Below are 129,048 nucleotides of genomic sequence, written 5' to 3' on the forward strand. Positions count from 1 at the left end.
CTAACCTTCTTTATTTCCAACTCCTGAACTCTTCACCTTGAATTGTATATGGCCGGCCAACACATAGAGAATTTACAAAATCATACAAAAATATGAATTGAGTCTACTTGGTGTCTTTCAAAAGAACTAATTCCAGGAAATTTCGTAAGTAAGAAGCCAAGAATTAAGACACCCTTTTTACAAAGAGCTGTGTACTATGGAGGTCCTGTTTTCTGACCAATTCTTATACCAGGAATAGGAAGTTATTTACGATAGTGCATCTTCACTAACCTTTTTATATCAAAAGTGGGATTTTACTTTCCATTGTCTTGTTAACACTCAACCTCTCATAAGAAGTGTTTAGCTATTATCTGTTCAATTTTTAAAACTTGGTTCCAAAGTCAATATTTTGGTACACATTTGAAGTGATAAGTCTTCAGTTCAATTCTGACCTACTTAAGTATAAGAGGTCATTTTGTTTGTTATCACAGTACTTGCTCTGCAGTAACAAAGAATGAGGTAGATAAAGAGAAAGAAAAGGAAAATAAAAACTTTTATCTTTCTCTACTTTCTCATGTATCAAGGCCAGAGAAGCATAAATGAAATGCAAAAGAGATAACCCATATATGTGTATACATTTCTACAGCAGCAGTTATTTTGCATTTTGATCATTTATTTTCATGCTTTGCTCCACTATTAATTTGTGGTGCTTAAGATAGAAACTGGGTCTTACTAACATCTCTGTTAGCACTACCTCAGTTCAGTTCAGTTTAGTTGCTCAGTCGTGTCTGACTCTTTGCGACCCCATGAATCATAGCACACCAGGCCTCCCTGTCCATCACCAACTCCCGGAGTTCACTCAAACTCCTAGAAAACTACTATAATGAGAGAATACTACTATAAAGTGCTTAGTAAATATTTTAATGAATAAATGAATGGATACATATCAGAAAATCTAAGGCAAGACTCCTATATTTAAGAAGCTTATATATGGGATCCAATAAGGCAAATAAAACAACTATAAGCCAAAGAAAGAAACAATTAATTGTAAAAGTCCAGATTTATCTCACAAATTACTTGTACTCTCTAGGGCACAGCAACCCACTCCAGTATTCTTGCCTGAAGAATCCCATAGACAGAGGAGCCAGGAGTGCTACAGTCCCTGGGGTCACAAAGAGCTGGACATGACTGCAACAAGCTAGCACAGCACAGCCTAACATTAGAAGAGAGACATTTTGATCTAAAGCAAATCTCTGTCATCCTGTGTTAAGTGCTAATATAAGAACATGCATGAGGTATGCAATAAAAATGTGGAAAAGTAGTGATACCCAAGCAAAATAAGTGACTGGCAGTGCAAAACAGATTGAAAAATATGAGTGAAATCAGCTACTGTTGAGGGTTTACATTGGCACAGGCATTCTGGAAGTGCTTAGTACAGTCAAGTAGAGGAAGGCCCGTGGAGGCAGGGATCATAATTCTGAATGAGGATCTCAGAGAAAATCTCCCATAGCCTGTATGAGAGCAATTAGTTGCAGTTTTACCAGTAAGGGCAGGAAGCACAGGTAACTGGTAGTGTGGGTGAATAAAACGAGGTGGACACACACTTGTGAAATTTTATTCACCAATTAGAAACAATGAGATGAAGATAATAAACTATGTATCACTTAAAAGCAGCCTTGAGTTTAAAAACAGATAAGAAGCAGAGTAAGATTTATAGCCCAATACCATATTTAAAATTTAAAAACACACAATTACAAATATTTCTAAATATTTTACATGATTACATGAATGTTTAAAAACATATCAAACACAATAGAATGGGCTTCAATTCCATGATAGAAAATAAAGATTAGAAGTCAAGGGAAATAGAACAAAAATGAGGTTTGCATACACTATTGAGCAACATCATTAATACAACTTTCTGTGTATAATATAAAATACTTTTATAAGTGATGGGCAGAAGCATGGGGAAATCTTAACAGATAATTTATAAACAAGTGCAATTTGAGCAGTCAAATGGTGTCTTAAATTATTGCAACTTTGAAAAAACAAACTTAAAATACCTACCTGATTTATGTCAAGTTTATAACTGTTCCTATAATCAAACTAGAAAGATTCACTAATCCCTGCTTTAAAGAAGAGCTTTGTATTTCTTCGGTTTTGAATATTTTATGGCTTTATGCAAAGCCAGCTATTGTTAGTTAGGCACCATTGACGTTGTAATAGTGAACTAGTTGCACAAATAATATTTCAAAAATTATCCAAAGATGAAAAGGAATGCAAAATTCTGAAACAGCATTTTTTAGAAGTTATATATTGACATTTCTAAGGCAATTCTATGTTAAGAAGAAAAACAGACTATCTCTCGGGGAGAATAGGATTGTGATAAAAATTTACAATAATTTACAATATAGACTAAAGTACTGCAGCATAGCCCATATTGAGATGCCAACAACACAAAATTTCCAATTACTCTGGCTTTTAATATTTCACAACTTTGAAAATTATAGTCAGGATAATATAAATTATAGAAGGAGATATTTAACTGAAAAATATGTGTAACCAATCCCTGAGCACATATTTATAATTAATACTATGGTTCTGTATGATTTGAATGATAATGTCAAAAGCCAATAGAGTAAAAGAAAAGATTATTAATTCAAATAGGCTGTCTCAGCTTATCTACGCAGCTTAGTGACTGTGATTCTAGATATTTTATGTGATTTTTGTGGATAACAGATTTCTTATTATGATTAAATAAGTTAATAGATATAAAGAGTAGAATAACTGGTACAAACTAACACTGTAGTCATGATTCTGTGAGCTTCTGTTTCCTTCTTTTTATAATGGGGATAACATCTTGTGAACATTTTCCCTCAACTTTAATATAAAAATAACTATCAACTCACAGGATCTCTGAGAGAATAAGAATGCTAATTTTGGGTGACTTGGGATGATCTAACTTAGAAGGTGATACTGCAGCAGATATCCAAAGGCAGAGAAGGAGACAGACCTATAGAGATCTGGGGGAATGATACTCTAGATACAGTGAATAGTGAGTCAGAGATCTGAAGAAGGCACTTTCCTGGCATGTTATAGTGACAGCAAGAAGATGAGCATTGCTAGAGCAGAAAGTGACTAACAGGAGAAACGACTGAAATCAGAGAAATGTTGCTGCTGCTTCTGCTACGTCACTTCAGTTGTGTCCGACTCTGTGTGACCCCATAGACGGAAGCCCACCAGGCTCCCCCATCCCTGGGATTCTCCAGGCAAGAACACTGGAGTGGGTTGCCATTTCCTTCTCCAATGTGTGAAAGTGAAGTCGCTCAGTCGTGTCCGACCCTTAGCGACCCCACGGACTGCAGCCTACCAGGCTCCTCTATCCAGGGGACTCTCTAGGCAGTAGTACTGGAGTGGCTTGCCATTGCCTTCTCCGAGAGAAATGTTAGGGACCAGAAAATTTAGAACTTTATAGATCATTTTAAGGACTTTACTCTGAGAAAGGTACCCACTGGAGGATTTTGAAGACTGACATGATTTACTTGTGTTAAAAAAAAAAAAAGTCTACCTTTTATTTTGAGAATGAGCAAAAGGAGGCCAAGAACTGAATTAGGGAGAGATGTTGTTGTTCAGTTGCTCAGTCATGTCCAACTGTTTGCAACTCCATGGTTTACAGCAAACCAGGCTTCCCTGTTTTTCACTATCTCACGGAGTTTGTTCAAACTAGTGTCCATTGAGTCAATGATGCCATCCAACCTTCTCACCCTCTGTTATCCCCTTCTCCTCCTGCCCTCAATCTTTCCCAGCATCAGGGTCTTTTCCAGTGAATCAGCTCTTCGCTAAGAATCAAGTATTGGACCTTCAGCTTTAGCATCAGTCCTTCAAATGAATATTCAGGGTTGATTTCCTTTATAATTGACTAGTTTGATCTCCTTGCAGTCCAAGAGATTTTTTTCAAGAGGCTTCTCCAACACCAGAGTTCAAAAGCATCAGTTCTTTGGCACTCAGCCTTCTTTATGGTCCAGCTCTCACATCTGTCAACTACTGAAAAAACCACAGCTTTGACTACATGGACTTTTGTTGGCAAAGAGATGTCTCTATTTTTTAATATGCTGTCTAGGTTTGTTATAGCTTTTCTTCCAAGGAGCATGAGTCTTTTAATGTTGAGGCTGCACCACACAGAGCACAGGTTCTAAGCCTGCATCAAAGGGAAGAAGGGAAGGTGGAGGAGCCTTTGCCAACTCTCTGCATCCTTTGACACACTTCCCTGGCCAGAACTAATCATATGGTCTTACCTAACTGAATGGAGGTAGGAAAAGTATCGGAGAAGGCATTGGAAACCCACTCCAGTACTCTTGCCTGGAAAATTCCAGGGATGGGGAAACCTGGTGGGCTGCCATCTATGGGGTCACACAGAGTCGGACACGACTGAAGCGACTTAGCAGGAGCAGCAGGAAAAGTATGAGAGCAAATAGACATTGGGTGAGCAAGAATATCTGAGACACTGATGTCTTTCGGATGACTGCTATAAAGACAGATGGTAGATGGTTTATTTCCCACGTGTGCATGCATGCATGTGTGCTAGGTAGCTTCAGCCGTGTCCAACTCTTTACTACCCTATGGACTATAGCCCTCCATGGAATTCTCCAGGCAAGAATACTGGAGTGGGTGGCTATGCTCTCCTCCAGGGGATCTTCCCGACCCATGGACTGAACCTGTGTCTCTTATGTCTCCTGCGCTGGCAGGTGGGTTCTTTACCACTATGCCATCTGGGGAGCCTGTACTTCTGCCAAGTTCATACTTTTAAAATGAAGAGCTCACTATATCCTTGGTCTACTAAGGAACTTGCACTAAGTATATTTCACAATCCATAAATTTTACCTCAATTTGAGGGTGCTGGGGATCTCCCAATAGCTCCTTCATAAATTTTCAGATAAATTTCAAGCCCCTTACCTTGGCAAGAAGGATCTTTTGCTATCTAGCCCTTGCCTACTTCCCCAGTTTCTGCTATTTCTCTGCTTTGCTATATTGGACCTGGACTGGCTTTGCCTATTTACGTTGAACTATTTCTTAATGCCTTAAAATTCATAAGTTTCTGGAGAAATTTCCCTTCCTTTCCTTTGCTCCCACAGGTGCCTCTGTTTGCAGTTCTACAGAACTTCAGTCCTTTCCAGCCTGTCTTGTATTATTATTGATTCACATCTCTCACTGCCTCCCACAGAACACCCGCAATGGCAGGACCATGTATAATTTGACTTTGTATATTCAGTGATTAAAAGTTACTGGTACACAAAGGAGGCAATTAATAAACATTTGCTGAATAAATGAATGAATATTTATTTGTCTTTGTTATGGTTTTATGTATTCATTTGGCTTTTCAAAATGCAGATTTTTCTTAAGCCAACTGTTTTCTTTTTTAAAGGATCAGCATGGGTTGTTATATCAAATGTTATCTTTTATTCCTCAGCATGTCCAAATCTCTGAGAAACCATTTTTCTTTTTGTAAAGCTTAATCTATCTTTGAATAATTAGCATTTAAACCATTAAAATCCTTCTCTTGGCAAATTACCATCATAATAATAAAACTACAAAAATGTCTTTTTTCCTGTGCCTTAATAAAATACAATTAAAATTTAATAAAAGCTCTGTATTTCCATTTATCCAATTCTGCACATCCTGAGGGAGGTAACAGCAGTGTTACAACCAGACCAATTAAATAGCCAGTTATATTTAAGTTCTTTAATTCACATAAAGGTGAGTGTAATTCTGTACTTACCATTCTAGAGTTGTTCTTGGCTTAAAAAAAAAAATGTTCACTTTTATTCAGTTCTATTCATTTTTCAGTATGTTGCAGAGCAAAAAGTTCTTATCTATTATTTCTGCTAATATTATAATGATATTTCTAGCATGTGTGTTTCGATGTCCATTTTCTTCTAACAAATTTAGGTGTATTTAATAAGCACAAATATCATCATTTTAAAATGCACTGTCCCTCACCCCTAAGCACTACTGTTGTCATAAAGAAAAAAATGAAGAAGGAAAAATCAGAAGTAAAATGTGTATTTTTCACAGACTAAATTTTATTTAAAAAAAAAAAAAGAAAAAATACGAAGTGATATTTTCCAAACATCTAAAATATCTAAGAGGATTTTTGCAGAAGCATAGAAACATTTGCCCTTTTATAAGATTTGAAAAATGTATTCTCAAACATGAGTGAAAACTGAGTTAACATATGCTACAATCATCTTGGCATTTTTTCAAAATAATTCAGGCCCACTCTCTTCATTTTACTGAGGACAATAATAGGTGAGTTTGTCTGATATTTTATGATAAGGGGCCTGTGCACTAGAAGTTGCTTTTGTAAACATATATATTTGGAAATCCCCTGGTAGCTCAGTTGGTAAAGAATCTGCCTGCATTGCAGGAGTCCTAGGTTTGATCCCTGGGTCAGGAAGATCCCCTGGAGAAGGAAATGGTAACCCACTTCAGTATTCTTGCTTATAAAATCCCATGGACAGAGGAACCTAGCAGTCTACAGTCCATGGGGTCACAAGAGTCAGACATATATATTTACCTTCATTCAAATGTTTGCTAGGTGGGTAAATCTAGAGAGACAGAGTTTGTGAAACACTGCTAGAAAGTGAAATAAGAGTTTGAGAATGTAAGAATATTTTCTTCCTCTGTCTCCAGTAGCTGTTGATTCCTGAGAGAGGGCTAAGTACTGCACATACTTGTTTTGTGATTTGTTTTGATTAAATACTGAATCAACTTTCGGTTCGGTTTGGTTCAGTCGCTCAGTCGTGTCCGACTCTCTGCGACCCCATGAATCACAGGACGCCAGGCTTCCCTGTCCATCACCAACTCCTGGAGTTCACTCAAACTCATGTCCACAGAGTCGGTGATGCCATTCAGCCATCTCATTCGCTATCGTCCCCTTCTCCTCCCGCCCCCAACCTTTCCCAGCATCAGAGTCTTTTCCAGTGAGTCAACTCGTCACATGAGGTAGCCAAAGTATTGCAGCTTCAGCTTTAGCATCAGACTTTCCAATGAACACCCAGGATTGATCTCCTTTAGAATGGACTGGTTGGATCTCCTTGCAGTACAAGGGACTCTCAAGAGTCCTCTCCAGCTTAATAAGATACTTAAAATTCCTACATAAAAGATATGCCTCATATTTCAAGCCCAATAAATCACAGTTTCAGTTTTCAATTGAGACATTTATCTGGCAAACTTAACAACACCAGCAGAAACCTAACGGTAGTCTTTTTTTTTTAACTTTTTGTGGCCAGGAAAAACAAAACTGGTGTTTTCTAAAGGTAATCTTCATAGTATTACAGTGAAAATCTTAGTAGAATATTTTTAATTGAGGGCAATAAATTCTTCTGAAGGGAAAGTTCTATAGTCAAACATTATTTTCTTCTCTAGCACAATCACCAATGCTCCTCTTTACTGAAAAATACTAGAGCTCAATGTTTAATAATAATAACAGGATAAGTAACACATATTTTTATCTTTATTTGATAATTCTATAAATTGTATTGCTTATAAGTACAGAAATGGCTTAAGAAATATTGTTGATAGATGAATACATGGGAGGAAAATTATGGTTATTTAGACACTAAACACTGTCTTTATTTTAATAGTTAATAACATAATTAAAACTCTTACACTTGCTTTCATTTTAAATATACTATTTAAACTCTTAATGCTAAGAGAAAAGAAAATACTGTGACATGCATTTTACTGCCATTTAATCTGACTAGAATTAAGTTAGAGCTAGTTTAACTATATCAGTTATATTATACCAACCTGAGTTTCTCTTGGGCATTTGTGTCCAGTTATGAATGCTTAATTTTTAAATATATACTAAAATTTCACTTTGATTGTGCTTGCATGTATCCATAGTCTAATATCTACATTATTTGCATGTGCAAGTTAATGTTCACTCAAAATGGTTTAATATTCTTTTAGACCAAGGACTCCTGTTTTGGAGAGCATAGGGAAGGTGATAGAATTTCTGTATTTTCAGGATCGCCTTGAATGAACACTTTGTTGCTCTCTGAAATCTATATTTTTCTCAACATTGCCATTTAAAATGCCATTATATATCTTTTTGGTATTTTTAAATGCAATAATTTCAAGATGAGGCAGATCTCTTTGCTTGCATTTTGAAGCAGTTAGACAATTTAAAACTTTCCAACTGGCTAATTTTTACTGCAATCTGGTTATTCTCAATCTTGGCTGCGAAGCATTGAAAGCAAATTAAAACTGAGGCCTCACCCCATACCAAATGAATCAGAGTATCTGGGGGTGGGGCCAAAGGAGAGGTACTAAACAAAGGAGGGGCTGAGGATTAATGCACATGAGCTAGAGAACCACAGCAATATAACCTTAGTGATATTTTATTGGAAGTACTAGTTCTATCCACAGGAGGTTTCTATGAATAGTTCTTGATAAATATTTTAGTTTCCAGGAAGAGAACTAAGCCATCTCTAGCGCAGCCAATGGGAACTAAACAATTGTGAAAAATACAATCCACAACAAACCAGGTTATTTTGCTAAAAGCTTCCAAAGCAGGCATGTAATGCCCAATTTTCCATCTGCAAACTCACTGCTCTAAATCTGCAGTCTGAGAAGTATCTGTAATTCTACTAAAAGTCTTATCTAAGGAACTTTCCCATGTAGCTGGAGAGGAAAAACCATGGGCCCTTCTTGTGTCCTGCCTGATCTCCTCCAGTGCTTCTTACTGGTTCTGCACTACTTAGCTGAGGATACCCTGCACTTGGGGAACCTTCTTTCTGAGGATGGTCCATGAACTTCCTGATTGTGCCTAAAATTTGACAGCAGTACCATTCCCCTCCTCCATAGCCCATTGCCAATGTCTGACTGATAGCGTATACGAAAGTCCAGCTCTATAACCAGGTGAAACCATTGCCATGGCATCAATCTAGGCTGAGACTTGACTTCACCTGATCATACCTTGGCTTACCTTCTGTTTCCTGCCTTGCCTACCTCAAGCCTTAATCATTTGCAGATGTAACTATCTCCAACTTGTCCTCCAGGAAACCCAACCTAAAATATATGACTATTTCACATACTGAAGTATGGAACAAGAACACAAAAACAATATTGATAATGACAGCTAACTCAAAGTGAGTACCTACTCTGTATCACGCACAATGCAAAAGGACTCTAATTAATCATCAGTCACTGTATTTAATCCTTGTAGTACCTATTACTATCATCATCACTGCTCCCTCTCTGCAATTTATAGATACAGAATCAGAAGTTTTGAAAAGATACGCAATTTTCCCAAGGCTCTCAGCTAGCCAAGGAACCCAAGCCCAGTTTTAACCTCTCCTTCATAAATTCAGTGTTTAAATGATATAGATCTATACAGCACAGAGAGCTATGGAAACTAACTATAAAAGACAGTGGTTGGGATTTGATAGACCTACACACTTACCATGGAACAGACACTTATTAATTGTACAGATTAGCAAAGCTACTTAGGTCCATAACTATAAGGATTACAGGAAGCTCATATCTAAAGCTCTTATCAATGGAGTTAATGAAAACAAAACAGTTAATTTCAAAATCTAATCCATTTCTTGGAGTCACAGAGTAACTTCAAATCTCAGTTACATGAACAAAATAGTTACATGTACATTTCTCATAGAACTGAAGTTACTAAGGCTGAGATTTGATTTATTGATCAACAATGTAAAAATATTTATCTATCCCAAATTGTTTATGGCTAGGATTACAAAAAGAATTAATGGGTACTACATAAAGTCTGGCAGGCTACAGTCCATGGGATTGGAAAGTATCAAACACAACTGAGCAACTAACACTTTCACTTTCACACTTAACACAGATCCTGTGGCAAGCAAACACTAGATGATGTTATTTCCTTTCCTAAAAATGGCTTCATCCAAACTGATGTAAAAAATGAAGGCAAAAATGCATAAAAGTGGAAGAATAGATAAATCTCTTATATAGAAGAATTCCAAGTTAAGTGGTATAGATATTTCTCCTTTAAGGAGGGGAGCATCATCTCTACCTGCTAAATGTTGGTACTGCATAAAGACTTATTTCCAAAGACGACAGTATGAAAGTAGAGGGTAAGTGGCTTTTCAGTGGAAGAAACTGGCAACCACTTCCTCCCAGCAGGCGATTAGAATGAACATTAATGATAATATTTGCTGATAGTGTGCACCCTTGATATTATGTGATGAAAATAGCACTCGTGTGTTTTTTCTCCTAAAATCCATAGCATCAGTCTAATCATGAGTGAAGCATCATATGTATCCAAAATAACTGAACTCCTAAAAACTGCCAAAGTCTTTAAAAAAAGAAGAAAACTATGAGAAGTTACAATCTAGAAGAGCCTATGGGAACACAACTAAAGGTAACGTGATAGCCTAGATAGCATCCTGAACAGAAAAAGAAAATTTAAGGTAAACACTAAGAGAATCTAAGTAGAAACAGTGAGAGACTTTATTGGGGGGGGCCTCAAAAAATCACTGCAGCTGGTGACTGCAGCCATGACATTAAAAGATGCTTGCTCCTTAGAAGGAAAGCTATGACCAAACTAGACAGCATATTAAAAAGCATAGACATTACTTTGCCAACAAAGGTCCATCTAGTCAAAGCCATGGCTTTTCCAATGGTCATGTATGGATGTGAGAGTTGGACCATAAAGAAGGCTGAATGCCAGGGAATTAATGCTTTTGAACTGTGGTGTTGGAGAAGACTCTTGAGAGTGCCTTGAACCTCAAGGAGATCAAGCCAGTCCGTCTTAAAGGAGATAAGTCCTAAATATTCATTGGAAGGACTGATGTTGAAGCTGAAGCTCCAATACTTTGGCCACCTCATGCGAAGAGTTGACTCACTGGAAAAGACTCTGATGCTGGGAGGGATTAGGGGTGGGAGGAGACGGGGACAACAGAGAATGAGATGGCTGGATGGCATCACCGACTCGATGGACATGAGTTTGAGTGAATTCCAGGAGTTGGTGATGGACAGGGACGCCTGGCGTGCTGTGATTCATGGGGTTGCAAAGAGTCGGACACAACTGAGTGACTGAACTGAACTGAGTGCCCACAATGGTATCTGAAATGTATAAGGTATTTCAGGATGGAAATATCAGGAAGTGATAATAAAGATTTAATTAAACAAAAGAGAAAAGGTATGATTTCATAAAGAAACAGAATTTAATGTTACTATCACAACTATTTCATTTGGTTATCATAACTTTTAATCAATGTAATGGATATTGGTGGATTCACACTTTGGGAAGTGCAGAATTTTAGTAGATGTATGCATTTCCCTTTTAAAGTTAAATTGGCAAAGATTAAGAGTTCTTTAAAAAGTTGACCTTGATAATTTTTAAAAGAGAAAATGTACTTACACTTATTTAGCTTCAGTTCAGTTCAGTTCAGTCGCTCAGTCGTGTCCAACTCTCTGCAACCCCATGAATCATAGCACGTCAGGCCTCCCTGTCCATCACCAACTCCCGGAGTTCACTCAATAGTGTTACCTTAAACCATGACAATTCAAATAAGTGGTTTTTACCATGACAAAGAAATCTGAAATTCTTACAGTCTTTTGTTACTGTTTTATGTGGAAACGTGAACAATAATTTTTTTTTTAAATTCAACAAGTCGTATTCCAGGGACTTTTATTTTATTTTTTTTAACTATATCTGGCCTTTTGACTTAAGTGCGTGCCTGGGTGCTAAGTCGCTTCAGTTGTGTCCAACTGTTTGCAACGTTATGGGCTGTAGCCTGCCAGGCTCCCTAGTCCATTGGATTCTCCAAGCAAGAATACTGGAGTGGTTACCATGCCTTTCTCCAGGGGATCTTCCCAATGCATTGATCAAACCCAAGGCTCCGGTGTTAGGGGTAGATTCTTTACTGTCTGAGCACATCTGTACTGTCACTTAACTAAAATTTACAATGGACCACTACATGGAGTTCTCAACATATTTTCCGGAGGGCCTTCCCTTACAAAACCAGAATCACTAGGATATAATTATCCATAGCTTTTCTCTTTTTTTGTGTGTGAAGTAGCAAAATCTACTTTTATAGACCGTATTTCCAAATGTCAGATATTTAAAATATCTTCAGAATTCTTAGCATAACTACACCTTGGCTTATATCTTGAGGGCAGCATTTTACTAATCAGTACTGAGAATGAATAAATGATATTGACAGTAGTTGGACTTCATCAGCTCCTCAAATGTTTCATGCTTGATTTTTAAATATATTTAAAAATATATAACGTACTAGTTTTAACTGATAAAGTGGCTTGATAAAGTATCGTGTGTCAGGCATTATGCTAAATCCATTAAAGCATTATCTGATTTAATCTGAAAACCACTGTATGAATGAAATTTGCTATTCCAATTAAAAAGATGAGGAAACTGAGGGTTAAGTAATTAAGTTAAATACCTGGATCATGATTCGTGCAGCCAGTAAGTCAAGGAGCTGGACCCCCTCCCAAATATCGTCTCTAGCAACTGCACAACTTACCTATTTTCAAGGAAGATGCTAGGCATGACATAGGAGTTTCTCAGATTCTTTTTTACTTAGCCTTACAGTTAACAGTTAGCTATTATTTGACAACTTTGGTGGCTCAGAGGTTAAAGCATCTGCCTGCAATGCAGGAGACCTGGGTTCGATCCTTGGGTCCAGAAGACCCCCTGGAGAAAGAAATGGCAACCTACTACAGTACTCTTGTCTGGAGAGTCCCATGGACTGAGGAGCCTGGTGGGCTATAGTCCACGGGGTCACAAAGAGTCGGACACAAATGAGCGACTTCACTTCACTCACTATGCTACAGACATTTTCACCATTGCACCTGTAGTTTATTTCTGAGATGAAATTAGAGGCGGCGGAGATTTTTGTTGTGCTCAAAGATCAGAAAAACTTAATATTAAGATCTAGGAACTTCCTTGCTGGTCCACTGGCTGACTCTGTGCTCCCAATGCAGGGGACCTGGGTTCAAAGTTTGTCTTGGGAACTAGATCCCACATTCCACAACTAAGTTTGTAGGTCGCAACCAAAAAGATTACACAACCAAAAAGGTCCTGTAAACTGCAACCGAGACACAGTGCCGCCAAATAAATACACAGAAATATTTTTTAAAAGACCTAGTGACACCTGTTTTGATAGTTTTTTAACCATGCCCTACCCTTTGATATTTTACTTTTTCCCCAGTGACAAAGCTATCCATAAAAATAACACATAGGATAAATAAGGAAGTTGGAAGATTTGCCAAACTGCTCTTTGGTGGAAAGGTTTGCACCTGCTTAGGGTTGCCTTGGTGGCTTAGTAGTAAACAGTCTGCCCACTAGTGCAGGAGACGCAGGTTCAATCCCTGGGCCAGGAAGACCCCTGGAGGATGGCATGGCAACACACTCCAATATTCTTGCCTGGAAAATCCTTTGAACAGAGGAGCCTGGTAGGCTACAATCCACAGGATAACAAAGAGTCAAACTCAACTGAGCACAGCATAGGCTTTCTTTGAAGGTGTTGAGAAGCTACATGCTCGTTCTCTTTTACAATTTTCTTTTTTCTTTTTCATTTTTGAAAATTTTGTTGATGAGTGATTCTCTTACCTCTTTTCATATTTCTGTTTTTTCTATACTCTTATTCCCCTATCTACTTTTTTCCCTTTCTTTCCCAGGACCTTTCTCTAGTCTATTAGTTCTGTTGACCCTTCCTCTGTCCTAGAGGGAGAAGCAGCTCCACAGAGCTTAGAGTTGGAGCAGGATGAATCAGATGGAAACATTTTAAAACACACCTTGCTGTTCTGTTCCTCTTTCTACCTACCATTACTTGACCCTTCTGTGTAACCTATTTCTTCTAAGTATTCTTTAGGAGCCAATGTTTGCACAAGCATAAAATTGAATGTTAGATTCTTTTCATCTCATGTTCTTTTACATTCTCCCACCAAAAATATTAGATATATAGGCATAACAAATATATTTGCCATTGGATCAGAATTTGTATTATTTTCTCAGTTTTTAATATACCTCTGTTTCTTTTTACTAGTCAATGACTGCTAGCTATTAAGTGATGCTAAGTGAAAGTCACTCAGTCATATCTGACTCTTTGCAACACCAAGGACTTTACAGTCCATGGAATTCTCCAGGCAAGAACACTAGAATGGGTAGCCTTTCCCTTCTCCAAGTGATCTTCCCAACCCAGGGGTGGAACCCAAGTCTCTCACATTGAAAGATTCTCTACCAGCTGAGCCATAAGGGAAGAACCTTATGGGGGCTAGCCATTAGAAAAAGCCATCTTTAACTCAATTATATACATGTGCAGTGAAGTTATTTGTACATAACTCTACTTTGGGTTCAATTTGCTTTTCTCACTTAAAATATTTTTCTAAAGGCTTTTTTTTCATTCTGATATTTTCCATTTCACAAATGATGGTTGGTACACTTGAAACTGTATAGAAAGATAAAATAGCAAATTGAGTTACCTACTGACATAGAAAATTAAAGAGGTTATATTAAGAGTATATTAAGGAAATAATTACATTTTAGAAAAGTTTTGGAAACCTTCTTAATGGCACTGCTGCTGCTGCTGCTAAGTCGCTTCAGTCGTGTCCAACTCTGTGCAACCCCATAGATGGCAGCCCACCAGGCTCCTCCATCCCTGGGATTCTCCAGGCAAGAATACTGGAGTGGGTTATCATTTTCTTCTCCAATGCATGAAAGTGAAAAGTGAAAGTGAAGTCTCTCAGTTGTGTCTGACTCTTAGCGACCCCATGGACCGCAGCCTGCCAGGCTCCTCCACCCATGGGTTTTTCCAGGCAAGAGTACTGGAGTGGGTTGCCACTGCCTTCTCCACTTAATGGCACTAGGACACTCTTATTCACATCTACTCAACAAATAAACATATATTTATATATTCATAGTATATGAAACATGCACAAACTTACCCAGTGAGGTAGCATCCAGATAGTCCTTCAATGTAGGGCTTGATACCCTGGTTACTGAAGCTATTTCAACAGATAGTCTTCACAACACTCTTCAGGGACCACCTCAGATGCACAGCACTACTGCTCAAGGTCATCTTCCCCTAAGGTCACATTCCTACTCCTGAGTGTCCCACAGGACGCTCTGACTGGGGATGTAGGAGAATAAAGCTCTGGCCATCCTGACCAAGCTCAGGGAAGTTCTGAGAGACTTTCAAGCTTCAAACTAACCTGAAGGGTCAGCTGAGATATGTTAAGTCTGAACTGCAGCTTGGCTTTCTCATCAGCCCAATCCTGAAAAAGACACTCCCTTTCTCCACAGGTGTAGATATGGTGGGTCTGCCCTGCAGCTTGGCTTCCTCCTCTACCAATTCTGCTTATAGCCCCTTCTTTCCACAGGTGTTGATTTGGGGTTGCTCCATCATAAACAGCCTGCACACTCCACACCAACTCTGAGTCTGTCTTCTGGGAAACCATTAAGCAATTTCCTAATAATTTTATCCTTTTATATTGAAAATAAGTTAATAAACTATATTTAAATGTTACACATGCTTTTAGAAATTAAATCCCCCTTGCTACTGCTGCTAAGTCGCTTCAGTCGTGTCCGACTCTGTGCAACCCCATAGACGGCAGTCCACCAGGCTCCCCCGTCCCTGGGATTCTCCAGGCAAGAACACTGGAGTGGGTTGCCATTTCCTTTTCCAATGCATGAAAGTGAAAAGTGAAAGTGAAGTCGCTCAGTCGTGTCCGACTCTTTGCGACCCCATGGACTGCAGCCTACCAGACTCCTCTGTCCATGGGATTTTCCAGGCAAGAGTACTGGAGTGGGGTGCCTTTGCCTTCTCCAAAATCCCCCTTAGGTACAATCAATTCTTTGGCCTTCATATTATCCGAGTCTAATTAAAGTGAAGATACATAAGATACCCTATAAAAATCAGTTGTCAAATATGCTTAAATGCACACACACATAAAAACAAATTTTACCTATGAGGGTAATAATTCCATTAAAATAAACTCTGCAAATAAATAAAATGGGGGGAGGGAAGCCTACAACTAAAAGTTAAATGCTGCAATCAAGATGAAGGCTCTTTTTGCCAATGGAAATTGGAACTACAGGTATCTCTACTCTATCAAGGTGGAAAATGGAGAAGGAGCAAAGATAAAATGTGAACTGAACCAAAGAAAAACAAGTGAATCCCTGATGGCAGGAACTCAATGACCTATAGTTCGTGACCTTCAGATCCAAATGGGTAGAATACCTTGACACTCAGCACGCCTGAAGCAGGCAGCAGCTGTTCCTAAGTAACTGCAATTTGCTACAACACAGGGGATAATACAAAGTTCTCTTCAGAAGACATTTTTCCTGAAAAATGTAATTAAAATTGCTTATGTCAGTTGGTGTGTTTAGAAATGAAGACAAATTAACAAAAAGAAAAGCAAGACAAGAGTAGGGATAAGGTGGAGAGAAGATCTCTCCTCAAAACAAAAAACTTAAACAGTATTTTTTCTTCCATTCTAAAGCTCTTTCCAATTACCATTATATGACTAAACAAAGACGTTCATCTAGTAAAATCCATTGGCCCCTTTGCATTGTATCATCCATCTTGACCCTTAAGTTCATTTGGGGCACATAGGTGTTTCTACAGCCACCTGGAATTAAAAATAACAACTACAACCAAAGCAGCTCTTAAAGGAAGGATTAAGATATAATATAATACTTGAAATATGTTTGCATTTGAAGTCCATGTTTGCCACCAATCCATTCATTTCTAATGCTATGATGGGAGTCATATCAAAATATGTTTTTAGTACCTGGGATGCCAATTTGAAAAGCAATACCCAAAAGTGGTCTCATTACCTCTGAGGGATTCTGATTCAAATAATTTTAGGTGTGGCCTAATCCTTGACTATGGACTACATATCCTTGACTATGGACTACACTCCATTTAAAGTCATTTTCATGGTCTGTTTCTATAGCAAGTTTTCTCTGTTACTCACTCTCTCTGTGCCTCTCCTTGGCTGCTTTTTACACTAAGTATCTGTTTAAATGCATTCCCTGGTGGCTCAGTGGTAAAGAATCCACCTACCAATGCAGGAGATAAGGGTTTGATCCCTCAGTTGGGAAGATCCCCTGGTGAAGGAATGGCAGCCCATTTCAGTATTCTTGCCTGGAAATCCCATGGACAGAGAAATCTGCAATCTACAGTCCATGGGGTGGCGAAAGAATTGGACATGATTAAACTTTGCCAACCAAGGTCCGTCTAGTCAAGGCTATGGTTTTTCCTGTGGTCATGTATGGATGTGAGAGTTGGACTGTGAAGAAAGCTGATTGCCGAAGAATCGATGCTTTTGAACTGTGGTGTTAGAGAAGACTCTTGAGAGTACCTTATACTGCAAGGAGATCCAACCAGTCCATTCTAAAGGAGATCAATCCTGGGTGTTCATTGGAAGGACTGATGCTAAAGCTGAAACTCCAATACTTTGGTCACCTCATGCGACGAGTTGACTCACTGGAAAAGACTCTGATGCTGGGAAAGGCTGGGGGCGGGAGGAGAAGGGGACGACGGAGAATGAGATGGCTGGATGGCATCACCGACTCTGTGGACATGAGTTTGAGTGTACTCCGGGAGTTGGTGATGGACAGGGAGGCCTGGCGTGCTGTGATTCATGGGGTCGCGGAGAGTCGGACACGACTGAGCGACTGAACTGAACTGAACTGAACTGAAACAACAGCTATGTAAATAGCTCAGGTGAAAAACATTGGGAAGTGGGTACTTATGAAGTACTGATTGTGTTGGAGATAGGATGGAATTACAAGGGTTAGTATTTGAATTTTTTTGAATAAGAGATAAATATATAGAGAAAAAAGTCCTCTGTTGTCTTTCTAACTGGATTTCAATTAACCATTGTCTTTTTGTTCCATGTTACACTGTTAATTTAGAAAAGAAGATTGATTATAATGCTTTATATTCCATGAGTATTTGAGTAGGAAGAAATGAGGAAGGGATAAACAGAGAGAGAATCAGGAAAGCCTGATATCGGTAACAATATGGTTACTGATATGGTAACAAATATGGTAACTGAAATGGTTACAAATCTTAGTGGATTGAACAGGAAAGGTTTATTAATTTATTTGTGGGGTGTGGTTAATATCTGTCACAAACTGTGAAAGGACTCTTTCCATATCATTTTCATTCAGAGACCCAGCTTGCACAGTGAGGAAGAAGACAAGGTAAACTGCACCCCAGCTCTGAAATGTTTCCACTCGTATTGCAAAGGCTGAAGCAATTCATGTAGTCATGCTTAATTTAAGGGTGCAAGCTTCCTATGTGTGCAGAAGAAGGAGAACCTAAGATCTCTCGTTAAAAACTGAAACTGGAGCCTATTATACAGAGTGAAGTAAGACAGAAAGAAACGCACCAATACAGTATACTAACACATATATATGGAATTTAGAAAGATGGAAATATAACCCTGTATACGAGACAGCAAAAGAGACACAGTTGTATCGAACAGTCTTTGGGACTTTGTGGGAGAGGGTGAGGGTGGGATGATTTGAGAGAATGACATTGAAACATGTTGTTGTCATATGTGAAACGAATCAGCAGTTCAGGGTCAATGCATGTTACAGGATACTCCGGGCTGGTGTGGGGGGATGACCAAGAGGGAGGATAAAGGGAGGAGGGAGGTGAGAGGGGGGTTCAGGAGGGGGAACTCATGTACACCTGGGGTGAATTCATGTCAATGTATGGCAAAACCAACCAATATAATATTGTAAAATAAAAAAATAAATAAAGATCAAAAAATAAAATAAATTAAAAAAAAAAACAAAACTTAATCTCCACTGCAGTTTGTTTTCAAATAGGAATTCTTATTCCTATTTTCAAATAGGAAAATATTGTTTGTGTGTACACATACACACACAAGTAAATAGATTGATTTCGGTGAGAGATGGTCTAAAGAGCTAAATCCAGTGTCCTGCATACAGAAATAACACTTATGTTAGGATTATTTTCTAAAAGGAAATTTTAAAATTATGTGTTTTATTTTTCTGTGAAGATAGAAAACAAAGCCAGAAACAAAACATGACTGTAAAAGAAATGAGGGAAGAGTGACATGAGTTAATCATGTTAATATAGTTCAATGGTGACTTTTATAAAAAAACCTTTGCAGCCATTTTTTTCACCTTAAATCAAGAGTGAGTGTGAATATATATATTTGAAGACATTTACTCTAAAAGTTGTATTCCTACAACTCTTTCCTTTCATATAATTAGCAACTTACTGCTCTAGCAGTGTAAATATTATCAACGTTCTCTGAAAATTTAATAAAGAATTTCTGCAAAATTTAAAAATTTATTATTTGGACATATATGTGTGTGTGTGTGTGTTTATATATAATTTGGGCTTCCCAAGGTTGTGCAGTGGTAAAGAATCTGCCTGCCAATGCTGGAGACACAACTGACACATCTGCTTGATCCCTGGTCTAAAAGGTGCCCTGGAGTTGACACTGTTGTTGTTAAGTCATTTAATCCTGTCTGACTCAGATGCTGCATGGTTGCAACACACCAAGCTCCCTTGTCCTGCACTATCTCCTGGAGTTTACTCAGATTCATGTCCATTGGGTTAGTCATGCTATCTAACCATCTCATCCTCTGCTGCCCTAGGAAATGGCAACCCACTCCAGTATTCTTACCTGGGAAATCCCATGGACAGAGGAGCCTGGAGGGTTACAGTCCATGGGTGGCAAAGAATTGGACACATCTGAGCAACTGAGCACTCACGCAGGCATATATATGTGTGTGTGTGTATATATATATATGGTGTGTATGTATATATTTACCATATGGTGTGTGTATATATATATATATATATATATATATATATGTGGTGAATATATATATACATGGTATATATATATATATATGGTGTGTATATATATATGGTATATATATATATTTATTTAAACTTTTACTGTGATGAAGTTCATCTACCATATATTGTTTAGTTAGAGCTTACAACATTAATAGACTGGATAAAGTGATATTTGAAGAAATATACTCTTTAACAGGGAAACAGAGAATCATGTAAAATTTTAGATAATTGACAGAATCAAATGGCTGGTTCAAATAGTCCTGCATGCCAAACCCTTATTCCTGGAATCTAATCTCAGGAGTAATTATTTCAAGAATAAGACTTCATAATTTAAAAATCAATGTGTTTACCCCTCAGCCCTAGGGTCTGGTAGTGTGGATAAAAAGTTTTATAGTTTAGCAAAAATAGATGTAGACTGTGTAAAATTAATAAAATTTTCCAAAGAGTATGAGTAAAGTAAAAATATCGTGAGATCTTTTAGGGTCAAATTTATTTTAATTAATCTGGATATGAACAACTAAATCATAGATATGAGACAATAAAATATCTACAAACAAATCTTACGTGTAGCAATATTTAGATCTTAAAAGACATAACGTAAAGAAAAAATCTTCACAGCAATTTTCCTTTACATTATCCATGTGTTAAAAAAATAGGAATTATACATTTGGAGTACATAGATCCTAAACTTTGAGTGGTGATCATTTCTTGGTAATCTCATCTATGTTTATTTCAGTGAAGCGCTCATAAAAGAAAATTTGGAGTTTTTGTGGCAAACATCTCAAAATCCATCCACATTTTCCTGAAGTCAAGAAAACAATGTGATGAGGAGAAAACCCACTCTGACCAAATAAGTTTTCTGAATTTTTATTTGATGGTAGCTATGTCTTGCGTGTTAGATAATGTATATGCTAACACCACACATTCCCAAGCTTTCAACTATTTCAGAATAGTGAAACAATCTAATTTTTTTATTCTGCAATCCACTCTCCCCCTAATGCTTACTGTAAGATTTTGAAATCCTGTCCTTTATTCTAAGCATCTGGCATAAATCTCCGCAAGACACCAAGAAGGAGGGGCAAATTCTGTGGTCTGCATGAGAACAGCTGAGAGCTGCCAGTTTAATCCCTTGACGATGCAAAAATTTCTTTAAAGAGGGAATCCCACTTAACATGCAAACAGTCAAGGCTGATACACTTAGTTTCTTTCCATTTTAGTGATATTAATTAGAATGAAACATAACGATATTCTTTGTTAATCTTTCTTTTTTTGAAAAGCAGCTAAAATTCCAGAAAAGAAATTTTGTTATGTCAGCATCTAGATGACTCAGATTTACACAGGAAGTTTGAAATTACATTGCATGTTTACAGAATGTAACTATCTAACACACGAAGTTTGAAAATATTATACTGCAATAGTTTGGTAAAACCTTTGATGACTTGAATGAGGATGGGGATAAAATAAATGAGAGGTGCCATTGGGTGGACGTAGATAATTTTTATGCTTTAATATTTGTGTTTTTATTTACTTTTTCTTGAAGCACTCCATAGCTTTCACCAGATAATCCTCACACTGGGGCACTGGTCTGGTCCATCCATGGGATTCTGGGCAGAACCACATTTACTAGAAAACTTCTAAGGTTTTACTCCCCGAAGTTGTAGCTGTTTGTCCTTCATGACACATTCCATGACTCCAGTCTTGTTTAGAGAATTCCTCCTCCCAACTCACAAGTCTTGAAGTCAAAGTGATGTGGAAGTGAAAGTCACTCAGTCATATCTGACTCTTTGGGACCCCATGGACTCCAGGCTCCAGGCCCTACCAGGCTCCTCTGTCCATGGAATTCTCCAGACAAAAACACCAGAATGGGTCGCCACTCCCTTCTCCAGAGGATCTTCCTGACTCAGGGATTAAACCCGGGTCTTCTACATTGAAGGCAGATTCTTTACTGTCTGAGCCACCAGGGAAGCCCTGTAGTCAAAGATACAGTACTAAACAGAGACTTCCAGAGAGAAAGTCAAATACCGTTCCCTATTTATTTTTCTAGCATCTACTCCAAAACCATGGAGGAACAAGTGTCCTCCCCTCTGTGGTCAGCATCCCTGAGTACATTGACCATCAACCAAATTAGAGCCGAGCCTGGTCTGAAATTGCTATCCAAGTCTTGGTTGTGGGGGAAAAAAATGTTGAAAGCATTGACCATTTCTAGCTCCCTCTGGATTTTTAATCTTTAAAGGGAGTTGTAATTATGTCTCAGTTTAACCCAAGACACCAGAGACAGCACTTCCCTGGTGGCTCAGTGGTAAAGAATCCACCTTCCAATTTAGGAGACACAAGTTTGATCCCTGATCCTGGAATATCCCACATGCTGTGGAGCAACTGAGCCCGTGAGCCACAGCTATTGAGCCTGTGCCCTAGAGCCTGGGAACCACAGCTACTGGGCCCATGCACTGGGCGCTACTGAAGACCTGCGCTGGAACGAGAGGAAAGCCTGTGTACTAACGAAGACATACAGCGCCAAATAAAGACATCGGAGGCAATCTTGGGACAATGAGAATCTCATTAAAACCACTATCAAGCCCAACCCTTTACTTACAAGCCTCATTCTTACTTTACATTCTCTGTAGCTGGTCTCAGGGTAGTAATAGTTAACACATATTTACCGCCGTTGGGTACTCTTTTAAGTGCTTCACAAATACTCATTCATTGTGTCAGACACCCTGGACGTCTTCTCAGGTTTCCCTGATGGCCTCCCTCTCGTCAAGTCTTCCTTGTGCTCGGTCTCCTCCACAGTCAGACTCAGATGATCCTTGCTGCAGGATTTCTTGAGGAAACACCAAGGACTGGATGACAACCTCAAACTGCATTGCATGAGAACCAGCTCTGCACTGAGATAAACTTTGACTGATGGGATTACAGATGAGGATCCATGAATATAATTTCTCCCTACTTTCTCTTTTCTGTGGCTGCTCCTTGTTATAACTCTTCCACGTAATTCCCAACAAACATGCCTCTCAAGAGAGCTGCTAGATTTCCATGTTGCTGGCTGTGATGTACAACCCAGATTGGTAAACATGATATGGTATTTTACCTACTTTGTTAACAGCCGTTGCCTTTTTCTCTCACTTTTATCACCCTAGGCTGGAAACAGAAAAAGATAGCCTCTTAAACCTTCCCTCATGCTACAAGGCCAAGACTAAGATATTAATTTATTTTCTAAAAATCCTGTGAGGTTGTTACTACAATTTTGCCTATTGCACAACTAAGAAAACCGAAGCATAATAGGATTATGAGTAACTGATACAAGTTAATACATCAAAGTGGGCCATGATATAAATACTGTACAGGCAGTTTGGGTCCGTAGTGTGCTCTTAAATCAGTGCTGTTTGATGCTGTCTGGATTGAGAAGGCAGCTTGGAGCTAAATCTCTATTATTAGGAAAAAAATAATTTTTTAAAAGAAGAAACCCATTGGAGATAGTTGTCTATCTGGAGATAGTTGGATCCTGGAAAATGCCACAGAAGACATGAGAATTGACAATCCCAGTGTCAATTAGATCTGCTATCTAATTCAAATATTATTGCCAAGGGGTGTCTACCAGCTCACTACTTCTATTAATATTAAAAATCCAGGGTAGAGGGTTTTTTAATACTATCAGTTCCCAGTACATTCTAGAATTACTAGAAAGCTACACAAATAAGTATACTCTGTATTACCACAGTACTCTTTTGAATAAACTTCCAGAAGAAATCCTACATATATCTATTCCTCACGTAATAACTTGTAAAAAATATATTTAATTTTAATTGATGAATCCATCCATAGTTTAGGACTAAGCATTTATTAATGTACCACAGGCGGCACCGGTGGTAAAGAATCTGCTTGCCAATGCATGAAACGCAGGTTCGATCACCGGGTTGGGAAGATCCTCTGGAGAAGGAAATGGAAACCCACTCCAGTATTTTTGTCTGGAAAATTCCATGGACAGAGGAGCCTGGCAGGCCACAGTCCATGGGGTCATAAAGAGTCAGATATGACTGCGCATGCAAGCACTTATACATTTATTGATAACTGTCCCCATTAATTTTTAACTGTATATCTTTTTATGCTTCCCTTTTAGAAATCAAACCTAATAAATCCTCAAATTAATGTAGCAGTGCAGACTTCCACCAGCCAAACCTAAAAAAGCAGTTGTAATAAAATTATACAAAAGGGCACTAGTTACCTGGCTGGGAAAATATAAAAGTAATATTTGCTGACTGTGGTTTAGAACTTGAAATGTCATCATAAAAAAAGACAGAAAATCTAAACATTTATTCCTAGTAATATTTTTTCACTTATACACAATAATAAATCTGACAGCCTACTTATTATTGCAAAATGGACTATGGTTTGCCTCAAGTACATGCAAACCATTCCATTCATTCCAAAATATCAATTATAGTTCTTCCAGGAAACTGGAAGACTTTCAAAATCCAGCTGAATTTTGGGGGAGTGCAAACCCAAACTCTTCATTCTTCAGGCCCATAAACTAAGTATTTTTTTTGATCCCTAAACGTCCCACATTCAAATCATCAGATTTCACCATTTCGTCTTTTACAGCATTTTCTCAGCTTTAACCTTTCTTTTCCACTCTCAGGGCTTGGTCACACTCTATTTTCAGGTTGTGATTCAACCAGTATAGCCTGGACTCTATAGACACTTTACTGCCTCCCACAGCTTTAGGGAGGAGCATTTTCCTAAGTTACTCTGTGAACTGCATCTCCTGTCCCAAGTTGTAATACAGTTTATATTCTCTCACAATCACAGTTCTCCACTTGATCAAGAATCTCTCTTCATATACAGCTGGCTGCAAATTTTTTAAATTTGAAAAAAAAATTCTTGTCCTAATAATACAAATCAAGTTGGAGTCGTTTTAAATTGTTTTCATGTGTTCTCCTTCTCATTTAGAACATTTACCATTATTCTTCTGTTGATCTTCACAACCTATCACTCAAATCTTTCACTCAAGTGTGAAATCCATAGACAAACCAATGTTACATTTATTTGTATATTTCTCTTTTGTGTATTATGTTGGGTTTCCTTAGGAAACCAGGAAGAAGATTGTCACCAAAACCTGATCATGCTGACATCCTGGCCTTGGACTCCTGGCCCCCAGAACTATGAGGAAAGCATGTTTGTTATTTAAGCTACCCAGGGTATATTATTATTATAACAGCACAAAATAACTAAGACTGGTTACTAAAAAAATTAAATGTAAAGTCCTTATAAAGATAGTAGGCTATTAGTGTTACACATATTTGTTAAATAGATTTTTTAAAAAAAAGAAAGAGAATAATTGTACAGCATTAAGCAGAGGTCTTTTCCCCTGCTGTGAACTGTCTTTGGAGAAGAACAAAATTAACATGACTATTTTAGCCAATTAAATTCTTCACATTCACTTAAACACTTATGGAAGTCAAAACAATGAGCTTCAAAGTGTTGGCAGGAGACATTTTCTAGGTGGTTGGATTTGTTTGTTTGAGCAGGCTAATGCCAGCTCACTCTAGTGGAGAAGTAAGCTGTCAGTATCTTTAAGACGCTCTAATCACAAGCAGATGAGCAGACAGTTTAATCTCTCTGGTAAGGGAAGACTCAGCAAGTTTGGTGAAGTAGGCTGGTGAGATACTTGGCATTAGAGACAAAACAACTTATTAACCAGTTTTCCTGTTTCAGTTTTCACACACTGCACGTCCTGATAACATAAATCCATCTGCATGGAAAATATCCCTGAGAGAGATGTGACAGAAGAGTTTGGTAATGATTTCTTTTGTTGTTTTTGATATAGCATTGAATTATATTATCCAGTCTCTATTAAAGAACATACATGCCATTTTTATGATCTAGGGTAGATAATAAATCGGGCCATGGCCAAATATTAATACTAATAATTATATCAGGCTGCCCTCAGGACTATGAGACGTTTCAAAAATTAATTTTTTTTCCAGATTTCTCATGTCAAATGTACTCTGTAAAGCAGCTCCTACAGAAAAATCATATCTATTGTGCTGGGTCAAAAAACCAGAGAGCACATATCAACCTCCTCAGACTTAGGTGGGCAAGCACAACTTGACTAACATTGCGGCTTCCGTAATGCAGTTGCATTCAACCTCTGCTTGATCCGCAATAGATGTTGATGTCCGTTTCTAATTGCTGACTGCCTCTCCAGCTCTTGTACTATTAAAGACGGGGTCACAATGACCCAGAAGAGTAAAAACCTGACAGTGAGGTAGTTCAGCATTTCCACACAAATATATTCTCTCATGTTTGTGGTAGACGTGGGTTTGAGTCCGTAGCAAGTAGATCTTTTAAGGGTGTCTCAACACACAGTGTTCTTGCCTGGAGAATCCCAGGGATGGGGGAGCCTGGTGGGCTTCCGTCTATGGGGTCACACAGAGTCAGACACGACTGAAGTGACTTAGCAGCAGCAGCAGCAGCAACACACAGAAATAGGAAAAAAAATCATAAGAATATGGCATTAAATTGGAAGGACTTCATTATTTCTTAACTGTAGTGGGGAAAATATGTAAAGAAGCGAAGCTCCCGTGCCCACTTGAGTCTAATATAAGAAGATGCTCTAACCCCTACACTCTCCTAGCCATACATCACATGTCCATGGGAATGTCAGGATAGTTCAAGAAACAGAGAATGGAAATGATCCTACTCTTTCCTTAATATTGAGAGAATTTTCAACACATTTTTCAAATTGATTTATAATAGTTTAACGTATATTTGATATTATTCTTTACTATCTGTTACAAATATAAGCTTACAAACTTTCTACTTGTGTTGGGGTCATGTAGATGTTAAATATATTCTTATTTCATGTTTAATTTGTGGTTAAGAGTCCTTCTCCACACCAAGATTATAGATTATATACCCAGGATTTTGTAGATACTTACATGATTTCAGAACGTGCATTTAAATCTGTTACTTATTTTGTGTAAATAGTGAAGAAATGCCCATATTTATTTTTATTAACATTTATGTATGATCCAATTATTTTTACTACTTTTAAATGACATTTATAAGATACTAAATTACCATTATACTTGAGTTAATCTAGTCCATTTAGGTCAGTGGATTATTGATCTATGTCCATATTAATTTTTAATTTATGAAACTTTATAGCACAATTACTATTATTAAAATATGCTTTTATTTTTTCTATTATTTTCCTGTTTCCTTAGGTTTATTCCTACAAGATGTTCTTTAGAGTCATTTTTTCATTAAGAAAAAAAATACTTTAAGAATTTGACCAGGATTAATTGCGTAGCACTAGTAGATTAATTTAGGGAGAATTGACCCATTTTAGTTTTTTCTTATTCAAAAACCTAATATATATTTTCTCTCTAGTAGTCTTCTGCTCTGCAGTAGATTTCAGAATTTTAATTGTATATTTTAATATTATTCTATCATGCTTTGTGTTGAAATATGTACACACATTCCTAGGTTTCCCTTTAACTTTTTCATAAAATTCTGATTGTGTTTATAGGAGGAAAGCATCTTCATAGATATGTTTTTAAAAAAAAACAACTAAGTACTAGAGATATTTTATTTCCTCTGTGAACAATGCCTGAGCAGCATGTGCGAAAAGGGTTCTCAGACTCTTTGCAATATTTCCAAATTCTCCCAGGACTTGGAGTATACAGGTTTGTGCACAACTGGATCATATGACTATTTAACTTCTTTCTTCCTAGGTAAGTCTGTCTTACTGACATGAGTCTTTTTTACAAAGATTGTTAAACCACAATTCATGTCATGGTATTTGAAAGTTAGTTACTTACAGGCATTATGAAGTCCAAGCCATTAAAAGTTTCCCATATATCAAATACATTGAAGGCTTGAAACATATTCAAATCTTTTCTTTATATTTTTCTTTAATGAAATATAATCATCACTATTTCATTGTTTCAATTACTGGACTTCAGTTGATAGTGTTAAAACATGCTCAGGTGAGCAGATAGCCAAAGACCTATTACAGTGGTAGCCCCTATTTTATAGAAACTATAAAACTGATACCAGAAAAAAACAAAATGAAACTGTTGGTGCCCATAAGGCAACTAATGTCTTCAACAGTAAATCAAAGTCTCTAGTTCCTTTCAGGTTGAACAGAATCCAGGGGAACTGTTTATATATATTAAATAAAAGATTACTTAGAGAGGCCTGGATAACAGCCTGATCATCCATGATCCAGCAAGCATCCTCCACCAAACTTGCTAGTAGCAAAAATTATAAATCCTTCTTGTTTAGGTAACATAGGGATCATTATTTTTACATCCGTGAAACCATGAACAAGTCAGCCCCTACTGGTTCATAGTTAAACAGGTCAGATACTAAAGATGAGATCTAATCCTTCAGCAACTGATCAGGAATTAGAAGGAAAGCTTCATTTTGGGGGTACAGATTCCTTAATAGGAATTATTCAAGTACATTAAAAAATAGGTATATATAACATCAGCTGAAGAAGTCTAAATTTTCTCCCAGAAGATCTTTTCAACTGAAAAATGTTTTCTCTTGTCAGCTATTTGAATGGTAAAAGTTTACTAAGACAGTTTTCCCTTAACCTTATTATTGTTTATTGTTTCAGAATAGCTTTCACTTTTCACTTTCATGCATTGGAGAAGGAAATGGCAACCCACTCCAGTGTTCTTGCCTGGAGAATCCCAGGGACAGAGGAGCCTGGTGGGCTGCCGTCTATGGGGTCACACAGAGTCGGACACGACTGAAGTGACTTAGCAGCAGCAGAGAATTGTTTAATGTACCATAAGAATTACTATGGTTTAAAGTTAACTGTGTTCTTAATGTTATTAATGAAGTATGGTGAAGCTATTGTTAACACCATCCACCCAGTCACTCAAGCTCCCAGTTCCCCTTAAAAAAATGGATTTCTAATCACTTCAATGATTTTCTGATGGCTAAAAAATAAAGCAAAAATCTGCATGTAATAGGTTCTCCATTATCAGGCAACAACCTCATTCTTGCCCAACTCCTGCCTGAGGCATGGCAGTTGTGTTAACTGAGTGGCAGCAAAAAATCATGGATATTTTAAGGGACAGGATGAAATCAAGGTCAGGGACTCAGAAGAAGTATAAGGAGGTTATAAATTAATTCCTTATAAATGTCATATCTGAGGCTTATTTTACATATGCAGATGGGTGGAAGAAAGCAAGTATTAAGACAATGATTAAGTATCTTTTTCTCTATGTCCAGTCCTGGCAGGAGCGACTGCAGCAGCCACCATAGTGGTGGCGGCACCAGGGACAGCAGAGCACTGACTGAGGCCCCACCACTCTTTCACACTGCCCTGCTGCCAGGGATGGGAAGAAGCACACATGCATTACTTGGTACAGAAGACCAGTATATCCTATTGGATTCAGAGGGAAAAATACCCTCCTTATTGTAAACTTCAGTCTTATTGAAAAAGTAGGGAAAACCACTAGACTATTTAGGTTTGACCTAAATCAAATCCCTTACAATCATACTGTGGAAGTGACAAACAGATTCAGGGGATTAGATCTGATAGAGTGCCTGAAGAACAATGGATGGAGGTTCATGACATTGTACAGGAGGTGGTGATCAAAACCATCCCCAAGAAAAATAAATGAAAAGGCAAAATGGTTGTCTGAGGAGGCCTTACAAATAGCTGAGAAAAGAAGAGAAACTAAAGGCAAAAGAGAAAAGAAAAGATATCCCCATTTGAATGCTGTTTCAAAAAATAGCAAGGAGAGATAAGCAAGCCTTCCTAAGTGATCAATGCAAAGAAAAGAGGAAAACAATAGAATGGGAAAGACTAGAGATCTCTTCAAGAAAATTAGAAATACCAAGAGAACATTTCATGCAAAGATGGGCACAATAAAGGACAGCAATGGTATGGACCTAACAGAAGCAGAAGATATTAAGAAGAGGTGCAAGAATACACAGAAGAACCATACAAAAAAAGATCTTAATGACCCAAATAACCATGATGGTGTGGTCACTCACTTAGAGCCAGACATCCTGGAGTCCAAAGTCAAGTGGGCCTTAGGAAGCGTCAGTACAAACAAAGCTAGTGGAGGTGATGGAATTCCAGCTCAGCTATTTCAAGTCCTAAAAGATGATGCTAAATGATTGGATGGCATCACTGACTCGATGGACATGAGTTTGAGCAAGCTCCAGGAGTTGGTGATGGACAGGGAAACCTGGTGTGCTGCAGTCCATGAGGTTGCAAAGAGTCGGACATGGCTGAGTGACTGAACTGAACTGATGTCCAATCCTATTTCTAATTGTTCCTTCATACATACTTCACTCTATTTAATACCTTTACATCTTTGTTGATGAAGCTCCCCCTAGATAGGTATCTGACCAGCGTGGTGAACTACTGATCTTTGAACTGAGCTCTGATTAAGCCTTCATTACTTTGCCAACCAAGGTCCGTCTAGTCAAGGCTTTGGTTTTTCCCGTGGTCATGTATGGATGTGAGAGCTGGACTGTGAAGAAAGCTGATCGCCGAAGAATCGATGCTTTTGAACTGTGGTGTTGGAGAAGACTCTTGAGAGTACCTTATACTGCAAGGAGATCCAACCAGTCCACTCTAAAGGAGATCAATCCTGGGTGTTCATTGGAGGGACTGATGCTAAGGCTGAAACGGCAATACTTTGGCCACCTCATGCGACGAGTTGACTCACTGGAAAAGACTCTGATGCTGGGAAAGGTTGGGGGCGGGAGGAGAAGGGGACGACGGAGGATGAGATGGCTGGATGGCATCACCGACTCTGTGGACATGAGTTTGAGTGAACTCCGGGAGTTGGTGATGGACAGGGAGGCCTGGCGTGCTGTGATTCATGGGGTCGCGGAGAGTCGGACACGACTGAGCGACTGAACTGAACCCTTCTACTCGGAGAAGGCAATGGCAACCCACTCCAGTACTTTTGCCTGGAAGATCACATGGACAGAGGTGCCTGGTAGGCTGAAGTCCATGGGGTTGCTAAGAGTCGGGCATGACTGATCCTAGGGACAGAGGAGCCTAGTGGGCTGCCGTCTATGGGGTCGCACAGAGTCGGACACGACTGAAGCAACTTAGCGTCAGCAGCAGTAGCAGCAGCAACCCTTCTACTACGCCTCTCCCCACAAAACCCAACACAGGGCATAGAGGAGACTGAGGAATGACTCTAAGTTCCTGAATATCATGAAAATAAGATTTCCCTAAAAGATTTAAACTTCACCATTAAATTGTAATGAGTTGCTACAGAAATATATACAGTCAGAACAAGGAGTCAGAATAGCCTTTAGGTTATGGAAATTCCACATTAATAGAATTATTGATATTAGTTCAGAATAGTCAGGAATTTAAGTGAAAAAGAATGTGATTCACTCCCTGCCAAATTTTTCAGTGAGTAAGTAGGCTTGACCCAGGAATCAGGAAGAGAGAAGACAATGGAAAGGCAAAAGATAACTGACCATAATGCTGAGAATGTTAGCAGAAGAGAATATTTTACTTTAGAAAATACTTATCCTGGTGGAAAATTTTCCTGGTGGAAATTTCCTGGTGATCCAGTGATTAGACCTCCATTTTCTCACTGCCAATCCCTGGTTGGGAAACTTGGGGAACTAAGATCCCACAAGCCATGTGGTACAGCCACGAAACAGAATCCTACTTCCTACAGGAAGAAAGTGATTTCAAAAGTGAAAGATGCAGATAGAGGTATCTTCAAGGAAAAGTTATGCTTCAGCTAGAAATAATGTAGGTGGCATTTAATTTGTGACTTGGTTAAATTTATTCCTAATGGTTACTTGGACATGATTGAATATTTAGCCAATTAACATCCTCCTTGGGATGGTGTTTGCCAAGCAATAGAGATCCTATGCAAGACCTCCTTCTAAAACTACAGCAGCGTCTTGTCCACCATGCTTTGTGGAAAGAAACTATATATATAAAAACACACAAGTGAGGGTCAAACAGCAGTAGTCCCTTGCCCTGACACTCAGTTCACAAAGCAATATCCTAATGATTTGGCTTTTAATACAGATGGCTTGAAGAGAATATGCTTGGAAAATGAACATGAATGTCTATGCATAATACATAATGTGAAATGCTGAGCTGAATGAATCACAAGCTGAATCAAGATTGCTGAAAGAAATATAAACAGCCTCAGATATGCAGATGATGGCTCTCTAATGACAAAAAGTGAAAAGGAACTACAGGGCCTCTTGATGAGGGTGAAAGTGGAGAATGAAAAAGTTGGTTTAAAACTCAGCATTAAAAAACCAAGATCATGGCATCCAATTCTATCACGTCATGGCAAACAGAAGGAAAAAGTGGAAGCAAATTTATTTTCTTGGGCTCCAAAATCACTGAGGATGGTGACTGCAGCCATGAAATTAGTAGATGCTTGCTTCTTGGGAGGATGACATGCACAATTTAGAACCATATTGCAGGTCTATATAGCAGGACTCATTTCATCAGTCCTATGTGGGAATAGGGATTCAGATTTGTGACCAGAGGGCAAATAGCTTGACCTCTTTCCCCTATAAATGCATGGTACAAGTGGGCACCGTGGAACATATCCCTGGTTCTCTCAGTAAATGTCTTAAAACTTTTCATTTTAATCAAATGACAGATTTAATACAGATGTTGTTTATACTGAGTGTAAATAATATACGTCTAAAGTAGAATAATTAACATATAAATGATTTTGATAACTTAGGCTGCAAACACTAAACATTTTCTCTGAAATTTCAGTGATTTTTCACCTTTATTACAGCAACAGAACTAATTTTCAGGACAAGATCTGCTTCTGTCCCTCCAACCCCAGATTATAAGCAGGCTGTGGAGAGCAAATTCTGTTTGTCTGCTTGTTTGTTTGTTTGTTTTTTAATTTACAGGCTATTGAATTTTTCATAATGCTTATCCCCATGATTATCTTAACAAATACTTTGTTAATAAGCTGGAAGTAAATGGAAAAACATCTGTAAGACAGGAAATTGGGCAGAAGGCTAAGAAAGAAAGGCAGGCACAGACACCAAGAACTGAGGATCCACTCCACAAAGCCAGTCAACAGAATACTCAGAAGACCTGAGTTGATAAATCTAACATTGAAAACATGAAGATTCAAATCTGAGAGGAAAAAACAGAGTACGTACTGGCGGGGGCAGGGTGGCAAGGAAGAAATTGTTAGAAATACAAAAGTCAGAGACTACTGGCCAAACTACAGTCAAAACTCAATCAGATAAGAATAATGAGCCACACACGCTTTAATTCTCAACCCTGGGCTAGTTTAAAATGATAAATTTTAGAGGAAAAACTATCATTCCTACCTTCAGAAAACATATTTTCTAGTTTGGTCTACAGACTAAGTGATCAAAATTGGGCCATATAAAAATGTTAAGGGTCAACCCTAAACAATCACTAGTCAGTGAAATAACAGAAGCAATGATATGATGAGATCAGAGAAGGGATAAAATTGTGTATAGATTGGAGATCAATGTCTGAAGTCAAGAGGGTACAGACTCCTATGTATAACTTCACTGAATTAGCACAGGAGGAAGCCCACCAAAGCAAAACACAAAAACAGAAAACTGCTCTTTACATCTTTTTGCCATACATCAGCTTTTTGCCCCCAAGTTCTCAGAGAAATAATGACAGTGGAACTAGTGATCTCAACATGGGCAGATTCTAATTTTGATAAAACTGTTTTTAGGTTTTTTAATGTCATCAAATCACCATCAAAAGGTATTCCTGCCCCTCTGCTGGTGGGACTATCCTGTAGACAGGATCCTAAAAAAAGATGAATTACTTTTATTAGATAAATGGCAATTTGCCAGTGATTTATTAAATAAGAATTGTGATCTCTTGCCTTAAACCATAAATTTAGGCCATTGTTATCTTTTTACTTCGTTGTAAATTTCTTTATATTTTCCTCTCTAATATTCCTGAGTTTGATTTATCCAATACCCTCAAAAACTCATGAAAGACAAATGAGTTGATGCTAGGCATATCTCATAAAACATATTTGGAGAATAATTTTTGATAGCTAGGAAACCTTTTTGGTCAACTATGTGGTCAGTTTTCAAAGATCATTTTCTTCCACCAAAATTCAATTAGTCTTATAAAGTGTGAGTTAGTCATGTCCATCCAAATGGCAACATATCCTGATCCAGTAGTGTGTGGAACTGGTGATAGTTATATCAAAAATAGCAAATATACCATTACTTTCTTCCTGCTCATTCCACTTCATGAAATCCAATTAATCAAGGAAGAATTTGGTCTTCTAGAGAAAGTTTCAGTGACTACTGAAGTAAAAGATGATTGCTTCTGAAAAGTTTGTTTTGGATAATAGTTGATGTCTGTCTGTACATTAAGATAGATTTTGCAACTGTCTTTTTCATTAGATTTTTTTTTGTCATAAATGGATGAAAACTTATTGTATTTTTTTTAATCCCCAAGTTTAGAGGGCTTCCCAGGTGGTAAAGAACCTGCTAGTGGTAAAGAACCTGCCTGCCAGTGCAGGAGACTTAAGAGACAGAGGTTCAACCCCCTGGGTCAGGAAGATGCCCCTCGAGGTGGGCATAGCAATCCATTCCAGTATTCTTGCCTGGAGAATTCCATGGACAGAGGAGCCTGGTTGGCTACAGTCCATAGGGTTGCACAGAGTCAGACATGACTGAAGCGACTTAGCAGGCACACACACCAAACTTAGAATATATGACAATTTTTTAGTTAATTTAAAAATGCCTTTTAAACAGACTGTGGCCGCCAAACGGTAAGGTATAGATTGGGATTTGGGGATTAGCAGATACAAACTATTATTTATAGAATGGATAAACAAGGTCCTACTGTATAGCACAGGGAATTATGTTCAATATCCTGTGATATACTGTAATGGAAAATAATGTGACAAAAGGATCTATATATATATATATATATGTATAACTGAATTACATTGCTGTACAAATACTTTGCTAATGCTTCAATAAAAAAATAAAATAAAATGCCTTGCAATTATTTTTCTTATATAATAGCTTTCACATTTTATACACAGACAGATATTCTCAGGAATATTGTAAAATCTAAGTATCATTTATTATTGCCTAACATTTTGAGATCAAAAACATTCAAAAGAGGAAAAGATAAATAGGTTAGTAAAAATGCTACCTAAACAAGGTTCTTTTTGGTAAAGCTTGACTGATATTGGTATTTTATAATAAAAACAGTGTTTCATGCTGCTCACTGAATAGTATTCCCCTCTAATAAAGATCTAAGAAACTATAACTATAAAAAAATCGTTTCTTATGATAGGGTAAGTGCAGAGAACTTTCTTTTCCAATCAGTCAAGCTAGTTAAAAAAGTGAAAACAAAAAGAGTTTCTTGTTCATGTTTCCACTAACAGTTTTACGTAGGCTGGAAAGTGACTCTTATCCTGTGACTGGGCATCTGCTTTTGTTTCTCCTGGCCTCCTTGCTCCCGTTCTACTGAAAACAAACATAGCTTGAGAAAATGCCCAGACACAGTGATCTTATTGTGCCGGTCTTAGGGCAGTTAGATGATGGAGAAGCAACAACATGCTCCACAGATGTGGAAACTGTGTAATTCTGAGCTTCCTCCAGGAAAGAATGAGCTTTGATAGGCTGGAACTAAAGCTTTTCTAAAGGTGTAAAATAGCCATGAATTTCCTTTTACTATGGACAACTATTTCAGATATTCACAACCAATTTAGGCATGGTGGCTAACAGCTGTTCATAATTTTCCTGCCTTTGAGTACATATGCCTTCTAATAAGAGCAAGGGGGTACATTCCTAACTCTCTTCTTTTAAGTTATAGCTATATTATTTTTGCTTAGCATCTGGTTCACTATCTACGTGATTTGGTAAAATTTTCAGATTTACAAAGGACATATAGAAACCAACTTATTATTTTAGAAGTTTGAATTTTGAGTCAAAAACTTTTTTTTTTTTTTTTAATTTCTACATGCGAGTGAAGTGAGTGAAAGTTGCTCAGTCGTGTCTGACTCTTGGCAATCCCGTGGACTATAAAGTCCATGGAATTCTCCAGGCCAGAATACTGGAGTGGGTAGTTGTTCCCTTCTCCAGGGGATCTTCCCAGCCCAGGGATCAAACTCAGGTCTCCGGCATCTTAGTTAAAAAAAAAATTGTGTACAATAGAACTATAAAACATTTTCATACACCATTAGAAAGTCTATTTTTTTCTCTGAATACAAAACAGTTTGAATATCTACCTGGAAACTTTTTGTGTCTTTTGACCACAAGGCAACTTTTATAATAAGCATACAAATTCTAGTATTAATTCAGATTTGTGAAATTGGCTTTAATCTAAGAAACGTTAATGCCATAGACAACAAAGGTCTAGCAAATAATATTCTGTACATACTGCTCAATAAGTGTAAATAGGAGAAGATGATGATGAGAGCATGTGTGGTAAACTTTTGATACCAGCTATAAATTTAGCATGAATTTTTGGAAATAGGAATCATTTAGTACTAGTAAGTTGTCCCCCTCAAACATATTAATCTATCAAAGTGGAAATTAATTGCCTTGGTTTCGGGGGACAATTTGTAACCATGGCAGCTTTATATGGGAAAAGTACTTATGGAATTTAAATAGTTACTGAATCTACTTGTGTACCCTGAAAATCATTTATAATCAGCATTTCAATTAATCACTCTTTACATTCAATTGAAGGAAAATTAAGAGAATTGAGGTCCTGTATGTTCTTTAGGTAATTTTTTACTTGGAAGGCTTTTTACTAGTTTGCTTTGAGAACTCAAATGATAAATTTAAAATGTTATTGCATTTGCTTGGATGATCATATTTCATCATTACAATGAAGAAGTATTATTATTTTATAATACACACTTAATTAAAAACTACATGATGCAACAAAATGTAAAGTGCAAAGCTAAATTAACTATACATGTTTCCAACACATTTTCAAAAATTGACCTATTTCTTCTTTGTTTCTGAAGAATGCTCTAAAGGAAAGAAAGACTGTCTTTAAAATATTTTAACAGTCATGGTTGATAGAAAGAATAGAATATTAGGAAATGCTTTGATACTTTAATTTCAATAATCGATGTTATTACTAATATTGAAATGTATATTTTACCAAAAAAAGTTAATTCATGTCACTGTTATTAAAATTCTTTTGTACTTTCCAAAAATAACTTCTCTTATAGAAAATTTGGCTTTGAAGAATCTAATTTTAAACAACCCCAAATTCAGTGTTGAACCTAACAAATGGAATTCAACCATAATTTTTAGAGTCACATTTTAGTATTTTAATTGTATTAAGGATTAACATATTTTCTCATTCTGATATGTAAAATTTCTCATGATTCAAATTGAATATAAAAATATAAAACTATTTAAAATTAAGAAAATGATGTGTTTATTTCTTCAAATAATATTTGGATTCAGTTATATTTAAAAAAATAAAATTCATAAACAATAAACTATACTATGTTCAGTTCAGTTCAGTTCAGTTGCTCAGTGGTGTCTGACTCTCTGCCACCCCATGAATCACAGCACGCCAGGCCTCCCTGTCCATCACCAACTCCCGGAGTTCACTCAAACTCATGTCCACATACCCTTCAATTAAAAATTATTTTTGAATCTTAATATAGAAGAGGTTTATGTTTATTTTTCTCTGATAAATAAAAGATTCCTTTACAAAGCAATGGATCCACACAGGGATCACAATGGACAACATTACCTTCTCACATCAATCAAAATAATAGTAACTAATATCAATAATAATAAATTAATTTCAACAATGACTAAAGAAGTCATAGATGATAAAATTTAAATGAAAATACTATTTACTAAAATATTTATCCTAAGTAGTCAGAGGGACTCTTTCTCAATGTTTTAGGTAATTTTTATGTCATGGTTGCAAAATGTAAAGTCATATATTATCAAAATCACAAATTGCCATAGGTTTTAGAAACTTGAAGCAACTTGCTGGTAAAGTGATATAACAGAAATTTCTTTGTTAAAAAGGGTCTCTGCAGAGGGAATATTAGCAAAAAAAATTTTAAAAATACACTGAGGAAGTAAAAAAACTTTTGCGCTTCCTTTTTCAAAAATGCTTTTATTATGAAAAATCATGTTTTTTGCTGAGCTCAGTGCATCATATCACAGGGGAAGAAGAAGGCTTAATAGCATGAAAAGAAAATTTCAAAATCTGTACTTTTATAAGAGCATTCATTTAGATCTGGCCAGATTGGCATTCAAAACCCCTTCCAACCAAATGAATCAATTGAGATGACAACATTTATTTATTGAAATGAATGTGGTTTTGAAAATCAGTGGAACTTTTATAATCCAGTAAGGAAAAAAAAAAAAAAAAACTTGTCTAGGGACTCCCCTGGGCTTCCCTTGTGGCTCAGCTGGTAAAGAATCTGCCTGCCATGCGGGAGACCTGGGTTTGATCCCTGGGTTGGGAAGAGCCCGTGGAGAAGAGAATGGCTACCCACTCCAGTATTGTGACCTGGAGAATTCCAAGGACTGTATAGTCCATGGGGTCGCAAAGAGTTGGACATGACTGAGCGAACTTCACTTTCAGGGACTTCCCTGACAGTCTAGTGATTAAGTCTTTATGCTGGCAATGCAGGGGGCACAGGTTCAATTCCTGGTCAGGGAAATAAGCTCCCACATGCACCACCCCCCAAAAAATTGGTTTAATTTACTAGTCCTGTTTTTATCCCCAAAACAGTTACTTTATTCTAAAAACCAAACTATTAATTGAATTTATTAGTCTATTTTAGGGATATGGACAAACAGAAGACAGCCATAATTAAGATAGGGCAAAGGAACCCCAAACTCTGCCTTCTTAGCCTTGTTTTCAATAAACCTGCATGAGTTATTCTCATTTTCCAGGAATTTCTGAACAACTTAGTCTCATTTTTCCATCATCCAAATTGGCCACATAGGCCCAATCCTGGCTCCAGTGGGTCTAGTAAAGAAATGGCAAAAGTTGTAAGATAGCTTAATTGATTCTCATGTTCATAATCATTGATAAATTAAAAATTATAAAGGCAATCACTCCCAAAAAACAAAAATGAAATTCTACAAGGTTACATCTATTTACAAACTGATAAAACAGCTTGGACAATGAAGATGATTTATAAGCAAACAAAATTAAAGACACTATAAAAAAAAAAAAAGACTCTTTGAAAGGTTTATCTGGCTAGTGAGTTGACCAGTGCCAGACATTAAGTCATATTCCTCTTTTCTGTGTTACGAAATATCTTTTTAAACATGTTGATATTTGTAAATTTTTGGGCTACACCTACACAGACCTGTAAGTCTTATAACTGCCCAGTCTTGAGAAAGGACACAGCAAGAGAGACATGAATGGTTTACTGGATAGGGAATCCCATCTGTCTGAAGCGAAAGTCCTAGAGCAACATCCCATCATGTATGGCAGATGGCTGGTAGGCAGAACACCACTTAACAGCAATCTCCCCACTCCTCTACTCAAAGGAGAAGGAGGCCACCATTGTAGGGGGAAATGATGTTAGGTTGGTGCAGACGTGAGAGACGCCGGCTTCGGCGCAACCAACCATGCACAGAAGCGTGGCCGAGAGGAGCTACCCCACCTCCAAGGTAAGGTACAGCGGCTGCACTTTGATTGAGCAGCTGTGAAGAGATATTCCAGGACCAAGGTAAGAGAAACCCAAATAAGACAGTAGGTGTTGCGAGGGGGCATCAGAGGGAAGACACACTGAAATCATAATCACAGAAAACTAGTTGATCTGATCACATGGACCACAGCCCTGTCTAACTCAATGAAACTAAGCCATGCCGTGTGGGCGCACCCAAGACAGGCGGGTCATGGTGGAGAGGTCGGACAGAATGTGGTCCACTGAAGAAGGGATACAAACCACTTCAGGATACAGGTTTGAGAACCCCATGAACAGTATCAAAAGGCAAAATGATAGGATACTGAATGAGGAATTCCCCAGGTCGGTAGGTGCCCAGTATGCTACTGGAGATCAGTGGAGAAATAACTCCAGAGAGAATGAAGGGATGGAGCCAAAGCAAAACAAATACCCAGTGGTGGATGTGACTGATGATAGAAGCAAAGTCTGATGCTGTGAAGAGCAATATTGCATAGGAACCTGGAATGTTAGGTCCATGAATCAAGGCAAATTGGAAGTGGTCAAACAGGAGAAAACAAGAGTGAACGTCAACATTCTAGGAATCAGTGAACTAAAATGGACTGGAATGGGTGAATTTAATTCAGATGACCATTATATCTACTACTGTGGGCAGGAATCCCTTAGAAGAAATGGAGTAGCCATCGTGGTCAACAAAAGAGTCCGGAATGCATTACTTGGATGCAATCTTAAAAACGACAGAATGATCTCTGTTCATTTCCAAGGCAAACCATTCAATATTACAGTAATCCAAGCCTATGCTCCAACCAGTAACGCTGAAGAAGCCGAAGGTGAATGGTTCTTTGAAGACCTGCAAGACCTTTTAGAACTAACACCCAAAAGAGATGTCCTTTTCATTATAGGGGACTGGAATGCAAAAGTAGGAAGTCAAGAAACACCTGGAGTAACATGCAAATTTGGCCTTGGAGCACGGAATGAAGCAGGGCAAAGGCTAATAGAGTTTTGCCAAGAGAACGCACTGGTCATAGCAAACACCCTCTTCCAACAACATAAGAGAAGACTCTACATATGGACATCACCAGATGGTCAACACTGAAATCAGATTGATTATATTCTTTGTAGCCAAAGATGGAGATGCTCTATACAGTTAGCAAAAACAAGACCAGGAGCTGACTGTGGTGCAGATCATGAACCCCTTATTGCCAAATTCAGACTTAAATTGAAGAAAGTAGGGAAAACCACTAGAACATTCCAATATGACCTAAATCAAATCCCTTATGATTATACAGTGGAAGTAAGAAATAGATTTATGGGACTAGATCTGATAGATAGAGTGCCTGGTGAACTATGGACGGAGGTTCGTGACATTGTACAGGAGACAGGGACCAAGACCATCCCCATGGAAAAGAAATGCAAAAAAGCAAAATGGCTGTCTGAGGAGGCCTTACAAATAGCTGTGAAAAGAAGAGAAGCAAAAAGCAAAGGAGAAAAGGAAAGATATAAGCATCTGAATGCAGAGTTCCAAAGAATATCAAGGAGAAATAAGAGCCTTCCTCAGTGATCAATGCAAAGAAATAGAGGAAAACAACAGAATATGAAAGACAAGAGATCTCTTCAAGAAAATTAGAGATATCAAGGGAACAATTCAAAGATGGGCTCGATAAAGGACAGAAATGGTATGGACATAACAGAAGCAGAAGATATTAAGAAGAGGTGGCAAGAATACACACAAGAACTGTAAAAAAATATCTTCACGACCAAGATAATCACGATGGTGTGATCACTCACCTGGAGCCAGACATCTTGGAATGTGAAGTCAAGTGGGCCTTAGAGAGCATCATGACGAACAAAGCTAGTGGAGGTGATGGAATTCCAATTAAGTTATTTCAAATCCTGAAAGATGATGCTGTGAAAGTGCTGCACTCAATATGCCAGCAAATTTGGAAAACTCAGCAGTGGCCACAGGACTGGAAATGACCAGTCTTCATTCCATCCCAAAGAAAAGCAATGCCAAAGAGTGTTTAAACTACCACACAATTGCTCTCATGTCACACGCTAGTAAAGTCATGCTCAAAATTCTCCAAGCCAGGCTTCAGCAATATGTGAACCATGAACTCCCAGATGTTCAAGCAGACTTTAGAAAGGGCAGAGGAACCAGAGATCAAATTGCCAACATCCACTGGATCATGGAGAAAGCAAGAGAGTTCCAGGAAAACATCTATTTCTGCTTCATTGACTATGCCAAAGCCTTTGACTGTGTGGATCACAATAAACTGTGGAAAATTCTTCAAGAGATGGGAATCCCAGACCACCTGACCTGCCTCTTGAGAAACCTGTATGCAGGTCAGGAAGCAACAGTTAGAACTGGACATGGAACAACAGACTGGTTGCAAATAGGAAAAGGAGTATATCAAGGCTGTATATTGTCACCCTGCTTATCGCTTACTCCTTGGAAGGAAAGTTATGACCAACCTAGATAGCATGTTAAAAAGCAGAGACATTACTTTGCCAACCAAGGTCCGTCTAGTCAAGGCTATGGTTTTTCCCATGGTCATGTATGGATGTGAGAGTTGGACTGTGAATAAAGCTGATCGCCGAAGAATTGATCCTTTTGAACTGCAGTGTTGGAGAAGACTCTTGAGAGTCCCTTGGACTGCAAGCAGATCCAACCAGTCCATTCTAGAGGAAATCAATCCTGGGTGTTCATTGGAGGGACTGATGCTAAAGCTGAAACTCCAATGCTTTGGCCATCTCTTGTGACAAATGACTCACTGGAAAAGACTCTGATGCTGGGAGGGATTGGGGGTGGGAGGAGACGGGGACGACAGAGAATGAGATGGCTGGATCGCATCACCAATTCGATGGACATGAGTTTGAGTGAACTCTGGTAGTTGGTAATGGACAGGGAGACCTGGCGTGCTGTGATTCATGGTGTCGCAAAGAGTCGGACATGACTGAGCTACTGAACTGAACTGAACTGGCTCATCACTTACCAGGGAAATCAACAGCTATGGCAGGGGGCAACACATAGGCAATTAGTGATTAAGTCCAATGATTAAGTGGATTAGATAGTCATGTGAGTAGGGTGTTGGTGAAGTACAGACTGCTTGAGCAGAAAATGTACAGAGAGCAAGAGAACGACCATCTTGAATGACCTCACCATCCGTAAACAAATACATGAACAATAGTTTCAAATATGCCCCTATTGCTGGAATTTTAAAAATGTTTTCACATATTATATGTAGTATTTCAATAATTGTATAAATGTTGAGAACCAGTTGAAAGACAAAAGGTATCTAAAAGCAAAAAGTAAATTGCAAAGGGATACTTCCTCCTTGGAAGAAAAACTATGACAAACCTAGACAGAATATTAAAAAGCAGAAACATTTCTTCGCTGACAAAGGTCCATCTAGTCAAAGCTATGATTTTTCCAGTAGTCACGTATGAATGTAAGAGTTGGAACATAAAGAAAGCTGAATGCCAAAGAATTGATGCTTTTGAACTGTGGTGTTGGAGAAGATTCTTGAGAGTCCCTTTGACTACAAGGAGATGAAACCAGTCAATCCTAAATGAAATCAACCCTTAATATTCATTGGAAGGACTGATGCTGAAGCTGAAACTCTAATACTTTGACCACCTGATGCAAAGAGCTAACTCCTTGGAAAAGACCCTGATGCTGGGAATGATTGAAGGCAGCAGGAGTAAGTGATGACAGAGGATGAGATGGTTGGATGGCATCACCGACTCAATGGACCTGAGTTTGAGCAAGCTCCAGGGGATGGTGAAGGACAGGGAACCCTGGTGTGGTGCAGTCCATGGGGTCGCAAAGAGTTGGATGCAACTGAGCAACTGAACAACAACCAAAGGAATCAATTTTTTAGTGAAGACCTATTGCTGTAAAGTAATTGATTTTTCAAAATCAGTGGCTTCAATTCAGCAGCTATTTTTTTTACTCACACTTCTACCGTTTAGGTTGTGCTTGCTGGGAATAGTTTTCTCTGTTTCAATATGCATCATATGAAGAAACTTAACTGGAAAAATCACTTCCAAAGTGGCAACATCTGCTTGGCTGTTGTTGCTAGCTGTTGGCTAGGAGCAGAGCTGAGGATATTTGAAAGATTATATCCTGTTGCTGCTAAGTCGCTTCAGTCATGTCCAACTCTGTGCGATCCCATAGATCCCACCAGGCTCCCCCGTCCCTGGGATTCTCCAGGCAAGAGTACTGGAGTGGGTTGCCATTGCCTTCTCTGGATTATACCCTAGAAATCAATTAATTTTATAATTAATATAAATTCAGATTAGATTGGAAGAGTTTTTATATATCCCATGTGTGTAAAAAAAAGTCTTTTAAAAACTTCTTAATTCTACTTTTTTTGGATAACTATTTTTTCCTCAGTTGTGTTGAATCTCTCTCCTATCTCTTTTTGGTATATTTTGCTGTTCCTTGTATATCTTACTGGGGCTTCCCCAGTGGCTCAGTGGTAAAGAATCCACCTATAATGTAGGAGACATGGATTCAATCCCTGGGTCAGGAAGACCCTGAAGGAGATCATGACAACCCACTCCAGTACTCTTGGCTGGAGAATGCCATGGACTGAGGAGCCTGGTGGGCTATGGTTCATAGAGTTGCAAAGAGTCAGACATGACTGAAATGACTGAGCACACACACATGCACGTATAGCCTATTAATGTGAATGCTGTTTAATTTTTTATTCTCTATTTTTAAATATAGAAAATATTCAACATTATGCTTGAGTTTTCCTTTTTCTTTTTGCAGTATATTTGCTTTACAATGTTGTGAGTTTCTGCTGTACAGCAAAGTGAATTAGCCAAAATATATATATATATATCTCCTCTTCCTTGGATTTCTTTCCCATTTCAGTCATTACAAAGTATTGAGTAGATTTTCCTGTACTATACAGTCAGATCTCTTTTGTTCTCTGTTTTACATATAGTCTTGCCTATATGCCAATCCCAATCTGCCAATCCATCCCACACCCTCCTTCCCACCCACCACCTTGGTATCCATACCTTTGTTCTCTACATCTGTATCTCAATTCTTGCTTTGCAAATAAATTCATCTATACCACTTTACTAAATTCTATATATAAATAATGTTATGTGATATTTGGCTTCCCAGGTGGCACTACTGGTAAAGAACTTGCCTGCCAATGCAGGAGACATAAGAGATGTGGGTTTGATCCCTGGGTCGGGAATATCCCCTGGAGGAGGAAATGGCAACTCACTCCAGTATTCTTGCCTGGAGAATCCCATAGACAGAAGAGCCAGGCAGGCAACAGTCCACAGGGTCGCAAAGAGTCAGACACAACCGAAACAACTTAACACACGCACATACGATATTTGCTTTTCTTTCTCTGACTTACTTCACTCTGTATGACAGTCTCTAGGTCCATCCATGTCTCAGCAAATGGCACAATTTTTTTCCTTTTCATGATTGAGTAAGTTTCCATTGTTGACATCTTAATCCATTCCTCTGTTGATGGACTTTTAGGTTGCTTCCATGTCATGGCTATTGTAAATAGGGCTTCAATGATCATTGAGGTGCATGTATCTAGAGTTTGGGACATATACGTTTTACAAGGATGTTAGCTGCTAAATAATCAGTCATCATAATTTGCTTCCTATTTTATACTGTACTCTAGCAGAGATGTCCTGCCTTGTTCCTTTTCTGTATTTATTTTCAATTAATTGAGGTGTTCTTTTAACATCTAATTTTGATGATTTAAACAATAGGAACTATACAGTTTCTTCTTTGAGAAATGAATTGAGGTTTCATTTATGATGTAATCAAAATGCACTTTTTTGAAGGATTTTTCATGAGCTATTTATATAAAGTTATATTCTCAGTGTTTAGTTGCTAGGCTCAATGAAGTGAAGTGAAGTGAAAGTCATTCAGTAGTGTCTGACTCTGTGATCCCATGGACTATACAGCCCATGGAATTCTCCAGGTCAGAATACTGGAGTGGGTAGGCTTTCCCTTCTCCAAGGGATCTTCCTAATCCAGGGATTGAATCCAGGTCTCTCCCATTGCAGGCGGATTCTTTACCAGCTGAGCCACAAGGGAAGCCCAAGAATATTGGAGTGGGTAGCCTATCTCTTCTCCAAAGGATACTCCTGATCCAGTAATTGACCATAGTCTTCTGAACTGTAGGTGGATTCTTTACCTATGGAGCTATCATCAATATTTCCCCTTTAATTTAACATTGTGACTATTAGTTACTCAAATATGTTCTTTCATTCTAAGTGTATTATATCAATTACTTGATTGCCTCAAGTTTTTACTATAGAACATAATTGTTACAGAAGACTCATGGTTGAGAACTGATATAAAGCAACATCTCTTTTGCAAAATGCAATATTTTAATTCAAATTAATGCTCAGTTAGTATCTGACAAAATATAATCTGAAAAACCATTCACTGTAAATCCATACAAACAAAAGATCATTTTATGATTTCTTTATTACTGTAGAATAGACAAGATATCATCAGTCTCTTACATTTGGAATCATTGTGTGCCTCAATCCTAGATTATATATTGCTTCTGGTTGAGAAAACATTTTATATCTGAATTTGATTTGTCTCCCACTAATATTTAAAAATACTGAAGGAATATTCTTTGAATGTACTAAGACTCTGAATGTACTAAGATTAAGTGACAGTTTTCATTTTATTCATAGAAAGCCTCTTCCTATACGTGCAGCAGCTAATGTTTAATGGTGTAATATCCTTTTGATAAAACACATCTTAAATATTTATGTTTTTATTACCTCTCAATTGTACAAATCTTTTTATCCACCTGGATATAAAGCATAAAAATAACTATATTAATCATATCATTAATAGCATTGCAGTTTTAGCATGTTTATTGAAATCCCATATCCTGTCTTTCTGACTCTCATTTTGCAGAATAGACCTTAGGATTTATTTTTACAATGTTATTATAATTTTCATTAGAAGAGTATTACTTAGTTCAGTTAGTATTCTAGCACTGATGCTGCTGCTGCTAAGTCACTTTAGTCCTGTCCAACTCTGTGAGACCCCATAGACAGCAGCCCACCAGGATCCCCCGTCCGTGGGATTCTCCAGACAAGAACACTGGAGTGGGTTGCTATTTCCTTCTCCAATGCATAAAAGTGAAAAGTGAAATCACTCAGTCGTGTCTGACTCTTAGCGACCCCATGGACTGCAGCCTACCAGCCTCCTCTGCCCATGGGATTTTCCAGGCAAGAGTACTGGAGTGGGTTGCCAGTGCCTTCTCCGGTATTCTAGCACAGCAACTACTAATTAAATAATAATGTTTCCTAATTTTCTTATTGATATTTTTAAAAAATTAATGACATATCTATATGAATTATTACCAAAGTCACAACTATTGGACTTTCATCATTTGTAAACTAAGAAAATGACTCATGATATTTCTATGGAACAGAAGAACACTTTCTCCGTGAACTTCATTAACATAGATATTTTCCTGTCTTCTTGGTTTGGAATTACGCTTTGTCACAATGCAATCTCAGTGTGAATTAAATGCTTCCTAGGTAATATAAATATATTCTTGCAGGCAGGGTTCACTGATAGCTAATTATTCTTATACACAAGACTCTATAGTAGAATTTGTGAGATTTGTAAATATACTTTAATGTCATTTAAATAAATGTTACCGCTGTAAGCCAAAATAAGTCTAAATGGTGGGGATGGTTTACTGGGCTTCCAGAACTATTGGAAAAGTGGAACAGACTCTGTTTTTTTTTTTCTTCCTTCTACAAAGCGTGTTTATATTTTAAACTTACTGCTGCATTATTATTTGTAGGTTCATTTTTTTCTTTTATTCTAGTTATAAATATTATTTTTATCTTCAGTCTTCAGCAGGGTACTTTTCCCTCTCAAAGAAAACTATGTACTTTATCAGAGAATGAATCAATTTTATTGTCATCTGTGGGAAATAAAGCACTACATTTAATTTCCCCAGGTAAAGACACATAGCAAAGACACATTTTATTATATCCTCTACTTTAGAATTTAGAATATTAGCACTTTGTTAATGGTATTGCCATAGTTTTCATCTGTTTTTAAAGATCTTATATACATATGGGAAATTTTAATGCTAACCTTATATTCCTTCCAAATAAATCTACTCATCTTGATAATTAGACCAACACATCCACACACTTTTAATGTCTCTGCAATGAAAAGTTAATCTAAATATATGTCAGAATGTTATGAGCTAGATTTGTGATAGCAGATCTCTTGACTAGACTCCTGTGTTCTCCATTTACTACCTATTCATTCTTTGCAAGCTCCTAAATCTTTCCAAGTTTTGAAATTCTTATCTGTTCAATAGGATTTTTACCCAGGGCCATTGTGAAGATTTAGGGAGATAACACACAAAAAAGGTAATGTACTAGTACTATGTAAGCACTTTTTTCATATTAATTATCACTGTATTGTGGTATTTGTTAAAATCAATATACTTTTAAATGGAAGGTGAAGATATACATATAAATACTTGTCTTTGGGGAAAGAATACCACAATTTAAGACAGTATAAATGATGAATGTCATAAGCAAATCTAAACACGCCCTAGGTATTTCAAGAAGAGATCATTTTTAATTGATGTTTCCTAAAAAGATTCTATCAATGAATAACATCTTTCCCAGTCACTGAAACAGATTTATGAGCTTATTTTTTTATATTAAAATAAAATACATGAATAATTGGTTGACAAAGGAGTACTTGCAATAACACTAGGATTAGTACATATTTCTAAATAAAGAATGAATTTAATTCAATGTATATAAGCTTCTTGGGCTTCCCAGGTGACTCAGTAGTAAACAATCCACCTGCCAATGCAGAAGACATAAAAGACTCAGATTCGATCCCTGGGTTGGGAAGATCCCCTGGAGGAGGGCATGGCAACCCACTCTATATTCTTACCTAGAGAATCCATGGACAGAGGATCTTGGCAGGTTAGTGTCCATAGTGTGCCAGAGTCGGAGACAATTAAAGGGACTTGGCATGCATGCACATAAAAGCTTTATAATTTAATTCTCTATTATGTTTGAGTCCATTAGGACTCAAATATAAAGTACAAAGTGGAGTTATTCAGAAACCACTAACTGAAACCACCCACCTTGGCCAGGCACCATAGTAACCACTTGCCTGAATTATCTTAAACAGAACGTCCTGGTACTGAATGCAGAGCTAGTAAACTACCACCAACTGGAAGAATTTGAGAAAGATCAAAAGGAGAGAGGAGACTCCAGTCCATATATCCTACCAGCCTCCCAGAATCCTTCTTGCTGGAATCCATCTTGGCTGAGCAATGCAAGCACCTACAGGAAGGACCTTGAGTCAGAATGATTGGCCAGAGACAACTCTGAAAACTGTGAACCATGTGGCAGAGCAGTTCTCCTGGGTTCCTTTGCCCTGCTGCTTTCTGCCCTTAGAATGCCCTCCCAACAAAGTCTCTTGCCTTGTCAGCATGTGTGTCTCTTAGAACCATTCATTTCTGAGTGTTAGACAAGAATCCACTCTGGGGCTCTGGAAGGAGCCATCATTTCCCGTAACACAATTTTTTTTTTTAAGTCACTGGTTAAAAAGTATATGAAATACTTCAGGAAACATTTCAATTGGCTGCTACACAGATAATAACCTTCAGCATGTGGTCACGAATTAAATGCAAAATAACATCAGGAGCCCTGCTTCAAGAAATAATTAGGCCTTCTGCAGAGTCATTCAGTAAAATTACATTTTTGTGTTCAACTGAGACGAGCTGTGTAGAATTGTATTTGTAAAATATAATTGTAGGGGCAGCTGGCCTGAAAAAGGAAGAATCTTAATAATATATGTTGCTGAGGTGGTTGGCTGTTTACTCCCCATTATGAGAGTGGTTGATAAGAAGAACAGTTATTGTTCCATGGGAAAGAGAAATTAATTCAGGAAAATAATGATGTAGCTTCTCATGCAGTTTAACTGAATTTTAAAGAGAAATGTATTGTTAGCCACGCAAGCAACATGCCTGAAGGATTTGTGCTCCTTGCTCCCACTTCTGAAGCTTCAAATCTTCTATGTGGCCTTGCTCAGTTGGCTTCTTCTTTTATTTTCTTAACTTCCCTCTTGTAATGTAAACATGGAAAAGAGAAAGTGGTAGAAGAACAAAGGATAAGCATACAAAATAGCTCCACTCCCTCTGCATAAAGCTTTAATAGGGAAATGGTACCACACTGAGATTTCATGAATAGATTGATAATGGCATGTTCATTTAAACCAAATGGGGAGCCGCTGTATGTTTTGCCATTTTTAAGTCAATTTCATTTCTACTTAAAGGCCTTCTACATTTTTTCCACCCTTTGTCAAACAGGACAATTAATTTTATCATCATAGGCTTTCAATGCATTATAAACTCACATGTGCTAAAATAAATGACTTGATACCCTCAGGATCATGAATTATACACATGACTACATGAAATAAGGGGACTAGTATTTCATATATAATTTATTGTCATGTAAATTAAACATAAATCAAAGGAAGACAAAGCAAAATTTAGCTGATTATTAACTCGAGAGAGCTCAGACTTAATACAACATTTGAAAGTAAGTTGACTTTTAATTGGCTTTTGATTATACAAACAAATATCAAGTAAACATTTGCAATAACTATCCCTAAAATCAAAACATTAATAAATGCATATTATTAATTATTTATTGAAATTCAGAATACATTTCTCTTTTAAAGTATTGGGGTGATTCATAGTTTTATTTGTAAAAACAAAGTTTCTATTTTCAGGTAAAATATCTCAATTAAAAGCTTCAATTCTTCAGGGAATATTTATCCAGGCACTATGTGCCAATCTCTGTTCTATGCAATAGACCAAATACAGTACACTCATGGAGGTGATATGCAAGGGGAAGGTGGAAATTTGTAATGCTAAGTCACGTCCAACTCTTGTGACCTCCATGGGCTATAGTCTGTCAGGCTCCTCTGTCCATAGGATTTTCCAGGCAAGAATACTGGAGTGGGTTACCATTTCCTTCTCCAGGGGATCTTCAGGACCCAGGAATTGAAGCCAGGTCTCCTGCATTGAAAGTGGATTTCTGCATTGCAAACAGATTTTTCACCAACTGAACTATAAGGGATGCCCTTTGTAATGTCAGTAGTGATAAATGTACCAGGAAAAATTAAGTAGAGTAAGGAGATCAGTAAATCATGTATAAACAGGTTGGCCAGGGAAGACCTCTCTGAAGAGTTGGCATTTAACCAGGGTACCATGTTTTATTCTGGTGGGGTTTTTCTTGGAGAATTATTTAATATTTTTATTATTCTGAAATGGAGGAGAAGCCAAAGCTGCCCAAAAAATCAAAAGATATAAATGGAGGAATTCAGCTGTATTTATCACAGGAAACCAAGGCAGATCCCTTGGATATATGTATAGCTGAGTTTCACAGAATGCTTTTATTAACTTCACCTATACAGAAAATATGTTTACAAATGGAGCAGTGGGGGATATTTAGAACCAATTTTTAATTTATTATATCTTCTGATGTTATGGATTGAGAATTCAGGCAGAGCTCAGCTGGGCTGGAAAAGACCTTGATGCTGGGAAAGATTGAAGATAGAAGGAGAGGGGATGAAAGGATGAGATGGTTGTATAGCATCACTGATTCAATGGACATGAGTTTGAGCAAACTGGGAGATAGTGAAGGACAGGGAAGCCTGGTATGCTGCAGTTCATGGAGTCAAAAACAGTCAGTCAGACACAACTGAGTGACTGAACAACAATAGCTGGGCTATTCTAGCCTGTTGGTTTTGATCAAGGCCACCTTGGTACTTGGCAACAGATAGGCTCACCTGAATGGCTCAAGGTATCTTCACTCCCAAATCTGGAGCGTTGGTGGGGATGACCAAAAGGCTGAACTCGTCCAGGGGCTGCCAAGGAGGGTGCCTATATGTGCCAGTCAGCCTACTGGGCTCAGGGCAGACGGAATTCTTGTGTAGTGGCTCAGGGCTACTCGAGAGAATGTTTCAAGAAGCAGTAAGTAAATGTTCCTAGCCTCTTAAGATCCAGACCCAGAACTTGCCCACAGCAGCATGGTGGCTGTGTGTTATTGATAAAAGTGGTCACAATACTCACACAAACACATAGGCTCCAATTCTTCATGGGAGTAGAGTCAAAAGAGTTTGTGGCTTCCTTTAATCTATCATACAATCCTTTGGAAAATTATAAAATTTACTCAAAAATAATGATCGTAAACTCACCTAAAGAGACTAGATAGTTCTTTAGGATTTGTTGCATTTGGTATGTGTGTATGTTTGTGTGTATAGTGTTTGAACCAAACCTAAAATGACAGTGGTATCACAAGAATATGAAATTTTCCCAGTTGTATACTCTAGAACCCATAAATTAAAATCCAGCCAGAGAAACATTATTTAATCTTATACTGAGTGTGGTGATATGGATCTATGAAATGCAGCAAATATCAATTCACTATAGGTATTTCTCTTATAAAAGGGGATTTATAGATGGTTTATTTTCACCTCAATGCTGATTTTAGGATCTTTTAACTCGTACATAAAGATACAATGACCACTAATGATATAATGATCTCCTTTATTTTTAAATTTCCACCGAAAAAATTATAACTATGATTTTGCTTCTATTTGACTAAAAGGCTGTGTTATATCTGCTTGAGAATTAATTTAAAACCACTCCTTTGGTAGCCCTGAATTGTCAGTCCAGTCAGTATGGTCTCATTTTCTAATGTCTTCTTTGATAGATAATTCTAAATTCCTGGCAAATTACTTAAGAAAATTCACCTACAGGAGCAATAAAATCATCCAAGAATTCTCCCTAACTATGGTACATTTTTCATTCACTAGGTCTACTTTAACAGGACAGATAAGATCACTGAGAATATCTGCTATAGCAATGGAAATCCTTAATTTGGGGAACTGTTGACTTATAATAATTAGGATCTAATGTAGCTGCAAGTTAATATTTTTAAATAATTTTTTCTATGTAAAAGTGCTTTATCTATGATATTTAAATTGCCAAACTTTTACTAGGATATTGTTATAACTTTGTTAAATTAACATTTATTAAGTGGAACAAAAATTACTGAGTTAGGTTCAACTGCAGACCTCAAGAAAATTGAACTAGAGAAGGTTATTACTCACAGGTCTTGGCAGAAATATATTACACTCTCAAGAAGTTACATGGATTTCTTCAGATATATGCTCAGGAGTGGGAGTGCAGGATCATCTGATATTGCAACCCTATGTACAATAGCCAAGACATGGAAGCAACCTAAATGTCCATTGACAGCTGAATGAATATGGAAGATGTGGTACATATATACATTGGAATATGGCATGCATACTAAGTCGCTTCAGTCACATCCAACTCTTTGTGAAGCTATGGACAGTAGCCTGCCAGGCTCATCTGTCCACGGGATTCTCCAAGTAAGAATACTGGAATGGGTTGCCATGCCCACCTCCAGGGAATTTTCCCAACCCTTGAATCGAATCCATATCTCTTATGTCTCCTGCATTGGAGATGAATTGTTTACCACTAGTGCCGTAATGCCAATAACATGGATCAACTTAAAGATTATCATAGAAAGTGAAGTAAATCAGAGAAAAACAAATATTATATCATATCATTTATATGGGAAATCTAAAAAAAAAAAAGATACAAGTGAATTTATATGCAAAACAGAAATAGACAAACAGGCATAGAAAACAAACTTATGGTAACCAAAGGGGAAAGAAAGGGTTTCCTTGTGGCTCAGATGGTAAAGAATCTGCTGGCAATGTAGGAAACCTGGGTTCCATCTCTGGGTCAGAAAGATCCCCTGGAGAAGGGAATGGCAATCCACTCCAGTATTCTTGGGCTTCCCTTGTGGCTCAGCTGGTAAAGAATCCACCTGCAGTGCGTGAGACCTCAGTTCGATCCCTGGGTTGGGAAGATCCCTGGAGAAGGGAAAGCCTACCCACTCCAGTATTCTGGCCTGGAGAATTCCATGGACTGTATGGAGCATGGAGTCACAAAGAGTCGGAAACCAACTGAGAGACTTTCACTTTAATTTTCATCCCCCCACACCACCACAGGCCACTTAACCAAACAAAATGAATGAAGAGGAAACAATACCATGAAATAGCTTAGTTATTGGAAGGACTGATGCTAAAGCTGAAACTCCAATACTTTGGCCACCTCATGAGACGAGTTGACTCACTGGAAGAGAGTCTGATGTTAGGAGGGATTGAGGGCGGGAGGAGACAGAGAATGAGATAGCTGTATGGCATCACCGACTCGATGGACATGAGTTTGAGTGAACTCCGGGAGTTGGTGATGGACAGGGAGGCCTGGCGTGCTATGATTCACGGGGTCGCAAAGAGTCAGACACGACTGAGCGACTGAACTGAACTGAACTGAACTGAAGCTCTCAACAGATATCTTAAATAACAACATGTTAAATTCTGTACAAAAAAGGTCTTCACGACCCAGATAATCATGATGGTGTGATCACTAACCTAGAGCCAACATCCTGGAATGTGAAGTTAAGTGGGCCATAGGAAGCATCGCTATAAACAAAGCTAGTGGAGGTGATGGAATTCCAGGTGAGCTATCTCCAATCCTAAAAGATGATGTTGTGACAGTGCTGCACTCAATATGTCAGCAAATTTGGAAAACTCAGCAGTGGCCACAGAACAGGAAAAGGTCAGTTTTCATCACAATCCGAAAGAAAGGCAATGCCAAAAAATGCTCAAACTACGGCACAATTGCACTCATCTCACATGCTAGTAAAGTAATGCTCAAAATTCTCCAGGCCAGGCTTCAGCAATATGTTAACCGTGAACTTTCAGATGTTCAAGCTGGTTTAAAAACAGGCAGACGAACCAGAGATCAAATGGCCAACATCCACTCGGTCATCGAAAAAAGCAAGAGAGTTCCAGAAAAATATCTATTTCTGCTTTATTGACTATACCAAAGCCTTTGACTGTGTGGATCACAATAAAGTATGGAACATTCTGAAAGAGATGGGAATACCAGACCACCTGATCTGCCTCTTGAGAAACCTGTATGCAGGTCAAGCAAAAGCTAGAACTGGACATGGAAAAACAGACTTGTTTCAAATAGGAAAAGGAGTACATCAAGGCTGTATATTGTCACCCTGCTTATTTAACTTATATGCAGAGTCCATCATGAGAAATGCTGGGCTGGAAGAAGCACAAGCTGAAATCAAGATTGCCGGGAGAAATATCAATAACCTCAGATATGCAGATGACACCAATCTTATGGCAGAAAGTGAAGAGGAAGTAAAGGGCCTCTTGATGAAAGTGAAAGAAGAGAGTGAAAAGGTTGGCTTAAAGCTCAAAATTCAGAAAACTAAGATCATGGCATCTGGTCCCATCACTTCATGGCAAATAGGTGGGGAAACAGTGGAAACAGTGTCAGACTTTATATTTTTGGGCTCCAAAATCACTGCAGATGGTGATTGCAGCCATTAAATTAAAAGACCTTTACTCCTTGGAAGGAAAGTTATGACCAACCTAGATAGTATATTAAAAAGCAGAGACATTACTTTGCCAACAAAGGTCCATCTAGTCAAGGCTATGGTTTTTCCCATGATCATGTATGGATGTTAGAGTTGGAATATAAAGAAGTCTGGGCGCCGAAGAATTGATGTTTTTGAACTGTGGTGCTGGAGAAGACTCTTGAGAGTCCCTTGGACTGCAAGGAGATCCAACCAGTCCATTCTAAAGGAGATCAGTCCTGGGTGTTCGTTGGAAGGACTGATGCTAAAGCTGAAACTCCAATACTTTGGCCACCTCATGCGAAGAGTTGATTCATTTGAAAAGACCCTGATGCTGGGAGGGATTGGGGGCAGGAGGAGAAGGGGACGACAGAGAATGAGATGGCTGGATGGCATCACCGACTCAAGGACATTAGTTTGAGTGAACTCTGTGAGTTGGTGATGGACAGGGAGGCCTGGCATGCTGCAGTTTATGGGGTCGCAAAGAGTCAGACACGACTGAGTGACTGAACTTAACTGAACTGAATATGTAAACTTTCAGTGGCCTTAAGATCAGCCATAACAGAAGCAACGTATCCAGAATTGCAGTATGTGGTATTCAAGGTTTCAGGTCTATGAAATTTGTTTATACTCAACTCAACACTTTAAAGCATGTGGGAATATCTAACCATAACCTCTTTTGGCAAAGGACACTCCTATTCATAATTTCGTATGTGCAATGTATGATAACCATTTGGACAGAGTATGTGTGTGTGTGCCTGTGTATGAGTGTATACATGTGTCATACATAATAGGGAATACTATTTTTTTGCTATATTTTACAATATAATTTTCCTTTTAATTTTCCATGTTCTGAGGGGTTTCTAGAAAGAAAAAAAAAGATGAGTCAAATTACATCTGAGAATTTCTTTTTCCTAAATTAATGTTCTACACTCGGTGACTTCATGAAGATATTCCAGAAAAGCTGGATCATGGTGGGTGAGGGGAAATCTTTAAAAGTTAGAAGTATTTCATGTTTTTGGTGTTCAACAAGGTGGACTGTTTGAGTGACCGAAGTATTTCTAAGAAAAAGTAAAAAATCTGATATCAAAGCAGTAATTGGTTTTCTTATATTTACAACTGATCACAGGACTTAAATGAATTTTGATCTTATAGATATATAGCATTAGCTATATAAAAAAATTTACTTTAGAAAACTTCCAAGATGATATTAAAAATTGCTTGAAAATTAATACTTACAGACAATGAAGATATTTTTTAAATATAATGACATAAAAAGCAAGACAACATTTTTCATTTTGGTTGTTTCTTATAACTTATTGTAATGTAGCCTTTCTTGTGGAAGTTTTTAAAAATTTAGCACATAAACAAAAATACTAGATAATTTCTAGCATGAGTGAAATGACTACCATATTTAACTTAAATTTTTATTACATGGTGTGATTTTTCTGCTCTGATCAGTAAGGTTTGGACTTATTAAAATATAAATTCAAAAAATTTTGATTTGGAAATATAATAACTATGTCCTCAAATAGGTCATCCTTATGATTTCTTCTGAAGTGAACAGTGTTCTTCCCCCCTGGATATTTTTAGCTTTAGCATATGGTAAATTAATTGATAAATATAGAAATTATAGCTTCTATGGATATCATAAAAGATTTAATGCTCAGTTCAGTTCAGTCGCTCAGTGGTATCTGACTCTTTGCGACCCCATGGACCGCAGCATGCCAGGCCTCCCTGTCCATCACCAACTCCTGGAGTTTACTTAAACTCATGTCCATTGAGTAGGTGATGCCATCCAACCATCTCATCCTCTGTCATCCCCTTCTCCTCCTGCCCTCACTCTTTCCCAGCATCAGGGTCTTTTCAAATGAGTCAGCTCTTTACATCAGGTGGCCAAACTATTGGAGTTTCAGTTTCTGTATCAGTCCTTCCAATGAACACCCAGGATTGATCTCCTTTAGGATGGACTGGTTGGATCTCCTTGGAGTCCAAGGGACTTTCAAGAGTCTTCTCCAACACCACAGTTCAAAAGCATCAATTCTTCAGCACTCAGCTTTCTTTATAGTCCAGCTCTCACATCCACACATGACCACTGGGAAAACCATAGCCTTGACTAGAGAGACATTTGTTGGCAAAGTTCTCTGCTTTTTAATGTGCTGTCCAGGTTGGTCATAAATTTTCTTCCAAGGAGTAAGCATCTTTTAATTTCATGGTTGCAGTCACCATCTGCTAGGTGTAGATATAAAAGAGGAGGGATTTTTAAGACATCCTTGCCAGTGTTTTGTGAGAACATCAGAAAGTCCCTGAGACTGGAACCATATGTTTTTCATCTTGAGTCTAGCACATTCTCTGACACATAGTAGGCAGTTAAAATACTTGTTGAATGGAAAAATGACCGAAAGTCTGAATGTATTAAACTGCTCTTGCTTACATTTAGAGGCTATTTTTAAAGCTGTTAAAGTGAGGAATATACTCCTTGAAAACAGCCAACAATATTTTCCTTTCACAAATCGCCAAGGATTTTTGATAGGTATGTTAGTTCCCCAGCTTGCCAAAAACTTTAGTCACTGTTCTCTTTTTAATACAAGTACCATGGATTTCTTTGGTTAAATCACAAAGAAATTAAATTTGTTCTTAAAGTTGTTCCCTTTACAATTTACATGTTGAAATTTCCATTTTTTAAATATCATTAACCGTTTGTATGCATGATGGCTGATGTGTGGGTGTGCGCTCAGTCTGATAATTATAAAGAATTTTTTTCTTTAAACAATTTTGCCTATTAAGTATCATTTAACCATTATTTTATTTTGCATAAATTTAACAACTCTAAGTGAAAGAAAAGAGTGAAAAAGTTGACTGAAAGCTCAACATTTAGAAAACTAAGATCATGGCATCTGGTCCCATCACTTCATGGCAAATAGGTGGGGAAACAGTGGAAACAGTGTCAGACTTTATTTTTGGGAGCTCCAAAATCACTGCAGATGCTGATTGCAGCCATGAAATTAAAAGATGCTTACTCCTTGGAAGGAAAGTAATGACCAACCTAGATAGCATATTAAAAAGCAGAGACATTACTTTGCCAACAAAGGTCCGTCTAGTCAAGGCTATGGTTTTTCCAGTGGTCATGTGTGGATGTGAGAGTTGGACTGTGAAGAAAGCTGAGTGCCGAAGAATTGATGCTTTTGAACTGTGGTGTTGGAGAAGACTCTTGAGAGTCCCTTGGACTGCAAGGAGATCCAACCAGTCCATTCTAAAGGAGATCATGTCAATGTATGGCAAAACCAACCAATATAATATTGTAAAATAATTAGCCTCCAATAAAAAATAAATATAATAATAATAATAATAAAATGTATATTAAAAATAATAAATTCATTTCACAGATTAAAAAAATTAAAAAAATAAAGGAGATCAGTCCTGGCTGTTCATTGGAAGGACTGATGCTAAAGCTGAAAATCCAATACTTATGCCACCTCATGCGGAGAGTTGACTCACTGGAAAAGACCCTGATGCTGGGAGGGATTTGGAGCAGGAGGGGACGGGAACGACAGAGAATGAGATGGCTGGATGGCATCAACGACTCAGTGGACATGAGTTTGAGTGAACTCCGGGAGTTGGTCATGGACAGGGAGGCCTGGCGTACTGTGATTCAGGGGGTCGCAAAGAGTCAGACAGGACTGAGCGACTGAACTGAACTGAACTGAAGATGTAGGTATTATAATTGGATCCCTGTTAACCTAGGCCCAGAGAAGTTAAAGAATCTGCCCTAGGTTATACCACTATTAACAGGGCCAGACTTACCAGATTCAAAATTGTTTCCAGTATACTATGTTATGGTCTTTGAAAAGGCTACTTTTGTTGGCATTGTAGTGTGTATGTACCACATTCATTGCTTTAATATTTTTAAAAAATATTTTTTTACTAAATTGTTTGTAATCAATTTATAGTCCTTGCTTTAGCAAATTCATTCCATGAAGTCTCAGGCTTCCCAGGTGACTCAGTGGTTAAGAATCCACCTGCGATTCAGGAGACGTGGGCTCCATCCCTGGGTTGGGAAGTTCTCCTATAAAAGAAAATGGCTACCCATTCCAGTATTCTTGCCTGGAGAATTCCATGGACAGAGGAGCCTTGAAGGCTACAGTCCACAGGGTCACAAAAGAGGCAGATACGATTTAGTGACTAAATGACAACAATTAGAATCAAAAGTGCAAGGCTGGAAATGATAAACTTTTTAAAGTATTTTATGCAAATAATATAATTTGTTTTTAATATTTGAACATCTATAGTATTCTCTTTTCCTTTTCCATACATGAAGGGTATATTGTCAGAGATATAAAAGCTTGAAGAATTAAAAAGTCTTCATTTTTAAGCACCAGATTTTTCATATGTTATTCTTGCCTGGAGAATCCCATGGACGGAGAAGCCTGGTAGGCTACAGTCCACGGGGTCGCAGAGTCGGACACGACTGAGCGATGGAACAGAACGGAACGGAATGCTTTGATTTGTTTTGTTTCCCGGCTTCCCCAAAGTGCTTACATAGTCATGCCTGGATACAGGTCTAGTTGTTTATGATATTCTAGTGTTTTTCAGGGAAAGGAAAGTCTCTCTTTTTTTTTCTTTCATACTGTTCTTTCACTAATGTAAGTCAACATACAACTAAAAATTCTACAAGAGATACTAAATTAAGGAACAAATCAAAACCATTATGGTCCAGAAATGAGTAAAAAACACATGTATTTAAATTACCAAAAACAGTGCTCTTATTACTTCTTCAATTGGGACAATTCAGATATGACTGTGATGGAACAGACTCTTTAAGGGCCATAATTTTATTCCTATTATGTCATTTGGATGCTCTTAGCTGCTTGTATATCAAAGAGACACATCATGACAAATCATGACCATAGAACAGACTGTTTCTTGTCAAAAGCAGAAGCACTATAACATATTCTCCATAAAAAAGGAGACAAAGAATAGCCATGTTTGCATTTTCATTATTTTTTATAGTTGTTTCTATTTTCAAAGATGAACATTCATCAGGGTGATTATTATATTCAAAGCAACAGAAATAACTGTACAAATCAAAAGCTAATTTTTTAATTGTAGAATTGTAACAACTAATTTAGAGGCTTAATCTAAAACTCTAATTCTATTACAATACTCTTAGTATCCATATTTTTGCTTTAGATTGTCTATAAGTACTAATGAATTGACTTCTTTAATCAATATGTCACATTTATAGTCAGTAAAGTTCATAAATTTATATGGAAGGATTTCCCTGATTGTGTATACAGATAATCAATCCCTATCTCAGTTCATCTACATATCTGTGAAGTAAATTAGAGAATAAATTAATGAGTAAGCCCACCTCACGGAGAAGGCAATGGCAAGCCCCTCCAGTACTCTTGCCTAGAAAATCCCATGGACGGAGGAGCCTGGTAGGCTGCAGTCCATGGGGTCGCTACGAGTCAGACATGACTGAGCGACTTCACTTTCACTTTTCACTTTCACACATTGGAGAAGGAAACGGCAACCCACTCCAGTGTTCTTGCCTGGAGAATCCCAGGGATGGCGGAGCCTGGTGGGCTGCCGTCTATGGGGTCACACAGAGTCGGACATGACTGAAGTGACTCAGCAGCAGCAGCAGCCCACCTCAGCCCTTTGTGAGAAAAGTCAAATCAATGAGACAATGAGATCATAGTGGTTGATAAGACCATGTATGCCTATTCGAATATTATAGGTGCTAACAGAGAAAACATTTTCCTTATTTTAATTATTGATGTTTGTTGGCATAATTTAACGGTATTGATTTAGGAATCAGTGGGCTGAATGCTGGTTGGTTTCACTGTGCAATATTGTGTGGCCTATTGCCATTTATATCCCAATTTCCTCATGGAGACTATCACACCTATTTTTGACTCATAACTTTAGGAGTGACTATTAAAAGATACCAAGATACTACACAAAAATGAAATCATTATAAAAACTATAAATAGCCTTAAGGATAATTTTTCTCTTAACATAAAAATCAAAAATTATCTGGAATTTGCCTCATTCAGGTGGAATCCTAACCCCCAGTAGCCTGTTCCTTTTTAAATCTTCAGAATTTTCCATGTCTATCATGGCAACTGATCCCTTCACTTCATGGGAAATAGATGGGGAAACAGTGGAAACAGTGGCAGACTTTATTTTTGGGGGGCTCCAAAATCACTGCAGATGCTGATTGCAGACATGAAATTAAAAGACGCTTACTCCTTGGAAGGAAAGTAATGACCAACCTAGATAGCATATTAAAAAGCAGAGACATTACTTTGTCAACAAAGGTCCATCTAGTCAAGGCTATGGTTTTTCCAGTGGTCATGTATGGATGTGAGAGTTGGACTGTGAAGAAAGCTCAGTGCCAAAGAATTGATGCTTTTGAACTGTGGTGTTGGAGAAGACTCTTGAGAGTCCCTTGGACTGCAAGGAGATCTAACCAGTCGGTTCTAAAGCAGATCAGTCCTGGGTGTTCATTGGAAGGACTGATGTTGAAGCTGAAACTCCAGTACTTTGGCCACCTCATGCGAAGAGTTGACTCATTGGAAAAGACCCTGATACTGGGAGGGGTTGGGAGCAGGAGGAGAAGGGGACGACAGAGAATGAGATGGCTGGATGGCATCACCGACTCGATGGACATGAGTTTGGGTAAACTCCGGGAGTTGGAAATGGACAGGGAGGCCTGGCATGCTGTGATTCATGGGGTCGCAGAGTCAGACACAACTGAGCGACTGAACTGAACTGATCCCAAGAATAGCAAATAGAAATTTTCCTTCCTAAGTTTACAGATCATAGAGATGAACAGGGTAAGTAAGCACCTGCTATTAAATCAGATGACTGCACTAAAGCTATCATTTCAGATTGCCTTAGGTCTCATGTACTCAAACCAGCATCCGTAGTCTTCTGTACATGTGCATTATGTACATGAGCTTGTGTGTGCTTGTGTTAATTAATTTTTTCTTTATAATAAGCATATATTATCCTTTCAAATATAAAAAATTTCAACTTCTGAATTATTCGCTGGATGTTGGAACTATTTTAAGACATTACTCTATGTCTTAGAGGAAACCTCTCATGCAGAGAAAATAGATTTATGTTTTCCACAAGATAGAGCAGTTGGAAAACATTATATAGAAGAAACAACTAGTTTGTACAAAAAGCCAGTGTTAAAAAGACCACCATTTTATGTTATCATGTTGAAATTATGAATAATACTTCTTGTAGATGGTATCAGATGACAATAAAATGAAGTATATCTGATAGCTACAATATTAAGCTCAATTAGAGAAAAAGGTACAGTAGTGCCTAATGGACAGCACACATCTATTGTTACATTGCAAAATACTCTGTGGAATTTGAGAATTACCCCAGAAAGTGTAGGGGAATTTCGCACACTTTGTCTTTGTCTCTATATGAAATCTCAGTTTCAGAAACACCATAAACCTATTTTGATGTTAGAGTAACAACACTCCACCAAAAATGCAGATATCATTAGATGAATGTTATTACTTGTAAAAATAAAGAAAATATATATTCAAGAAACAACTTCACTTCTCAAGTAGCTAACTACTATTTCTTTTGTTTCAAAAGTAGATTCACTTTTGAAATATAAAAATAGTTTGCATTCCCACCAACAGTCTAAGAGGGTTCCTTTCTCTCCACATCCTCTCCAGCATTTATTGCATGTGGACTTTTGGATAGCAGCCATTCTGACTGGTGTGAAATGGTGTCTCATTGTGGTTTTGATTTGCGTCTCTGATTATGAGGGATGTTGAGCATTTTTTCATGTGTTTGTTAGCCATCTTTATGTCTTCTTTGGAGAAATGTCTGTTTAGTTCTTTGGCCCATTTTTTGATTGGGTCATTTATTTTTCTAGAATTGAGCTGTAGGAGCTGCTTGTATATTTTGGAGATTAATCCTTTATTAGTTGCTTCATTTGCTATTATTTTCTCCCATTCTGAAGGCTATCTTTTCACCTTACTTATAGTTTCCTTTGCTGTGCAGAAGCTTTTGATTTTAATTAGGTCCCATTTGTTTATTTTTGCTTTTATTTCCAATATTCTGGGAGGTGGGTCATGGAGGATCCTGCTGTGATTTATGTCGGAGAGTGTTTTGCCTACGTTCTCCTCTAGGAGATTTATAGAATCTGGTCTTACATTTAGCTCTTTAATCCATTTTGAGTTTATTTTTGTGTATGGTGTTAGGAAGTGTTCTAGTTTCATTCTTTTACAAGTGGCTGACCAGTTTTCCCAGCACCACTTGTTAAAGAGACTGTCTTTTCTCCATTTTATATTCTTGCCTCCTTTGTCAAAGATAAGGTGTCCATAGGTGTGTGGATTTATCTCTGGGCTTTCTATTTTGTTCCATTGATCTATATTTCTGTCTTTATGCCAGTACCATACTGTCTTGATGACTGTGGCTTTGTAGTAGAGCCTGAAGTCCGGCAGGTTAATTCCTCTAGTTCCATTTTTCTTCCTCAAGATTGCTTTGGCTATTCGAGGTGTGGAGATTCCTCAAAAAACTGGAAATAGAACTGCCATATGATCCAGCAATCGCACTCCTGGGCATACACACTGAGAAAACCAGAATTGAAAGAGACACATGTACTCCAATGTTCATTGCAGCACTGTTTATTATAGCCAGGACATGGAAGCAATCTAGATGTCCATCTGCAGACGAATGGATAAGAAAACTTTGGTACATATACACAATGGAGTATTATTCAGCCATTAAAAAGAATACATTTGAATCAGTTCTAATGAGGTGGATGAAACTGGAGCCTATTATACAGAGTGAAGTAAGCCAGAAAGAAAAACACCAATACAGTATACTAACGCATATATATGGAATTTAGAAAGATGCAAATGATAACCCTGTATACGAGACAGCAAAAGAGACACAGATTTATAGAACAGTCTTTGGGACTCTGTGGGAGAGGGTGAGGGTGGGATGGTTTTGGAGAATGGCATTGAAACACGTATGTTGTCATATGTGAAACGAACCACTAGTTCAGGGTCGATGCTCGGGGCTGGCGTGTGGGGATGACCCAGAGGGAGGATAAAGGGAGGAGGGAGGTGGGAGGGGGGTTCAGGAGGGGGAACTTATGTAAACCCGGGGCAAATTCATGTCAATATATGGCAAAACCAACCAATATAATATTGTAAAATTTAAAAAAAAAGGAATATAAAAATAAAATTCAGCAATACAAATGGCAGAAAACTAATTTATGATCACCACATAGACAGGCACTCTTTTTATTAAGAAACAAAAGAATGACAATGTTTAAGTTGTGCTGGGCTTCAGCCAATACAATTGTATTATAATCAGTTATCTAATTAAGTTGGAATGGTACAAATTTGTTTGTGTTAGACAGCTCAGAAGTCAGGATACCCAAAACTAGCATAATTAGAGACTGGAAAATGAAAGCAACCTAGTCTAAAACTTTTTAGAACAAAATATATACATATATTTTTTGTAAACTAATGTAAATTTGTTTTTAGTATCAATCTGTTGTTAAGATTCAAATATACCTAGTTACTTTCCTATTGGAGAGTTGTAGTTAAAAGTAAATTAATGACCCTTTCTTCAATCAGCACTTTTAACCCAAAAAGCTTTTCATTTACAGTGTCTAATTTTAAAATAAACTACAATGGAATTAACAAATATGATAACTGAATACTGAACAAACATTCTAAAATCTTTGATATATTGGATTAGCAAAAATATTCATTGTGGTTTTTATGCAACATCTTATGGAAAAACTGAATGAACATTTTTTGGCCAATCCAGTATATAGTTTTTTCTCTGATATTAAGAATAATGAAATAAGCCTTAAGAAATATATATAATAAATATACAAAAAGGTGTGTTGTAGTATTTTCATCTATAAAAAAATTGGCAAATAGTGTTTACCGTGAAGTCAATGGGGACATTTAGTATGATTGCCATCATGCCATTATTGTTTTCAGTGTGCTTTCAAGTTTCCCTAACTCACACATGCCATTTGGAAAAGAGGAACATAGGCAAATAGTACTATACCTGGAAATTAATGGATCATCATGTTCGCTTGTAATATACAATATTTGAGGAGTAAAGCAAGTAAAACATCATGGTTTAATTCTGTTGCTCTCAAACATCAACACACATCAGAATCACTCAGTAATGATTCTTGAGTGGGCCCAAGAATTTTTATTTCTAATAAGTGACAAGGTGATATTAATATGTCTGAATCACTTAAGCATACTTTTAGAACTACTGGTTTAAAAGCATATGAGTTTCTAGTTTTATTTCTGAGTTATAGTAATTCAGAGAATGTAAAATAATATTGTTCATAATTAGTAGAACAAGATATTCAATTTTGGCCTAATGTTAAAGTCCTATTAGTGAAAAAGTAATTGAATGTAAGTTTAAAGTGTCTATTGAGAACAGATTTATTATAGTGGAGTCTCCAGTTCATATGACTGTAGAATACAGTGCTTACTTAGAGCCCTAAAGATGAAAGCACTGTTGATATTGGCATAAGACCAAGACACTCCTAAGAGCAATAATTAAAGAAACAATCAGTGTTATGATTATAGTAACATAACAACAGTACACCCCAAATGGAGACGAGCAGCAAAGCAACACCATGTGACAAAAGTTAAGGGAGATGCTGTGTGAGACAAAGGAAAGGTTTTTGAAGTCTCTATTTGAAGAGTGACTACAAAGAGTCATGAATTGATACATAGCTCAAGGGTGTCGAGCTGAAGTGGACAAGGGGATTTAAAAGTCCACTTAGGATTCTTGAACCCTGATAACCTGACAATGATGCAGGGATGCAGTTTTACTTGTACAAAATTATTTGTCCAAGTGGCACATCTTTTTCTAATTCATCTCCCCACTTCAGGGATCTACTTCTTATTTTACTTTTTAATGAAACAGTCAATTTTATTCAAATTCTCCAAAATGCATAGTCAATATGATAATTGTTCTAAAATGGTTTACCTTTATATGATAGTTTTAATATTTCACTTTCTTTAATAATTTTTTTTCTTTTTTTTTTCTATATAGTTCTTCAGTAGAAGGCAGAGTCCCGAGATACAGTTAGGAGCTTCTACTTACTATTCTGATTAAATTCGTTTTCAGTATTCATCATCAGCATTTGGCTTCTTAAATCAAAGGCTTTTGGTCTTTTCAATCACTTGCGTGGTTTCATCACTTGTGAGATGGTATTGTTACTCACAATCTCATGACCCAATTTAGAATCAATAATGACGCCCAGTCTTGCATTTGTAATCAAATTTATAACCTACTTTTCAACTTATTCTAGAATCATGCTTAGTTTAACTGCCAACATGTTAATGCTGATATACTGATGGACATGACACAAGTCTCAAATATGGAGACAGGCATTTTCGATGAAATCCTCAAGATAAGTCACCAAGAAGAAATCATTCACTTGCATCGATCCACATTTCTTCAGCTTTATCTGAGCCCCATGGAAGTTAACATATAAGCATTTAACAAGTTCTATAATTGGGTCTTTATATAAATATGTGCAAGGCTCCTATTGAATAAATTTGACCAGATCTTTTAGCACCTGCCGGTGTTTTCAAACATCTTTGTTTGTTATGACTGCTGTGGTTAAATAGTAGAGAATATGTGGGCACATCATTAGAACTGCACTAAGATACTGTGGCTGGTAAAGGAATTGATCCATAATGTTATTGTGCTTTGGGGTGATAGAAGAAAACAGAGACCAATGAGTGAAACATATCCACTGCTGAAGAGATTGAAGTGGAGAATTCACAGAATTATTATTTATCTTTTAGCCATGCAGTCTTCCATGACTGCATTCCAATTCTGTATTAAAATTTCTGAGGTCAGTTGTTCCCAGAATGAACTCAAAGCATTTCTATCCATTGCTAGAACCGACCCTCTAAAGAAGTAAAGATATTCTGTTGCTCCAGAGTAATTTCCACATTCATATTGGAATTTTGCATACCTAGCATGTATCTTCTGGAGAAGGAAAAGGCAACCCACTCCAGTGTTCTTGCCTGGAGAATCCCAGGGACAGAGCAGCCTGGTGGGCTGCCGTCTATGGGGTCGCACAGAGTTGGACACGACTGAAGCGGCTTAGCAGCAGCAGCAGCATATATCGTCAGAGAAGGCAATGGCAAGCCACTCCAGTACTCTTGCCTAGAAAATCCCATGGATGGAGGAGCCTGGTAGGCTGCAGTCCGTGGGGTCGATAAGGGTCGGACACGACTGAGCGACTTCACTTTCACTTTTCACTTTCACGCATTGGAGAAGGAAATCGCAACCCACTCCAGTGTTTTTGCTTGGAGAATCCCAGGGACGGGGGACCCTGATGGGCTTCTGTCTATGGGGTCACACAGAGTCTGACACGACTGAAATGATGCAGCAGCAGCAGCAGCAGCATGTATCTAAATATTCCTACCTAAACCCAGGCTTATCTGCCATGTAGTAAAACTATATCCAATCATCCCTGGTTTATTGCGTTTGCCTTGTAGTGTCTGGATCTTCAAACATCTTCAAATTGGTTCTGTTGATGTCTAAAGTTGTTTCAGTTGTGAAACAATGTTGGTTCTTTTTTCTCTCAAAGCATGAGGATATCATCAGAATAAAGGGAATACTTCAATAGCAAAGTCTACCATGTTGGTATCACTAAGAAGATCCAATTTCCATTATAATTTTTTTCATTATTTATTTTTCTTAACAGAGAGAAACTCAAGCAATGAAAGAACTAGAAGCTGATCCAAAAAGTGTGTGATGTAAATAATCAAGTCATACTCCACCATCTTGCTGAGGAAAAGGAAATTGTAGGAGTCATTTTTTTTTTTCAATTTAAACCCAGTAAGCCAAAGAATTAAGGCTAACTTATTAATTCCTGAAATATAGAAAAAAAGCAACCACAATTCATGGTGGTACTCTAGAATTAATAGTTCGTTACTTGACCTTAAGTAAGTAGTCCAGCTCTTCTAGACAATAGTTCCCTAAAACATGAATTTAACTAATTGAAATAAGTAATCTCAATTGTCCTTTCATCTCTGAAGTCTAATAATCCCATGTTTAAAATAAAGGAAGCAAGTATATGAGTAGAAAAAGATCATTAGTATTGACACCAGGCAGATCTGGGTTAAAATCCGTATTCAGAACGCTACCTTGCTTGGATGCCTCATTTAATCTCTCTGATTTTCAGCCACAGTATCACCTCATACGTGTTAGAATACTATTATCAAAAAGATAAGGTAAAAAATGCTAGTGAGAATATGGAGAAAAAAAGAACACTTGTGCATTATTGGTGGGAATATAAATTGGTGCAGCCAATCTAGACCATGTAAGCTTCTCAAACAAATTAAAACTAGAACTATCATAGGGGCTTCCCAAGTGGCAGAGTGGTAAAGAATCTGCCTGCCAATACAGGAGACACACGAGTTTGATTCCTGGATCAGATCTCCTGGAGTGGGAAATGGCAACCCACTCCAATATTCTTACCTGGAGAATTCCATGGACTGAGGAGCCTAGTGGGATACAGTCTATGGGGTTTCCAAGGGTCAGATGCAACTGAGCATGCATACATATAACTACCAAATGATCTAGCAATTTCACTTCTGAGTATTTACCCAAAGAGAGAAGAAATACTAACTTAAAAAGATATATGCACCCCTATATTCACTGCAGCATTATGTACAACAACCAAGATACATTTAAAACCTAAATTGTCCATCAGTGAATGAATGGATAAAGATGTGGTGTACATTTGTATACACTGGAATATTCAGCCAAAAAAGAATAAAACCTTTCCATTTGTGACAACATAGGTGCACCCGAAGTGCATTATACTAAGTGATGTAAGTCAAACAAAACAAAAAAGACAAATACTGTATGGTCTCACTTACATGTGGAATCTAAAATAAAAAGTAAAGAGGAAAGTTACAGATACAGAGAACGGAGTGGTGGTTGCAACTGGATAAAAGGAGTAAAAAGGTACAAACTTCCATTATCAAAGAAGTAAGTCATGGGGACATAACATACAGCATGGTGACTATAGTTAATAATATTGTATTGCATATTTGAAAGTTGCTAAGAGAGTAGATCTTAAAAGTTCTCATCATAAGAAAAATTTCTGAAGCTGTAACAGATGTTTCCCAGAATTACTGTAGTGATTATTTCTCAATATATACAAACATCAAATCACTATGTTGTATACTTGAAACTAATATCATGTCGTATGTCAATTATATATTTATAAAATAAAACATCAACAGTATGTTTATAAAATAAATCAAGTTTTATATTTATAAAATAAATATAAAATGATTATATATTTCTAAAATAAATCATTCAACATATATGAAAAGTATGACTTCAGGAAATGTCTTCAAAAAAACTATGGAAGCACTATGAGAGGTATTTAACAGGTATATAGAAAAGAAAATAACAGTCAGTAAGATCACAGATTCTCAAGAGTGTCTCTAAAGGATGATAAGTGCTATATTATTTTCTAGAAATTTCTAAAACAGTGTGGACATAGAGGCTTAAACTAAATCTTATTTGAATCTTGATTCCAACACTGTCCTGCAAGAACATGACGTTGGACCACAGCCTTGATATGATATAGTGTAATATACATCTTGCCAGGAGAAATCTCAATAACCTCAGATATGCAGATGACATGACCCTTATGGCAGAAAGTGAAGAAGAACTAAAGAGCCTCTTGATGAAAGTTAAAGAGGAGAGTGAAAAAATTGGCTTAAAGCTCAACATTCAGAAAACTAAGATCATGGCATCCGGTCCCATCACTTCATGGCAAATAGATGGGGAAACAGTGGAAACAGTGTCAGACTTTTATTTTGGGGGGCTCCAAAATCACTGCAGATGGTGATTGCAGCCATGAAATTAAAAGATGCTTACTCCTTGAAAGGAAAGTTATGACCAACCTAGACAGCATATTAAAAAGCAGAGACATTACTTTGTCCACAAAGGTCCGTCTAGTCAAGGCTATGGTTTTTCCAGTAGTCATGTATGGATGTGAGAGTTGGACTGTGAAGAAAGCTGAGCACCAAAGAATTGATGCTTTTGAACTGTGGTGTTGGAGAAGACTGTTGAGAGTCCCTTGGATTGCAAGGAGATCCAACCAGTCCATTCTAAAGGAGATCAGTCCTGGGTGTTCATTGGAAGGACTGATGTTGAAGCTGAGACTTCAATACTTTGGCCACCTGATGTAAAGAGCTGACTCATTGGAAAAGACCCTGATGCTGGGAAAGATTGACGGCAGGAGGAGAAGGGGACGACAGGGGATGAGATGGTTGGATGGCATCATGACTCAATGGACATGGGTTTGGGTAGACTCTGGCAGTTGGTGATGGACAGGGAGGCCTGGCATGCTGCAGTTTACAGGGTTGCAAAGAGTCAGACATGACTGAGTGACTGAACTGAACTGAACTGAATATACATGTACCAAATGTACATTATGCTTTTTAATGAATCTATCTCTTAGTGACCACATAACAAAATCAATTTAACTAGTCTCAGTCAGACTCTGATCTATCTATAAATTTATCTCTTCTGAGCATTTAATGAGATCATGCATTTAAAGCACTTGCTTATAGTAGTCATTTAATAAATATCGATAAATAATTAGTATAAAAAGAGCATAAACATTCTATTAACATGCAGTTAAAGATATTTACATGTGGATACCACCCTTTCAATTATTTTAATACCCTTGAATTTTTAGTTATGTCAAATTAACCTAAAATATTTATGTTTTCTTCAAAAACTGATAAAGGTTATTAAAGATTATTAAATCTTCCAGATTCTATTCCTTTTCATGGGACAAAGGAAAAACATGGCTACCTTAAGATTTGCATTTCCATAACACTATCATATCTGAAAGTTGGTCAGTGTATCCAAACATATAATAGAGCAAGCAGTACTTGCCTAAAACACAAATCAATCCACTATCTATGTATAGACCCTGGACATTGTTTTTTAGAAATCCCAAGAATATAACATCTCAACAAGTATCTTTATCTTCTTAAAATCTGAAATTCTAAACTTTTATCCCTCTTATCATATTTTCCCTCCTATCTTATTAAAGTACTCCTAAAAAACATATTTCCAATCTAATCATTGGCCTTTCATACTTATTCTTGTCTACAATCATGGTTTTGACTAGCTGCTTCCCCTGACACAGACAGCCTCATAATACAGGTGACTTTCCACTCCTCTTTGCCTGGGTACTTACAATGCAATGTAAGCCCATTCGAAATGATTAAACAGCAGTGATACTGCTCACACCATGAACTAAATGCCTTTATTTCTGTTTTATTATCACATTTTGTAAGTAAATATATATGTATATTTTCCAGATCTTGAAAAATGCAAGTCAAAAAAGTTAAGTATAATCTTTTGCTCAGAGATATCCTATGTAGATAGGATCAAAGAACTCATACCCTGCTATTTTCATATATCAGTAGTATTTTTGCTGAAGATTAAGTATTTTTATAAGTAACTTTTCTAGTGAATGTGTAGCATTCATTCACATGTCTGTGCTATAATTGTTTTCAACAACTACATTGTTGATGCTAATGTTTCCATATAACAATATATTCATAAATAAACAGTGAGAATTTATATATTACTTTAAAGTAGCTTCCCAAGAATGGAATTCTTGATCCAAAGTTAATAAATCTTATACTTTTACTAAGTGCTTTATTTTGCTTTTCAGGAAGATCATAGAAGTTAACTTTCAATAAGATAACCAATTAAAGCCCTTTAATACTTATCTTTAGTTTAATAGAATGTACTTAGCTCATGTTCATTGAAGAAAATGTAGAAAATACAGGGGAAAATCAAAAGTTCTACTGAAAAATTTTACCATTCACAATAATATTTGTTCTTGTTTTCATCAGAGCTTTTTTGTGCATATTACACATATTTTTAAAAGACAATATATAATATATAATTTTGAGCTCTACTTTCTTTTTCATTGTATCAGAAGCATTTTCTAATATTCAATTCTCTTATTTTCTTCCCTATCTCAATAGTCACCTCTGTATACACTGTTGCTTAATCAGAAATTCAGAGGAACCAGTCCAGACACAAGTTTCTCTCTTTTGTCCAACATCAACAGATTACCAATCCCTCACATGTCTTCCCCTAGAATAACTCACATGAATTCAGCTTCCCTCCAACCACATTTCCACTGTTTCTCTTACTTGTATTATTGCAGATACTTCTTTTGCCGGGTCTTTTCACCTCCACTCCAGTCATCTTGTATCCCAGTTTCCATGATCCTGGAGAACATTCTAACATTGAGATAAAACGATGTTATTCCAAAGATTACAATGACCCATTTAAGATCAAACCCTAATTTTTCACTGTAACACTGTTCGCTTTCACTACTTTAGCTTCCTCCATCTCTTGACATTGTCCCAGGTATAACTTGCCCTCAGGAAATGCCAACCCACTTTTTCTTCCCTGTGTATTGCTCTCCATGAGTTTGTAAATTTCCTATTAAAAGCCTCTTATAAGGACTCTGGAGACACACTCTAGCTATATTTAAGTCCTGGCTGTGCCTGCTGTTGACCTTGGGCAATTCACTAAACTGTTTTGTATTTCAAGTATCTCACTTGTAAAAGAAGTCTAGTAACATTGCTTACCCATGGGTTAGTGACAAGGATTGAATGAGTTCATAACTGTAAGATGTTTGGAACAGTAATCTGCACAAGTGTTGTGTAAAATGTCTATTAAATTGAGACTTTTATATTACCTGTTATAATGTTTAGCTTGCACAACCTATTTAACTTTGCTGCTGCTGCTGCTGCTAAGTCGCTTCAGTCATATCTGACTCTGTGCGACCCCATAGATGGCAGCCCACCAGGCTCCCCCGTCCCTGAGATTCTCCAGGTAAGAACACTGGAGTGGGTTGCCATTTCCTTCTCCAATGCATGAAAGTGAAAAGTGAAAATGAAGTCACTCAGTCGTGTCCAACTCTTAACGACCCTATGGACCGCAGCCTTCCAGGCTTCTCCATTCATGGGATTTTCCAGGCAAGAGTATTGGAGTGGGTTGCCATTGCCTTCTCCATTTAACTTTGAGATTACTCCAAAAGTGTTTTTCTGAAACTACACAGAGATGTATGCCTCTACTCTTTGATCTCTGTCCTATCTCTCCGCACACAGTATTAAAATTATATTCATTGGTGGTTCCCAAAATAGTTGTCTGAGAGAAGAGGTTGTCTTTCTTCATTGTCAGACTTTTGTACAAAGCCTAAGCAAGGCTCTACTGCTTGTGGTCCATCAGTATCTGTTTTTCAAATTAACTGGCAATTTTGATGAAGATCTTGTTCACTATTTGTTCTTTCCACGTACACTATGTTTTCAAGACTCCAGTTAAATAAAAAAAAATATTTTAAAGATCAAGTCTTACAATAGATTATAAGCATGCAATCTAATTTTAAAAAGAAACTATGTCAGAATCTACTTTTATTTGGTAGTGAGTGAAGTGAAGTCACTCAGTTGTGTCCGACTTTTTGCGATCCCATGGATAGTAGCCTCCCAGGGTCTACCATCCATGGGATTTTCCAGGCAAGAATACTGGAGTGAGTTGCCATTTCCTTCTCCAGGAGATCTTCCCAACCCAGAGATTAACCCAGGTCTCCCACATGGTAGGCATTGTAGGCAGACGCTTTACCGTCTGAGCCACCTTTATTTGATAAGTTACTATATTATTTTCATGGAGAAAACAAGTAGTACATGCCACATAGTACTTTAAAAATTAACAACCCACCAGTCATATTTACTAAGATTAAAATCTGTAGCAATCAGAACTAGTCATGGGAAGAAGATATGAAAGAAAGAAAAAGACACAGGCCTTACTTTTAAAGGAAATTAAGATGCGTTTGAGTTTCAGAGCATACATCCACAAGATTATTTTTTTTTTTGAAGCATACTTAAAGATCTGATGGATAAAATTCAGAGAACAAGCAAATTAGAAGAATGCAGTGTCCATAGATGTAAAGAACACATAAATGGAATAAGTAGGACAAAATCTTTCAGCTCAATAATAAGATATGTCAGATATGACTTTTAATTCAGATTTTAAAGTCAGACAATTGTGCAAGGATTTGAAGAGGTTAAAAATAGCTATGAGAGATAAATAGTGCACTCAGTCAAGAAAGTACAAATAAGACAGACAAGCTGAGAAGATTTTTGGAGGATGTAAAGCAACTGGCAAATTCTCTCTGCCTTATATTTTGTCAGGAAATGAAATGGGTTGGGAGTTTCTTTCCACACAAGTCTTTAAGGAAAGGTGAGATAAAGGCACTTTGTAAATGAAGATGTTGTGAACATATAGATATTCTGTAATACCATTAATGTTATTATGACATTTATAACAGCAACATTAATAATAGATAGTAATTAATAAAGTAATAGTACTACAACAGATGATAATTATGAAGATGAAAATTACCATTACACTAATGGTAATTAATTTAATGGTACATTAAGGAAAGTAAGATGTAAGGACAAATATAGATATTCTAAATTATGTTATCTACATACATGAAAAGCTGAATACCTGGGTATCTAACATGAACTATTCTAAAGAATATGCTGTTACTTTCCAAATAAAAATAAAGAGCTTCAGAGGCAAAAAAATAATTTCCAAAGTCTTTTGGTCTCCAAGTCACTCCTACACAAGAAGAATTTGATGAGTTAAGTGTAAATGCACAAGAAACATGTGGATTACATTTTCTTTAAAAATACACAAGGGTTTAAAAATTAAGGAGAAAAACTGTTTGGCAAAATGCATTTTTCATAAAGCCAAACCAAAAACACTTGAAATAGTTTTAGATTGTAGCATGACCTTCAACACTGTTGTGTTTGTTTATTAACCTAAAAATAAACACTGCTTTTCACTAGGAGAAATGAAGCCACAAAATATACACCAAGGTATGAATAGGAATGAATAATTTCTTAAAGATTTTACTGAGTTTTCTTTTAATAATCTCCCATCCATAGATGTTCAAGCAAATGCCCACCATATGTGTCATACTTTGTGTTTATTCCATTGTTTCTTTATAATGTTTCTGGGTCACTTATTAGAGGAGACAACATCAGAATATGTGTTTTTTAAAATTGTCAACCTTCTAGTGGTATGGTTAACTGAATCTTTCTTGAACTCTTCAACCAACTCAAATGTATTCTCAATTTAAGTCGCTTTTGAATAATGTGGCCCTGGCCCATGATTTATTCCAATCACTGCCTGTATATTTGTTGGAAAGACACTTCCTAAGATGACACTTTGTTCCTGTAAATAGGCAGAGCTGTTATGAACCTTGAAGAGCTGGGTTATTTTGAGATTTACTGGTAGGTAAGTCAAGATTGTAGAACACGCATTATGACAGGTAATGACCGTCTCCATGGCCTGAGACAAGTGGAAAGAATACTTAAACAAAAACAATGAAAAAAATGATGTTTTCATTTTTGTTGTGCTGCTCTCTTACCTGGTGTTTCTATTCAAGCATTCATGGCATTTCAGTGATTTGGGGTCATTACTTTTTTCTTGCATTATTTGTTTTATAATGAACATTTTGCCATTCAAATTCTCACAAGCATCATGTATTATTTTCATCAATTTTATCTCTTTTATGCCAAGCACAGAGTTTTGTCAATTATTTATCTTTCCTCAAACTCACCCTTTCTTTTTTCTTTCCATTGCCAGCTTAGCAAAGATGGCCCTTATCTCTCTTCAGTTCAGTTCAGTTCAGTTGCTCAGTCGTGTCTGACTCTCCGTGACCCCATGAATCACAGCACGCCAGGCCTCCCTGTCCATCACCAACTCCCGGAGTTCACTCAAACTCATGTCCACACAGTCGGTGATGCCATCCAGCCTAACCTGCATTTACCAAAAGGAAGAAATCATCAGTATCTCTTCCACTTCAAGTATGAACCCATAGCCTGCTGGCTGCAACATAGGGGATGGGCACTAACTCTGCATTTCTGGGCTGCATTTCTGATACTGCTCATTCCACCACCTTTCTACTTAATAATCTTTGGAAACATCCTGTTGCTTGAAAGCTAAAATCTTAATCCAGAATAGTAGAAAACATTTAGTCAATGCATATTTGTTTAAAGAATTCACGTATTCCTCTCATTTTAGCTCAAAGAAGGCAATGGCACCCCACTCTAGTACTCTTGCCTGGAAAATCCCATGGATGGAGGAGTCTGGTAGGCTGCAGTCCATGGGGTAGCTACGAGTCAGACACAATTGAGTGACTTCACTGTCACTTTTCACTTTCCTTCATTGGAGAAGGAACTGGCAACCCACTTCAGTATTCTTGCCTGGAGAATCCCAGGGATGGGAGAGCCTGGTGGGCTGCCGTCTATGGGGTCACACAGAGTCGGACACGACTGAACTGACTTAGCAGCAGCAGCAGCAGCAGCGATCCTATTAAATGCAGATTCTGATTCAGTAGGTCTGGGGTGGGACTGGAGATTCTTCATTTCTTATGAGCTTTAGTCATATTCTGTCACTTTTTGTGTGATCTTGTGTACATTGTCTCAGGATCAGAACCTAAATGTTCTCATCTATAAAATGGATATTTATTGAGTAAAAATGCAATCATGAATATAAGTGAAATGCTTCTTCATGTGTCCCATGACACATCCCCTCAGACCACTGTAAACTAAGTTGCATTTTTCATAGACAGAGCTCATCACACTTATCACATCCAATATGAAACACCAGCCATATTTCTCTACTTTTCTGTTATAGCAGTTCAGGCAATATCCTCAAAGCAGCCCAGAAATGCAGTCAATGAATCCATCAATCAGTGGAGCTAAGGGTTAGTGACAAGGTTCCAGCCTCTGGTTTTTCATTCAACAAGTGCATTCAATACAGATTTTTTGAGAGACTGAAGCCCACAGAGGGATTAAGTGCCAATGCTCTCAGCGAGAACAGTTTCCTTTCCTGTGTCACTTATCTTCATCTCTTCATTTCTGCTTCTGGGTATCACCTTCAAAACAAGCTTCATTTTAATAAGTCCTTATCTTAAGTTTTGCTTTGGGCACCATGATCACTCATGGTTTCACCTGTTTTAGAATGGAATGAGAAGCAGAAGAGAGAAAACTGGTTTATGGAGTAACTCTGATATTGAACTGAATGGGGACAATGGTAAATTTTGAAAACCATGGAATTAGCCAACTTTTTCATTTGTTTGCTTATTTATTTATTCATATTGGAAACCAAGAAGAAATAGAATGACAGTTATGGAGATATCCATCTATTAACTCAGGGAATGATGGGAAAGTCAAAGGCCTTCATGAAAATTTTTCAAAACTTTCATTTGCCACATCTAGGGGGAAACTTTGGTGAAATTCACACACAGGAATTTAATAGTAAATGTAGAAAAAGTGCAAAGGAGACTTCATGTTCAGGCTTAGTAGGTCTTCTATGATAAAATTATGGAGAAGATACAGAATAAGTAGGAATCTGAGGTGTGCAATGGTGATGCTTAGAGTACTTAAGAAGACATGCATTAGTGAAGAACACTAGCATCTTTGAGAAGCTCAGTGTGGCTGGCCTCTGTAGGACAGAATTAGTAGGAAGAAATGATGTCATGAGAGAGAGACTCCTGATGGCAATGAAAATGACATGTTCCAGAATAGCCAAGGCCAGATGGTGGTCCATAGCCATCAGCAAAAGTGAAAGTGAAGTCGCTCAGTCGTGTCTGACTCTTTGTGACACTATGGACTGTAGCCTACAAGGTTCCTCCATCCATGGAATTTTCCAGGCAAGAGTACTGGAGTGGGTTGCTGTTTCCTTCTCCAAGGGATCTTCCCAACCCAGGGATCAAACTTGGGTCTCCTGCATTGCAAACAGGTGCTTTTACCATCTGAGCCACAAGGGAAGCTCCCTAAAGTCAATTTAACTCCTATAAAGCACAGCAATATTAACATGATACATAGTGAAAGTGAAAGTTGCTCAGTCGTGTCCAACTCTTTGCGACTCCATGGACTATACAGTCCACGGAATTCTCTAGGCCAGAATATTGGAGTAGGTAGCCTTTCCTTCTCCAGGGGATCTTCCCAACCCAGGGATCGAATCAAGGTTTGACACATTGCAGGTGGATTTTATACCAGCTGAGCCACAGGGAAGCTCAGTATGATACATAAGGGGCCCTTAATTTACAGGGTCCCATGATGATTGTGAGACACAGTGAAACATCTAGGAGTGAAATAAATGAAAAGCCAAAAGGGTTATCTTTGATATGAAAAAAAAAAAAAAAACCTCAAGAGATAGTAGGCCAAGATTTCTATTACCCTCTGCAATGAAACATCACTATTCCTTGCCTGGTTTCCAGATCTGAGCTAACCTCACACCTAGGACCTGATAACCAAAAGGGTGACAAATTCTCTTGAGGAAACATTCTGTCATATCACCAAAAGCATATATAACAAACATTTAACCAATATCTCCTTGAAAGAAACTATAGCCTTAAAGTAGCCTCTTGATGAAAGTTAAAGAGGAGAGTGAAAAGGTTGGCTTGAAGCTCAACATTCAGAAAACAAAGATCATGGCATCTGGTCCCATCACTTCATGGGAAATAGATGGAAAAACAGTGGAAACAGTGTCAGACTTTATTTTTGTGGGCTCCAAAATCACTGCAGACGCTGATTGCAGCCATGAAATTAAAAGACGCTTGCTCCTTGGAAGGAAAGTTATGACCAACCTTGATAGTATATTAAAAAGCAGAGACATTACTTTGCCAACCAAGGTCCGTCTAGTCAAGGCAATGGTTTTTCCCGTGGTCATGTATGGATGTGAGAGTTGGACTGTGAAGAAAGCTGATCGCCGAAGAATCGATGCTTTTGAACTGTGGTGTTGGAGAAGACTCTTGAGAGTCCCTTATACTGCAAGGAGATCCAACCAGTCCATTCTAAAGGAGATCAATCCTGGATGTTCATTGGAGGGACTGATGCTAAAGCTGAAACTGCAATACTTTGGCCACCTCATGCGACGAGTTGACTCACGGGAAAAGACTCTGATGCTGGGAAAGGTTGGGGGTGGGAGGAGAAGGGGACGACCGAGAATGAGATGGCTGGATGGCATCACTGACTCTGTGGACATGAGTTTGAGTGAACTCCGGGAGTTGGTGATGGACAGGGAGGCCTGGCTTGCTGTGATTCATGGGGTCGCGGAGAGTCGGACACGACTGAGCGACTGAACTGAACTGAACTGAACTGAACTGCATAGTAAAGAGGAAGAATACCCAAGGTCTATCATGAGGTGTTGACAACTGAGCTTTACTTAGTACTAAAATTAAAGGGACTCTAATCCCTAATATATTATTGCAATGCAGCAAATAGATTTCTGGCCTAAGCCTGTCCTGCATTGGATCCAACTGTTTTGCAGACTTACCCTGTATTATTTTCTAAAACCCTGAGTTTTTATTCAAAGATCATAAATATTTAGGAGCTGTTGAAAACCTTACATTAGATTTCTGATTAGAGACTCAGAGGTAATAAGGGTAAAATATCAAGAGCAAACTTGAGGTTATCCTACTCCTCCCACCCATGGTAGTGAATCAGATGTAACTCTGCATTCAAGTTGGAGGCATATGATCACAGGATCACAGAAAATCTGACAGAATGTAAGAATGGCTTCATAAAAGCTCAGTCAAAATGCCAGCATGGGAAAGACACCTTCTGTGGTTAGGACACTGCCTTCTCTGATGCAATGCTAATATTTAATCGACAGGTATTATATGACGTCTCTCTTTGTGCTTTTCATTCCTGCAACTTTAAATTCTGCAGGATTTGAGCTTTTTAACCCTGGAAGGTAAATGTTCTTCTAAAGGATATATTAATACTAAAAATTCCTCCAGTCCAAAAGTCTCAACTTGTGCCTAGTTGTTCTGGGCTCCTTATACCTGTGGACCAGCAGGTAAATAAAGGAGTTAGTAAATTGGCAGCGTTGCTGATTGTAATTATCAAGAATTTCCGTGGTTGCTGCCACGTCATGGAGGCATGGAGGAAGAGTCTTTGGGACACCGAGGTGGATCACTTTGCCATCAGTCGGTGCTCCATGCTCAATAATATCAGAAAAAGGCATTGTCAGCAGTAACTGCCTTCAAAGGGGCAAAGTAAACAAAGACTCAGATGACTGAGGGATGAAGGTCCATGTTCTGCTTTCAGACAAGCAGCTAATATGCCAACTGGAGAGCTGGCCGGGTGTGAGAAGACTCTAGTGGTAGGGGAGGGAGACAGTGAATAGCAGTTATAACCTTGGGACCCACAGCTGTAGCAGGAACTAGAACCTGCTACACTCAGTCTGTTTTTAATCCTTTTTCTCAAGAGGTGCCAGCCAGATACACTTTCAAAAAGTTATTAAAAAGTTGAACTTCGTGTGAGGCAGTGAAATTTATGAGCAGCAAAAAAGAATGGGATAGAAGATGATGATTTCGGGGTAAAAGGAGTTCAGTGTTAAGGTTCCCTAAGCAAGCCTATAAAGCAAGCTTCAATTGTGGACTCTGCTACATGCACTCGGGCAGCATCTCCGTTCATATGCCTGCTGCTCTGCTTTTCTGCTGGATAGTTTTTGTGGAAGTTATAGGAAGCTCACTCACCCTGCACAAAGGGCAGCTTAGCAGTGTGAGATAACTAATTCCCACAGGGCACAAGCCTCAGCAATGATGGACAGACCTGATGTGGAAGGACCCAGCTTTCTCTCCTGCAGAGAAACAATTCTGAGGGTCCCCAGCAGAACTGAACCCCAGGTGCCTTCACTGTTAATCTACTCATCTAGTCCTTCCATGACTAATTCAGCTTACTCTATAATACAGTCTTTTTACTGTCATTACTTTACAAGCGTTATATAAACAGATATGGTGTCCCTAGGTCCTTTCTGTTCAGGGAAGCTGATTAAAACCCTACAAAAAACGCTTGCCTTGCAATATCTCATCATCTTCCCAGCAGCACTCAATCTAATTTATTTTTAAATGTATGAATCTAGCATAGTCGATTTTGGGTAAAACTTTTATTTAAGATGAAGACAGAGCTTAAACTTCAGGAATTATAAATTCCAGATTCAAGGTGACTGCTAATTGATGCCATTTAAAACAGGACCACTTATCTCAAAAAAAAAAAATGAACTTGAATAAAATTATAAGTAGGTGAGAGTATGAGTAGGCATGCTGTGGTTAACAGATAGGAGACATAGTCATTTTATCAGACTAGAAATGCCCAGTGAATAAATATGAATAGTTAGAACCTTTTATAAAATTCCTGATGAAATTGTATTTTATATATTATTTCTGCATATATTAGATTAGATTAGAACTTTAAGAAAAATGCTAGGATTACAGAATATGAAACAGGAAAGACCTTAGAGAACTTCCAGTTCTATACTCTTTCTGCTGTCCCAGGAAAAGCAATGTACCATTACAGTTAAACACAGAATCTGGAGCCAACTAAGCTTGGTTCCAGTCCTGGTTATGACCAAGTTACTGTAATTTTTTCATCTGTTAGTTTTTTACCTGTGCAATAGGATGATAATCAGTTCGGTTCAGTTCAGTCGCTCAGTTGTGTCCTACTCTTTGCGACCCCATGAATCACAGCACGCCAGGCCTCCCTGTCCATCACCAACTCCCGGAGTTCACTCAAACTCATGTCCATCGAGTCGGTGATGCCATCCAGCCATCTCATTCTCTGTCGTCCTCTTCTCCTCCTGCCCCCAATCCCTCCTAGCATCAGACTCTTTTCTAGTGAGTCAAGGATTAGCTAATTATAGGGCTATTGGAGAACTCAGTGACTTAATATCTAGGATATTTTAGAACAATTTGTCACACATTGACAACACAATAAGTTTTATTACTTTTGTTTGTTTGTTTTCCTTCCTTCATCAATTGTTTACGGAGCGTTTACTATATGAAGTCACTGGCCAGGTACTAGGTGTGCAAATATGACTGTCTCTGCTTTCAAGATGCTAAGAAACTGGGAAGAAATGAATACAAGATGGCACAGGGCACCACAATAGGATAAATGAACATATTTTCCTGGAGCAGTCTTTTCAGATGAGATGAAATTTTAACTAGCTCTTGAAGGTTAAATAAAAGCATTCTGGGGAACGTTTGTTGCTGCTGATGGTAATGATGATAATAAACAGTAATTAATAACACAAACTACAGTTAATGTGTAACATTTACTGGGTCCTCATGATAGCCAGACAATTTGCAACATCAGTTTGCCTTATTTTGCTTAGTCCTCAAGCTTTTGGTTTCATTTTTTATGTTTCTTTGTTGAAGTCTAGTTGATTTACTATGTTGTTTTAGTTCCAGGTGTACAGCAAAGGATATATACATTTATATCCTTATTTAGGTCCTTTTCCATTATACATTATGACAAAGGTATTGAATATAGTTCCCTGTGCTATAGAGTAAGAACTGGTTGCTGATTTTATATGGTGTAGTGTGTATCTGTTAGTCTCAAGCTCATTGACCCTCCCTCTTCCCCTCTGGTAACCATAAATTCATTTTCTATGATGGATCTAGAGATTACCATACTAAGGGAAGTAAATCAGGCAGAGAAAGACAAATATCATATGATATATGATGTCCCTTATATATAGAATCTAAAAAACATAAAAAAACAAGTGAAATTATTTAAACAGAAATAGTTTCATGTTTATCTCTAGCCTTGAATTTAGGAATCTGAGGCCCAGAGAGATTCTGAAATTTTCCCAAGGTCACTGGGAGAGTTAATGGCAGAGCTACACAATGAATAGGGGCAGAAATGCGTTTTAAGCTGTCAGACAAACAGTGGAGAGCATTCTAAAGTATGAAAAAGCAAGGATTGATGCTGAAGGAGAAAAAATTCATAGTGGCTTGAGAACTGAGTGTTCAAGTTGTTAAAGATGGTAGCAAATAGGAAGGATCTTGAATAGTTTGCTAAAAGCTTGAATGTAATACAGAAAGACTCAGTAGGAAAGGAGACATTTGTGTCTCCTTTATGAGGAGTTTATGAGGAAAAAAACAAGAGTAATGCTACCATTTACCAAGAAATTTATATCCATCCATTATCTCACTTAACTCTTTCAACAATATATGATCAGGTAATAGCAACCTTTAAAAAAAAAAAAAGGAAGTATACATTTAGAAAAGGATTTCGGAAAGGCAACTCTAGAAGCAGTGTAACTTGCCACATCTTAACTGGTGAGAAGGATAAAAGGAAAGAAATGATGAAATCAAGTCTGACTCTGGTTTCTGGAGTAGGGCACTGAGCTGGAAAAAGTACTATTAAATGAGATTAACAGGAGAGTGTGAGGGGTAGAGTCGAATATAAGGAATTCAGATTTTGCACAAAGACTTCACACTGATTATCACAGAAGTTTTCAGATGGATTGTTGAAACATACACCTAAATTCAAAAAGAGGAGATAGATAAAAATGGCAATGAAGGTAGTGATTTGAAAAGCATTAATGAGCTTTATTCTTTTACTTTTCTGTGTACATAACCATCACGTTAATTGACCAAGGTCCAGGGCTATGGGCATCAGTCATTGGGAGATGAGAAAATTAAACTGTATTTCAGAAGAAATGTAAAGAAAAAAATGACAGAGTATTAATAATATTTACAATAAGACTGTGATCTTAAGTCTCAACATTGTAGAGAAAAATAAAAATTATCTTAACTTCTTTAGCTTGTATTTAATATATGAAGGACTAAGCTAGGTTTTTCCAGTAGTTAGAGAAAGCAGCCATGTTCCCCGAGGTTAATATAGAAAGAAAGTTGACAATGTGATAAGTGAAATAATACTTTGCCTTGACCTTGAAGATTAGTCAGAAAATGGAGGTAGGGGAGAGATTACCCTCTGACTCAAAATTCTCTCTCTGGGTTTGACCTGGGGGTGAGGAAAGTCTATTAGATAATGTGAGAAGAATACTATATCCAGGGATTTGTGACTCACTCCTTCCACTGAGATCATTTGGGCGGACCCAGGACACTACAAATGTGCTAAGGTGAGGTAGCCGAGTCTGATAAAGAAGGCAGAATAAGCATGGTTAGAGACATGGTTGATACTCCCTTGGTCCTGACTCAATGGACATGAATTTGAGTAAGTCCAGGAGTTTGTGATGGACGCGGAAGCTTGGTGTGCTGCGGTCCATGGGGTCTCAAGGAGTTGGACACGACTCAGAGACTGAACTAAACTGAACTGAGGGGGACCACGCTGGAAGTCACCAGGTCTGTAAGTATACTTTCTGTGGTGGGATGAGTCATGTTGGGCCAAGGCCAGGCAGATGTATGGAGGAGAATTGCATGTCTCTGCTAACTGATATTGAGAGTTAGCTGAATTAGCCAGGTGGGAGATGGCTATACTCCTACAAGGACAGTCACAGCCCTAGGTCCAAAACCTCAAACTTTAGTTTCAGAGGTGTATAGGAGGCCCAATTACAAAATGGACAAGGCTGATGGAAAAGATATCAGCTAGCATAAGTGCAATGAACAGGGAAATTGAACCAAAATAAGACAAAACTAACAGCCACCATGAAAATATGCGAATGACATACCCCTTAGTCTGTCCTGAAAATTCAACTTCTTAGCAAGTGAAGCAAAAGAAAGAAAAAAACTTGAACCCAGTTTCTATCTTCTGTGCGTGTTCTTTGCTCCTATTTTTGTGTTCAGCTATTTTTTTCTGCCTTTTGTGGCTTTAATTGAGCATTTTATATGATTCCATTCTCTCTTTGTACTTTGCACATCAGTTTTACTTCCAACACCACTTTTTTTTTCAATTTTGCAATCTTAAATTGAAATACACTTGATTTACTGTACTATATTAGTTTCTGCCATACAACATAGTGATTTAATATTTTATGGATTATACTCCATTTAAAGTTTTTATAAAGTGTAAGGTATATCCCCTGTGTTGAACTTATATCCAAGTCCACTTCACAGTTAACACTTCATAAGTAATGTGAGTACCTTAAAAAACAAAATAATCCTAATTTCTTCTCCTTATCCTTTGTATTACTATTCATTTCACTTAAATATAAGCATGCATATCAAACATACATAAGATACATAAAACATACATAAGCATACATAAAACTTTTTGTTATTAGTTTGAAAAAATTATTAGAACAATGAAGAATAAGAAAAATAAAATTTTTATTTTGTCTTCTTTTTTCCCTTCCTTTGTGTAGATCTACCTGTATTATTTTGCTTTTCTCAAAAAATATTGCGTGTTTTAATATTTCTTGCAAAGCAGGTCTAGTGGCAATAAATTTCAATTTTCGTCTAAAAAAGTTTTTATTTCTCCTTCACTCTTGAAGGACAATTTTACAGGGTACATAATTACCTTTTTTTTTTCTCTCAGCAACTTGAAATATGTCATTCCACTTTCTTCTTACTTGAATGATTTCTAAAGAGAACGTGAAAATGAAGTTGCTCAATCGTGTCTGACTCTTTAAAACCCGATAGACTGTAGCCTACCATAGACTGTAGCCTACAGGCTTCTCCACCCATGAGATTTTCCAGGCAAGAGTACCAGAGTGGGTTGCCATTTCCTTCTCCAAGGGAATCTTCCCAACCCAGGGATCGAACCCCAGTCTCCTGCATTGCAGTCAGACGCTTTACCCTCTGAGCCACCAGGGAAGCCTCTAAAGAGAAGCTGGATGTAATTTTTACCTTTACAGCTCTATAGCTATTGTGGATTTTCCCTTCTGACTTCTTCCAGAATTTTTTGTCTTTGATTTCTTTTTTTTTTTTTTTTGGTATTTTAAAAGCTTTATCCCAAGGTGTACTTTGTTTGTTTTTACATTTATCCTGCATGGTGTTTTTTGAGATTCTTGAAATTGGTTTGATGTCTGGCATTAATTTGGGGAAATTCTGGGTCACTATTGTTTCAAATATTTCTTCCGTTCCTTTCTTTTTTCCTCCTTTTGGTATTTCCAATGTATATATGCCACACCTTTTTTAATTTTCTCACAGTCCTTGGGTATCTCATTCTATTTTTCTTGGTCTTTGTTCTCTTTCGTTTTTAGTTTTTGAGGATTCTATTGATGCATCTTTTAGATGAGAAATTCTTTCCTCAATCGTATCCAGTCTACTAATAAGCTCATCAAAGATCTTTTCTATTTGTATTACAGCATTTTTTATCTTTAGCATTTCCTTTTCATTCTTTCTTAGGATTTCCATCTCAGTTTACACTGTCTGTTCTTGCAGGCTGTCTACCCATTAGAGCCTCTGGCATATCAGTCACAATTGTCTTAAATTCCCAGTCTGATAATTCCAACATCCCTGCCATGTCTGGTTCTGATACTTGCTCTGGCTCTTCAAAGTGTTTGTTTGTTTGTTTGCCTTTGATATGCCTTCTAATTTTTGTTGAGAGGTGAACAATGACAATATTGAGTAAAACGAACTGTTGTAAATAAGCCGTTAGTGATGTTGTGGTGAAGTATATGGGAAGCGGACGCTTTCTATAGTCTCATGATAGGATCTGTCTTTCAGTGGCCCTATGTCTCTGGACTGTAAAACACTTCACAGGTGATTCACAGGTTTCTTTCTCCTCTCTTAGCTGAGAAAAGATGTCTAGAGTGGGCTTGAGTTAATTACAATCACCCCTTGGTATCTCTAGGGGTTGGTCCCAGTACCTGCTGCAGATACCAAACTTTGAAGATGCTCAAGCCCCATAGTCAGTCCTTAGTTATCCACAGTTCTTCATCTGCAGATTCAACCAGTGAGGGATTGTGTAGTACTATTGTATTTATTCAAAAAATTCATAGATACGAGAGCCCAGGTTGTTCAAGAATCAAACTCAAGCTGTTCAAGTGTAAGTTGTATTTCCTTCTATCACATGGAAGGCTAGAGTAGGTTGCTGCTGCTGCTAAGTCGCTTCAGTCGTGTCCAACTCTTAGCGACCCCATGGACTGCAGCCTACCAGGCTCCTCCATCCATGGGATTTTCCAGGCAAGAGTACTGCAGTTGGTTGCCATTGCCTTCTCGGAGAGTAGGTTAGAGTTGGATATTTCCTTTCTTCATGTCATTTAGACTCTGATAAAACCCCAGGAGGTTAGGCTCTGGTTATCTAGTTTCCCCTAAAAATAAGTCTTATTAAAAAGAACAGAGTAAGTTTGGGATTGACATGTATGAACTGCTATATTTAAAATAGATAACCAAACAGGGGCCTACTATATAATGCAGGAAACACTGCTCAGTATTCTATAATAACTTAAGTGGGAAAAGAATTCGAAAAAGAGTAGATAGATGTATATGTATAACAGAATCACCTTGCTGTACACCTGAAACTATTAATAATACAATATTGTTAATCAACTATGCTCCAATATGAGATTAAAGATGACAAAGAGAACAGAGTATAGGAATCTTTTCCTTTTTGAAAGCTCACTTGACACCATTTCAATTTTATGAAGTACCTACCTTAGTACCTGTTTTCACTAACCAAAAGAAATCTGAAGAGGATTTTGACATTTATGAAAAAAAGGTAAAAAACAAATTAGCATTCAATGTTTGTTTTGCAATGAGACATCACAGAGGCCGTGTATACTCGGAGCAGTGAGGGTGGCCCCGCCAAACTTCTTCCCCAGAAACTACATTCAAGCATCTACCACTAAGGCTTTGAAATGTGTCTCAGAGCATCTGTGCTTTATCTCACTCTGCCTCGTGCATCCATTGTCAAAATGTATTCTAAGGTAATTGCATCTCCCATTCACACCATTTCATTTATGAAAGGTTTCATGAACTCCCTACTTTGAAAATGTGAGGGAAACCTGTACTCTTGGGCATTTCCTAATGGCTCTTTTCCCCTCCTATTGTGGGAAGTCTGAGAGGATTTTTCTCAGGCATTTATTGTGAGAATTAGTCAAGTTTCTAGAAGTAAATCTCACAACATTGTGAGGACACCCCATGACTGAGGCCCCTAGAATTTTTAATTCTCAGCATTGTCCACACAAAGCCTCCAGAAATGTACCAACTACAGTTTAGGCTTTTCTACCCCAGCAGTAGTTTCTGCAGAGGTTTCTGCTTGAAAGTCTCTACTCCTGTAAACCAAGATTCCCTATATCTACCTTACTCCCTCTCCAGTTTGGGGGGCAGCAGTTTGCCCTCTGGATTTTCCTCTCTCAAGCTGTTGATTTTTCAATCAGTTCAGCTTTGTTACTTGATGTTAGTACTGAGACTGAATGCTGGCAGCACTTAGTCACTCAGTCATGTCCAACTCTTTGCTACCCTACAAAATCCTCCTCCATGGGATTTTGAAGGCAAGAATACTGGAGTGGATTGCCATGCCCTCCTCCAGGAGATCCTCATAAAGCAGGGATGGAAACCAAGCCTTCTGCACCTCCTGCATTGGCAGGCAGATGCTTTACCCCTAGCACCCCCTGGGAAGCTCTAGGACTGTGTATTGACTTCCAATCTTCTTCTATGCAGAACTGGAAACCAGAAGTCCATCCATGATCTTTTGCAGTGTGCTAGCAGGCCTCAAAGAGAGAGGAGTCATTATTTCTGTGCATGCATGTTTGTGGATTTGTGGATGGGAGAACAAAAAGCATCACAACTGAGAAGCATTATTTGGGCTCTTCAAAATGAGAAGATAATTTGTTTTTTTTTTGTTTTTTTTTTTTTTTGCTAAGGGATTCTAGGATGAAGGTTATTGATAGAGCCTTAAGGCTAAGTTTTCTCTGCCTGAAACATTTCCTCCTCTCCTAGCCCATTTAACTCTAATATAACCTTTCAAACCCAACGCAATTGCTTTGTCTGTCTAACTAAATCAGACTCCCTTGTTGTACTATCTGTAGCACCAGTTCTTAATAGGCTTAGTATAATTAGAATTTTCCATTTATGTGTGTCTTTTTAGAATCTCTTCCATCTCCATCATACTTAAAGTTATAATGGGGAGGGACCATGTCTGTTTACACTGTTATGCTCCAAGTATTTAACAGTGCATAATAAGTTTTTTTTATGCCTAAATAAGTTTTTTTTTTAATTTCTAAAAAAGAATTTTATTAAAAAAGCACAAATGCAAAGAAATGAACAGAGGAAAATTTATGCGTCGAACCTGGACTGGTCACTTATGATAATATACATGCTACAATTCCATTCTCCCCAATCATTCCACCTTCACCCTCTCCCACAGAGTCCCAAAGACTGTTCTAAATGCCTATGTCTCTTTTGCAGTCTCTTATACAGGGTGCAGGTTACCATTTTTCTAAATTCCATATATATGCGTTAATATACGGTATTGATGTTCTTCTTTCTGGCTTACTTCACTCTGTATAATTGGCTCCAATTTCATCCACCTCATTAAAACTGATTCAAATGCATTCTTTTTGATGGCTGAGAAATACTCCATTGTGTATATGTACCAAAGCTTTCTTATCCATTCATCTGCAGATGGACATCTAGGTTGCTTCCATGTCCTGGCTATTATAAACAGTGCTGCAATGAACATTGGAGTACATGTGTCTCTTTCAATTCTGGTTTCCTCGGTGTGTATGCCCAGGAGTGCGATCGCTGGATCATATGGCAGTTCTATTTCCAGTTTTCTGAGGAATCTCCACACTGTTCTCCATAGTGGCTGTACTAGTTTGCATTCCCACCAACAGTGTAAGAGGGTTCCCTTCTCTCCACACCCTCTCCAGCACTTATTGCATGTAGACTTTTGGATAGCAGCCATTCTGACTGGTGTGAAATGGTATCTCATTGTGGTTTTGATTTGCATTTCTCTGATTATGAGGGATGTTGAGCATTTTTTCATGTGTTTGTTAGCCATCTTTATGTCTTCTTTGGAGAAATGTCTGTTTAGTTCTTTGGCCCATTTTTTGATTGGGTCACTTAGTTTTCTGGAATTAAGCTGCAGGAGCTGCTTGTATAATTTGGAGATTAATCCTTTATCAGTTGCTTCATTTGCTATTATTTTCTCCCATTCTGAAGGCTGTCTTCTCACCTTGCTTAGAGTTTCCTTTGCTGTGCAGAAGCTTTTGATTTTAATTAGGTCCCATTTGTTTATTTTTGCTTTTATTTCCAATATTCTGGGAGGTGGGTCTTGGAGGATCCTGCTGTGATTTATGTCGGAGAGTGTTTTGCCTACGTTCTCCTCTAGGAGTTTTATAGTTTCTGGTCTTACATTTAGATCTTTAATCCATTTTGAGTTTATTTTGGTGTATGGTGTTAGGAAGAGAAGATAATTTGAATGTATTATAGCAAGGGATCCCTCTTGCTAGGATTTGGAATCCCTCCCCTTGCAGCAGATCTCTGGCCATCGATGAGCATAAGGAGAAAGAAACCCCAAGGCAATAGCCCTAGAGACATGCAGTAGAGTTCATGTTATCCTCATTGACCACTCAGAAGCTTCCACAGACTTAACACCAAATTAAAGTGCTGAGGGTAGAGAAAAAGATATCCCAGGATTTGTTTGGAGAGAAATGTCCATTTTAAATACATAGACTATTGTGTTTTTTGCAGCTTATAAAATACTGCAAAAAAAAAATCTCTTTGTTATGGTTATGACTCAAACCACTTTAAATATACTCTCCACGGTTTAAATATATTGCAAAAATCTATATAGGGCATTTAATATGGATAAAACAGAGATCAAATTGCCAACATATGCTGGATCATTGTAAAAGCTAGAAAGTTCCAGAAAAACATCTATTTCTGCTTTATTGACTATGCCAAAGCCTTTGACTGTGTGGATCACAATAAACTGTGGAACATTCTGAAAGAGATAGGAATACCAGACCACCTGACCTGCCTCTTGAGAAACCTGTATGCAGGTCAGAAAGCAACAGTTAGAACTGGACATGGAACAGACTGGTTCCAAATAGGAAAAGAAGTACATCAAAGCTGTATATTGTCACCCTGCTTATTTAACTACTATGTAGAGTACATCATGAGAAATGCTGGGCTGGAGGAAGCACAAGCTGGAATCAAAATTGCCGGGAGAAATATCAATAACCTCAGATATGCAGATGACACTACCCTTATGGCAGAAAGTGAAGAGGAACTAAAGAGCCTCTTGATGAAAGTGAAAGAGGAGAGTGAAAAAGTTGGCTCAAAGCTCAACACTGAGAAAACTAAGATCATGGCATCTGGTCCCATCACTTCATGTTGAATAGATTTGGAAACAGTGGCTGACTTTATTTTTTGGGGCTCCCAAATCACTGCAGATGGTGATTGCAGCCATGAAATTAAAAGACACTTACTCCATGGAAGGAAAGTTATGACCAACCTAGACATCATATTATAAAGCAAAAACATTAATTTGCCAACAAATGTCCAACTCATCAAGGCTATGGTTTTTCCAGTGGTCATGGATGGATGTGAGAGTTGGACTATAAAGAAAGCTGAGTGCTGAAGAACTGATGCTTTTGAACTATGGTGTTGGAGAAGACTCTTGAGAGTCCCTTGGATTGCAACGAGATCCAACTAGTCATTGTCATTGGCTTCCAATGTCATTGGAAGGACTGATGTTGAAGCTGAATCTCCAATACTTTGGCCACCTGATGCGAAAAGCTGACTCATTTGAAAAGACCCTGATGCTAGGAAAGATTGAAGGCAAGAGGAGAAGGGGACAACAGAGGATGAGATGGTTGGAGAGCATCACTGACTCAATGAAAATGAGTTTGGGTAAAGTCCGGAAGTTGGTGAAGGACACAGGGAGGCCTGGCGTGCTGCAGTCCATGGGGTCACAAAGAGTCAGACATGACTGAGCAATTGAACTGAACTGACTGAATATAAAGAAAATGCCTAAAGAATGTGCATATTTTTAGGGAGTCAGATAATGGGAGGCTACAAATAGCAAACCCAGAGTAAACTGAAGAATTATTGTTTAGTGGGAATTTAAGTTCTTTCTTTTTGTCCTTAAAAATAATTCCTAGATTTGGAAATAATGTCAAAAATTAAAAGTCTCAACTGAAAACCAAATGTTTATAAAAATGGTTGGACTGTTTTAACCACTACAGTTTTTGCAACTACACTGTCAGGCATCCCAGGATGTTCTTTCAAACTCTCTGGGCAATGAGTAATAAGAGTAGGTGTAAAGAGGAACACACTTGTGAAACAATTTAAGATTCTCCTCCCTATTCCCTAAACAAGCATTTATTGAACTACAATAATGAAAAGAAATATTCTTACTTGAAAATATGAAGAATCTTCTCATCAGTGCTTGCTTTTGATATTTAGACTTTGGCTATAAGTAGACACCTAGAAAAGGAATTACTTCTAAAGAGATTCTAAAAAGAATCTCAACACTAAATTTAAGTGAGGATGTTCTTATAAATTGTGAGAATCTAAGATCTTATACAGGATAGTGAATAGTAATAGAGTTCAAATTTATGCTTTCAAGGGTAGAATAAGAAGGCAAAAAATGTATGATAAATGCCTACATTATGACAGAGCCTTTTGCATGGCATCTTATTTAAAGTAATTTTTAATATATGTATGAATTGAAATGTATTGTCCGGCTTTGAGATGATTAAAAAAATTTTAGTAAGGAGAGCAGCAGATTCAATATTCACTAAAAATCAGAGCCTTTGTTCAAAGCCATCTCTGCCTTAAAAAGATTTTTTAAGTAATCTATACTTCCTGATGTGACCAAAGACATATTTTTATGAATTCTTCAAATATATAATTTAGCTTCAATTAACAAAGAAATATTGAAAACTGGTATAAATATGAGGATATAGTGTACTTCTTACAGGATTTTATACTTTAATGTGCATTTATGTTGTCTACAAACCATCCAGCTTCCTCAATACAGCCTTTGTCCCAGGATATTCATTTTCTTCTTGAACAAGTTTTTCTCAGAACTCATTGACTTCCTATTTATTTGCTTGCTTTCTATACTGCTACTTACCTGTTATCCAGAAATTTCTATCCTTTATTTTCCTAAATCTAGTACATGTGTTAAATTCTTTATTTACATTCTTAAATTCTTTATTTTCCTTTCTCTCAGATTCAGGCTTTACTTTGCCAGGGCATACTTTTATGTATTTCTTTAAGGAAGGATTTACAGCTCTGGTGGTTCAGATGGTAAAGAGTCTGCCTGCTATGCAGGAGAGTCAGGTTCGATTCCTGGGTTGGGAAGATCTCCTAGAGAAGGGAATAGCTACCCACTCTAGTATTCTTGTCTGGAGAATTCCATGGAAAGAGGAGCCTAGTAGGCTATAGCCCATGGGGTTGCAAAGAGTTGGAGATGACTGAGTGATTAACACTTTCACTTATAGCTAGAAAACTGAGTTTTACATTTTCAAAAAACCTTTGTTTCTCACCCTGATTAATAGTTTTCTGTGGATATATATTAATTTTTAAAACCGTTTGCCCAAGACATCCATTCAAAGGGATGTTCCATTATCTTCTATCTAATGATGCTTGCAAGAAATATGATGTCCATCTTTAAATCAATCTATTGTACATCACTGTTTGGGCTTCCCTGGTGGGTCAGCAGTAAAGAATCTGCCTGCCAGTGCAGGAGATGTTGGTTTGATCCTGGGTTGGGAGAATCCCCTAGAAAAGAAAATGGCAACCCTTTCAGTATTCTTGCCCGGGAAATCCCATGGACAGAGGAGCCTGAGGGCCCACAGTCCAGGGGGGTCTCAAAAGAGTTGGGCAAAACTTAGCAACTATGCAACAAAAACATGTGGCTATTTAGCATAGCTTTAACTTTTGTTTTAAATCCTCCTGACAATAGCTTTTAAGAGCTTCTCTTGTTCTAAATTTTGTGATATATCTGCTGCTGCTGCTGCTAAATTGCTTCAGTCGTGTCCAACTCTGTGTGACCCCAAGACGGCAGCTCATGAGGCTCCACCGTCCCTGGGATTCTCCAGGTAAGAACACTGGAGTGGGTTGCCATTTCCTTCTCCAATGCATGAAAGTGAAAAATGAAAGTGAAGTCGCTCAGTGTCTGACTCCTAGCTACCCCATGGACTTCAGCCTACCAGTCCAAGAATACTGGAGTAGATTGCCATTGCCTTCTCCGTGTGATATGTCTAGCTGTGCTTTTTTAATTTTCATTGAATGTTATTTTTACTAGAGAGATTCATTTAATTTTTAATGCACTGTTTTGTTTTATTTTTTGTCTTTAGGAAATTTCACTCTATTTTCTCTTTGATCATTTAATTCTCTATTAATTTCCCACTAATTTTGTAACAAATTACTACAAACTTAGTGGCTTGAAACAACACACAGTTATTATCTGTAGTTCTAGAGATCAGAAGTTCTAAAATCAGGGTGTCAACAGAGCTGTGTTTTTTCTGGATGCTCTAAAACCGAACCCATTTCCTTTCTTTTTTTTTTTTTTTTTCCCCAGCTTCCAGAGGCTGCATGCCTTCCTCAGCTCAGGGCTCCTTCCTCAAATCAAACTTCTGCTACCATCATCACTTTCTCTGACTCAGACCTCTCCATTGTCCTCTTATAAAGACCCTTGTGACTACATTGGGCCCACCTGAATAATTCAGGTGACTCTTCCCATTTTAAGATTTTCAATTTAATCATGTTTGCAAATTCCCTTTAGCTTTATAAGGAAACATATTCACAGTTCTGGGAATTAAGACATAGACATTTTTGGAACCACTATTTTATCTACCACACCCTCCATTTTCTTCATTCTGCATTTTTGGAATTCCTATTTCATAAATGTTGTCCTTCCCAGAATGACTGTCTATATCTCTAATACTGATCTGTTACTTTTTCATCTCTTTCTTTTTTTGTGTCTATTCCAGTAATTTCATGGATTTTTTTCCAAGTCTATTTTTAACATTTTGTGTTGGTGATTTTTTTAATATACATAGCAGTTTATTTTTATTTTGTTATGAAAATTTTTTTTCTTTCTCGGCTTTAAACTTGGGTGCCCTCCATCTGATTTATCTTTCAAATAATTCCATCTGAATTTCATCATTTAGGAATTAACTAAATATTTGTTCTGATGATAGCTTCACTTTACTCAGCTCCTTTTTTTGTCACTTGTACTGCAATACTTTGGCCACCTCATGCGACGAGTTGACTCACTGGAAAAGACTCTGATGCTGGGAAAGGTTGGGGGCGGGAGGAGAAGGGGATGACGGAGAATGAGATGGCTGGATGGCATCACCGACTCTGTGGACATGAGTTTGAGTGAACTCCGGGAGTTGGTGAGGGACAGGGAGGCCTGGCGTGCTGTGATTCATGGGGTCACGGAGAGTCGGACATGACTGAGCGACTGAACTGAACTGACTGATTGTTACTTCACTGAATTTTCCGGAAGGGAGTGAAACAAATATATGTGTTCTCTGTTACAACTTGAACTGGAAATTCTATAAGCCTGGATTTTAGTTTAACATTGCTTTACAAATAGTACAAGATCTTCTGTGATGGCTGTGGAAATGATAAGAAAACCTAAAGAAAACATTTCATCTCTAGGAAAAGAAACAGTGGCGACTAGAAAGGCAGATGAGGGGCAGGAATGGTCAACAAAATGCAGCAGCAACAACAAAAAGCTGTGAGAGAGGCATCCTCGTAGTCAATGGACTGAAATCTGAAATATTTGCTAGAAAATAATTATACTTCACGTGAAAGTTAAACTGACTTCCTATACAAGGATGGTAGATTGAGAAATAAATACAAAGTAACACATTAAGTGTTGGGCTACAAGGCCTGTGTTTGCCTAGCTTCAAGACCAAAGAGCGAGCCCAGAGTCTGCAACAGAGACATCAATGGTTTAATGGATTGGGGAGCTTACACTTCTGAAGCCAAGTCTGGGAGCAACAGTCCAGCATATGTGGTGCATGGCAGGTAGGTTGTAGGAGCAATCTTTTCTCCCAGTGAGGAAGGAGAGGTTTCTAGTTAAAGCAGAGGTGACATTATGGGGAGGTTGGGGGGCTTCTGAGGAGGTATTAGTGATAAAGAACTCACCTGCCAATGCAGGAGATGGGGGAGACAAGGGTTCGATCCTTGGGTCAGAAGACATAGAAGGCTTGGATTCCATCCCTGGGCTAGGAAGAGCCCTTGGAGGAGGGCATGGCAACCCACTGCAGTATTCTTACCTAGAGAATACCACAATCAGAGAAGACAAGCGGGCTACAGTCTCTAGGGTTGCAAAAAGTTGAACCTGACTGAAGTGACGTAACACACATGCCCGACATCATGTGGATTCATTAGTTACCAGGAAACCGAAAGGACATGCCCCTCACTGCCCCTTTCATAAGTATAATCACTAACTGGGACCCAGGGCAAGTACACAGGAAGGTCAGTCTTGTGAGTAGGATAAAGGTGAGGCAGGCACTGGTCCCAGAGTGGATATCCAGAGAATAAGAGAGCAACCATCTTGAGTGGCCTGAACATACATTAAACAATAGAGACTCTTTTAATCTAACTGCTGAATGAAAGGATAAATTTAGAACATGAGATTATGTGGGAGATTCAATGATCACTATTTGGGCTTTTAATATTTTCAAATGTTGAAAAACATTTAAGGATACAAATTTTAATCCAAGTATATTGGCTTGAGCGATATAACGGTTCAGATTCTGTGCAAATACCGGGATGCAACGCATGAATATGGTGGTCATTTTCATCATCTGATAAGCATAAGTGTGGTGTTTCTACAAGCAATGTAGGAATGAAATTTGTTAGACTGGGGGTGTGACTCGACCTGCACTCAGTGCTCCGTTCTATCAAGCAGCACTAACTGCAGTAAACTCCAGGGCAGGGCATCTTTACTGACATGCATGCTCAGTTCCTTCAGTCATGTCCAACTCTTTGTGACCCCATGGACTGTAGCCCGTCAGGCTCTCCTGTCCATGGGGATTCTCCCAAAAGAATACTGGAGTGGGTTGCCATGCCCTCCTCCAGGAGATCTTTACTGACAATGTATAGTAATTCTGATTTGCAGAGGGAAGCAAAAACAGAACAGGACCTTCTATCAGCATCAGAAACAAAACTGTGCTAAAGCCAGAGGTATGGAGGAAGCCATGGCTTCCTGGACTGTTCTTGGACTAGCATCCCTACCAGCACCCAGCCTGCTGATGGCCAGGGACCTGAAATATTACCAAGCAAGAACTCTACCAATGCATTAAAATCTATTCTTGCAGAGGTACCCTCATTCAGGACCAGAAAGCAACCATTGAATAATAAATGTACTAGTCGCCTGCCTTCATTAACTGCTCTCAAATTCCAATTGTCTATTCAGATTACCAACTATAAACTTAGAATCTGTCCCATTCTTGCCCAATTCTTGTCACAAAACTACTTGAAATATCCAATGACATTTGAGGTGGTTTAGTGCAATGGCTATGGACCTTCCCCATTTGAATTTTTTTGAATTCCATTTCCTCCACTCACCAACTATGTGTGTGCTTGAACATATTGTTTAACCTCTCTATGCCTCTCTTTTTCCTTCTGAACAACCAGGATAATAACAGCAAACACCTCTTAAAGTTATTGTAATAATTCAGATGGTCAATATACACAAAGCCCTCAAAATAGAGTCAAGACAAAAGTCACTGCTGCTGCTGCTAAGTCACTTCAGTCGTGTCCGATTCTGTGCGACCCCATAGACGGCAGCCCACCAGGCTCCACCGCCCCGGGATTCTCCAGGCAAGAACACTGGAGTGGGTTGCCATTCCCTTCTCTAATGCATGAAAGTGAAAAGTGAAAGTGAAGTCACTCAGTCGTGTCCGACTCTTAGCGACCCCATGGACTGCAGCCCACCAGGCTCCTCCATCCATGGGATTTTCCAGGCAAGAGTACTGGAGTGGGGTGTCATTGCCTTCTCCACAAAAGTCACTAAAAGAATGCAAATTTGAGTATGTGCCATTTCCTGTCTCCTTTCCCTCCAGGGATAAATGATGGGCTAATAGATCAGTGAATCAATATATCGATATGACTCTCACATTAATAATTACTTTTTAAAAATTTTAGTAATCATAAGGCTGACTGACACTTGAAGCACTTCCATGATATTGAACAGACAACAGCATTGCAAACTCACCCTGTAAGAACCCTGTGGAGAAAGTCTGATCATACTGTGCCCCTTCTGCTAAAGCTTCTTTAGTACAGAAGTTGTTTTGGAATATCAGTATATTTGAGGCCAACCACATCTTTTTTTCCCCCAAGCTCATTCATCTTTAGGTTCCAATTTTCCTTCTGCCTACATTTGCAGTAATGGCCTTTTGTTCTAATTTTCAAAGTGTTAAGCTACTTTCTCATTCTTGCGCTGAGAACTGCATTGCATTTCACCCTTTTTTTCTGGAAAACAGCTCTGCTCTTAATGAAATGGCAAACTTGAATACTACTGAGTCATGATAAATGGTGAAACTTAAGCCCAGAGGATTTTTACCTTTCAACATATTTTTACTCTGACATCTTGACAGCAGTATATCTTGACAACAGTGGATTTACCTCCATGAGTGTTTTTCAACTGTTTTTCCATCCTAAATGTGCCATTCCAAATGAGACCTCAAGTTATTGCCATCATCATCTTTTCATGAATTCCTTCTGAGTAAAGTGCTTCAAAGATATAAACACTGAGAAGTATGTCACAGGATCTTGGCCATGGAGAGATTAAGAGTCTATTCAGGAATATAGTATTAATACAAGTGCCGAGAGATCACAGACCCAGGTAAAATTTACTGTGTGGCTTATAACTGTAGCAGGAAATAAGTGCCTCATGCAGAATGAAGAATGGCTTTGAAGAATCTTAAATGATGAGTAAGACTGAGACAAGGAAAGTGAGGCGTCAGAGCATCCTCAAAAGGAGGTATGTAGGGAGCACACACTGCAAAATCCAGAAGGCATGCGACGTCTGAGAAACAATAGTAGAATGATTTGGCCACTGTGAGAAATTTTAATATGGAATCACTTTTCCATCTAGGAAAAACCACAGAGTTCATAAAAGAAGAGGAAAAAGAACCCAAACATCAACAAAAACACTGTATGGACGACGGCTTTTAGGAAAACAGTCTTCTTGTCGTAAACTAGTATTTCCTTTGTATGCTTTTCTCATTTACCCTTTCTTTTTAATGGAGACCTAATGTTCCAAGAATCCATTTGACTTTGGAGAGTTATGTGAGTCACCAAGCAGGAATATGTTTAATTTGCTTACATGAAACAAATAAATAGGAAATTTTAAAAAAAATACAGCAAGCTAGAATGATTGTCACCTGAAGAATCCAGAATGACAAGGACCTGGGCGGTAAACCCAACATGTAATGAGTGTGGGTGTCTCCAGAAGACCCTTGCTTTGTTGCACAGGTCTAGCTTCATTTTATTTCATGAAATGGGTATGCTCTGTAGTATCCTAGACTTATTCTTTTTCTTGCTCTCTTCAAAGATTAAAACAAACAGGAGAGATCAGGCAATGATCAGAAGAAAAATGTGGGTGTGGGAGGTGTGAGAAATTAGGGCCGGGGCTTGAGTTAGTTCTTTCTTGAAGGGCTGGAAACCACAGTGTGTCCGGATGACCAGAAAGTACACCAAAGACTTTGAATAAAACCTACAGGCCAGGCGCAGAGAAACAGTATTCTGCAAAGACGAATCCAGTCATCACTTACTCATGTCTGCCCAAACAATCAGCCAGAAGAATGTCCCTCTCCCTCGAGGCCCTGCTTCTTTCTCCCAGGATGTAGTCCTGCCTGTTAGGACCACTGGGGCTGCGTCAGACACATCCTGACAGCTGCAGAAGATTTTGGTAGCGGTCCTAATTCCACTTTCCTTTCCATCTGTTTGCAGATGGTTTAAATTTGACCCCTCAGGGGGAAAAAAGTACCCTACCAAGAAGCAATTATTATGCTTGTAGAATTCTCTTTTTAAAAAAATGACAAGACTGTGATTTGCAGGAGCCTTATAATTGTGGATTATGTTGGGAGTTTGACACTCATTCTGAGCATGGAGTTTCTGACACTGTTTGGGGATAAATTGCTAATATTTCATGTAGATTTATTCAAACTGTCAATCAGAACAACATAGAAAATAATCAAAAATGTCAGCCAGAATGTTGAAGGAAGTCCAGTCCTTTCAAAGCTATTAGCATTGCTTTTATTTTTCTTTTTCAAAGTATCTTTCAACTGCAACAGGAGATACAACACCAGAATGTTTCTGTTTATAATGTGCCATCTGGATTTTCTTTGTTAATTATAGAATTCTTTCTACAAGATTTTTCTCCTAAAAACTGCAAAACAGTTTAAAGGTATTATTTTAATATTTACTATATTTTAAGGAAATTATCTTTAAGCCTGTATAATATAGCCAAGATAATTTAGGAGAAATAAAAATGTAAATAAATTCCTAGACTATTTCAAAGAATTATAGAACCTCTACAGCCTTAAAGTTCTCTAGTATAAGCTTCTCTTTTGCCAAGAGGGCAACTCACGTGCAGGAAGGGTTGACAAGCCCTGAGTCATTTTCTTGGTTTGCCACTGAGCCATAAGGAGATACCAGCTCTCCTTGCACTCTGCTGCTGCTGCTAAGTCACTTCAGTCGTTTCCGACTCTGTGTGACCCCATAGATGGAAGCCCACCAGGCTCCCCCGTCCCTGGGATTCTCCAGGCAAGAACACTGGAGTGGGTTGCCATTTCCTTCTCCAACATGTGAAAGTGAAAAGTGAAAGTCCTTGTACTCAGTTCTGTACTTATTCCACCAAATTGCTCCTGAGATATATTTTTGACAAATAAGTCACATGTAAGTCATTCTTTTAAAATAAGTCCATTTTTCAGAAGAATTGGTAAAGAAGATATAGTTCATATATACAAAGGAATACTACTCAGCCATATACAGAACAAAATAATTCCATTTGCAGCAATGTGGATGCAACTAAAGATTATCGTACTAAGTCAGAAAGACAAATACCATATGATATCACTCATACGTGGAATCAAAAGTATGGCACAAATGAATTTACCTACGAAACGGAAACTGATTTCTAGAAAGACTTGTGGTTGCCAAGGAAGAGGGGAGAGGGAAAGGAATGGACTAAGTGTTTGGGGTTAGTAGATGGAAACTATTACATTAAAATGGATAAACAACAAAGTCTTAATATGTAGCACAGAAAACTATTTTCAATATCTTGTGATAAACTATAATGGAAAAGAATATAAAAAAGAATGTACAGATGTGTTTGTGTCATTTTGCTCTATAACAGAGATTGGCATAACACTGTAAATCAACTATACTTCAATAAAAATAAACTGTCAGTTTTGTTTTAACTCATTACTCTCCAAACAAAAATCTCTAAAATAGAAGTAATTTCATTTTTAACATATTGAAGCCATATTTTATGATACTGGCTTTGTGAACAGTATTGTAGAGCTGTAATGGACCAAGAAAATACATGGTCCCTTGTGCCAAGAAGCATATAATTTTGGAGGGAAATTATCCTAGGAAATCAAGGTCTAAGTAAGTGAAGCTATAATTAAAACTGTAAGGCTACATATGAGGGAAAATGAATGGCACAAAAGATATAGAAGAGAATAGGTCTTGTCCTTGACTTTCAACAGATGCTCTGTGAATATTTGTTGAGTTGCATTGAGTGTTTTCACTTGGATAGCAGCTTCTTCTCTGGGAAAAGATAAGTCAACCTTGTCAGTAAATATTCTTCAGACTTGGACCTAATTGTGGATATTTTTTAAAATACTTAAATGCAAAATGAGTCTGGAAAGACATTTGGGTGGTATGCATTTATTCTAAAAACTTTATGTTAAAAGTACATATTACATTAATACACAAGAAAAATTTCTACCTTTAATAATTTGCTAGGGAGCTTCACAGGTGGCACGACTGGTAAAGAACTCACCTGCCAATGCAGGGGACACAAGAGACATGGGTTCGATCCCTGGGTTAGAAAGATACCCTGGAGAAAGGCATGGCAACCCACTGCAGTATTCTTGCCTGGAGAATTCCATGGACAGAGAAGCCTAGAGGGTTATAGTCCATAGGGTCACAAAAAGCTGGACATGCTGAAGTGACTTAGCACATAGCACAATAATTTTCTAAGCATTTTATCAGGGGCTTTCTCATCTGTAACAGTGATTTTATGCATCAACCTGGGTAGGACATGGTGCTCAAATATATTTGGTCAAGCACTAGTCTGATATTGCTGTGAAGTTAGTTTCTAGATAAGTTTAACATTCAAATCAGTAGCCTGTGAATAAAGCAGAGCAGCCTCATAATATAACCTCATACAGTCAGTTGAAATAAATGTTTCTTACATTAAACTACCAGTGTTGAATGACTGCAATCACACCCTAACACTCCTCTTCTGTCTAAAATAGGTCCTAAGTGAAAAAAGAATGACATCGCCCAAAGAAGAGAAAATTTTGCCTTTAGTCTCCAACATTAGCTCTTCCCTAACCACTTAGGGTCTTCCCTGCAACATTAGATCTCCCACCTGCCAGCCTACTCTGCTGACTTTGGACTTGCACAACGAATAAAATACAAACACATACACATACAAATTTTATTGCTTTTGTTTCTCTGGTAAACCACCACTTAACGTCATTTTACAAATCTAATAAAGTATCATAAAAATTGACTGTTCAAAGGAAGATTCATCTCAACGTTTTGACAGAAAGCACAGAAGTGATGTGGAGATCAAAAGAGAACTATCACTGTGACCATATTATTATTATCTTGAACTGTGGTGCTTGGAATATTCTTTTGCCGAGAGAAAGCTACCGAATCCCATAAAGGCACGTTTTCTGGGCTGTAGACTCAGAAATGAATTAAACCTCGTGTCAGTATTTATTGGTTGCATGTGTTAAATAAAGCATATAAGCTCTCTGTATCACAGGCTCATCTATTTAAAAGTGCAATTGACTTTAAAATTATATATAATAATAAAAATAAGCAGCTATGTTCTTATCCATAGGAAAATACAGTGTTTTAGTTAATTTTTACTGGATGTTTTCTTTCTTCCAAATGTGAAGTTATTCTTGGAATCCTTTGGAAAAGTTGTATCATTTCAATTCAATGGTTGTTTTACTGAATAAATACTTCCTTGGTTTATAGGCTTTCTGGGGTCAAGTGAGAATTAATATCTTAAAATATGTTCAGCTATTTGCTCAGTGATTAACATAAGTCAAGGTAAACAATAAATGTTTATTATTGTTCACGGCTATGGCAGAGAAAATGTTCACCAAAAATTTCTTCCCACATTTCTCCATGTTCTTGCAGCTTGATAGAACCATGTGAATAGTTTGAGCCAGTTAGATATAAGAAAGGGAAATATGTTTAATTTCCAAAATGAATCAGCCAAAAAAAAAAATTGAAAAGACTAAATGTTACAGATGTTGCAACTTCAAGATGTAAACAAAGTCTTCCTTATTCTGGGTTCTAGAGCAGCCAAGTGGAGTACAGATCCCTTTTCAACATCTACAGTTAGTATAAAATAAATGTTTCTTGGATGAAGCCTCTGAGGTTGGATGATCTGAGCCTCACTATCCTATTCGGTTTAAAAGAATGATGTACCAAGCTTACCCGACAATAAGAATAATCAGTGACATTTCTGAAAACCAAATTCCAAAATACCATTAAGTAAAATATATTGAATGATCTACATAACTTGTACTAAGACAAAATAATAAGATGATTCACATTGAAAAGAGCATTTCAACATTTTGTTTGTTTATACATTTGTTTTTGAAGTTTGACTTTCAAGGAATTTATAGACTTTTTACTACAGATAAAATTTATTTTAAAACTCTTTACAGTAGGTTTAATTATTTTTATTATTAATAAAATATTATTTTTATTCCTCATGTATTAATGAGGAATACCCCAGGTTTGTAGGTGCCCAGTATGCTACTTGAGATGAATGGAGAAATAACTCCAGAAAGAATGAAGAGATGGAGCCAAAGCAAAAACAATACCCGGTTGTGGATGGGACTGGTGATAGAAGTAAGGTCTGATGCTGTAAAGAACAATATTGCATAGGAACCTGGAATGTCAGTTCCATGAATCAAGGCAAATTGGAAGTGGTCAAACAGGAGATGGCAAGAGTGAATGTAGACATTCTAGGAGTCAGTGAACTAAAATGGACTGGAATGGGTGAATTTAACTCAGATGACCATTATATCTATTACTGTGGGCAGGAATCCCTTAGAAGAAATGGAGTAGCCATCATGGTCAACAAAAGAGTCTGAAATGCAGTACTTGGATGCAATCCCATAAACGACAGAATGATTTCTGTTCGTTTCCAAGGCAAACCATTCAATATTACAGTAAATCAAGCCTATGCCCTAACCAGTAACGCTGAAGAAGATGAAGTTGAATGGTTCTATGAAGACCTACAAGACCTTTTAGAAATAACACCCAAAAAAGATGTCCTTTTCATTATAGGGGACTGGAATGCAAAAGTAGGAAGTCAAGAAACACCTGGAGTAAGAGGCAAATATGGCCTTGGAGCACGGAATGAAGAAGGGCAAAGGAGTTTTGCCAAGAGAACGCAATGGTCATAGCAAACACCCTCTTCCAACAACAAAAGAGAAGACTCTACAAATGGACATCACCAGATGGTCAACACCGAAATCAGATTGATTATATTCTTTGCAGTCAAACATGGAGAAGCTCTGTACAGTTAGCAAAAACAAGACCAGGAGCTGACTGTGGCTCAGATCATGAGCTCCTTATTGCCAAATTCAGGCTTAAATTGAAGAAAGTAGGGAAAACCACTAGACCATTCAGATAGGACCTAAATCAAAACCCTTATGATTTTACAGTGGAAGTGAGAAATAGATTTAAGGGACTAGATCTGATAGACAGAGTGTCTGATGAACTATGGACAAAGATTCATGACATTGTACAGGAGAGAGGGATCAAGACCATCCCCATGGAAAATAAATGCAAAAAAGCAAAATGGCTGTCTGAGGAGGCCTTAAATATAGCTGTGAAAAGAAGAGAAGCGAAAAGCAAAGGAGAAAAGGAAAGATAAGCATCTGAATGCAGAGTTCCAAAGAATAGCAAGGAGAGATAGGAAACCCTTCCTCAGCGATCCATGCAAAAAAATAGAGGAAAACAACAGAACAGGAAAAACAAGAGATCTCTTCAAGAAAATTGGAGATACCAAGGGAACATTTCATGCAAAGATGGGTTGGATAAAGGAGAGAAATGGTATGGACCTAACAGAAGCAGAAGATATTAAGAGGTGGCAAGAATGCACAGAAGAACTGTACGAAAAAGATCTTCACGACCAAGATAATCACGATGGTGTGATCACTCACTTAGAGCCAGACATCTTGAAATGTGAAGTCAAGTGGGCCTTAGAAAGCATCACTACGAACAAAGCTAGTGGAGGTGATGGAATTCCAGTTGAGCTATTTCAAATCCTGAAAGATGACACTGTGAAAGTGCTGCACTCAATAGGCCAGCAAATTTGGAAAACTCAGCAGTGGCCACAGGACTGGAAAAGATCAGTCTTCATTCCAATCCCAAAGAAAGGGAATGCTAAAGAATGCTCAAACTACCGCACAATTGCACTCATCTCACACACTAGTAAAGTCATGCTCAAAATTCTCCAAGCCAGGCTTCAGCAATATGCGAACCATGAACTTCCAGATGTTCAAGCAGGTTTTAGAGAAGGCAGAGGCACCAGAGATGAAATTGCCAACATCCGATGGATCATGGAGAAAGCAAGAGTTCCAGAAAAACATCTATTTCTGCTTCATTGACTATGCCAAAGCCTTTGACTGTGTGGATCTCAATAAACTGTGGAAAATTCTGAAATAGATGGGAATACCAGACCACCTGACCTGCCTCTTGAGAAACCTGTACGCAGGTCAGGAAGCAACAGTTAGAACTGGACATGGAACAACAGACTGGTTCCAAATAGGAAAAGGAGTACGTCAATGTTGTATATTGTCACCCTGCTTATTTAACTTATGTGCAAAGTACATCATGAGGAACACTGGGCTGAAGAAGCACAAGCTGGAGTCAAGAATGCTGGGAGAAATTTTAATAACCTCAGTTATGCAGATGACACCACCCTTATGGCAGAAAGTGAAGAGGAACTCAAAAGCCTCTTGATGAAAGTGAAAGAGGAGAGTGCAAATGTTGGCTTGAAGCTCAACATTCAGGAAAAAAAGATCATGGCATCTGTTTCCATCACCTCATGGGAAATAGATGGGGAAACAATGGAAACAGTGTCAGACTTTATTTTGGGGGACTCCAAAATCACTGCAGATGCTGATTGCAGCCATGAAATTAAAAGACACTTACTCCTTGGAAGGAAAGTTATGACAAATATTAAAAAGCAGAGACATTACTTTGCCAACAAAGGTCTGTCTAGTCAAGGCTATGGTTTTTCCAGTGGTCATGTACGGATGTGAGAGTTGGACTGTGAAGAAAGCTGATCGCCAAAGAATTGATGCTTTTAAACTGTGGTGTTGTTGAAGACTCTTGAGAGTTCCTTGGACTGCAAGGAGATCCAACCAGTCCATTCTAGAGGAGATCAATCCTGGGTGTTCATTGGAAGGACTGATGCTAAAGCTGAAACTCCAATGCTTTGGCCACCTCATGCGACGAGTTGATTCACTGGAAAAGATTCTGATGCTGGGCGGGATTGGGGGCAGGAGGAGAAGGGGACGCCAGAGAATGAGATGGTTGGATGGCATCATTGACTCGATGGACATTAGTTTGAGTGAACTCCAGAAGTTGGTGATGGACAGGGAGGCTTGGCGTGTCGTGATTAATGGGGTTGCACAGAGTTGGACACGACTGCACGACTGAACTGAACTGAACATGTATTAACAGGGCTTGGCGTTTTCAGTTAGAGAGCACATTTTAATATTCAAGATATATCCATTTATCTGAACAAATTTATAAATTTAGGTTCAGAAAGTTGTAATACCATTTTCACTGTCACTCAAATGTGACTGCAGATTGGGATTTTGTCAGTATTTGATGAGCATTATTCTTCAATTATCAAAATGTTTAGATAATGAAATGGTAATAGAATGGGTTTTTAAAAATCAGTTTCGATATCTCTGATGATACTTAGAAGAATAGTTCAAGTACCTGTAAAACAACTTACATAATTATAATACTAGTGATACATAGAACTGTGACTGGAACACAATGGAATGCTAGACCATTGTCTTTATCATATTTAATATCATGAACTAAGTCAGTCACATATTTTCTCATTGAAAGGACAAATCATGTTTAAATTCCCCAAAGTAAATTTCCTTTAAAGTTTAGAGGAGAGTATGTTTAGACCTAAGGAAAAATATTCAGAAATATATTAACTCCCTATACTTTCTTGAGATTATAATGTTGAACTATATTTCTGACAATAGTCATTCTAGATGTTAGTTTAAAAATGCTTTTCAAGGAACTAATTGCAAAGTAAGTTTGCAATAATCTAGTTAGTCACAGCTAATTATTTTCAACAAAAGTTACCTACGTTAATAATAACACCGGAAATGGGGACCTAAAACATCATTTACAGTCAAGAAATGTTCAGTTAAAAAGATGAAATATTCTTTTCATACATTTTTTCATGTAATTTCAACTCACTCTACAAATGTAATGGAGAAAGTAAAGTAACAAAGACTAATGTGAAAAAAAATCTTTTGAGATAAACAATGCCAAAATTATTTTCAAAATAAGACCTATAAAGAAGTTCCCTAATGAAATATCTGACAAGTTAGACTCAACACATTGGGAAGAAACTTGCAAAAAGTTAAGTTTTAAAGACAAAAATCAAAAGCAGGATGACTTGCGCAAGCATTGTGTGTGATTAGCTCTAAGTTGGGTGCATTCATTAATTCAGTGACAATTTAAAGAGACCACCTGTAGAAACAGTAATATTTTATATGTGAATAGCATTTTACATTCTCCAAAATATGGACTATGAATTTCTTATTAATCAGGAGAAATATATTAATATAAACAGCCACTAAGTTGTAAAAGTGAATTTTTATAAAGATTCTACAATGCAATATATGGCTCATCACATAAAATAGTGAGAGTAAAAGTGTTAGACATTCAGTTGTGCCCAACTCTTGGTGACCCCATGGACTGTAGCCCACCTTGCTCCTCTGTCCATGAAATTCTCCCATCAAAAATACTGGAGTCAGTAGTCATTCCCTCCTCCAGGGGATCTTCTCCACCCAGTGATTGAACCTGGGTCTCCTACACTGCAGGCAGATTCTTAATAGCTAATCATAAAATATTAAGATAAATTATATATGACAATAAGAATGTAACTACTTTAAGCTGTGTACTTATAGACTGAAGAACTGATATTAGAACTTAACTATTCACAGACTGGTTCCAAATAGGAAAAGGTGTACGTCAAGGTTGTATATTGTCACCTTGCTTATTTAACGTATATGCAGAGTACATCATGAGGAACGCTGGGCTGGAAGAAGCACAAGCTGGAATCAAGATTGCTGGAAGAAATATCAATAACCTCAGATATGCAGATGACACTACCCTTATGGCAGAAAGTGAAGAGGAACTCAAAAGCCTCTTGATGAAAGTGAAAGAGGAGAGTGAAAAGGTTGGCTTGAAGCTCAACATTCAGAAAACAAAGATCATGGCATCTGGTCCCATCACTTCATGGGAAATAGATGAAAAAACAGTGGAGACAGTGTCAGATTTTATTTTTTTGGGCTCCAAAATCACTGCAGATGCTGATTGCAGCCATGAAATTAAAAGACGCTTGCTCCTTGGAAGGAAAGTTATGACCAACCTTGATAGTATATTAAAAAGCAGAGACATTACTTTGCCAACCAAGGTCCGTCTAGTCAAGGCAATGGTTTTTCCCGTGGTCATGTATGGATGTGAGAGTTGGACTGTGAAGAAAGCTGATCGCCGAAGAATCGATGCTTTTGAACTGTGGTGTTGGAGAAGACTCTTGAGAGTTCCTTATACTGCAAGGAGATCCAACCAGTCCATTCTAGAGGAGATCAATCCTGGATGTTCATTGGAGGGACTGATGCTGAAGCTGAAGCTGCAATACTTTGGCCACCTCATGCGACGAGTTGACTCACTGGAAAAGACTCTGATGCTGGGAAAGGTTGGGGGCGGGAGGAGAAGGGGACGACCGAGAATGAGATGGCTGGATGGCATCACCGACTCTGTGGACATGAGTTTGAGTGTACTCTGGGAGTTGGTGATGGACAGGGAGTCCTGGCGTGCTGTGATTCATGGGGTCGCGGAGAGTCGGACACGACTGAGCAACTGAACTGAACTGAACTGATTGCTTTAAAAGAAATGTGAAATTATTTGAGGGAATAAAATGAGAATTTCATTCATGTCCAAGTCCCACCCATGAGACAAGGGCTGATAGGTTATTCTGTCCCAGGAAGATTTTCCCTAATTTACGTAAGAATAGTTTTTCCTCATAATTAAAAAAAAAATCAAGTTTTGGGAAATCACCTGTGCTAAATCAAAATCACAAAATATAGTCAGAGTATATAAAGCTAATTATTTGGTGTTTAGAAAATCAGAAGAAGTAATGAGATATTTTTAATATGGGGCCAGTTCATTCAGTTCATTTAAGCCCTAGAATGTGACTCAAATGGTAAAGAATCTGGCTGCAATGCAAGAGACCTGGGTTCTATTCCTAGACTGGGAAGGTCCTCTGGTGAAGGAAATGGCAGCCCACTCCAGTATTCTTGCCTGGAGAATTCCATGGATAGAGGAGCCTGGAAGGCCCTAGTCCATGGGATTGCAAAGAGTCAAACGTGATTAAGTGACTAACACACACACAGTTCATTCAGGGTGGTCTTAATAAAAGAAGTAAGATCTTAAGACTTCTTATATCATGTAGAGTAAAAAGCAGTTGCTTCAGAGATGAAGCTGACATAATCATACTGACCTTTCCTTACAAGTCTAAGGGATAAGAAAGAAAGATAATTCAGTACACTTTCCTATTTTATATATCCTGGGCTCCCATGAAATGAACCCATGTCTGATTCGTATCTCTCTCCTGAGATCTAAGTTCAAGGATCAAGAAAACAGTTGGAGTAGCCATATCTCCAAACACTCTTAATATAACTTGCATTAATGGTACAATATCTTTGGAGTACTATGACTAGAGAGCTATGTTATTTAACTCTTATAAGTGTATTACTCTTGCCCTCAGCCTACACCGTGTATGATCAGGTTCGTTACTTACTGGGGTTATCAAACCTACTTTTCTGAAGGGTCTAATTTCCTGAGCCCTGCCTTTTATAGGTTTTATGTTATCTTCTGTTAATCTTTACTGTGAAATATGGAAGTAATAAGATGCATCCTAGGAATCCCCTCGATTCCATACATATTTCTTCTTGTGACAAATTATTAGCAATCTATTTTCCCCTAGGTTTTATAACCATCTTTCTTTATCTCTGATGGTTCAGCAGAATGAGGAGCTCAAAATATCCAGGTGTTAGTCTCTACTTCCAGTATAAGCAAATAATTATATCCCTTGGATCAAAATATTCCTTTATTAGGAACTAAGATAACTAGCAAAACAGCATCCACAAGTTTACATGAAGGAAAAGCAAAACATTACAAGCATGTTGTTTGTTGCAAGGGAATCAAAACACATACCATGAGGAACCCATGTACTAATAGTATACATGTAGTATTTACTAGAGAAGTATACATAGCATTTGTTGGAGAATAACTCACAAAGGAGAAGTAGCACAGTGCACACTGTCTCCTGAACTATCATTTCAGAACTTAGGGAGGGTGAAGATGATCTGAAGGCATGCTGGTCACTGCTCAACCAAAGAGGGCCTGCAGGACAAAGAGGATGGAAGATTGACTGAGAGAGCATTCCAAGACAGTAAACAATCCCAAGACCAAATTGTATTGCAGATTCACAGGTAAGCCTTAGAAAAGATAGGAAAATTCTAGTTTCACTAAGAAACAAAAAATACATCAAGATACCTCTTAAGTAGAATGTCATCAGTTCAGTTCAGTTCAGTCGCTCCTTCATGTCCGACTCTTTGCGACCCCATGACTCACAGCACGCCAGGCCTCCCTGTCCATCACCAACTCCCAGAGTTCACTCAAACTCATGTCCATCAAGTCGGTGTTGCAATCCAACCATCTCATTCTCTGTTGTCCCTGTCTCCTCCTGCCCCCAATCCCTCCCAGCATCAGAGTCTTTTCCAGTGAGTAAACTCTTCGCATGGGGTGGCCAAAGTATTGGAGCTTCAGTCTCAGCATCAGTCCTTCCAATGAACACCCAGGACTGATCTCCTTTAGAATGGACTGATCTCCTTTAGAATGGACTGATTGGATCTTCTTACAGTCCACGGGACTCTCAAGAGTCTTCTCCAGCACCACAGCTCAAAAGCATCAATTCTTTGGCGCTCAGCTTTCTTTACAGTCCAACTCTCACATCCATACATGACCACTGGAAAAACCATAGCCTTGACTAGACGGACCTTTGTTGGCAAAGTAATGTCTATGCTTTTTAATATTCTATCTAGGTTGGTCATAACTTTCCTTCCAAAGAGTAAGCATCTTTTAATTTCATGGCTGCAATTAGCATCCACAGTGATTTTGGAGCCCCAAAAAATAAAGTCTGACTCTGTTTCCACTGTTTCCCCATCTATTTCCCATGAAGTGATGGGACCTGATGCCATGATCTAAGGGGATGCATAAAAATCAGGGCATGGAGTGCCCTGGGGAAAGTCCTGCATGCCAGAAATGTGCATATAAGTTTAACAGCCTTCTTGTCTCTCTATTGGTTCTTAGCACTAGGAGTCAAATCTCTGGAAAAAAAGGGGGAGAGAAAATCTAGACTTGACTCTTACTGAATTTATCACGTTTATTCTTATCTTATCAAGTATAATATGAAGGGTGTCTCCAACTTCTCTTAGTTCCCAGACCAGTGAACTCTATGAGAACAATAGCACTATGTCACTATTTCAGAGCAAGTTCAGCAAAGTCTGTAAAACAGCACAACCAGCCTCAGAGGTATTATCTCTCAGGTGGCCCCCACATTGAATCTTTGGTCATTCCACTATTCGACTGGATCAGCCATTACATGAGTTAAGTACATTTGGTGGATGTGGATTACTCTCTTCTCTCACATTGAAATAGGTTTCTCAGTTAGAAGTAATGAGGTGTGGGATGTATGATCGAGAGTAAGGTGCTCTGAAATTGTATGTATGATGGTGCTGGAGGAGGAACCAATGTGGAAGTTAAGGCAAATCCACTTGTGAAATATGTATCTATTTTTATGAAAACAAATTTTGGGTTTTATGCTGTGCCCCACAAGTCTGCACACAGGTCCCTCAGTGATAGCCCTCCCTACTGCATGTTGCCCCATCAGGGGTGGGATTCCCATAGATAATGTGTCTGTGACTGATCTTTCCTTCTTTATGTGGTCTATAATTGAATGTGCAGAAGATATTCAACCAACCCTCAGGTCTTCAGGATGAATTGCCCTGTATATAGGTATAGATTCAGCATGTCCATGGGACAGGTTATTTCAAGGTCTTCCAAATTTGTCATTCTGGATGGACAGGGAGGCCTGGTGTGCAAAGGGGCCATGGGGTCACAAAGAGTTGGACACATCTGAGCAACTGAACTGAACTGAACTGAAGTCTGTTATTTTCTTCATCTACTTTACCAAACTATGTAGTTTTCAGGAACTGGAAATATAACCAAAGGATGGATTCAATAGGCTTACTTTGAAATAGACTTGGGCCAAGCCTCTATTGACCAGTCACCATAAGCTTCAGTGAATCAGCATGGCATTTCAGGTCCACAGGAATTAAGGTCAACTCACAGTCAGGGGCTGGGGTATTTCTCTTTATCCAGCACAGAGTCACAGACAAAATGACTATTTACCCTATCAGCTGGTGTTTAGAGGATGCTTACAGTCTGTACACATAACTGTTGCAAGACCCTCCTTAAGAGGGCCTGGTCACTTCTTCAGTCAAGGGGTTCTGGTTTATAGATGAGCTAGGCTCCAAAATCACTGCAGATGCTGATTGCAGCCATGAAATTAAAAGACGCTTGCTCCTTGGAAGGAAAGTTATGACCAACCTTGATAGTATATTAAAAAGCAGAGACATTACTTTGCCAACCAAGGTCCGTCTAGTCAAGGCAATGGTTTTTCCCGTGGTCATGTATGGATGTGAGAGTTGGACTGTGAAGAAGGCTGATCGCCGAAGAATCGATGCTTTTGAACTGTGGTGTTGGAGAAGACTCTTGAGAGTCCCTTATACTGCAAGGAGATCCAACCAGTCCATTCTAAAGGAGATCAATCCTGGATGTTCATTGGAGGGACTGATGCTAAAGCTGAAACTGCAATACTTTGACCACCTCAAGCGACGAGTTGACTCCCTGGAAAAGACTCTGATGCTGGGAAAGGTTGGGGGCGGGAGGAGAAGGGGACGACCGAGAATGAGATGGCTGGATGGCATCACCGACTCTGTGGACATGAGTTTGAGTGTACTCCGGGAGTTGGTGATGGACAGGGAGTCCTGGCGTGCTGTGATTCATGGGGTCGCGGAGAGTCGGACACGACTGAGTGACTGAACTGAACTGAACTGAGTGTAGAGGAATTGGGTGGGAGGACGTCTTATGGCAATGATGAAAGATTTTGTTCCCCATATTTGTATTTTATGATATTTTTCCTAGGACCCTGTAATCAATCAGCTATGCCCCAGATCCCTAGACATTAAAACACTTAGAATGGCAGTTGCTCTTATCTCTGATGATTAAGTACTGTCAGCTGGCTTCTGTCACTCTGGGATTTTACCATTCCCATTAAAATCATGTAGACCAATTCAGTGGCAGATTCTACCATCATGCCCAGTCTATTCATGACAGCTAACACCAAGTTTGAAAGGATTCTGCTTCTCCCCTCATAATGCATTTCCTAATGCCCCGGGGATGGGAGTGTTTTCTGTAACTTTCAGGCAACATTGTCAAAAGGAGAAAAAGCAAATTGCAAATGATAACTCTATAGTCACATCACTAGATTAAGCCTCTTGGATTCCGTCCTCTAAATGATTACAGGGAAACTATGGCGTCTTGACCTCATAAAACATAGCCCTTTATGGAATCCACGCTTTAGTCAGTCACCCAAGCAAATGATTCATCATTTCCAGCTGTGCTAGTCCATTAAGTCCTGCATCTGATAGATACAGTGTATTTAATTTTCTATTCTACCTCTTAGTCCATCATGCTCAGCATCAATTCACGTACATGATTCTTAGCTTTCACATGGTAGATATAAGCAATTCCTTTTCATCTGTGTGCTCTGTAAGCCTCCTTCTCCCAAAATAATTATGATTCTCCCTGGGTTTTATTGGAAACCCAATAAATGACTCTAGTTTTAGAAGTATGATGTGGGTATTTTATGAAAGAAGGCTAATTTCCTCCAAAAGAGGAATGGAGTTGTTTCAACTGGCAAATGAATTTGGGGGCTCAATTATGGGATTTGTTAAATTTTGGAGGCCCAGGGTTTACAGTTTTCTCTGAGAACACACAAATATCTCTGCCCATGTCTGAGGAAATCATTCCTTCTTCATTAATAAAACTGGTAAAGTTTCCTGTCCAACTTGCTTTAAATTCCTCCAAACTGTACCATAAGATTTAAATCCTGATCTTCAACCATGTCTACAAATTTAAAAATCCATTAATACTGTTATGATGTTCTCTTGTTTTTATCAGCATTTTGAGCTAACAGTTCAAAATTTTAAGCTAAACTTTTTCTTTTTTTTTGGTAAGGCCTTCAATGCTGTTTCAAATACAATACATTATAATACAATTTCAATTACAATATTTATAGCCATTATTGCCATGGTGGACAAGTTCAGCAGTTTGTTTAGTTCTTAGAGTCCTGATATTTCAAGTAGTTTTGATGCTATCGTATACCATGGATTACTAAAATTCCCCTTTGTTGCCTGCAAAAATGTCATTCTTACATTCATGCTCTAACACATGAACAACTCTATGCCACATCCTTTCTTGAGGGTTTGTCTCCTAGGACTATTCCTTATAGATAAAATTGTCTCTGCCACATTTCAAACAGGTAAACAGAAATCACTCTGGGTCCTCAAAGCAAATTCAATGCAAGATATTGGTTTCATGGTGATGGAAGAGCTAAGGATACGGTGAATCAAACGAGAGGTTAGTAACAACAGGAAGCCACTTTCCTCTGTAAGTGAGAATCAGTATTAAGGGCGCCTGAGGCAAGGGTACCCAGCATTACCTGGAAGTATGACAGGAATGGAGGCCACAGAGAAGCCATAGTCATCTCTGGAGACATAGCTGTTGCCAGAGATCTTATTCAAAGTAGAGCAGGAAAGAGAGAAATATCCCAGCTTCTCCCAAACTCCTGGTTTCATTCTTCATTCTCCTGGCATTGCTGGGGGTCACTCCTCCTATGACAGTGAAATATTGGAGAGTTTAGAAGGAGATCTGAGAACAAACAATCTCTACAAATAAACAAACGCTGTTGTCCTTTCTAGAACAGAGTAGTTCACTTCGGAGGAGAAAATATTTCCCCCTCCACCTTTGAGTGAACTGCTCTAGTTACACTGAGCAACTACCACTGCATAGTGAAAAGGGCATCAGCACAGACCAGATAATCTACCTAGAATTAGAAAGAAGGAAAGAGAAAGAAAACCAACTAAGCATGCATTAGGACATTTACCAGGAGTAAGAAATTGAGGGAAAACAAGCATTCAAGAACTAACACCCAAAAAAGATGTCCTTTTCTTTATAAGAGACTGGAATGCAAAAGTAGGAAGTCAAGAAACACCTGGAGTAACAGGCAAATTTGGCCTTGGAGTACAGAATGAAGCAGGGCAAAGCATAAAAATGTTTTGCCACAAGAGTGCACTGGTCATAATAAACACCCTCTTCCAACAACACAAGGGAAGACTCTACACATGGACATCACCAGATGGTCAATACCGAAATCAGATTGACTATATTCTTTGCAGCCAAAGATAGAGAAGCTCTATACAGTCAGAAAAAACAAGACCAGGAGCTGACTGTGGCTCAGATCATGAACTCCTTATTACCAAATTCAGACTTAAATTGAAGAAAGTGGGGAAAACCATTAGACCATTCAAGCATGACCTAAGTCAAATCACTTACGATTATACAGTGGAAGTGAGAAATAGATTCAAGGGATTAGATCTGATAGACAGAGTGCCTGAAGAACTAAGGATGGTGGTTCATGACATTGTACAGGAGACGGGGATCAAGACCATCCCCAAGAAAAATAAATGCAAAAAGGCAGAATGGCTGTCTGAGGAGGCCTTACAAATAGCTGTGAAAAGAAGAGAAGCGAAAGGAAAAGGAGAAAAGGAAAGATATATAGTCATTTGAATGCTGAGTTCCAAAGAATAGCAAGGAAAGACAAGAAAGCCCTCTTCAGTGATCAATGCAAAGATAGAGGAAAACAATAGACTGGGAAAGACTAGAGATTTCTTCAAAAAAATTAGAGATATCAAGTGAACATTTCATGCAAAGGTAGGCACAATAAAGCACATAAAAGAAAAGTTATGGACCTAACAAAAGCAGAAGATATTAAAAAGAGGTGGCAAGAATACATAGAAGAACTATACAAAACAGATCTTCATGGCCCAGATAACATGATGGTATGATCACTCACCTAGAGGCAGACATCTTGGAATGTGAAGTCAAGTGGACTTTAGGAAGCATCACTATGAACCCAGCTAGTGGAGGTGATGGAATTCCAGTTGAGCTATTTCAAATCCTAAAAGGTGATGCCGTGGAAGTGCTGCACTCCACATGCCTGCAAATTTGGAAAACTCAGCAGTGGTCACAGGACTGGAAAAGGTCAGTTTTCATTTCAATCCCAAAGAAAAGCAATTTCAAAGAATGATCAAACTATTGCACAATTGCATTCATCTCACATGCTAGTAAAGACCTGCTCAAAATTCTCCAAGCCAGGCTTCAACAGTATGTCAACCATGAACTTCCAGATGTTCAAGCTGAATTTAGAAAAGGCAGAGGAACCAGAGATCAAATTGCCAACATCCGCTGGATCATTGAAAAAGCAAGAGAGTTCTAGAAAAATATCCATTTCTGCTTTATTGACCATGCCAAAGCCTTTGCCTGTGTGGATCACAACAAACTGTGGAAAATTATGAAAGAGATGGGAATACCAGACTACCTGACCTGCCTCTTAAGAAATCTGTTTGAAACGCAGGAAGAAACAGTTAAACTGGACATGGAACAACAGACTGGTTCCAAATCGGGAAAGGAGTAAGACAAGTTTGAGTATTGTCACCCTGCTTATTTAACGTCTATACAGAGCACATCATGAGAAACGCTGGGCTGTATGAAACACAAGCTGGAATCAAGATTCCTGGGAGAAATATCAACAACCTCTGGTATGCAAATGACACCAGCCTGATGGTAGAAAGAAAAGAAGAACTAAAGAGCCTCTTGATGTAAGTGAAAGAGGAGAGTGAAAAATTTGTATTAAAGCTCAACTTTCAGAAAACTAAGATCATGGTATCTGGTACCATCATGCCATGGGAAATAGATGGGAAAAAGTGGAAACAGTGACAGACTTTATTTTTGGGGGCTCCAAAATCACTGCAGATGGTGATTGCAGCCATGAAATTAAAAGACGCTTACTCCTTAGAAGAAAATTTATGAACAACCTAGGCAGCATATGAGAAACATTACTTTGGCAACAAAGGTCCGTCTAGTCAAGGCTATGGTTTTTCAAGTAGTTATGTATGGATGTGAGAGTTGGACTATAAAGAAAGCTGAGCTTTGATGAATTGATGCTTTTGAACTATGGTGTTGGAGAATACTCTTGAGAGTCCCTTAGATATCAAGGAGATCCAACCAGTCCATTCTAAAGGAAATCAGTCCTGACTATTCATTGGAAGGACTGATGCTGAAGCTGAACTCCAATAGTTTGGCCACCTGATATGAAGGACTGACTCATTTGAAATGACCTTGATAGTGGGAAAGATTGAAGGTGGGAGGAGAAGGTGACAACAGAGGATGAGATGGTTGGATGGCATCACCAACGCAATGGACATGAATTTGAGCAAGCTCCTGGAGTTGATGATAGACAGCCTGGCATGCTGCAGCCCATGGGGTTGCAAAGATTCGTACATAATTGTGTGATTGAACTGAACTTAACTGAAGCATTTAACATTGAACAGTGAAGGAAAGAAGATTTGGTCAAATTAGTGATAAAGACAATGTGATAGAAACTCAGAAACACAGTTGAGATAGACCAAAGTGGATGAGGATGTTTTTAGGACAAAGGACTTGGATCCATTTAATTTGCTCTATCCCGCATGAGAGATGGCACTGTGAGAAGGTGGTAGTTTTTAGGTTATGGTGATAATTGTTCTTCCTGAAGAAATGGTGAAAGACTATAGATAACTACATGAAATTTGAACACAAGGAATTAAATGGCTAGTAAATGTTAATTGAGTCTGCGGTCTGAGGGCAAGATAGTGTAGCTCACTTTCTCCAACAAAAACACCCAAATCACCACAAATGGCTGAACAACTGGAAAAATAAAGAAACTGAAAACTACTGGAAAAGATAGTAGGAGAAGCACATTCACAACACAATCAAACCCCATACCCAATGAGTGGGTGACCCACAAACTGGAGAATAATTATATCACAGATGTCTCCTATAGGAGTTCCAAGCCCCACGTCAGGCTCTCCAGGATGGAGCTCTGGCATCAGAAGGAGGAGCCCCCAGAACATTTGGCTTTGAAGACCAACAGGGCTTAAACACAGGAACACCACAGGACTGGGGGAAACAGAAGTTCCACTCCTGGAGGGTGCAATGTCCTGTGTGCACTGGCAAAATGTGCTCAGGGGAAGAAACAGTGACTTCATAGGAGACTGGGCCACATGGACCTGCTGGACCTAGAGGGTCTCCTGGGAAGTGGGGGAGGGCAACTGTGGCTCACTGAGGGGGCAAAGAAAACAATATAAAAGATCAGTGAAACTAAAAGCTGGTTCTTTGAAAAGATAAATAAAATTTGTAAACCATTTGCTAGATTCTTCAAGGGAAAAAGGGAGAGGGCTTAAATCAAAATTACAAATGAAAAAGCAAATATAAAGGATCATAAGAAATTGAAAATGAAAGCAAGAGTGTTAGTCACTCAGTCATGTCCAACTCTGTGAGATGTCATGGACTGTAGCCTGCCAGGCTCCTATATCCATGGGGTCCTCCAGGCAAGAATAATGGAGAGGATTCCCATTCTCTTCAGGGGATCTTTCTGACTCAGGGACTGTGAATCCAGGTCTCCAGCACTGCAGGCAGATTCTTTACCATCTGAGTCCACCAGGGAATGATATAAGCAACTATATGTCAATAAAATGGAAAACCTAGAAAAATGGATAAATTCTTAGAAAGGTACAATCTCCCAAAATTGAACCAGCAAGCAATAGAAAACATAATTGAAACTATGATTAAAAACTCCCAACAAATTCAAGTCCAGGACCAGTTGGCTTCACAGGTGAATTCTATAAAATGTTTAGAGAAGGGCTAACACCTATCCTTCTCAAACTATTCCAAAAAATCGCAGAGGAAGAAACATTTCCAAACTCATAGTATGAGGCCACCGTCACCCTGATACCAAAACCGAAGATAACACAAAAAGCATATTACATGCCAATATCACTGATTAACATAGACCTCAAAATCCTTAACAAAATACTAGTGATCTGAATTCAACAATACATTAAAAGAATCATACACCATGATCAAGTGGGATTTATCACAGAAATGCAAGGATTTTTCAATATTCACAAATCAATCAGTGTAATACTCCACATCAGCAAACTGAAGAGTAAAAACCATATGATCATTTCAATAGATGCAAAACATTTTTTGATAAAATAATTCAACACCCATTTTTAATTAAAATTGTCCAGAAAGAAGACATAGAGGGAAAGTACCTCAATAAAATAAAGGCCATATATGACAAACCCACAGCTAACATTGTAATCAATGAGGAAAACCTGAAAGCATTTCTCCTAAAATCAGGAACAAGACGAAGATGGCCACTTTTGCCACTTTTATTCAAAATAGTTTTGGAAGTCGTAGCTACAGCACTAAGAGAAGAAAAAAAGAAAAAGGAATCCCAATTGGAAAAGAAGCAGTAAATGAATTCAGTAAATTTACAGGATACAAACGAACACAGAGAAATCTGTTACATTTCTATACACTAACAACTAAAGATCAGAGAGAGAAATTAAGGAAGCAATCCCATGGACCATCATATCAAAAAGAATAGAATACCTTGGCCATCTGTACTTCTTCTTTAGAGAAATGTCTGTTTAGTTCTTTGGCCCATTTTTTGATTGGGTCGTTTATTTTTCTGGGATTGAGCTGCAGGTGTTGCTTGTATATTTTTGAGATTAATTCTTTGTCAGTTGCTTCATTTATTATTATTTTCTCCCATTCTGAAGGCTGTCTTTTCACTTTGCTTATAGTTTCCTTTGCCTGCAGAAGCTTTTAATTGTAATTAGGTCCCATTGTATATTTTTGCTTTTATTTCCAATATGCTGGGAGGTAGGTCATGGAGGATCCTGCTGCGATTTATGACAGAGACTATTTTGCCTATGTTCTCCTCTAGGAGTTTTATAGTTTCTGGTCTTATGTTTAGATCTTTAATCCATTTTGAGTTTCTCCAAAGAAGACATACAGATGGCTAACAAACACATGAAAAGATGCTCAACATCACTCATAATCAGAGAAATGCAAATCAAAACCACAATGAGGCACCCTTTCATGCCAGTCAGAATGGCTGCTATCCAAAAGTCTACAAGCAATAAATGCTGGAGAGGGTGTGGAGAAAAAGGAACCCTCTTACACTGTTGGTGGGAATGCAAACTAGTACAGCCACTATGGAGAACAGTGTGGAGACTCCTTAAAAAACTGGAAATAGAACTGCCATACGACCCAACAATCCCATTCCGGGGCATACACACTGAGGAAACCAGAATTGAAAGAGACACATGTACTCCAATGTTCATTGCAGCACTGTTTATAATAGCCAGGACATGGAAGCAACCTAGATGTCCATCACCAGACGAATGGATAAGAAAACTGTGGTACATATACACAATGGAGTATTACTCAGCCATTAAAAAGAATACATTTAGATCAGTACTAATGAGGTGGATGAAACTGGAACCTATTGTACAGAGTGAAGTAAGCCAGAGAGAAAAACACCAATACAGTATACTAATACATATATATGGAATTTAGAAAGATGATAATGATAAGCCTGTATGCAAGACAGTAAAAGAGACACAGATGTATAGAACAGTCTTTTGGACTCTGTGGGAGAGGGCAAAGGTGGGATGATTTGGGAGAATGGCATTGAAACATGTATATTATCATATGTGAAATGAATCGCCAGTCCATGTTCAATGCATCAGGATGCTCACAGTTGGTGCACTGGGATGACACAGAGGGATGATATGGGGAGGGAGGTGGGAGGGGGGCTCAAGATAGGGAACACATGTACACCCTAGGTAGATTCATGTCAATGTATGGCAAAACCAATACAATATTGTAAAGTGAATAATAATAATAATAATTTTTTTAAAAGAAGAATAGAATACCTTGGAATAAACTTACCTAACAAGGCAAAAAGTTTGTATTCTGTAAACTATAAGACATTACTGAAAGAAATTGTAGTTGACACAAACAGATGGAAAGACATACCATGTTACTGGATTGTAAGAATCAATATTATAAAAATGACTGTATGTACAGATTCAACACAATTCCTATCAAATCATCAATGAATTTTTTTTTTTGCACATTTGAAACAAAAGAAAATCTTAAAGTTTGTATGGAAACACAAAAGACCCTGAATAGTCAGAATAATTTTGAGAAAGAGAAACAGCCTGGGCAATCAGACTCCCTGACTTCATCCAGTACTGTGAAGTTTCAGTAGTCAAAGTAGTATGGTACTGGCACAAAGAGAGACTTACAGATCATTAGAATAAGATAGAAAGCCAAGAAATAAACCCACACACCTACATTTATGACAAAGGAAACAAGAATATACAATGGAGAAAATACAGTCTCTTCAATAAGTGGTGCTGGGAAAACTGGACAGTTACATATAAAAAATTGAAATTAGAACACTGTCTAAACCATACACAAAAATAAACTCAAAATATCATAAAGGACTAAATGTAAGACCAGATATTTTACAACTCTTAAGATAAAATATATGTAGAACATTCTTTGACATAAATCACAGCAATATCTTTTTGGATCCACTTCTGAAAGGAATGAAAAGAAAAACAAAAATAAACAAATGAGACTTAAACTTTAAAGCTTCTGCACCGTCTAGGAAGCCATAAACAAAATGAAAGGACAACCTACAGAATGGGAGAAAATATTTGCAAACAATGCTACTGACAAGGGAGTCATCTCCAAATTTATAAACAGCTTATACCTGGTAGCTCAGACAGTAAAGAATCTACCTGCAATGCCGGAGACGCTGGGTTCAATCCCTGGGTTGGGAAGATCCACTGGAAAAGGGAATGACAACCGCCTCCTGTATTCTTGCCTGGAGAATTCCACGGACAGAGGAGCCTGGCAGGCTACAGTCCATGGGGTTGCAAAGAGTTAAACATGACTAAGTGAATAACAGTTTCACTTGTATGCAGCTCAATGCTCAAACAAAAAAACAACCCAGTCAAAAAATGAGCATAAGACCTAAACAGACATTTCTACAAAGAAAGCTTACAGATGACCAAGAGGCACATGAAAAGATGCTCAACATTGCTAATTGGAGAAATGCAAATCAAAACTGCAATGAGACATCACTTCACACCAGTGAGAATGGCTATCATCAAAAAGCCTACAACCAATAAATGCTAGAGAAGGTGTGGAGAAAAGGAAACCATTTTACACTACTGGTGGAAATGTAAATTAGTGTAGCTATTTTGGAAAACAGCATGAAAATTCCTTAAGAAACTAAAAATAGTTGCTCTGTGATCCAGTGATCTCATTCTTCGGCATACATCTGGAACAACACTTGGTTTGAAAGGATACATGCACCCCGATGTTCAGTGCAGTACTACTTATAGTAGCTAAGACATGGAAGCAATGTAAATATCTATTGACAGATGAATGGATAAAGAAGATGTGGTACATATATACAATGGACTATTACTCAGCCATCAGGAAGAGTTAAATAATGCCATTTGCAGCAGAATGGATGGAACTGGAGATTATCATACTAAGTCAAGTAAGTAAGACAGAGGAAAATAAATATATATTACTTGTATGTGAGATCTTGAAAAAAGATACAAATGAATTTATTTACAAAACAGAAATAGACCCAAAGGCATAGAAAACAAGCTTATGGTTACCAAAGGGAAAGTGTGCATAGGGATAAATTAGGAGTTTGGCAATTAACATATACACAGTTCTATTAATAAAATAGATAACCAACAAGGACCTACTGTACAGCACACAGAACTTTACTCAATACTCTGTAATAGCATGTATGAAATAGAATGGATATATGTATATTTATAACTGAATCACTTTTCTGTACACCTGAAACTAACACAACATTGTAAATCAACTATAAACCAACATAAAATAAAAATATAAGAAAGTGTTTATTGAAATTGTATTATTAAGTTTCCAATGGAAGTCATAGATGCCAACATGGATTGCTAAAATTAGGCTGAACACACCACAAAGATTTTGTTCTTAAAAGTAGATAGAACTAAATAAATAGGGACAAGTCTTCTTTAGTGATTTATATCTATAATTTTATTTATTGTGTTGTACATAATTACTTATAGGAATGCTGCAAATGTTTTTTGTTTTATTGATTCTACATTTCTAGTTTCTAATCATTGAGTAAATCAATCCAGCACACTGAATGCATGGGATGAGCAAAAATTCTACTTGTACACAGGTTTGAACATTGGCTCCTTGAAGGACAAGCTGATAGAGATATAAATTCCAGAATGTCAAATTCCTAAAAGAATTTTGTCTTTCCTGCTTTTATTCTCCTAAGACTACATAAACACCAACGGCATTTTGTTGCAAAGAGACTTGGAATTTTTCTTTGTGTTGCTGTGTACACATTGTCATTATTGCATTTTTATAGTTCAGCCTTCCATTAACTTCTGAAGATGTTGACAAACTTTTCCAATTAGATTATTCTTTTCAAAACATTTTGACTCCAGGAAAATATTAATGGTGATGTCTAACTAGTTGAGCATAATGGCTTTATATTTCTTTTTTTTTAAATGCCTATAGAAACAGAACATTTAGAGATAGAAGGAGTCTTAGTGAACCAGTGAAGTTGCTCAGTTGTGTCCAACTCTTTGTGATCTCATGGACTGTAGCCTACCAGGCTCCTATATCCATGGAATTTTCCAGACAAGAGTACTGGAGTGGGTTGCCATTTCCTTCTCCAGGGGATCTTCCCGACCCAGATATCGAACCCAGGTCTCCCGCATTCAGGCAGACGCTTTACCATCTGAGCCACCAGGGAAGCCCATAACTCTTAGAGGTCACCTGGTTTTGTTTACTCTATTTCACTGATGAGAAATACAGCAAGGATATTTATCAATTTTTCCAGAAGTACATAAATTATTAGTGACAGAGCTAGGTTGGGGATCTATTTTTTTCCAGATAATCTAAGAAAGCATTCTTTCACTAATGTTTCATTTGTTGACTATGCCAAAGCCTTTGACTGTGTGGATCACGACAAACTGAGGAAAGTTCTTCAAGAGATGGGAATACCAGACCACCTGACCTGCCTTCTGAGAAATCTGTAAGCAGGTGAAGAAGCAACAGTTAGAACTGGACATAGAACAACAGACTGGTTCCAAATCGGGAAAGGCGTATGTCAATGCTGTATATTGTCACCCTGCTTATTTTACTTGTATGCAGAATACATCATGAGAAATATCAGGTTGGATAAAACACAAGCTGGAACCAAGATTGCCAAGAGAAATATCAATAGCCTCAGATACGCAGATGACATCAAGCTTATGGCAGAAAGTGAAGAAGACTTAGAGACTCTTGATGACAGTGAAAGTAGAGAGTGAAAAAGTTGGCTTAAAGCTCAACTTTCAGAAAACTAAGATCATGGCATTGGGTCCCATCAATTCATGGCAAATAGATGTGGAAGCAATGGAAACAGTGACAAACTTTATTTTTTGGGCTCCAAAATCACTGCAGATGGTGATTGCAGCCATGAAATTAAAAGACACTTGCTCCTTGCAAGAAAAGCCATGACCAACCTAAACAGCATTATTAAAAAGCAGAGACATTACTTTGCCAACAAAGGTCCATCTAGTCAAAGCTATGGTTTTTCCAGTCGTCACATATGGATATAAGAGTTGGTCTATAAAGAAAGCTGATCGCCGAAGAATTGATGCTTTTGAACTGTGGTGTTGGAGAAGACTCTTGAGAGTCCCTTGGACTCCAAGGAGATCCAACCAGTCCATCCTAAAGGAAATCAGTCCTGAATATTCATTGGAAGGACTGATGCTGAAGCTAAAACTCCAATACTCCATCTGATGCAAAGAACTGACTCACTTAGAAAAGACTGATGCTGGGAAAGATTGAAGGTGGGAGGAGAAGGGGACGACAGAGGATGAGGTGGTTGGATAGTATCACTGACTTGATGGACATGAGTTTGAGTAAGCTTCGGGAGTTAGTAATGGACAGGTTAGCCTAGCATGCTGAAGTCCATGGGTTCGCAAAGTCTCAAACATGACTGAGTGACTGAACTGAACTGAACTGATAGTAAGACTTCATTGGCGAGGGTGGAGCATGTGATATAGTTCTTCATAATTATGAGTCAGTACAAACATTAAAAACACATTTTTTTATTTTTGAAGGTAAATAAAACTGGCTTATCCAGGGGATAACCCACTCCTTACTGCTATCAGCTTCAGGTTGTTTGCACACAAATTTCTTCAGTTCAGAGTCATCTTATAAACTGTTTTCTCCTTGTTTGCCTATGTTTGCAGATCCTCAATCTATGGCATTTCAGGAGGAAAAGCAGACAGCCTCTCACCCGGGACAGGGCATTTACCTCTGAGCCTCCCATTTACCCCCCACCCCCATGGGATTGTGGTCTCAGGCAAGGCTGTGTTGAGGAGTCACATCTACGTCTTGAGAACATACCTTCAAAGGCATCAGCACGACACCTTCACCTGCTCCCACTGTATCCAGAAATGGGAAGACCCTGAAATGCTGAAGATGCCAATTTTTCCAGCTTTTTGTCTCAGGAGAAATTCAGGAACAAGGAGCTCCTACAGGAAAACCAAATTGTGATTTGCTTTCTTACCTGTTTGCACTTCCTTTCCCCTCCCACAGACACCTAACATTTCAGCTCCAACATGAAGTGTGTGGGCTGCACTCACCTGCCCCTTCCAAACGCATGCAGAGCAGATACTGTCACTCCCAACTTGGACCAAATGCTGAATGCAGCTCTCACAGATCTACCCAGTAGCCTCCAAGCTTAACCCTGGCCTCACCCGGATCACGTAATTAAAACAGCATTGATGCTTCCACCCAGATTAATTGACAGACTCCGAGGGGCAGGGCACAAGTGATGGTATTTCTCAAAACTGTGGTCCTAGCGGGAAACTAATGGGAACCACTTAACAGTATTTCTTCTGAAGCTGCATTAAAGTGTATGAAAATCTCTTGAGGATTAGGGCCCCTCTCTAAGAAGTTATGATTCTGCAAGTTTGAGGCAAGGCCCATGAAATGACATGTTTAACAAGTGTGTTGTTGCTGCTGCTCCTGCTCCTGCAGGCTCATTCTCAGTAGCACTGAGCTTGAGATGTCCCACACAGCACATCTGAGTCCTCTGTGTCCTGTGAAGATTGGGGAAGGAAATATCCAGAACCTCAGGCATCGTTGGGCCAATTCCCAGTGTCAGAGCTCATCCTGGAATTGGCGGTGCTATGTTGCCAGGAACACATGCCGCAGCCATGGAGAGAACCATGTGGTGGCTTCAAAGCGGTGTAAAGGGCCCCCTCAGAATTCTACTCAAAGCTACATTTTGTCCTTGAGTCCTTTAGTACCTGGTCTCTGAGAGACGATCCATGGTGTGAACACCCGTCCACAAGTGAGCAGGACCCTCTCCAAGGCATGAAGATGTTTCCAGCACAGCTTTACCTCAAAATAAGTCAAAGACAGCAATTGAGGATGGGTTAGCATCTTGTGATGGGAATGGAAAGAAAAGTCTTTGAAAAGGAGGGCATGAGTTATTTACTGATACACAAAGGAAGTTGTGATGCATGCTAAGTAATAAAGGAGATCACAATAACTGAAAAAAATGCAAAGCCACACACCAATAGTCCTTTAAGGATGACATGTGGGGGACTTGTTGAAGTGGCATGTACACAGACAGATGTGCCCTGCAGCTAAAGCTTCAGGGCCCACTCCAATGACTTGGGATGGATCCCAGCATTTATGTTGACATATGTTTTTGCAATTTTTCCAAAAATAAGCTTTTTTTAACCACAATTGTTTCAGAATACTTTCTTTTTTCTAAACTCAGATGTCCCTATCACACTTTCCCTGAGTGGGGTAGTGGGAATTAAGCTAAGTGAAAATTGAGTTGGTAGATATACACAGTTTGGATTTGGACTGAATGGTATATATTCGTAGTATTCTCAAACACTTCCAGGGATAAATAATCTGGTCCCATCACTTCATGGGAAATAGATGGAAAAACAGTGGAAACAGTGTCAGACTTTGTTTTTTTGGGCTCCAAAATCACTGCAGATGCTGATTGCAGCCATGAAATTGAAAGACGCTTGCTCCTTGGAAGGAAAGTTATGACCAACCTTGATAGTATATTAAAAAGCAGAGACATTACTTTGCCGACCAAGGTCCGTCTAGTCAAGGCAATGGTTTTTCCCGTGGTCATGTATGGATGTGAGAGTTGGACTGTGAAGAAAGCTGATCGCCGAAGAATCGATGCTTTTGAACTGTGGTGTTGGAGAAGACTCTTGAGAGTCCCTTATACTGCAAGGAGATCCAATCAGTCCATTCTAAAGGAGATCAATCCTGGATGTTCATTGGAGGGACTGATGCTAAAGCTGAAACTCCAATACTTTGGCCACCTCATGCGACGAGTTGACTCACTGGAAAAGACTCTGATGCTGGGAAAGGTTGGGGGCGGGAGGAGAAGGGGACGACGGAGAATGAGATGGCTGGATGGCATCACCGATTCTGTGGACATGAGTTTGAGTGAACTCCGGGAGTTGGTGATGGACAGGGAGGCCTGGCGTGCTGTGATTCATGGGGTCGCGGAGAGTCGGACACAACTGAGCGACTGAACTGAACTGAACTGAATGTATCAGTATTCTTGCCTGGAGAATCCCATGGACAGAGGAGCTGTCCATGGCGGGAGGCTACAGTCCATGGGGTCACAAGAGTCAGACATGACTTAGCGAGTAAAGAGAAAGAGAATGTATCAGTGGTTCCTAGGAATACTTCAGCCTTTCACAGTGCTGTTTCTAGGTGCTGAAAGCTTATCACTCTATGAGCAGGGCCTCTAAAGTTTCTACTACCAAGTATAAGAAGGTACTGGAAAAGGAACATTTTTGAAATGTGGCAATAAAGGCTAGCTGTTTGAACAGTAGCATGCTATATCATGCTTGTGTCTTAAGTGAAAGTAGAAGATCCAGCGAAGGTCTCCTGCATTGCAGGCAGACTCTTTACTGTCTGAGCAACCAGGGAAGCCACTTGAGTCTTAAGCATGTATTAATATAAATTTACATCATTTTTCTAAGTTTTGTGTTTATGGTATTTATCAATTTTTCAAAATCTATTAGTTGTGTTTTCTCATTCTAAATATTCACTTTCATATGTAATTTAGCATCATTTTGTATTTTCTTTAAAGAGCCCCTCTAACCCCCCACTTTTATGTTTCAGGCCCCACAGGTCATAAATCAGCTCTTAGGTGAATAACTTTCCAGGATTATTCTTTTGGGTTTCAGCA

At 38.1% G+C, this 129,048-nt stretch overlaps 1 long non-coding RNA gene and 1 pseudogene across 1 annotated transcript; both read right to left on the reverse strand.

Annotated features, from left to right (window-relative positions):
• Positions 1–66,188: 66,188 nt before the first annotated feature.
• LOC129552326 (eukaryotic translation initiation factor 3 subunit E-like) lies at positions 66,189–67,896 on the reverse strand (annotated as a pseudogene).
• A 4,450-nt stretch (positions 67,897–72,346) lies between these two features.
• LOC129555409 (uncharacterized) lies at positions 72,347–115,425 on the reverse strand. Its single transcript, XR_008685787.2, has 3 exons — positions 115,264–115,425; positions 75,807–76,006; positions 72,347–72,411 (listed from the first exon to the last, which is right to left on the reverse strand). It is a non-coding gene; the product is annotated as an uncharacterized LOC129555409 (long non-coding RNA).
• Between the last annotated feature and the right edge of the window lie 13,623 nt (positions 115,426–129,048).

Source organism: Moschus berezovskii, chromosome 1 (genome assembly GCF_049115385.1).
Source record: "Moschus berezovskii isolate FMDL1 chromosome 1, NW_MosBer_1.0, whole genome shotgun sequence".
Lineage (NCBI taxonomy): Eukaryota > Metazoa > Chordata > Mammalia > Artiodactyla > Moschidae > Moschus > Moschus berezovskii.